The following is a 144,179-nucleotide window of genomic DNA, read 5'->3' on the forward strand; positions in this document are numbered from 1 at the left end:
ATGTGACATTTATACAATATAATGCAGGGAATATTGCGTATATTTTGTATGCCCCAATGGAATTTTTGCAATTTTGATTCCGAAGTACGGGCAGAGTTTCATAACTCAGGTTCATACAGATCAATGTGAGTCATATATCCTGATGTTTGGGCATCTGTGCCCTGTTCCCTTCTGAAGCTCTCAGTACATCAGAGGGGCCGGCTGGGGGGAGGGATGCTGTGCTGTGGAAGCTGCACCCTCACAGATAGAATAGGTACCATCCCACAAACTGCCAGCTTAACCCTTCAGACACTGACACAAATAAACCCTTCTGATGGTCCGGGCTTATATCCATCAGAACTGAAGTAATATACCGTGAAGACATTTTGAGTAAGTACACACAAAGAATATTTTGGGTATTTTCGGACTGCTCTCTCAGAGGTATACGTATTCGAACATTTCCTGAATGACTGGCGGCTGTTATAAACACAATTCAGAGCCTGGTCTCACCTCGGTCCCTCTGGACGCTGGGTCTTCAGCTCGCGCTCAAGGAGAATAAATAAAGAGCGTCTGCGTGTAATCCCAGCTCCTGTTTCTCTGAGAGCAGGCGGGACCGGGACGTGAGAGTATTGATCCTGGGGGGTGCTTTTTTGGCAACAGCTGTGCTAAAATCATCTGGCTGCCGACGCAGGCCGTCTTCCCCATCGATCCCCACCGCAGGAACAGGGTCGATAGTGTTTGTTTCAGAAATGCCCCCTCGTATTTCCACGCCCTTTCATAAACTCGCCGGGATAGCAGAAGGGTGCCGCGCACACACAGCCTCGATGACATGAACGCAGAGACACCCTCGTTTCTCTCGGGCATTGTTTGCCCTCTCTGTATCTAGCACCCGTTAAAAGCAGTCATTGTTCAGGTCCTGGTCGGCAATGAGTTGTTAAATGATTCATTGAGTACAAACCATGTGTGAAATGTATATTCCTGCATTCAATTTGCTAACACACACCATCCCTGTCCAGTGTTGATCTAAGTATTGACCTTATTGTTCTTCCCTCCGCTTCTAAAATCCATCGCCACTCATGAATATCGAACCTTGACCCTGACTAGTGCACTCCCGACGAGACACCCCCAACGCTGTGCGGTTGGAATTACTCTCCGTGTCTCGTGTCTGATGTGAGCTCCTCTGTCGTGTGGATTTTCTTGGAGCAAGATATATTATTATGTATAACTGTGTGAAGAACGCAAGCTGTCCTCAAATTAATTTGCGTCATTATGAAAATGACTTCATTTTCCTCCTAAAAGAAAAGAAAAAAGGGAAAAACACTGTTGTTTTGAGGCCCCCTTTGTATCTGCACCATTAGAAACATTATTTTTCCTCCCAAATTTGCCCCATAAATCCAATCTAGCTCACGACATGAGGTTTGCAGAGAAACTCAGTATTTCACAACTGTGTTCAACACCTTTCCTATAGATGGTTAAAGTTGCAAAGCTCAGAGAATTACTTTTTGATTCACTTTCGCCTCATATACTATTGTTTTAAAATGTAACTTTTTTCATTTTCATTAAATTGTGATTTACCAGGCCGTGTTGTTTTTTCTCATTTAATTATTTATTTTGGTGTGAGATTTTTGAGATGGGTGCAACTGGGAAAACAGAATTTGTTCATTTTATTTCTTCCTGGCAGAGCCGTCCCTCCCACTAGGCAGATTAGGCACTGCGAGTAGGGGCCCAACTTATCGCCCAGGGCCCCACTGTTTAGCCATCCTTTGACACCTCAATATAAAAAAAGAATCAGAAGTTGCCAATGTTTCAGAGGGGAATTCAAATTATGTATTGTCTTGGGCTCCTAAAAGTCTTGGGATGGCTCTGCTTCCAGAGAACCATGAAGTTCATACTTAATTCAATACAAGTTTGGAGAGATGGTATTTTTATGCTTTTATCATGTGAAGCAGGTATTAAATGTTTTAAATGTAGTATTTTAAAATCTAGAAATATGACTGGGTAATGATGTTTGCCTCAAGAAGACCATGGATTAACTCTTTGTGTTCACTAGACTTGATCAGGAGTAAATCTTATACTTAATTTGAATTAAGTTAGGACAGGTGAAGGTTTTCTATGCGTCATAGTGTGATTTGGTGTTAAACAATGGTCCAAAATAAGAAGAAAACAAAATGACTGGAGTGGTTATTTCTGCCTCAAGGGGATCCTGTTTTGCATTAAACCCTCTTATTATAAAACCTGTTATGAGAACTCCATATATTTTCAGAGTAAAGTTACTATTTTCAAATAAAATCAAAAAGTAAAATAGCACAGGAAATAAGAAAAATCTTTGTATTTGCGAATAGTGTGTGCGTTTGTTATTGATTTCGTAGGAGCCAGGCTTCTCCTCTCTCAAGATCAGTGGCACAGCATCGGTATGTGGGATGCTGCCGTAAGGAATCTGCAGCGATGAAGCCCCCCCCCCCGACCCCCCCACCCCCCCGCGCTCTTCTGCACAGCTGAAGATATTGTGTTGAAGCAGCGGTTCCTAACCCCTTTCCTGGAGATCTACCATCCTGTAGGTTTTCATTTCAACCCTAATTTGGCACACCCAATCCTACTAATTAGCAGATCAATTAGATCTCTAGCTGTTGACTGAGGTGTGCTTTGTTAGGGTTCGAGTGAAAGACTACGGTACGGTACAGTTGTTAGTAATCACCTTATGTAAAAAGTGAATACACTTTACAAGCATCAGATCTAGGCATCACATCTAGAACAGTATCACGGAAGGTGAGGGGGAGGGGGGGGGGGGATGTAGGCAAATGCGCATTGACAATGAGTTATTTCTTCTGTGCAGAACTCGCCAGGGATTGAACGATTGGAGAGGAGCAGAGCTGGGAACAGTCGATGTGGAGGTGGATCTGGCTCCGTCCCAGCGGCCTTCAGCATTTGGCGGGTGCACAGCGTTCCTCTTGCTCCTTGCGAAAGAGAGCTCTGTGGGTGGTACTGGGCCATCTCTCTCCAGGAAGACGTGTGACAGACCATTTCACTCATCAATGGTGATCAGCTACCTACCTTTAAATACCGCTGCCTACAATTACACTGCAATCCCCATGGTAGGTTTGGAAGAGCAGGAGAAAAGGAAAGAGGCTGAGACAGATTTAGACAGAAAGGAGGACATTTTCTTTCATTTTATTATATTGTACTGTTTTTTTTAAACAATATTTACAATTACAATTTGGTCATTTAGCAGATGCCTTTAGCCAAAGGGACTTACAGAAATGCATTTTATCTGGTAAGCAAGCACCACAGGAATGGTTACAATCGTGTAAGTGGCACCATCAAGACCATGAATATATATATATATATATATATATGCTCTGACAATACAAAATAAAATTGAAAATTGATTTGTGAAGGGAACGAAATAGAGTTTAATGCATGTCAAAAAAAAAAAAAAAAGTGAGTGTCAGCACAACCATAACTCTACAGGCCCTCTACATAAACTACACAGAAATACAAAAACCCCTGACAGGTGAAAGTTTTTAATTTTGACTTTTGAAGACTAACCTAATATGATACAAAAAGCATTGGTTCTGTGAGCACTAAATCCAGCCGCTGGAAGCGTGCTCTCCCTGTTCTTTCTGTCACCGTGACCATGGTCTCTGAAGAGTTCAACAGACTCCTCGCACATGCCAATCAAAATGCACAAACACTACAGCGCGAACACCATCCCCTCCAAACAAGGACAATAACCCAGGCCTGGCACACCAAGTGAGACAAGGGGAGGAAGAGGGGTGGGAAAAAAAAAAATCTTTTTGAAGTGTTGCATCGTACAAAATTAGAAACTAATTAGTTTTTCGCGGGAGAATTTTTACAGCTTCAACAATTTTACCAGCAATTATCCCAAGACAGTTAATGATAATTAAGGCTCATATTCAACATTGTGCATTGGGCTCTTTCTCTTTTGCCTCCTGCTCATCTACAATTGAACATGACGGCTAAACACTGCTTGTTCCGCTAAGGACAATACTTGGTCACATTTGAATTTGAATGGGGATCATTTTAAATCTCTAATATAGTTTGTCACTTCTCAGTACTTAGCAGAGAGGAGAGGTTTCGCAGCCAAAGCTTTGAATTTGCGCAAAGCATATCCGGGGGCAGACTTTTAGATGAAACTATGAATTTTAATTAAAAGCGAACAAGTCTAACACAAACAAACCGGGGCTTCTACAGAGGCCTTTGAAACGAAGGCTGCGTAAACAAATTAATCAAAAATTGGTGTTCCTCAAATGCATTGTTCTTCAAAGTAAATTATGAAGTAAAAATAATTAAGGCTGTCTTCATTTTGTTCTTGGAAGAAGAGAGAGAGTGAGAAAGAACAACCATATACACATATTTGTGTGTCTGTGTGTGTGTGTATGTGTGTGTGGGTGTGTGCGTGTGCGTGTGTGTCTGTGCATGTATTCATGAATAAAACGACACAATGTTGTTCACAATGACCATTCTGCAGAATTGATCTAATTTATTATCAGATTTCTTGATACACCCTGTAACTAAAAAAGCATGAATATCGTTAGATTTTTCTCACCTCCCTTCTCTGCTTGGCTCTCTTCTCCCTCTTCTTTCTTCATGCTCAGTGCTTTGAACCCAACTCTCTTTGATATGATGAAACAGCTACGTTTGTCAGTTATTTTATCTGTTAATATTTGCCTTAAAATTAATCACCCATTCATAAAAAGGGTAAACATTCCGGAGAGCACTGAAAAAATGTTTTCTTTGTGCTTGAATTCTTTCTCCTTACCAGGGCTATACTTCATTGCACTTTTAATGAAGACAAGTTTTCATCAAAGTTTGCATGTCTTTTCAGCCTTCATATGACCAATAGACTTGCAAATATAGATGCGGATGCCTAAATGTTTTATCAGATCATAACTTTAGTACTGGACACTTCACAACAAAAACCAGCCATGCAAAAAAATTGTTATAAGATGCGAAAGTTTGTGTTGGAATATCTGCTTAAGCATGAGGGAATAACATGTCAGAGAAGTGTAACCTTACTGTGCTGGCTAATGTTAAAAGCTTCAACCTTCATTACAGATTCTTTCAGTCTGTGACTTGTGGGTGAATTGCAGATAACATTCTTTGTAAAAAATAAAATCCGTCAGAGGATTGGGATACCAATGAGGGGGGAAGTCTTGTGAGGATGGGAAATTGAATGTTTTTTTTTCAGTTCCATGTAAAGTGATATCACTTTCTTTCATATTAAGGCCTTCCCACAGCTGAGCACAGCCGAGAAATCTAGTTTGCCTGATTTAATAAAAACAAACACGCTTCCTATTGCCTCATCAATGGTGTGCAAGCAGCATGCCATGATTGGGTTGTCATACCACACCATTACATTTTTTTGCTGGTGTGTGTATGTTCTAGGGAAGTGTACTCTTGATTCTGAGAAAGTGATTGGCTGTTTTTGTTGCTGCTGCTGCTGCTGCTGCTGTTGTTGTTGTTGTTGTTGTTGTTGTTGTAGAATTCATTGTGTAGGAAGTGATTTGCTTACATATTTAATGTAATCTACTGAAATGCATTACAAACATGCATACGCATTGTACAACATTGCGGTGCTATGGGGCAATTGCACAAAAAAAGAAGCAAATATGCATACTGTATGACGTAAAGCACTGCCATGGCAGAGGTGATAGATATGAGAGAGAAAAAAAAACTTTGCCACGGTCCCTTTAGACTATATAGAAATAGGACTGAAATAAGATCTAACTGTGACATGTGATTTAGTGGACTTGTGCGGCCCCAACAGCACAGCACAGCAGCAGGAGCATTAGCAGACCGTCACCTTCTCATTGATTGTCATGGTGTACCTGCTGGGAAAAAGCTAAATGCTATGGAAACTGTGATAAAAACTTGCACTCTTTATTTATTTATTTCTCTGCAGAGCAAGCAGAGGCACCTACTGACCCAAGGGCAATTTTTCATAACAGTGTCCGAAGAGGTGTTCTGAATCAGAGAGATTTGCTGGTGTGTCCATGACAGCTTGAGACAGGCCTGTATCTCAAGCTTAAATGGAAATCTTATCCTAGCCCACCCTAACTACTGAAACAATGGATTTCATACCTTTTTTAAGAGAACCTGCAGAACCTCAGTGTAACTGAACAAATTCAATTAATTTCCTTATATTTAGTCTTATTTGCTCAAATGTTTTTGTTATGTTACACATGACTGACAGGACATGTTACAGTTTAACCGCAGAAGTCAGGGAATAAGCATAGTTCACAAACCAGTATTCCACACTTCAGCCAGGTATGTCCAAGGGGCACACATATCACAAAGGCACACTTACTATCACATTTTCATCAAGTTCACAGTTAGATTCTTCTCTGCATTTCAATGACAGCATATCTATGTTCCAACAAACTGGCTAGAAATGCAAGACCAGCAGTAGGCCTTGTTCTCTGTGTGAGAAACACTGATATTGAGTAGCAACATAAATAAAAATGTGTTTACTGGTTTATATGAGCGAGCTGTGAAAGAATAGGATGGTGGGGGGTTGGGCATTTGAGGGAGGGGTGCATCTGGTTACAAGAAAGAGCTTCAACGTACACAAGACCTAAATCAAGAAAGACGCTTTTCCCCCCACTGGTCATTACAACCCCCAAAGAAGAACTGCTGCTGGACTTTAAAGTCACTTCGAGTGAAAAATTGATTTCAATTTGTAAAGTGGCGTTCTTGCGGCTTATTGATAAGCATGCGAAAGCACGGAACCCATTTTGGAAAAGGCCCTTTGAAAGATGAAGGGGGCAGGGGGAAAACAGATGGAGAACTGTGAAATGTAAAATGTAATGAATTCAGCGGGAGCTGTCGAGAGCAAATATAGAAAACGTGTTAATTATGTTCGTTTGCACTCCTGTAGCACCTTGAGTATTTTTACCTCCTGCCTGTCGAATGTTCTCAGACATTGTTCCGCTCCGGGCAGTAGCACGCAAATGTTTTCTTCCAAATGAAAAACTTCAAGGAGTTTGAAAAATAAACAGTTGTATAGATAAAGGAAACAAAGATAGACAGAAATAAATTGCTAAATGTTTAAAAAGATTTCCTGTGGTGTTTTGAAATTGTATCTGTTTATCCTTGGCATTGCCTCATCCATGTTTTTTGAATCCAGTTTGATGGTGCGGTAAACAAAAACTGAGTCACAGGTCTTTGCGACATTATTTCAGATTTCTCATGACCAACTTCTTGCATGCCTGTGTTGTGGAAATTTTCTTTGGATTTGCATGAATTTTTTGCCCACCTACATGAAAAAAAAAAATGATAGATCATATTAGAAATGTGTCCATTATTACCACTTCTATATTTATCTTCTTCATATGTAAAGGTATGTGCATAGATAAGATGAGTAAAACAACTGTTATGATGCATGTATTTACATGAAAGTGATCGTTTAGAATTTGGACAATGAGATTTGGAAATGCATTTCTTAAATTCTGGATTTCTGTTTTAACATACAATATGTTTATAATATCTTCATAACAGTGACCTTCATATAATCCACTAGACTGTTTACTCAGTACATACACTACATGGCCAACAGTGGATACCTGACATTAATAAGGAATTGGCCCACCTTCGCTGCTATAACCACCTCCACTTTTCTGGGAAGACTTTATACAAGATGCTGGAGTTTTGCTGCAGGAATTTGTTTCCATTCAGCCAGAAGAGCATTAGTGAGGTCGGGCACTGATTGGTTGATTAGGTCTGGCCTCTGTGCAGGTCAGGGCTCTGTGCAGGCCAGTCAAGTTCTTCCACAAAGTTCTCAACAAAACCATTTCTATATGGACCTCGCTGTGTGCCAGGGGACATTGACATGTCAACATGTCAACAGAAAAAGGCCTTCCCCAAATTGTTGGGGAAGCACAGAATTGTCTAGAATGCTGTAGCATTTGCCTTCATTGGAACTAATGAGCCTGGCCTAAACCATGAAAAACAGCCCTAGACCAAGGGGTGTCCAGATACTTTTGGTCATATAGTGTACCTTCATTAAAAATTATGATTGTTAGCAAATTTGCAGATATAGACTCTTGATGTCCAATAAGCGGCAGATTTAAGCAGACTGGCAACAGAAACGAAGCAGCCAGTATTTCTGAACCATGATTATGCCACACTGTGCTAATTATGTGTGCAATCACTGGTGCCAGCCTATCTAGAGTAAGCACAGGTCAGCTGTAATCGATGAAGATTCAACACCTGTCAGCAGCATACACAAATTAACACAGATGAGCAGTAGTACAATCATTTTCCTTTCATTCAGTTTCCATGTTTCACTAGTGTTTGTGCAGGTTTTATACAGAGCAAAAAGGTTTTAAATCAACCATTACAGAGGAAATATGGCTCTTATTGGACTCATTCATATGTACTCTGTTAGGGATGAATTAACACTGGACATTTTACTGTGCAAGCAGACACCTGCAAAGCAGTACGCAGGAGTGAAAATCTCTCAGAGGCACTGCTAAGCACCTTGTTGGCAGAAAAGGGCAGGAAACAGACCTCCGGCATTACTGGAATGGATACACAGCCAGTTATGCAGTGCCCCCTCAAGGCCAGTGAAAACTCCCAGCCTTCATTTTGCATTAAGAATGTGCCAAAAGTTAACTTTTCTCTGCTTTCATGTCCAAACCTGCTTCCCTCACAAACCCCATATATTATAATTCTCATTGGAAAATGGACTTGTTTTCCAGCCTTGGAAAAGGATGTCTGTTTCTCTCCCTACCTCTTCAGTTCTTGTTTTTTTCTTTTTTCTTTTCTTGTGGCTTTCCAAATTGCCAACCAACTTAACAAACAAAGACATAAAAACAATCAATCAGGGTTGGAGCATGTTGAAAAAGTTCTGCTTGTTCTGTAATTTGTTAAAGCTTTCAGCTTGAATTTAGCCCATTGGCTGGAGGATGAAGGGTTAGGCTTTCATCTTTCTTCCCTGGTGAAAGAGAAGTGAACCTGTTGTCTTCCCATGGTGTGTGTGTTTGTGTAGTAAGTATGTGAGTGAGTGAGTGAGTGAGTGAGTGAGTGAGTAAGTGAGTAAGTGAGTGAGTGAGTGAGTGAGTGAGTAAGTAGTTCAAAGATGCTTTATTTTAGTTCGGTTCATTAAACGTGCTAGTAAATTTATATTGAACCAGTTAGTTCATTGTTGTACTTTCTTCCTCTTCTTTGTCCTAGCCCACCTGGATACCATGATGAGAAGTCCCCCTTCAGGTAAGCATGCGTCCACACCTGTGCCCTTCACTGCACAGGGTCACATCTCGCTCTGTACTCTGCCACACACCTGTCAGGCTTCCCTTGAGAACACATTCCCATCCGTAGCTTTCTGAAGCTCAGGCTTCAGAGTACAGGCAGCTATGGGTTTAGACATGCTGGCAAACTTGAAAGATGAAAAAGTAAGAAGGAATGGTGTATTGGCCCAAGATACTGTGCCTTACACCCATCTCCAAATAATTATAAAATATCTAAAATTATTTTTAAAATTATAAAAAGATATAAAAGGAGTGCCCACAAAACAGCTATCGGAACTGCGATCTTCTCTGCTCTGCGGTCCACATTAGCCACTGAGGGACTTCCCTCCCAGCTGTTATTGGACAAACCTGGAATGAGACATGAGGGCCAAGGACCTCAGTAGGAGTACAATAACCAACCGAGCGCAGGTCTCACACATGCTCACCCACTATACGGATGAATTCACATTCCTTACAGTCTTGGGCAACCAACCCCTGTGCAAGCGTGTTCCGCTCCTGTTCTGGGTCCGGTCCGCACTTCTGTCCCAGGTCACTTCTGTTAACTCCCAAAACAGGTAAGCTGCCTTTACATCAAACATCTAAAACGTATGAAAATGTGCCAAGAAAACACAAAGCAAACAGAATGGAAGATAAAAAGGAAAAAAAACACCGACCTGCAGACACACTAGATTCCAGGATCGAGACTGCAGCGAGTACTCTTGACCCTTTTACCTCCCCTACCATCCCCAGTTGGCCAAATGTACAATACATTCCATGTGCCTGTTAAATTAACCCTCATGTGATTAGAAGGTTATTAACTGACCATTCTCATCCTGATGTAACAATCACTACTGGTAACTGAAAACAATGGAGATCAGAAAAAACATTCTTCAAAGGGTTATTATTATCGCATCTGCTGTAACCACTGACATTAACATTATAGGTTTTGTCCGTGAAGGAGAAACACACAAAACTTTAAAAAATGGCTGCAGTCTGTTGTCATGTTTTTTTATACCTTGCTCTAGCAATTATGAGGAATATAAAGGATACACCTGTGCTGTTTTGACTGATCGATCATATTATGATTGAAAGGATAGGCAGGTTGCTACAGATAACAAAGTTTTGTAATGATAATATAAATATATCCTACAGATATGAAGTGACACAGTATGCTCTCTCTCTTTTTTTGCTTTTACATGCAGTATAATTATTTTAGGATAATTTTCCTGCGTAATTATTTCATGCAGCTTAAATATGTGTAAACAGAATGCTTCTCTACATAAATAGTATGGAGTCTCTGGAGCGATGTCTTTTTAAAATTATTCCTGTACAGACTGAGATCTGCTGTCTTCTCTAAATGCCTACTATTGCTATTCAGGGAACATATTAGCTGACACAGCCTACTGAGGGTCATCCAGTACATCATTTATTTCATGGTGCCCATGGGATTTAAAATATTTGGCATTTAGGGTGTTACAGCAGTGAAATTTGTAGATGTAAAACAAAATAGAATTGGCTAAGCTGACATTTGTATTATTAACGATAACGATGACATTACATTAATGCGATGGTCACAAGCTATTTGCATGTAAATCTGAATGCATTTATTTATATTTGTGCCCCGGGAAACATTAATGAGGGTAATTAATTCATATCAGTTAAATAAGTAAATAAACGGATAAAAATATTTTGAGAAAAGATATCCACCTGCATGCTACAATGTCTTATTTACTGAAACCCTGCGTCTTGTCATTAAAGATCTCATCATATTCAGGGGTATAGGGAGTGTTATTCTTGTGTCCAGGTCTAATTCCATAATTGCCTCTTTCAGATCGTATGCTAATCAATCCCTCCCCCCACACCCACAGATGATAGTCTACACGATCCCTCACATTCTAAATTCTAAACAAATGAATCGATCAGATTAATACGTTTCTGCCCTTGTGAACACGGGTCTGAAGACTTCGAGTTATTCAGCCTGCACCATCACCACACACCCAGCATTCCGAGAGTGAATAAAAATGAGGTTTGTAATTCGTGTGTATTTATTTTTACCCCCAAAGTCCATTAGAGACCTGGCGAAGATTTCTCATATTCTTCTATATTTTTGACCTGCACCTCGCTATTCATCTGTGGAAGTTTTGCAGAAGCTATGGAGATGCTGAACGAACAGTCGCCTTAAATGTGTCACGGTGTGGGCAGGCAGCACTCACGGGCACTGAAGAATGCAGCAATGACTCCTCTTTTTGGATTCAGCCGCATTGTGCTGCTTTTAGTCATAAGGAAAAAGTGACATGCTCTTCACGGGCAAAGCTGCGCTCGAAATTGGCTCCAAAATATTTAGAATTTCATAAAGCAGACCAAAATGTGGCGCTTGCTCATTTGTTGAGAAATTTCTCTGGAGCTGGGAGAAACTTGGCGAGCTTTGGATCTCTGAGTTCTGAATTTTTTCCCCACTCACTCTTCCTAAATTGATCTAATATTCAGCTTCATATCAGCCCGTGACCTCCCTGTGACCTTTTGATAGACACCATTACATATATCACTTGGCCGTTGGGATGTATATAGTCTTGGTTTTGGACTGTCAGAAAAACAAACATTCATGATGGCCCTTGTGACTGTCTTAAGTCTGTGAAAGTGTGGTTTTCAAAAGCAGTTTCAGAACAGCAGATATCTGTGTGGATATGGACAGGGACCTGCGTGGAGACCAGCAATATTTTTACGTGCCAGTGTGGAATTACTATGTGCTGGGTTTTAAAGGGACGCTCATATCCTTTTCATCAGTCATTCTGATAGCATGAGAGCATTTAGACATCTGCTTTCTGGAAATGAATCATGCAGTTGATGCCCAGTTGGACACACATTAGCATTTGGAAAGATGCGCAGGTACTGTCAACAAATCACAGAGCATCGGTGATGTAGTGATGTGCTAGGACATTCAGAGAGGGTGTGCCATAAATCTCTCCTTTAAATGCAGCTGTGGGGAGGAGGGAGACTGGGGGAACAGGAATGGGAATAATTTAGTCAGAGCACCAAATGCTTTGGCCTGACTGGGGGGGGGGGGGGGGGTTAGGGGGGGTGAATACTGTCTTTCCAGAGTATTGATATCTTTACACAAAAAATTGTGCAGTGTCATCTATGGACTACACCCTGTCCATTATTCCATTGAACTTCCCAGTCTGATTAAAGCAGTGGGCACAAAAGAGCTTTATTTTTAAAACAGGAAGGTATTGCAGACTGTAATTGACCATTTTCCATGTGTAGTGCATGTGTTTATGTTTGATAAACACAGAAAACACAGAAAAAATGTACTATGTAACACATAGTAAAAGCGCACAAACTGCTCTTTTCTGTGAGGGTTTCTGCAAAATGAAATTCATAGACATGTCTGATATTGATTGTGTGGGCAAGTGTGCTGCTGTTTTGTGTCTTCTGTTGTCAGTTAGGGGCATTGATCAGATAGTTAGGTTGAGTTACTGAGCAACATACGTGCTAATTTCATTTTCACCTCGTGTTTTATGTTTACGGGCCTGACAAGGTCAATTTCATGCCCACTGCACTTAAATTTAATTGAGCCGCCATAATAATTTAGGCAATAACTGAAGCTGGAAGACACAGCCTTAGACATGTTCTTGTCCCTCTCACTCAGTGGCTGACTGAGGGAACCGCTCTCCAGAACCTCCATTTTACACAAAGTGGGCGCAGTCCTGATGTTTGGTTTCTTCTTCTTCTGAGTAGCACTGGAGTGAGAGCAAATCTAATGGATTGTTTTTGTTTATTTGATACATGTAAGTAACGCAAAGTGCACCAGACTCGTGGGCAGAACAGACACCCTTCTTATTGACTGCCTTTGAGAAGCTAATTGCAAAGGCAAAAGTGCTTCATGAAAACTATGTTAACAGTAAAATTAATGTTTCATCTTAATGGCAAGCAGCACCTAGAAAGTGAGTGGGAAGTGGTAAGTTCAGGGGGTGGGTGGGGCGACTGACAGAAAGCCACATAGCTTTCCTTTTTGTGTTTTTTTGTTTTGTTTTATTTTTGGGGGGGGTGGGGGGGTGGTGGTTAATTAGTGAATAATGAAGACTATATTAAGGCCACTGTGGTGGGCGACAGTCGGCTTAACTTGTTATGATGTTTCTGTGTGTTGTCGCTCTCCAATTATCTGACGTACCGAGTCCAATGGTGGGTGGGTGGGACGTGGGGACATATCTCGCCCCTGCCGCCTCTCACTTTCTTTTGACATCCCACCTCTCATCTGGCCAACGCTCTTGCTGGGGGGGGGGGGTTCTCGAAAGGTAAATCCAGTCTTTTCTTCCCCTCCTCACTGTCTGCCTCTGAAACACACAGGAGCCTCTCCGGACGCAGACGGTTCAGATTCAAACAGGCCTCGTCTGACCTGCACATCAGTCAGCCGCTTGCTTTTTTTAAAGTGGAGAAGGTCAGCTGGATATTGTGCTAAGTGAACGCTGAGCCAGAGGAATATAATTTCTTGAGAAGTTTTGCCTCAGATCATTTGATCTCAGACGGTGGTTCCATAACACTTTAAAAAAAAAAAAAAACCTGGCTGTCCTTAAAACCTATGATGGTCCCCCTTTGTGAATATATCCCATAATGCATCTCTTCAAACAGTTTGAATTCTCGGGCAGCCGCAGACATTATCAGCATGGCGACGCTCGCTGGTTTCCTGCAGGGTGCCGTTGTCTCCTGTTCCCATTAATGAAATATGGAGGTGGTGCGTTCCTGATCCGTCTGTAAAGCCCCAATCAACACACATTCCCGGCTCCCCCAGGGCCAGGCGGAAAAATGGCACTTCAGTTTGCGGGAGCGGTAATTATATTTTTCAGGTGTCGGGAAATGTCACCGTGCCTTGATGTCATAAATGAACGATACGACATCAAAATGACATTTGGTCCTGTGGCACAATTTGTTTTAGGGGAATATACGCACAATGAATTATGCAGCATTTTTCCAGGAAAAGAGTTATGCGCTTGCAAGCTTTGATGCAGTACATAATAGGATGGCACTCAATCGTGACTTTAATCTGTTGTCGTTATGGCGATGAAGCTAATGCGAATGTGCTAATGCTACAACTCACAGTCCATTACAGTAATGTAACACAAAGTTCGCTTGCGTCTATTCTTTTGAATACCTTTTAAATCTGTCATATTTTTTGGGGCCCCGATTAAACAAGGCTAAAGTAATTTCAAGGCAGATTCGCAGGGCAGGTCTAAAGTATGAATAGATTTTGGCCTTATTAGTTTTGAAATCTGCCAGAAAGTGCACATTTCATTCCAAGCTGGAGAATCATGCAGCAGGGAGAAAATCGTGCAGCAGCAGTGGCTGTTGTTGAAGACACCTCTGACTGTAATGAAATGTGACTTCATCTTTCTCAGACCCAGAGCAAATCCCCTCCTCGCTGTGGGACAGCATGCCACTCTCTGTCAGCCTTATTTATAACTATTTGGTTGAAATTTGTTCGATTGGGGGCTGATTCGCTGTTTTAAAACCACTGATTTTGAACGTTCGGAAGAAAAAAATGACAGCAACAGGAAGGTGTCCCGAGCCTTTGGCTGCGGCTCCTGGCATGGCAGCTGAACCGGCTGCGTTCGTGTGTGATGAGGACATGCACTTTCTCCGGAATCAATTAGCACAGCTCAAACATCGACGTCTCCAACCAACAGGAGGCTCCCCGGTGCATACCACGGTAATGAGAAATTAATTTTTTCAGCCCTCAGTGCTACCAGGGGCCATCATGAGCCTAGGCTGCAGTGAGAGGAAAAAAAACAAACAAAAAAAACACAGCCATCACTCTGTGTGTGTGGCTACTGCTGCTTGCTCTTTAAAAGTAGCATATTGATTGGAGAATGATCTTTCATTGCCTGCTTCTTGCGATAGCAGTTGCCTTTTATTGCGCTAATATTTATTTGTGACTCACCAGCATTTGCACTTAAATTACACTCGGCCAGTTTATTTTCAGCTGTTTGTCTGGTTTTCTGTAAACCAACCTGCTGCAGTAATTGAGCGCTTGTCATGAACTGATGAATGTAATGGTAAAGCACTGTGAAGTGGCGCGTAATTACTCTGACTGTTTCAGTCAGGGTGGGGGTGCGGGGCAGGATGTGATGCAGTCATCAGCTTTTATCTCGGAGATTTCAGTTTTTTTACGTGGGCCTGCTTATTCCACACAGACTACAGCTGTGTTGGCCTGTCATGATCCTGATTCGGTTTTCTGTCGCAGTATGATCGTTCTCGGGGCCTGACTGTGCCTGGAATGGACTGTGAATTAACTTTTGTGAAAGGACTGGCTGTATTCTGATTAGGTGCTGAATGCATTTTGACTGTGTTTTCATCAGACGGGATCCTGACTGTGCTCTGATCAGATCCTGACTGTATTCTGATCAGATCCTGACTGTATTCTGATTGGATCCTGACTGTGTTCTGATTGGATCCTGACTGTGTTCTGATTGGATCCTGACTGTGTTCTGATCAAATCCTGACTGTGTTCTGATCAGATCCTGACTGTATTCTGATTGGATCCTGACTGTGTTCTGATTGGATCCTGACTGTGTTCTGATCAGATCCTGACTGTATTCTGATTGGATCCTGACTGTGCTCTGATCAAATCCTGACTGTGTTCTGATCAGATCCTGACTGTATTCTGATTGGATCCTGACTGTGTTCTGATTGGATCCTGACTGTGTCCTGATGGGGTCTTGACTGTGTTCTGATTGGATCCTGACTGTGTTCTGATTGGGTCCTGACTGTGTCCTGATAGGGTCCTGACTGTGTCCTGATGGGGTCTTGACTGTGTTCTGATTGGGTCCTGACTGTGTTCTGATTGGGTCCTGACTGTGTCCTGATAGGGTCCTGACTGTGTTCTGATCAGATCCTGACTGTGCTGTGATTGGGTCTTGACTGTGTTCTGATTGGGTCCTGACTGTGTCCTGGTAGGGTCCTGACTGTGTTATGATCAGATCCTGACTGTGCTGTGATCGGGTCTTGACTGTGTTCTGATCGGGTCCTGACTGTGTTATGATCAGATCCTGACTGTGCTGTGATGCGGTCCTGACTGTGTCCTGATGGGGTCCTTTGCTCGGTGCTGTCTGGGGACGGCTCTGCCTGCGCTCTGCCTGCGCTCTGGCTGTGTGCTGAGATGTGGCTCCTCCGTGGCTGTGAGCCAGTCCTCGCGCTCCCTGCCCAGCAACAGCAGACACAATCCTGGAGTGCCAGGCAGTGAAGGCAGTCAGTCAGAGCCGCTCGCTTCTGGCAGAGCTGGTTGAGGGAGCGTAAGAGGCCTTAATGAGAACCCATTATAATAACCCGTGCTCTCCGAGTGCCTCTGACTAATTAGGCATGCTCTTCTGCAGGGCAAAATAAGGAGTAGGGGTGTGTGTGCGCGTGTGTGCGTTTGTGTGTGTGTGCATGTGTGCGTGTGTGTGTGTGTCTGAGAGTGGGTGTGTGTGTGTGCGTGTGTGTGAGAGTGGGTGGGTGTTGTGTGTGTGTGTGTGTGTGTGTATCTGCATGTGTGTGTGTGTGTGTGTGTGCGTGAGATTATGCTCTAATGTTCTTTCCTTTTGTCTTTTTTGTCAGCCTGCAGTTCCTCTGGGCTGATATCCTGTTGTTTTATTATTGTGTCTTTTTAAAAAAGGCCTGCGCTTAGAGAAATTCATACATCATACTCTCTTGGAGGTCCCCATGCCGGGAGAAAGATATCCCCCTATCTCGGGAGGGGTGGGGGGGTGGGGGGGGGGCAGGCTGAACGGCCATGGCAGAGATCGTTTGGCTCCAGAACACGGAGCGTCAATTCACACGGCGTACAGTCCAACCCCTTGATCAATAGGGCAAAGGCTAATTCCCAGCCATTACCTCACAGTTTTAAACGAAAGGACCAGGGCAAAGCGCGTGGCTGTTAGGCTACCTCAGAACGTGAGGTTTCAGAATCCGTGTGATGTCCAGCATAGTGGAAACACATGGTCTGGGCAGGTGTTCACAGACACAGCTAGCGGGAGTGGACCTGCTGTATCCATGCGAGAGTGCGCAGTTCTCAGTGGGGAGACCATCTGTGGCAACCGGGTCACAATTCATACTCAGCCCATTGGCCAATGGGGTGCAAGCGGGGTTGTGGGGGGGGGGGGGGGGGGGGGGGGGGGGGGGCGGGAGTGGCTCAACTGTTCAGTCAATCAATAAAAAAGGTATTACTATAACTGTGACACTATGAAAAGAGGAATTTCAAAAGCATTTATCTTTTTTAAAATCTGGGATGAAAAGACAGGCTTCACTGGGTGACCTACAGCTAGGAAAGAATGAGATCTTCATTAGATTAGCGTCCATAGCATGTTGTGAATTGTTTTTCAGAATGAATATGCATGCCACATGAGGCTGATCGTTTTAAATTATGCTTTCAGCCTATCTGACTCAAAGATATGTTTCTGAGAGAACATATCTGTGGTGACGAGTATCAGCGCATGAGCAATAAGTCAGAAATCTGGAGTCCGACAGCAAGAGGGAGAGAAACCTGGCAGGGCACCTTTGCAACAGAAATGCAGAGGGCAGGGGAGAGTTAGCATGCGAAGCAGAGTAAGAGTGCACTCGGAGGACAGAAGAGCAGAGAAAGCGCGTGGCTAGACGCCGAACGTGAGCAGGATCCTCCTGTTCATTCGCATCAGTTCTTCTCCTGGAATCCATGCCAGGCGTGGATGATCCGGGCCACTGCACTCACAGTGACACGGCACGTAAAGTGGGACTCTTACACGAAGGCCATCATCCTCGAGCTTAAGTACACAGCCTTCGGATGAGGCAATAAGTATTTATGGGCTGTATCCAATACTGAGTTTCAATATTTATATTCCAGCCACAGACGGCTGTGAATTTTTAATGACGCCTCCTTCAGAGGCAGGTGGCAGCGCGCGGTGTGACCCTCGACGGAGGCGCGACACCTTGCAGCATGACGAGCGCGGAAACAGGCACGGGCACACAGACCCAGAGCCCTCGGAATATTCTGCTAAAATGAAAATAAAGCCAATTTAAGATCTAAAGTGAGAGAGCGCGGGTACTTCCTGTCTCGTGTAGGAGCCGCTGCTGTGACAGGGCTGAATAACAGATGTACGGTAAACACGGAGGGCATGCTGAAAAGGGTGCAGGTTTTTCAGCGCCAGAGGAGCGGTCAAATGCGGTGGCTACATTTTGGAAAAAAGCTCTCCTAGGGGGGTTGTACTCCAGCAACAAAGAGCCTCACAGACAAAATGCTCTTAACTGCAAAAACACATCGATCAATAACTGGCCACTGAACATTTTGTCTATGGGGATAAAATTCATTTTATGATGAAAAAATATAAATATTCCAGCGACCCTGTAATGGGTATTTTAAGCGCTATTGGAAAATAACCTGAAGTCACGAAACTGATTCATTATGCGTGTGATCTAAGGCTTGTATTAAATTTGACTCCTATTTCTGTTAAATCTGTTTTTGCTAAAATAAACATTGTTACTTCCATTTTACACTTCTGCGTTCTTTATCATGTTCTGAGGTGTTGTGGCACCAGTTTAGCTGTGTCATAGAATAATTTGCCAGCAGTGCTGCAGAGTTGATAAAGTTATTTTGAAACATATAAATGGAATTCCTAAATTCATTATTGTGATAAAATTGGCAAACACTAGATTGATTGAGTGATTCTGCTGCTTCTGTAATCTGTTCATGTCTCATTTGTTTAAGGAAAAGATTCAGCATTACATTTTGGACCACAACTCACAAAGTTAAACAAAAACACAAAAATTTGGTACACTCTATGCAGTGACACTCATTACAATAACACTGTACCATGACATTCTATACGGTACAACAAAACTACAGGTATTGTCATTATATGCCGTTGTCCACTGTACAGTGGCATTCAATGCAATGACCTTTATGGAGTGACAATCTACGGAACAGAACTTCTATGCAACAGCGCTCGATGCAGTAACTCTCATTACGCGATACCCTAACACTGCAGGGCTGTGGCCGACCGCACCCAGGTGCTGTGACACAGAGGGGCTGGGGGGCGGGGCCAGAAGGCCCCTGGGGAGACATTCTGCCGTTATCTGGCAGTGCATCTTTGCAGGTGTTTGTGGGCCTGACGGGCGGATAAGAAAGCAGGGGCGGCCGTGTGTGTTTCAGCTCATTGTCACTGTGCAGCACCACTGTGCTGGTTTACCCCCTGAACATGCACCCCCTCTTACCGCGTGCAGATCTTCGACAGGCGAAACACAACGAAGCACACTGCTGCAATAGCACCGCATTGTTAAAGTACCGTACCAAACACCGTGCCGTATTTGGTATAACCATGGCGTAGCATGGTACTGTTTTGCTACTACACCATCATTTTAACACTGTAGTACCACAGCTAAATTAAGGGGTCTTTTTAATCAGCAGGATACCACTGAGTTGTGCAGTAATGTGCTTGGCTTCTCAGCGATGCATTCCCAGGAGAACTGGCCTGTGACTGAATGTGAACTGGCCTCTGATAGAAGGATTTTTTTCTAACCCCCCCCGCCCCCCCAGTCCTCACAGTGCAGATCCTTGTGCACTCTGATTGGCTGAGTAGGGTAAAATCAGGCTGCATTGTTACAGTATGTGGAAAGCCACGCCTATTGGAATATATTGACATTTGTGGAATGGCTTGTTAAGAATAGCAGCGCCAGGCAGTTATATTTGATAATGTTGTATCAGGCTCTCTGTCCATATTACATCATAGATCTTCATCTACGTTGGGACATGCCTGTAGTTTTACAAAGAGTGCAATGCCAGATACCATATATCAGGGAAACAACATGCACAGAGGAGACAAATTTGGTGGAATGGGCAAAATTCTACATGATCAGTGTCAAGATTTCAAAATTTCGCTCTTCAGGAAATACAGCATAAGGTACACCCAATCAGCACTCACATATCGGTTTTAATCACATAAATGATCACTTCAACCATCTGTTGTGGTGTTATCTATATAAGTGTAATTCTTCCTGTACTACAAGGTGACATCACGGCCCTTAATGCCCAGCTTCAGTGAGTTTCTACGCTGTGAGATGCATAAGTATTTTTCACTTATTTCATTATCCAGGGCAACCTCTATAGGTTCAATTTTTCATATCATCTGTTTTTATGGCTGGCTAGTTATTGAATTCACATCAAGCACCTAGCCCAAGGGCACAACAAACCAGGGATTCTATCCAGCAACCTTCTGGATATAAGCACACTTCCCTAACCACTATACCACGCTACCACCCACACGCACGGACACAAAAGAAACGGCACCTCACACAGACTGTCTATCTGTGTAACCGCGCATGTGAGTATGTGTATGTGAGTGTGTGTGTGCGTGTGTGTGTGGGAGTATGTGTAGGTGAGTGTGTGTGTGTGTGTGTGTGTGGGAGTATGTGTAGGTGAGTGTGTGTGTGTGTGTGCATGTGCCTGCATGCATGTGTGTGTGTGTGTGCGTGATTTAAGAGCTACAGAACATGCCAAACCTGTGCCCACGTAATGCTAATTACATAACCTGAATCCACCTGTTATTTTGAGCGAAATTGCGTGGGTGGGGTGGAGTATAGCACTGGATCAAAACCTACAGAGGAATGCAATCCTCTTGCTGACAGAAATGAAATGCCCGTTCACTGCTTACATAATGTCCACACTCATGTGCTTGAAATGCTCCAAACCGTAATTATCATACTGGAGGTAAAAGCAAATGAATGACCCGCAGTTTGTTGATATTGATTTCCATTTCAATTTTTTTTTTGCCATGGTATCTTCCTCTCAGTCTCCCTGTAGCACCATGAGCCTCAGCTCAAGGGGCCGGTCTCTGAAATCAAACGGATTTCAGGCTACGAGAATCATCTTATTTCCAGGACGAGCGCAGGATCAAATGCCCTTTACTTTATCTAGGCTTACCTCCAATATTAGATAAGTGGAATACCCGTTCATTTATCTGTGTGAATACGAATCATTCGCTCCATCTCTACCGGTAATTTTGGACGAAAAGCAACGGTCTGCCACGTGAAGATGTGAAGACGTGCACGTTATAATAAATATTTGTTACAGGCTAAATTAAACAGCCTTCTCTTTTTCGAGGAACTGCTCAATAATGCATTAATGACACGTTTGGGACTGCGATCCAGGCTGCTGGCTATTATTGCATTTTAGATGCAGCAGGAGCAGTTCGTTGCTCGGATAGAGAAAGCAGCCTCCGTGCATCCGGATAGGTGAGTGAAGCTGCTGTCGCTCCAGCGCCTTCCGTCACCTGGGGAGTTCATGCGCTGGCCGCCTCACTGAAACGCACAGAGACCGCGGGAGAGGAGCCTTCTCTCTCTCACACACACTTTCATACATGCAGGATTAAATGCGATAAAAGTCCTTACGCAAGCTTATGTTTGGCCACATTTATTTAGGAAAATCTTCGCTTTGCCTAAAGATCCATATACAACGTAAAGTTTAAATGCAGTGCACATTTTTTCCTCAATGCATGAAAGGAAAGCATAGGCACTACGCAAGACAAATCCACCCTCAGCATTAGCCTTAATAATATATGGACACCCTTCACGTTCCTTTTGACCACGTACCTGCACAATTACCTGTGTCTGTGTGATGGACATATGCATTATCATGCAGTACTTACAAGCATGGAAAAACCTAGACATCTTAAGCTGTTCCACATGCACACTCACATAATATTTAAACAGCACTTACATAATGTGCGTAATTTCAAAGGGTCAAGGTCTCAGGAATATTAAATGCGGCCGTATTAAAACTCCACTGTAGCACGTCGGCGCAGGACTGGACGCTGCTTTTTTAAATCTATTTTATGAACGCAGTAACGAGGCTGAGGGTTGATAGCGAATGCCAGCCGATGACCCCGCGGTCACCTCGCTCTCCGGCGCGTCCCTTAATAGATTGCGGGCGAGGGAAAGCCAGCGGGAGTCATTAGGGGCGAGATGTGCCCGGGCTGGAGAGAGGCTGGAGCACGGGTGGCGACCCTAGTGGCAGCGCTCCCTTCTCTTTCAAATTCATTAGCGGCGCGTGAGTGAAAGGACCGACCTAATTGCGGACGGGGTCACGAGGCCCTCATCAATCATCTCCCTTACCGCCATTGGGCTGCGTTCGCGCGGACGTCAGAGGCGCCGGGCTGCGTCTGCGTCGGCAGCGACTTCAGGCGTTAGTGACTGAGTGAGGGCGGCGGAGCTGCAGACGTGCAGGTGTGAGAGCAGACCACAAAACCAAAGGAAGCCAGCGATAATACATACGTGTCAGACGGGGAGTTATAGTTATTGAAAATTCAATGAAATGAGTATCAACAGTCGCCTAAATCTGAGAATCAGCGAATTCAGTCATCTCAGTGGGCTCTGACCTGGAACTACGTCTACTGCGAAATTTCTCAGCTGGGCAACATCATTAGCTTTGATTTACCCCCCCCCCCCCCCCCCCCCCCCACAAGTGCTAAGACGGCTAAGGCAAAATGTGTTGTCCTTAACTGAACATGGAGGTGTGTTAAAAAAAAAAGACATTTCGTGTTGTTTTTAACACATTCGTTTTGAGAGTGTAGAATTTCCCAATTCTACTGTTATTTAAAAAATGCATTTTAAACTGCTCCCTCATTTCCTGAGGATGCGTGCCGAGCACCCCTGAATAAAGCGAGCGTACAGCGCGCCTGTGGGGCAGACAGTCAGGCTGCACACGCTCAGTGCAGAGAGGCCATCTCGGATGGCTGTGATCTTTGAGCGGCCCTCCCTCCTCTTTCAGAGGTCTGTCTCCTCTGCTTCTCCTTCGCATGGAGAGTCTGAGGCTCATGGAAGTGCACAAGGGTGCGATCAATGTGGTCGGCAGGGGTGGTGGTGGTGGTGATGGTGGGGGGGGGTCAGTGTGAAGCTAAAAATATTCCTAATGATATGATATTTTTGACATCTTCATAAATGAGCATACCTGAAAAAAAACTTATGTGTTCCTGGAACTGAAGGCTGAGGGATGATAGATATGTGCGTGTGTGTGTGCGTGTGTGTGTGTGTGTGTGTGTGGGTGGGTGTGTGCGGTGTGGCATTTAGGAAGAAGCCCCCCTTCCCTCAAAATAGCTATGAGATGAATAGCCATCATGGTGAAGGGGGCTTTTAATTCAGAAGGGTGTTTTTTTCTCCCCCAGTGCAAAGGCAAGCACAAAAGAACCGCGAGCGCTACAGTACATATTCCAACAGGACGTGATTATTCTGGAAAGTGAGCACCCTAGGTGGAACTCAGTGGCTTCCTTTATTGTCGGGGTGATTAATTAATGGGTCGGCGCTGGGGGATGCGCTCTGTGGGGCCTTTCGTCAAAGCGCGCAGAACACAGAATCCCCCGGAGAAGCGGAGTTTGTTCAGGGAGAGGCAGAGTTGTGCTGATGTAACTCCTAGCACCGTGCGCAGTGCGTTTCCTTACTGCTGCTGTCACAGTTCACTTGAAGTCCGTGTGCGCTCTTAGTTCTCTGACACGGCCATTAGTGTGAAAAACATGCCTCCAGCATTTAGCACGAAAAGTAACAGTGCTCTTCATGCCAACAGTACTCACTTTTTAAAGTTCTTATTTTGTGTTATTTGTCTGAAGTGCATTTTTTGTATTATTTTCAGAAACAGCATCTTGTTTATATTTTCTGTCGCAAACTGGCAAAAAAAAAAAACACTTATTATTGATTATTTGTGTCTGCAATATACACTTTTTATACACTAGAGCCAAAGAAGCAACTAGCATCACTTTCTCCTGCATGCATAATTATTCAAACACAACCAGGATTGGTTGGTGGTCTGCCCTGTGATGACACCTTTGTTTAAGTAGGCCCTATATGAACTGAAGAGCTGGACAAATGCTTTGGAATGAAATAGAGGATTTAATTCCATTCAGATAACGTAACAATATCAGTAAGATTGTCCGAAAAGGGAAATACATGCTTCGAAACTCGTTTGTTTCCCTCAACCAATGCTCAACATTGAAAGCAGGAACATGTTTGTACAGACAGCAATACATTATACAATGGCGTGGTGATATGCAGATCTAATTCATTAATACCATGTTGATTGTCTTAACAGAATTTTCGTCATACCCGTTGTTTGGCTTTATTCATTAATGACTGTACTTAGGAAAATGCGTAGGTTATTGCCCTGTAAACGCAGCAGACGATTTCTGAATCGACGGCATTAACAACTCAGTTTTCTCAATTTCTGTCACAATTAAATGTTTCCGCCGCCAGTAAACTGTAGATCACTTTTTCACTGTTGCCATGTCGTCATGACGACCATCAGTTTGGCAAAGAAGGGTAGGTTCGCACCTACCTCGACCGCACTCTCTCCCTCTCTCTCTTCCTCTCTCTCTCTCTCTGTCTCTAACACACACACACAGTGCGTGTGTTTGTTGTGTGCGCGCGCGCGTTTGCGTATGTGCTTGTGTGATCGCGTGGGTGGAGTAAGCTTGCTCGTATTCTCTTCCCTGATAGCAGTTTGGGAGAGCGAGGAGAAATCATGTTGTCCGACCAGAGAGGTCCCTAGCAGCACTGCTCAGCTGTGACGCCGGGAAATCAGATCGGGTCCTGGGACAAGGATACTCTTTTCTGAGGTAAACGGTCCAAGCTTGTATTAATTTCTCGAAAGATATCGCATAATGTTTTTTATTTTTCCAAAAATATGTACATATCTATGTGTAGCGTACATCTTCACCATTAAGAGTTTATGTGGTCTAGCATTCATTTCTGTGTTGCTTGTGTCGTTGGTCATAATATGTGAATGTCTCGTACAACAAGTTATGTTGTTCTTGCTGTTATTATTTGTAAGGTTGGTTATTACACTTTGAGGGAAATAGAAGGAGAAGATCGGCAATATATAGTAAGCTATACGTATAACCCCAGAGAAATGACTCGTTGATGTGTTCTCAAAACGGCTCTTGGAGAATAGGATAGTATCTGTAAACTCAGTTTGAGAAATTAGCGTGACGGTTAATAGAGTTTCAGTATGTAGCCTACTGGTCGTGTTGGAATTAATTATCGTGTTGACCGTAATGATTAGTTCGTTACGGGGATATTAAATGATTTTAATGAGACAGGATCCTAGAACGTGTAAAATTGATCTCGGACATATAGCCTATTGCTGAAAAGTTTAGATAAGCGCTGTCAAATAATATAGACAAGAATTTTACATAACAAGGAGCAGGCAATTGAAATACATCAGCGTTGCCTAAAAAGTCGTTGCGGCCGAAAGTCGCAAAAATAAATAAATAAAAATAAAATTCAAAAAATGAAAGACAATTTTGTAAGAAACATTAACGAAAATATATATGTCACAAATAAAGTGGGCAGCGTTTCGTGAATACATTAGAAAGCTACTGAAATAGGATGTTGAACATAAACTTTTGTCGCATCACACACCATAAGTCAAATCGCACAAAGCGCCCTTCATATTATCGGGTAAATTATACCAACACGTGTTATGGTTCATGGTTTCTTGGAAGAATGCTGAAACGGGAAACTGGGCGTTAAGGCAACACACAAGCAGAAAATATAGCCTCGTATAGCCTACAGTTTCATCCAAAGAGCGAAAGACGGACAGCTGCGTTACAGTTTGGTTTCAGCAGGGTGACTAACTACATTTGGAGAGAGAAAAAAGAAGGCAATACTTGATTGCCTTTTTTGAAACAGCAGCTGCTATTCTGTGCCGTTATTGCAGACCGCTTTGTGTAGTTGTCAGAAGTGTGAAGTCCGCAAACAGGCGGTGTCTCCTACCAAATATAGAGCGTCAGTCGCAGCTGGAAATGCCAGGGGGGGAAATGGATCGAAGACCGCAGTCGCAGTGTCGGAGAGTGGAGAGGAGCGGGAATCTGGTACACAATTTTAGGTGTACTGAGAGCGGAACAGTGCGCTTCATTAAAGCCGAAAGGCTGGTCACGCTGTAATGCAAGAAGAACTCAATCGCAGCATCAGCGGGTGAGGGTACCCTCGCCAATAAGCGACGCGTGGCAATTGCGCAAATAATTGTCAGAATGGGCTACAGACGAATTTTAAATGGCATTTTTGCTCCCCGCATATGTTAGTATGACTTAGCGACAGGCTGTACTAATAGTAGAATATTTGCCGCCTTCATTCCAATCAAATAAAGCTTACTTGTGTGTTCTGTGTAGGGTGATGATTCGACTGCAGGCTTTGTGAATATGTTTTCCTTGGCTCGAGAGTAAATGGCTTTCTACTGGTCTGGGATGGGCGCTACGATATGACAATTCCTATTGACTTTATGTAGTGTAATGACAACTATGTTGCCTTGTATTAAATGTGCATTTATGTTTGCAATGCGGCTATTAAAAACGCAATTAGTAGTACATTTCAGTGCTTACTTGAACTACTGACCAAATGTTATTGATGGGCACAGACATTAACGGCACGGGAAGAAGGTTCTTTTGGAACCAATTCACGGTGTTTCAATGGGCGCAACAATTTGTGCCATCTCATAGGTAGATTAACTGCGAGCATTCAAAACGTCCTGTCTTTGTATGGGTTTGTGTCCCTGATCATTGGCCTCGATGTACTGTCGTTTGTACTGTAGTCGTGCAGTAAGTGTTCAGAGTCCGTTTGCTCTGCCTTGTGTCATCTGTATTGTAATGTCATGTAAGAGCCAAACTGGCACCAGCTCCATTCATAATCGTGTGATGCACTGACAAACCACTGCGATGTAAAACCTTCTCACCTTCCTTGATTCACATTCACCAAGCATCGAGAGACACCCAATATCCCTTACCTTAATCACTTAATATATACATTGTTCCCTCAAACACCACACGGAAATGACTGTTGTTGAACAGCACAATTTCAATTAAAGCACGTCTAGTAATGCCATTTTTTGCTTTTGAAAAATCAAAGCTATATATACGGTATGCAGATGTACATATAATATATATGAATTCTGTTTTTTTCCCCCTTGAAATTAGTTTTTCTAGGGCAACGAAGCATTGTGTACCCCCATCCATGCGTTCTGTATTGATGGTTGTTACATTTTTAGTGGTACAATTTTTTAGCATTATGAAGATCATGCTTATTCCGTAATTTTTCAATTACGGCGCACGTTGTCTTTTATCGTGGTATACGCCGTGTAATGATACAATGCCCATCGTAACAGATATGGCTCTGATAGATCCAAATAAAATATTACGTATAAAAATGGAGTGAATGTACATTTAATTGGAATTAATTTGTGGCTGGGTTGGGATAACAAAAGAATAATCATTTAAAAACAATTTTCAGTGATTCAGAAATTATGAAAATAGTAGCAATGGGCTAATAGTCAAAATATGTTATAGTAATTTTAAACAAATAATTTATGAAATGTGCATTCTTACAGACTGTTCTATTTATCACATATATTTAAACACCTGTCTTTTACATAGCCTTGGAAGAAATTTTAGATATGTAGAGAAAATTATATTTTTTCAATGTCCACTGTGAAATAGGCCAGGAATTACATAAATGAAAGAGGCTGTTATAAAATGGTTCTGTAGGCATAATTTGACAACATTTACAAATAAATCAAATATTTTCTACTTCACATCCATGTCATTATTTTTGAATGTGAGAATAAAAAAATGTCAAAACCCAATGAAAGCGCATTCATAAAACATTTCAACATAGCCAATATTTCATACATTTTTTGCGCCACTTAAGAACAGCAGTGCAGTCTTTTTTCAAGCTTGCCTCTTGATACATTGCTTGTGGTGAAGTCTGCAGCATTTGGGAGTCCATTGTCATATCTCTGGCTCATAAGCACCAATCCTGTGACCCTCTTCTGCTGATAAGCAAGAACTTCCCTCTTTTGCATCATTTGGCTGAAAGAAGGCAGCCGAACAGCCAGGCTCAACGCTTATTGGTCCCCAAGCCCCCCCCCCCCCCCCCACCATCTCACACACACACACACACACACACATCTTTGAATTGCCGTGACATATTCCGGAACCAAAAATTTTTATAGCAGGGTGCATTGTTCCTCCGCTGACGGCGTGTTCAAAAATAATGACCCCTGATGGATTAATGAATGGTGTGTAAGAATCACACCTGTAATTACATAAGAGCCGCATCCACACCGCAGCCAAGAAGAAGAAGAATAAGAAGAATGAACACATGAAAAAGAAGATGAAGTGGAAGAAAAAAGAAGCAGATATAGTGGAACCGGATCCAGTGTTTTTCCCAAGATTTTGCTCCTGGTGCTGAATTTTACCATCCTAACGCCCATGGTAAAATATGCATCACTGGGGAATCGTTCTCTGCCCCACGTCTGTGTCGACGGCTCCTAATGGCAGCTCCATAATGAAGTCTAGTTCTCACGGCCGGCGACATTTAAAAGCGCATTTGGGTGCTAATGAATTTCTGATATGTCTCTGTCTGTTTCCGCAGATCTGCATGTTTTTATGTTGCTGCAGTCAGTCTGTCGCTCGCATACCATCCTTTGAAATCTTTAAGCGCCTCTGTAGCATTGTGTCTCCTCCTGATCAGGATGCCGGTGCAAATATATACCGAGTGAGAAACATTAACAATCTAATGTTTTCTGTGTTGGACTGTCAGAGTCGACATCTGTGTGAAGCATTGTCTCCTTGCCTGGAACAAATCACCTGACTATCAATCTATCTATCGCCCAGTCACCCCCCCCCCCCCACCCATCCTCCCACTGCTCACACTACCCCCCTGCTCCCCCCCCCCTCCACCCCCTGTAGTTCCTACGTCCTCAGTAGAGAGGAAATGTTCCGTCAGATTTTATGACTGTCCTGTGCGATAGAATCAGCGTTGGCATCTCATGATTGCATCTCGGGAAACAGCGCGGATGTCTTCATTTGGCCTGGACTTGCCTCCTGACGTTTGCCTTTCTATGAAGGTGAGAGAGCAGCCTTTTCAGTAAGTGGCAAGAAGCAGTGCTGGGACAGCGTTGCATGTTCCAGACACTAACCTACAGTGGACAAACTGCCCCTTCCACACACACACACACACACGCACGCACGCACGCACGCACGCACGCACGCACTCACACACACACACACACACACACACACACACACACACACTCGGTGAACTTCATGTGAAATCTACTGCCATTACTGTATACATACTTCAGTGCAACACTAGTTTTTAAATAATAGCAGATAACTGTTAAGAAGCTAGGTGTCTTTACCAGACATATTCAGATACAACTAATCAGGAATACATACATAGCCTATATATTTGTTCATTAAATGAATACAGTAGGCCTATATTGTGTTTCAAAAATAGATTATTCGAGTTTGATATTTGCAATTCAGTGAATAGGCTGACATTTATTTCTGAAATTACAGACCTTACATTATCACTTACATGCATTTTCTGATTAAATATTTATAGCCCAGATGACAAATATGTTCACATGAAAGATATAGGCAATTTACTGTTCAGATATAGTTTTTTTTGTTATTTTATTGAAAGAATTGTTGTTGTTCGCAGACTCGCAGAAAGCTGTGAATATTTGTGCTAAGCACGTGTAAAAACAGTGAACTCTGGAAACCACACAGAAGCACCTGTAGCGCGCTAACGCTCTCCGCGTCTCGCAGCGTCAGTAACTACAGCACCTTTGAAACAATCGCTGTCGCCACCGGGCCCCACGAGGGCTCTCTCGCTGCACCTGGCTGGATTGTCGGCGCCGCGGTGCGTTATCAACAACGGAAATCGAGAACCGCCGTAGCTTTCACACCCCAGCCATTACGCAGTGGATGGCTGCAGCGGGTCATTCAGAGAGAGCTTTGGCGCTCAGCCGTTGGGTAGATGACTCAAGGTGAGGTTTTCATGACGTAAGTGCACCGATGACGCCTTTTCATAACGCCGTGCCACACAACTGACCGTGACGTACAAGCAAAATGTCGCATTTCTGTGGGGTGCTTGCATAACTCTTCTTCGTGTCCGAATGTCATTTCAGACTGATGACGACATTGGTTGAGAACAGAATACTATTTAGACAGCAGAGAATTTAAAAAAAAAATGACCTCAACCCTTACTGACCTTTACCACGGTATCATCTATGATAGTTTACTGTAGATGCAGCTGGAGGTCTGTACCAGGTGAACTGCGTTACGTTTCACACTTCCCATTGGCACTTTGCTGCATTTCAATTATCTACAGCCAAATTGCTGTAAGGCTTGACATACCCTACTTTTAACTAAAGATAGACATGAGTGAAATCCTGTTGAAGGCCATGACTGTAGCGGAATTTGTCTTGATATTCACAAAATTATCCGTCAATACAGTATACTGTGCAATGATATTCATATCCGTATAGTGACAGTTTTTTAACTTTGATCGCAAGCCTTTCGCTGCATGAAACTAATAGCTTTACCAGTTTCAATAAGCTCCGTACACACCAATGCGGTTAAAAAGGTTGGTCTACATAGTTGTTCTGTATGCATACTTTAAATATTTAGAGTCTTACCAGCTATCTCACAGTATCTTTCATATAGCTGTTGCATAGTGAGTAAATATATTATTCTATTTCATTCCACGGCGGTAATCATGTGACACTCGCGGCAGATCCTGGTTGCTCACCCTCCTCTCGCTTTATAATGAAACTGCTGAGAGGGTTGGATGGCCGCTCTGGTAAAATTGTTATCTTCAGCACAGGTTGAAGTCCCCGTACTCCAGTTTTGAGTGAGATTAGAATTTATGCGGTAGCTGCCATTATACAAGGAGAAAGCGGGGTTCTCCCCTCTCTCTCTCTCTCCCCTGGTCCTCGTTTTCCTTTCGATGTTCCTTGGATCAGCGCTGAGGGTGCTTTCAGGCTATGTCAGGTCTCATGGTGTCTGAGTGTTCCAGTCGGAAACCCCGCCACACATGCTACCTCACGTCTCTATATGTCATTATGTACGTTCAGGCATTGGTGGTGGACATCTATCTTAGAAGTAAATCTGTGACCCATGACCTCTGTCCCCCCCCCCCACCCTCACACCTGCACAGTTCTTGAGACTGTTTGAGGGCATTGTAGGGTGTCTTGTATTGTATATTCATTTCCTGAGGGGTGAGAAGTAAAAAATACATTACTATATTGTCATTTTATTTATTCATATAACTTCACATCATAGACAGCTATAGAGAAGCCTGAATGAAATTCAGCTGCTATTAATAATAAATATAAGCTAATACTTTGTTAAATGAATTATTAAAATGGCAGTCATTTCTATTGGCATCAACAATGAATGTTACAATTATACAATTATCCTTCACCAACAAAAGAAAGTATTTCCGTTCTCAGCGCCACACTAGCAGTGATTACTGCAGTACTCATAGACTTGCACGAAAAGGACAGTTTGGTTGCTTGCTTATTTTTTAGTCAGACTGTACATATTTGGTTGTTTTAATTAAGCAAACGTGAGCAGCTTTACTGAATATGGACCACTAAAGCAATGGGCTTTTCAGCCAAGCATGCCTGCGGCAGCCCCCTTCCTCCCCAAACCCCATCACCAGCGCGCACTGAGAGCATTCTCCATTAATATTAATATCTCTGATATTCTGTAGAGAAAAAGTAATTCTGTAGGTAACAGGGTAGAGTGCCAGTGCTGCAAGTGTGCACCTGAGTGACGTTTGCATGTGCCTTGTGACACGCAATGGCACCATTTAAATGGTAGCTGAAACTATATTTCCAGTTCACGCACTTAAATTCTGCCTAAGGTTGCTATCAGGCAGGAGGCAGTAACCCCCCCCCCCCCCCCCCCCCCCCCCCCCCCCCCCCCCCCGCCCTTCAGGTGCTGAGGGGAGGAGAGAAGTGCCTGAACAGCAAAAACTTCTTTCTTTCCCCCTCAAGCAATTTGTTTTCTGAAACCTGCTTTTGTGTTTGCAAGAGGTGTGCAGCAGTGTAGGAAGCCTCCAGTGGTTGAGCAGCATCTGTTATCGAATTGATGATGGATCTGTTTGTGATGACTCTAATTAAAACACACAAAACACACACTCATGCACGCACACAATGCATGCACACACACACACGCATACACACATGCACACACACACACACATACACACATACGCACACACAAACACACACGCATACACACATGCACACACACACACACAAACACACACGCATACGCACAACATACACACACACACACACACACATTCTGACTCAGAGTCCGGCTGCAAGTGGAAGCTTCCTGGCCGGAAACTGACCCCTGCTTTTCTCTGTTGATTCTTAAGTACCCAATACGCATCAGGAGGTCTCTGGCTAAATAACCTCACTGGATTGATCGACAGTTGAATTTCAGGAGGAAAAAAAAGTAGGCCCTGCTCTCACAGAGCAGCCTCCTGCCATAAGCAATACATAAGCGATATGAGGCTTTGTGACAGATCCCCACGCGCCGATTTAGAGAGGTTACGTAGGCCCGTTGTCTCTGCCGCAGACTCTCGCTGCTTCTCCCTCGTTCTCTTCATTTCTCTTCCCTCTTTCGCTGAATCTGTGTTGGTCAAACCCTTCTCTCGCTCTCTCTTTAGCCATCAGCCTCAAATCATATAATGTTAGCGGCAGCTGTTGTTTCTAAGTAAAGACACTTGTACTGCAGTCGAGGGTGACGCAGCACAAGGAGACAGGCTGTACTTAGCAAAGGGAGCATGTCCAGCGAGGATATATTTGTCTCCAGAAAAAACAAGCTCAATCATAGCTTCACTGGCACCTGTTTCTCAAAGCTATTTAGAACCATGAAAATAGTGAGTACTTTCTAAAACTCAGTGAAATCCTTATATTTTTCTACTACTTGTGACTTTTGTCATATGCTACTTTTAAAACAATTGTAGATCATCCACACCATTGATAAGAAATGTTTTATTGTGAGTTTTTCTTTCCTTTAATGTCTTGCAAAATACATAAAAATTCGCTTCTGGTTTTCTTAAAATTAGATGCATGCCACAATAGCGTACGGCTGATGCAATTTTTCACCTGCCTCTTTCTGGAGGAATTATTTTGTTCTGATGCTGATATCATGCAAGAGGAAAGAAGTGGTATTATTTTACACAGCGTGATCAATTTCCAATGTCAAATCCACTTAAACGAAAAGCAATGCTATTTCAGCGCGCCTGAATTAGACCGCGGTGCGCACATTACGAGCTAATGGCATGTTCAATAGAATTACGCCCGATGTGGCGAGCAGGCTTCTGTGCGGTCTGTGATAGGGTTTCCATTTAAACAGGGTGGACAAAAGCACCCTCTGGATTTACATAGTCAGAGGACAGCAGATCAGTTCCATCTGATCGCGGGCCAGTGACAACGTGCTGATAGAAATTATGCGAATTTGCCATTTGAAAAAAAAAAAACTGAACTGCTGTCGCGATTGAGCTGCGAGATAACGTCAAAATTAACATCTCGCTAATGAACGCCATCTGCGTGTGCGGTAACCCAGATAGAGAGCAGGACTCGTTTCGCTCACCTCTCTTTTGCCTCTCCTCTGTCCCACCCCCCCACCCCCGAACCCCCTCCCCCCGCCCAGCCATTAATATTCTGGGTGCGCATACGCACAGCTTCCATCCACCAATTAAGATCACATGCCCAAAGAATCCTTTATGACATCTGATGTATAGAATGGTTCATTGATTTTGTGGCAGTTGGCAATTATGTGGAGAAACGGTGAAACAGCCCATCTACTAACAATAGCAGATTTTCCCTCGGGCTGGTGGGATCTACACGCCGCACGGCCTTGACAGAGTTTCCAGTCGCATGGGAACCTCACAAAGATGTCTGTTCTCCAAGTAGTTTATATGTTTGCTATACCAACCAGGCCTAGACAGTTGGGATAGAATATTATGTTGTGACATTTTTAAAGACATCTAATGCAAGAAATTTATAATCGGTTTCCTTTCTGCAGCCTAAGATGGTGTGCCATGTTCATTACCTTCATTTGGATTAAAACAATTAAAATATAGTATTCACAGGTTCCATTGGAAATTCATAGTTTATTTAGGAACAACCCTGCATTGACATCTAATATGTATATGCGGTGGATTTGTGTCCTGTCCTGCGTGTGTTCCTGCCTCTCACCCAAAGCATGCTGGGATAGGCTATATATAGGCTGTATATATTCAGTCCTGACTTGTACAGGTATCCATTATTTCTCAGTATAGAAGTTTTCTTTTATTCTATGCAGATAGTGTACATTGTCCTTATTTTAATCATAATTTTGTTACTAACACCAAATTAAGCCTTGCAAAAAAGTAGTATTTCAGCAAATGTCGGGTATGCTGCCAAATTGATATTCAGTACTCCTTGCTGATTGATCTTTGCAAAAAAGAAACCACAGTGGATGCCTTCAACCAAGTGTACTTCACAATACCATATCAAGCTCCACAGATTGCCATTTAATCAGGCCTGGGAAAATGAGGACTTTTGTGTTATACAGGACAAACACATTATTTCTGTCCACACCGTTCTGTGGGTCCTCACACAAAGTAGCTGTGAGTATAAAATAAACAACCAAGTACTGTGGGCTATAATAGGTGTCGGTAGAGCCTAGGTTTTTGCTTGGCTACTTGTGTAAAAGCTAATAAATAATGAGAGGACAGACTGTAAGAGCAGCTTGAGTTGGCATTCTCCTGTCTTTTGCTCCTTGAATAAGATATGCAATGAGTGTCATTTTGATATATTTTTTTCTTTTTGTACGGTGGCATTGGGTGACAAATGTCAAATGTCTAACGCATCTTGCAGGCAGTTTCTCGAAGACCCCGATTCTGTGAGTTGTTAGCTTAATTTACAGGAAACCATGATGGTTCAGGCACTTCTGTAAACTCACATCATTGGGCTCAAACAGCAGACCCAATATTCAGCATTCAGCACATGGGCCTAATATGGATAAATACATTGGGAAAAGACTATTTCAGAATGAAGCAGTATTAGAGCATTAAATTAGATTTAATGTTACTTACAAACCAGGTGTGGAATTAATGGCAGCTAAGAAAACACATTGCCTGGGTTTGTTAATTGGTAGTGAATTTATTTATCTATTTATTTATTCATGTACTTACTTATTTTGGTGGGGGGTGGTTTGGACGCGTAGTGGCGGCGCGGAAGACTTTTAATAGCAACATACTGACGTTCTGCTCTTGCTTCCCAGAAGTGAAGTCGACTGGGCCATCAATGTCTCGGTAAAACATCCAGCACACAGAGTCGGCTTTGTCCTGGTTAATTTCTTTCTTCCTCCAACTGCTGCTTAATGAACAGGTTCAACACCCATTGAGCCGTAAAATAAAGCGTTTTGCCTTTTAATGATAAAATCTGGACGACTAAGTGGCTCCGGTGAACACAGACCGATCTTGAGAGCGTTTTACATCTTTCATTGTAAGTGCTCCCAGAGCATTATTTTCCCTCTCAAAATATTTTTTTAAAAGTCAAGACAGGCCGGGCAGAGCTCCACGAGCACAGCTTTTGGAAATTGTACATTACACATCCGATCATTGGTTTCATGTTCATTGCAGCATATAGCCTATTATATGCGTGTATGGTTGAGGTGATTTCCGTCACCTTATTTATTTATTTATTTATTGAAATGCATACCATATCCCGTAGGCTACTTTTAGACGAAAACCTTTAGACGTTTACTGAAGGTAAATAGGCCGTAGAAATATTTAGAATATGATAGGGTCTCGTGAAATTATGCAGAATGACATTGTAAAGTCATCTCCCACAATCCGAAGGTGAAATAATGACCTACTATCATTTCGCAACCTCAAACAACCCTTAAACAGCCAAGGAGCTGTTTTCATAACCTCTTTGATGTCGGTGCTCCGTTACGGTCATTTAAATCGGTCCCAGTGGTGACCGGAATCGACCACCGTCTGCTTGAGATTAGAAACGGTAATCCCGCTCCTCATTTGGAGATAACTCAAAGGGCTTCCTTTTTAACCGAAGGTTACTTCAAACCCGGCGTTTTCGGTGAGCGGCAATGAAAGGCGGAGGTTAAGGAGCAAAAGGCTCTGTGGAATCCGCTGCCAGTTCGTTCTACATAAACGCTATTCCACACGGAATGGACAGCTCAAATGTGCAGAGCGCAATTAAAATAAATTGAGCCGTCTAGTGCAGCTCGTCTCTTACAGCCGAGAGAGGGAGAGTAGGGGGTAAATCATTTCGCACGTGCGCCCGCTCTCGCGCACACGCACATAACCAGAAAACGCATGTTTTACGTTTTTGCTTTTATTTTAAATAAAAAATAGCACTAGTAAGGAGCTGTCTGTGCGGCATTACTGATTCCTGGGCAAACGTCGATATCTTTGATCATCTGTCTTGAAACACTGCTTGTTTGAGCTTTTCTTCCTAAAGAGAAAAAACCCGGAGCAATCTTTGGTCTAGTAGCAGTCATTGCCGGCTAATATCAGCAAAGTAGTCACTGATAATTAGCATAATCAACCATGGATAAGCCTTTTTCATTCTCTTACAGCACATTTGGTGCCATTGGCACACATCACCAGCAACACAGATTTTACATTCTTATGAAAATTAGGAAAGCACCCACCCTGCTAGATGAGTATGCCCCATTAATGCGGTGGGTGAGCATTAAAAGCCTTCAAAAACATCGAGCACCACATTAAATTAGAAAACTTGTTGAACATAACATGGGCAGAATCGCTGAACAGGGAGTCTTTTGACTGCTCAAATACTAATGCCTCCATATGAGTGGATTTCACTGGCTGTTAGAGAGGATTGACAGTGAATTATGGATAATTTACATAAAATGGAAAGCACACTTTTTTATTTGACAGAATTTTCATTTTCCTGTCAGTTTTAAGCCATGCAGTGAAATATGGACAGCAATGCAAGAGAAAATAGTGTAGTTCTCTAGAGAAAAAAACAGCTGAGTACCTTGGACCTGCATGGAAAAATGCTGGGTCCAGATTTCACGATTTATCCCTTGTGGTGTGTTGTTGCTGGCTTTTGTCAGAACGAATAAGACACTTCAGAATGTATATAGCTAAAGTGCTACCATACATGGTGTGCAATTGTATGTTTTGTGTTGCTTTAATAGTTTTGCACTGAATTAGAAATACTGCATTGAATCCTCTTCAAATTCTAATGTCAGCATTTGAATCAGTTAGTCAAATTATATTTAGTAACACAACATTTATTCATGTTTGAAATCTGTTTAATGAAAAATAAAGAAAAAAAATACAATTTTATGCAAAAATGTCGAAGACTAGGGAATATTTCCCTTACTCATTCTTATGATTTAATATGGTTTAATTAGTGTACCAGGAAATAGTTGGACTTTATGTCACAGTAACAAAAAAACAAGCACACTAAATTGTATAAGTAAAAATACAAATACACTCAGAGAAATCTTGATTTCCCCAGAGTGTTTTGGTTACCCCATGGCCAGGGCTTAAATTAATGAAGTTGTAGTGGCCTAAGGTGGGTGTTGCTTAGTGACCAAAAAGAGATTGGAAGTCCATTTAAGTGTTTTGGTGTCCTCCCTGTTGCCTTGAAGTAATGACATGATGTTGCATGATGTCCCTGAACAGTAAGCCCATATTTGGGATGTTTGCCAGTAGAAGTCCTTAGCTAGTACCGACAAAAAGCAATTCTCCTTCCTTGAGTGCAGCATGTCACTTCACTACATTAGGCGTTGCAAGCTGAATTGTCATTTTTCGTCTATCTAAATATGAATTATGCAGACAGTAAGGCCACGGTTTCTATGAATCTATACCATTTAATAAAAAAATTGCACTTTGTGTGGCTGTATAAAGTATGCATAATGTGTATAGCTGAAACATTATCACCATGCAAAGCATTCAGATACAAATGCTTTATGGCAGGCAATTTATTTTTTACATTTCTTTATATGAAGCATGTTGTATCATTATTCTAGTCATTATAAAGCACTGGATTCTCTAACTGATGCTCCAGAAAAGAAGTAAAACACATTAGTCTGGATGTTGCTAGGTTAATCTCTAAAATGTATTGTAGTTTGGTCAGGAAGACAATAGACTAGAGTCTGCTTGTATTAATATAGCTTGGTGGGTCTGTAGTGATTGTGGAACTGGACATTTATGGATGGACGCTGCTGTACCCTTGACCTTTACATATGCATATCTAGCTGTATAACCTGTGCTCTGCAAGTCAACCTGGAAACGGACATCTGGTAAGCAAATAAGCTGTAAGCCATTGACAGCGCTTTTAGTGCTGTGTTTCCGTGAACCTGTATGACTGATATTACTTTTAGAGGCGACCCAATCTGCTGACATTCTTCTGCATGGAACCCACCATGAAGCCATTCGGCCTGTGCCATCTGCATATCAAAATCCACTGTGTGGCGTCTTGCTGAAAGGGTGGCTTTTCCTCTGAAGTTGCACACCTGTTCTTATGATAGATTATGTTTTACGTGGCTGTGTTCCATGCCTGAATGGAGTTCGTACGTTTGACAGACAGGATGATGACTCGACACTCAGGCAGCAGGGGTATCTGCGAGAGATCTTGCCGCTCTCACCAGCTGAACGCTCGAGTCGAGTGCATGCCGTGCTGCTGTGTCCCCGCAATCGTCCTAGGTTATCAGGTGTTTTTCATTATCATCCGTGTGTTCATACGTTGTATTGTATAATCCTGCATTTCCAGTGCTGTATTAATTATGATAAAGTGATCCCTGAATCCAGTCAGGCCTGCCGAGCTCTCTTAGGGGAAGCCGCTGTGTTGTAACTGGAGTGAAGTGAAATGGTGCTGACTGAATCTCATTTTGCTTCAAGATGCGTTGAACAATTGAGACATGGCATATCTCATTTGGTGTTAAGCATCTGGTTGGATGCATCTCTCTGCAGATGGCTGGCAGCCCATAAGGGTTATCCTACCTGGAAAAAGTAAGATACTCTACATGCCTGTAGTTTCAGTTTCACAAGATATGAACCTCATTTTTTATCGTGCCTTAAAGTGACAGTGTGAAAGGCCGCATGCATGAATGAAAGCTCGAGCTACTAAAGAGCAGATATACTTGTAGAACCATTAATAATCCCATTAGCAGGCAGGGGCGAGGACAAAATGGAGACAGTACGAGATTCATGAATAATGTTCCTAAGCTAATGAGGAAGTTATGGAATTAAAGGCATTAAGGGGTCCCTAATGCGTTCAGTTAAACACCTGCCTGATATCCCACTTTACATGCAGATAAGGAGGCGTGTCATTTCAGTGTCATTTGCTTGAAAAGGAGGAAGTTCAAAAGTGTGTGTGTTTGGGGGGGAGGGGAGCAGGTTTACCTTTATATTTGAGACTGGAAATCACCTCATCATTCCCTTCTTACTTCTACTGAAGAAACAACTATGTCTTATTTTAGCCATAGTTGTTATAAAAATATAGCAATGTATACTGTACTTAACATATCATGTTAGCTGTGTGGTTAACACACCTACTGCAGTTGCTAAGTTCTTATACTGTAAACCCCAATGGCCATTTAAATGGGACACTGGCATTTAGTAATAATCATTTTTAACCAACTGAAGGGAAAAGAGGTTGAACTGGAATCTTCTCAGACCTAAAGCATACCACCCTGTGATGTTTTCAACAAGATTTTCAGCTCCAAAAAAATAAATATTCCTGATCTGTTATCCAGTTAATGTACTTAAATATTGGAAAGACCTTACTCATTCTGTTGCCAAACCATTATATCAGTTAAATCATGCCTGAATGCATTAGTAAAACTCGATGTATATAAAGTGAAAACTACTGTAGCTATGACTCATCTTGATTACATTTTCATTTCCACATGGATTTCTTAATTCACTAAAATCATAAATCACAGATTTTAGTTTACCAAATTACTACATCGTTGTGGGGACAGGAAAGCATAAATGTCACTTTTTGTGGTGTGAAATGCTGATGATATTTTTCATTGCTGGCTGTGCAAGAAAGGGCCACATTGGCTTATAACACCACTGGGTGTACTCAGACAGTCCCAGACAATGGCCATTGTTCAGTAAATGCTCAAAAGATAATCAATAAATTCTTGAGTATACAGGAAGATATCTTGTGATCGCTTATTTCTGGGTTAGCAAGAGAGTCTGCTACCCCACAGCTTTAAGACATATTTCTTTAGTTATTAAGAAACTAATAAAAACTGAATTATTGTGTAAATAATTTATAATATTATTACTAATTATTAATAATGAAATGTACTTAATAACATGCAAATATATTTCTAAATGCCTACATTTTTTTTTTTTTAATTCTATGTATTAAAACAAGTTCTATAAATTAAAAATATAGCCTACTATGGACAACTTCTGCTCCAGTTTCATATTGGTACATAATCATTTGTATCCAATCCAGTATCAGTAATTAATAGAGAGATGTTGTTTCCCATAAGAAAAGAGGTGCCCCTTAGCTGTTCTCTAATTAATTTGTAAGAGCATGTGAAAGTCTAATAATCTAATTCTTCATAATCACATATGTTGGCTAGGAGACATAACCTAAGGTGCATGCAAAGTAAGGCATGTTACACCCCTTGTGGACTTGAGTCAGTGAGCCCTGAACTACGCCTATTACCAATCAGGGTCAGGTGTGGGTAGGGAGCTCTTAAGTATGGGACTAATCAACCGTAGAAGAACCCATAGCCCACCAATTGCAGCTGGAGCACATTACATCTCACATACAAAAACCTGCAACTGTCCTCAGACTGTGACATTAACACCATGATGGGAAGCCCATACTTGTACTGTTTATGGGTAACTGCAAAAGCACTATCCTAATCACATGCAATGGGTGTGACATTTGACACAATTTCCTTCCCCAGCCCTTGTCCTGTGAAGGAAAATGCAAGTTTCTTGCTAATCTTATGAAACACATCTATATATATATATATTTTTTTTTTGCAAGTACAGTATTTCTTGGTGACTAAAACTAATGAAAAGATTAGCTACTTTGCCAAGTATTGCAAGGGCAAACATCTCGGTTTTAGAAGGTTCCATTACCCAACATTATTTCAAGTCAGAATGAGCAACATGTTAAAATGTGTTTAACACCAATTTACTGTAAAAAAATAAAAAGTCTTTGACCATTGAGCAGTTTCAGAATTACTCAGAATTCCAAGAAAACATTTCTTTATGCAAGGCTAGAGTAATAGAGTTAATAGAAAAACAGCAATTTACTATTAAAAGATAGCTGTAAATTGACGTTTTTACAGTAGAGTACGTGCAGCCTGGAATCCAAAATGAAGACTAGCATTTGACTCCAAGGTGGCTTCTGTACTTCTTTCAGATTAGATTAGCATCCAATCACAGCTGGATGTTTACATACCTCTGATTTCTGGGCTCGATATGTGAACACAGAATCGAAGGATAGCCGAGCAGACTATGCTTCAGTCTTCCCCCCCCTTCACTGGAAGAATAAACTGTCTCAGATATGTGTGTGTGCCTGAGGAGTTTTCACAAGGAGATGGGCAAGGCACGGCACAAAACGCGAACACAAACAGAACACAAACACGCAACCGCCTGTAGGTGACACAAGCAATCATCTGTCATTATTTTAATCTGAATCAGATCACAACCTTCACACTCACAACCAGGCAGGGTTATGCTTTATTTAAACAGGACCTTGTACTGCTGACATTCGCATAATAACGTATCCCGGGTATAAAGCTGTTTGGGTGCTTGTAAATGACATAATGGTTTTATTGCATAATGAAAATGTCTTCTTCAGCAGAACGAGTGCTTAGAACACCAGGATGTGCATGGTATTAACCTCCACCATCCATTTATGCAGTGTACTGTTTACTGAGGCTGTGCTCATACTTCATTTCGAGAGATTCAGCAGCACTGCTCAAGGTCCTTAAGGATTTTCTGAGGAAAGGAGGCGAGCCGTCGAGGAAACAGGCATCGAGAACAAACACGCAGCCTTTCTTGTCACGCACCTGAGCCAATCAAAAATGAACATGGTGGGCGCGCATACATTGTGCAGCACTGATTTCAGCTTCTTCATTTTGTGCTGCTGCTGGCGCTTTCCGTTCGGCACGCTTCAAAAGACAAACGTTCCGAGCGAGTGCTGGGCAAAGCTGGTGCCGTGCGCTTACCGTACTGGACAAGGACGGGGCGGGTCAGAACAGACAGAACTGATTTACAGGAGTTCATTAAATTAGTTGTTGTTATTATTATTCCTATCAGTGAGACCTGAGAATATGTCAAGAGGATTCACTTTAATGGCAATCCAACTTTGGCAATGCCATGGGTCTTTAAAGGCAGCGTAGAGCCATGCTGTGGGGCACTGATGTGGCTGGCCACAGAGATGAAACGCTCTCACAGAGCAAGCGGATCTGAGCGCAAAAATCACACGTGCCACAGCCGCGTTTGGTTAAAACCTTTTTAGTACAGATGTATTAGGAAATGGCATGGGCATTTTTATGGGATATTAATGTACCAGGTCTTTTATTCCATTCTGCTGTGAAGGAAAGGAGGGAGTAGATTTGCATTTCACCGCGTGTCATTCTTTTACATAAAAGCCGGGAGCGATTCAACAGTGTCTTTTCTCCCAGTGAGTCGAGGCTCAGAGGCTGAAAGGCTTCACTGAAAATCTTCATTTTCCCCTCTCAACATGTTAGTATTTATTTATTCTTCATTAATTTGGGCCAGGGATGTTTTTGTGCTTGGTGGGGCGAAGGGGCCATTGGTGCGCTCACCACAGAACAAATAGCGAGAGGCAGGACTAACATCTGGCTCAAAACTCCTCAACCTTGTCTTATTTGGGTTAAATGGTTCAGCCTATGACATCGGGCCAGGCTCAGCTTAATGTGCATGCCATGGTGTCATCTCTCCAAGCTCCCACCCTCACCCCCGACCCAATGTGGAGGACTAAAGGGAAATAAAGCTCCAAGCTCCCCCCTTCACCCCCGACCCAATGTGGAGGAAAAAAGGGAAATAAAGCTCCAAGCTCCCCCCCTTGAGGCGTGAAAATATAGCAAGGCTGCAGCTCTTTAGAAGACCATAGGAAACTTTGCTGAGGACACAAATCAGGAATCTGAACAAGTACTCCATATTCACTGTAAATAAAAGCTAAAGTATAACTGGTATATTTTATCAATTATCTCTCCATTGTACGTGTGCTGTTAGGATCTCTAATTAAGTACCTCAGTGACATGATACATACATTGCTTAAAAATAGACAGCTTTAAAATTAAGCACCTCTGTGCATGTGCTGTATATTGTCTGAAATTACACTAGACTGGTCAGTTCCGTTTAAATTCAGTCATTTTAAGTTAATTAATTACATTTCAGTTCATTTCCTGAATATATAAATGTCTAATCTGTTCTGTTGAGAATTTCAGGAAATAAATTGATTGAACTGAAATGGAATAGACCCTTCTACTGACCAACTACTTGGATCCATATCCCCCTTCCACCCAAAGCCCCAATTTAAATCGTGGCGGAACATACAATTCCAAAATAATTATGCCTCACGTGTGCGTCACATACTCGTACTCTTAATTCACGTTCAACTCTAGGGCTAATGTGACATCAACCTATGGCGTGAATACAGCACGACATTCGGCCAAAGCGAAAGCACAAACTTCACGCAGGTTTTCAATCCGCAGCGCCGAATAAGAGACACTGTCAGCCACGTGAGCCACTTTCATCTCCTGCGGCAAAAAGCCATTTCGTTCGGTCTTAATCACCGTCGTTCTGAGGAAAACCGCGGAGTCCAATTCCGCAGAACTGCTGGCGCTGTCACGGGCTTCGGAACGCAATTTACTCAAACGCGAGGACGGGACGCAGGGCGCGGGTTGCGGGCCTCAGGTTCGTGACACAGACATTCATTTCCGAGGATGAGGCTGTGAAAACGGAGATTGTTTCGAATCAATGAATCAGTCCCACGTGGTTTTATTTATGTTGGGTGTCGGATGCTGGACGTTTAGGGCGCTGCAGCACTGCTCACGAGCCTCGTGGGAAGCTTTACGCTTCCTTTCTTTCTGCGCAGTGAAAATCTTACTTCCCAATGTAATTCTTTCATTGTTTACAGAGTGATACCTCGTTTTCAAAATGTGATTGTTATTGCAGTCTGCCTGCAAAAAGGCTGTGTCTGAATAAATAATTGTTGAGTCAATTAAATTGTTAGCAGGGCCACCATAGGAAGCCAATTCAGTATAATTTTGCATAATGTGGGAGACTGTTATGGCCTAATTAAAGGATGGCGTTATTGCTTTCCTGATGCTAGAAATATCATACCATAATAGAGATCTTACCTTATGTGAACTCAGCAGCAGGCTTTATGAGGAAAGGTAACTTCCATTAGTTAAATTGGATATGCAGGGATTCAAGGATACCTTAGTGTGACAGATATGTCTTTCATATTTAGCATACGAAATAATAATTGAAAAACCTGTCCCTGTTACTGGCATTATAATGCCATAAAAGACAGCTATTAAGCATTTCAACAGCTATTTCATCTATGTGAAAAATATATATCGGATTTTCGTTACATTCTCCAACAGAATGAAAAATACCACTTAAAATCGGGCAAATAAACAAATAAATAGCAACAATTTACAATACTTTCGGATGTCCTTAAGAGGCTCAGATTTAGGAGTCTTGAAGAACAGATGCCTCTGAGTCAGGTACTTATTCCAGATGGACACAGGCGTAGCGGCAGGCGGGTGGTTGAAAATGCCTGCATATGTGCTAACTGAGGCTGACGCACGGGGCCGCGGATGTGTGGATAACACGCTGACAGATGCCTTGTATTTTACGGAGTGAAACTGCTAACCCAAGCGCTCCGCAGCCTTCGACAGGGAGAGGCTGTGTTTGGCAGCCTGCCAGCCCGTCTCCACAACTCGCTGTTTGGAGTCTGCTCCAAACGATAACACTTCAGTTCTCTCTCTCTCTCTCTCTCTCCCTCCCTCTCCCCCTCCCCCCATCCCCAAGTGGGTCACTATAGGACAAGTCTATAAATTTTAATATATTTTCTGTAATGAAAGCACTGTAAAATAATGAAAAGGGGTATGTAGGTCAATTGTCAATTTAGCCATTGCTTATACTGTTGTGATCAGAGCCTAAAATGATATTAAAGGGGGAATTAAATTTAATCACCACTGTGCTTTATCCACCTCAGGATCAAAAACGTAAGAATGTAGGCCTTCATGCTTAATAGCCCACGTTCTCTTTTCTGTTTTTGTAATGTGTTTTATTCTATTTTCCCTTCTATTTATTTTCGTTTTGACATCTTTTGTTTTCTTGCCGACTTGCTGACAGCCCCAACGCTTCTACCTTTTTAAAAAATGAAAACACTGCATTTTATAAACCTTCAGCCCTGGTGTGTGTCAGGGTAGCGAACAGTTTGATGTTGCACGGTCCAGTAGTCGTTTTAGAACTGTTCCGTTGCTGTAGGCTGAATGTTTTCTCACGTGAGCAGCCGGCGCTGCACAGAAGACACCCGTTCCGTTTGTCCTCGGCGTTTAAATGGCAGGGCTATCGAGAGCCCTTGGCTTTGTCATTGTAGCTCTCAGGCTGGGGCCTGGTGGTCTCCCCAGCCCTGGAGGAGGGAGGAGCCGAGAGACAGGTGGGGCCGGCGCACGCCGCGCCCCCTCTCTGGCACGAGCAGGCGGGCGACGCCCCGGCCCGGCGCTCCGTTCGGCCGCCGCGCGCGCGCGCGCCGCTCCAGGTTCCCGCTCTCCTGACGCCGCGGGCGTCCTGTCTCCTGTTCCCCCTGCAGGATGAGGACGGCCCGTCCGGCCGTGTGAGGAAGAACGCAGCGACGCCCGGCTTCACGAATGACTCCATGGGGACATGGGACTCGCGCTCGCGCTAGTCACTCGCGCGTGTTTTAACCGACGTCACCAGCGCCAGAGGCGCACCGAAGCCTTCCCCGCAGCGCAGCTACCGTCGGCCGTGAAGGTGAGCTTCTGGGCGTGCGCTCGTGTGCCTCACAGTGGTGTGATTACATGCTGTATTTATTTGGCACATTTAGGAATATATGCTAGGTGAAGCTTCAATGTTTATTATTTCAGTGTTTTGCTTAATTTTGCAACTTTCTATAATGATATATATTAATGTCTATTACAATTTTAGGGAGACGCAAGATTAGATTATATAAGCTTCTATACACACACACACACACACACACACACACACACATATTTTTCATGAGAGAATATTATTATATACACTTATTATTTTCTTATCTTATTTTTAAGGACCAGAAATACCCTGTTTAAGCTCCATATTTTTTATGGCATATAATTCCAAGTTATCTGTCCATGAACGCTGTAGCTGAATCCAAGGCAGTGGGGAGTTGTGGGATGGGGGAGATAGGGGCAAATTGGGTGCTGGTGGGTAGTGAATGGGGTGGATAGTGGGTGTTGGTGGATAGTAGGTTTTCATATGGGTGGGTGGGTGGGGTGGATAGTGGGTGATGATGAGTCAGCAGCGGGTTTTAATAAGCCAGCTGTCAGTTTGAGGCCCAGAGTAATGCTGACCTTGGAGGGCTTTTATTATGATGCGTTAGCTTTTGTCATTTGTGCGTATTATTGCTTTTTCAATTGAATTACTGGAACCCGGTAAAACTCATATTGGGTTGAGCTGTGTGCACCAGTCAGTGAAAAGAAAAAAAAACAGATGAGAGAGGTGCACTTAGGCCTTGGTCTGCTCATCTGCCAACACAGTTCCCCATCTAAAAAAATGAGGTCATTTCTGGGGAGATTAAAGGGGCAGGTGTGTGTGTGCGTATGTGTGTGTGAGTATGCGTGCGCGCGCGTGCGTGTGTGTGTGTGTGTGCATGTGTGTGTGTGTGTGTGTGTGTGTGTGCGTGAGCGTGTGCGCGCGTGTGTGTGTGTGTGTGTGTGTGTGTGTGCGTGTATGTGTGTGTGTGTATGCGTTTGTGTGCATGTGTGCGTGCGTATGTGTATGTACGTGTGTGTGTGTGTGTGTGTGTGTGTGTGTGTGTGTGCGTGTGTGTGTGTGTGTGCGTGTATGTGTGTGCTTTGCCACACGTGTACACAGCACATACAGGCCTCTGATGGGGGGGTATGGCTCTCTGTGCTCTCTCGGGTGTTGATCCCCTCCCTGTGGCACACCTGACCCTGTCCCCCAGACTGCTGTTTCACCCCTGGGCCTCATCAGTTTGGGCCAGGATGTCTGAGCTGGACACAGTGGGCCAGGAGCTCCCCCAGGAGCCCCCCCTGGAGGCCACGCCGGCAGGGGTGTGCGACAGCAATGCGACTGTCCTTCCCTGCCCCTCGCCCGCCGCCTCCCCCACCCCCTCGCCACGCCCGCACCTCCCCCCCGGCTCCAGCGTGGAGGAAGAGGAGGACGAGCGCCAGGCTGACCCCAGGTTTGAGCAGCAGGTGAGCTCACGCCGGGCCCCAGGTGTGGCCTCCATCTGTCTCCCGTCCTCCATGCTGTCCTGTTGGCACGTCGCCTCTCCTGGCCCGTCCCCAACCCCGTCTCCAGCCGGTGTCCTTCCGCTCTTCCAGCATCCTTCACAGTGACATCATAGTACCCCCCCCCCCCCACCCCACCCCCCTCTCCTGGCACTCTCCGCATCTGGCTCCACTCCTCTGATTTTTTTCCTCTCCTGGCTCCACCCTCCTGAAAGGAGCACTAGATTCCATACCTCACGCTGCTGCTTCTACCCCGGCTTCCTTTGGGAGTAATCATGACCTCAAACTAGTCTGCCAAAGCAGTGGGCAAACTGTGCACAGTGAGCAAACATAGCAAGTGTCCATTTTTGAGAAAAGATTGAAAAGATGATGGCTGTAAACATATCCGTACCAAATCCACACACTGTCTGTGTTCTATTCTGTGAATATTTAATGATTTTTGTTTTTTTTAAACCCTTATTTTCTGGATTTTTATAGCAGCAGAAACCGATGTTAACTCAAAAGTAAATGAGGTGTTTAAATATATTGTTTGTTTTAACAAAATCACGTAAAAAATAAACCAAAAACTACAAGTGATTAAGGGTGCATGCACATTGCTTCAATTAAATAAATCACTGGGTTGTGATGTTAATCAGCTTTTTAATCATGTTTTCATTATGACATGATGCTCTGTGGTAATATTTAAAAGTCACATGCGTTGCAAGGTGCCTGGTGCATTGAATCGGTGCTTAAGAGGATAGTGCTGAATTGCCAATGTGTGCATGCAACCCTCTTTGTTTAGATCAGCATAGAATCTTCCCCAGATTATTGCTGTAGTTGGTGTCAGACACTATAAATGCAAATGTTCGCACAAAACAGATGCACAGACATAACACAAAAATAATTTCCTTATGAATTTGCGTGTTCCGAAGCGCACAACCGAATGAGGAATCTGGGTCATAAATGCGGATGTTTCAGTTTCCCAGTCGTCCTTGAGACACGCATACAAATAAAGATCTGCATAACTTTCAAAAGGCTGGCAAGCCTGAGTATCAACAGTTTTCGCTGAAAAGTGTTTCATAGCCCGTGTCAGTGTTTTCGCTGAATGACGAGGCGCAGATGACAGGTGATGAACGTGGCGACGGCGCTGATCGTCCCTGGAGCCTCAACGCGCAGAGGAGACAGCGTTATCTTCCGTTGTCTTTCAGCAGTCGGGCTATTTGAAAGATTGTATCTGCCGTTATTGTTTGCATTTATTGCAGCGCACTTTAATGGATGTGGTTATTGTTCAGAGCTGTCAGCGTCCTCGCTAATCTGTGCCGGTAAACCCTTACCCCCCCTGCCCCCCCACCTCCGCGCCCCCCCCCCCCCCCCCTCCCCTTACGCACACACCGCATAGCAGGTCACTCATCTTCCACCCGTCCTCCCACACACAGCTTTCAAGGTCCCTGCTGGTCTTTCTCTTCCCTCCGTTCCTTTCTCTGTGTCCCATCTGCCTCTCCCTCCCACTCTTCTTCCGTCTCTCTCCTCCATTCATCTTCCCTTCCACCGAGTGACGTCCCTGTTTGCTGTTTGTTGTCTGCTGTCACACAGAGACGGGGCCTAAACCAGGGGCAGCCAAGAAAGAGATCCAAGGTATGGCTACTCTGAGTGTGTGTGTGTGTGTGTGTGTGTGTAGGGGGTGGTGTGTGTGTATGTGTGTACGTATGTGTGTGTGTGTGTGTGTGTGTGTGTGTGTGTGTGTGTGTGTGTTCATGGGTGTGTGTGTATGTGTGTGTGTGTGTGTGTGTGTGTGTGTGTGTGTGTGTTCATGGGTGTGTGTGTGTATGTGTGTGTGTGTATGTGTGTGTGTGTTCAGGTATGTATGTGCCTGTGCTAGTGCATAAACCCAGTCCTTCTAACACGCACGTGTGTTAATTTGTCACTTATTTGTGTGGTGCCTGTTCATGCATGGGCCTCCAGTGTGCCACGCTCGCTCCGCTGGGCAGAACACATGACTTCATCAGCCTGGGACTCCAGCGCAGAATAACATTATGCTGAATGGCCCCAAGGAAGGGCTGGCCTAAAAAATGACCCCCTTTGTTCTCAGACTCCTGTTCTCTTTTTGGTTCATTCAAGGACACGGCAATAACATCTTTCCTCTTCTCGCTGCCGTCGGTGTATTTTTCACTTACTGGATCTTTTGAAGAGAATTTTGCGTCAGTGACCTGTCGTATAACCCATTGAAGACCAGTGAAACATCAGAGTTATCTGTCATCTGACTGCGGAGGCTAACGAGCCATAAAAATAAATTGTCATGTGACCTGCTGGACAATGCTAAACATGGTTTCTTTAGTTTAGTATAGTTTTTTTATATTAAGCTGGAAAAACACCATTGTATAATCTACACATTAAAATGCAATGAAATATTTTTGAAAAATGAAATGGCTCTCTAATTCATATCAATTTCACGCGGGAGCATTTCTCATCTGACTTTTGTGAACTGTATCTTGGACTGGTGTGCTGATATGCTTCATTTTATAAATCTGCGGTTGTGCAGATTCACAACATCAGTGAGGCCATTTTTTTTTTTAAACATAGGAATGAGAATGAGAGTCAAGGTTACAGTACCACCTCGCAGGAAATGCATGTCACTCAGTGGAGGAATGAGTTTGGTGCTGTCGCCAAAGGATGGAGCACTTGAAGTGTTGCCTGTTTTCATAGCGTTACTTGAACAAACTAGATGTACAGCAAATATCACAATGCTGTCTTTTGTTGAGAGCATATGCAGTGCTGTATGAAGGTTTTTTAAAGGTGTCATAATGGCGGAGTTCTGTGCGGGAGTTTGGCGTATTCACCTGCACGCCTCCCTTTGGAGGTGCCGTCCAGATCTTGTTTCCTGCTCCTCAGACGCTTCTGTCTGACAGCACTTTGGGAAACGCGGTGGGGGACGTGTGGGGGCGGGTGGAGGGGGGGCGAGCCTGCCAGGTGAGCTGAAGAGAAGGCCTGAATACCAAAGCAGCGCTGGCTGAGGAGGAGAGGGGCGGCGGCGACCCGTGATTGTCAGAACGAGGCTGGCGGAAAAGGCTACGGACACGCAGGGCGAAGGACCGGAAAGGTCACAGCCGTCCAATCAGGGTCAGGGCTCCCAGCGCCCCGAGGCTCTTTTTAGGGTGCTGCAGACGTCTCAGCCCCCCTTTCATATGCACAGCAGGGGCTTCCTCATAGCGACTTTCACATTCCGGAGGGGCCTGGGGATCCCATGCGTTTGATCTGTCCTGGGACGGGGGGACTCTCCAGAGCTTCCTGTGGCTTTCAGTCCCGTCTACACTGACCTTTGTCAGAGACATATTTGAAAGGACATTCATAGTATGTGAATTGCAGACCTTTGAGAAATATTATGTATGGAAATGTATGGTAAATTATGAAATCAGAAACTATAAGGAATATGTTCGTGTGCAGTGAGTCATTAGCACTTTGTTAAATGCCATCTCCTGGAAGTACTGTTGAATGTTTGAAAGTGTACATTATTGTACAGAATATGCTTCATATTTTAAATGAGTACATTTACATATGAATACATGCATACACATACACACACACACATATATATATATATATATGTTTTTTTTAAATACAAATATACACACACACACACATACACTCACACAGATGTTGTGGTCTAATGGAAATTGCTTGTAAGCTCAATATGGTAATTTGATATGCCATCTGAATTGTTGAAGTAGGACAGTGCTCATGGTCAGGGATTTTCAGGTGTGATAGACTGGCTGTAGAGGACAGATAGTGAAAATCACTTAACACAAACGATAGGAGGTCTAATATCCTGTTTCGGCTCTTAGGGATATCAAAGTCATCAGTACGCTTTAGTAATGTGTGTGTGTGTGTGTGCGGTGTGTGTGCATTCATTGCTGTTTTCAATTTGCGCAGTTCAATGGCTGTGTGTGTGAGGTGTGATAAACGTGGTAAATCACTAGTGAAGCATTTCTCTGCGCGCTGGTGTGTTACCAGAATAGAGCTGGTGTGTCACTCTGCAGGTCCTGCGTGCGGAGCACATTCAGAGCAGAAGCGTTCCTGTTATCAGATTCCCTCTGTGGCTGCAGTTGCTCTATATTTAACCGGCTACGCTTTATCCAGGCCAGCCTCGCTCCTTTCTGCGCGTCTGCATGTGTTTGAGGCAGCTGTTCTGAATGCAAGGCAAGACAAGTGCTTTGCTGTGGAGCCAAAATACTGTTTGAAAATCTGATTCAGTGTCCCTCCCTCCCTCCCTCCCTCCCTCCCTCCCCCTGTCTCTCTTTCTCTCCTATTTCCATGTAAAGGTCATCGGTGCCCTGGTGTTATGAAACTGTGGGATGAAGAAGGCGAAAATGACACTGTGTTCTCTGTGTCTTTCAGGCCAAAGGCAGGCTGGTGCGCAGCCTGGCCGTGTGCGAAGAGTCTTCCCTGCCTGTACCCACAGATGGTGCTGAGGACGATCAGGTAGGAGGCCCCCTCCCTTCCCATCATGCAACGGCCATCGAGCAGGATACCTGCCTGCATGGCCAAGGGCAGACAAGGGCTCCACCGTTAACCTGCGAGGAAGCTGGGGGCTGGCCAGGCACAAGCCAAAAGAGCACAACACCTGGGTCCAGCCCCATTGGCCCAGTGTTTTTGTACAAATAGAGAACACATGTGGCGCCTCCATTCCGGCTCTGTCTGCCCAGTGCGTTCGCTCAAAGAGAGGACACATGTGGCGTCTCCATTCCGACCCAGTGTGTTTGAATAGGAAGAGGAACCACATGGTGCCTCCATTCTGGCTCTGTCAGCCCAGTGTTTTTGCATAGGGAGAGGACACACGTGGAGCTGCCATTCTGGCTCTGTCAGTTCAGTACATTTTGAGGTGTTACTGCAGTGTGCAAACAAATGTGTCGTTTCACAATTTTACAGCACACTCACTGCAGAGCTGCTGTCAGGAGGGCTCAGAACCTTTGAGGATGCAGTTGGGGATATGACCTTGAAAAGCCGATTGGAATGAAAATAGGAATTTCAAAAACTCATGTGAATCTATGATTTTTTGATGAGATTCATCAAAATATTGCTTGAGTTATTCAGAATGGGCAAGAAAGAGGCATGACCTCTTAAGCAGATGCTATTGAATAGAGAGTGGCTGTTTGCATGTCATTTTATTACTGGCAGGTGACCCTAACAAAGGCAGGCCAGAGTGTCTTAAAGTCTCTGTTTCTCACAAGTGGAGACGCTTGCCCAGAAACTGGCCAGACGCACACTATCGATCCAAACAGGCCAAGAGAATGAACTGCCCTCAGAGTTTTTACTTGGCTTTAGACGCCCCCTTTTTTGTGCTATCTTTTAATCATGTTTATTTTTTTACACAGTTTCTGTTGATAGCAGTACAGTTTCTGTGTCTACAATCTCTTGGAATAAATGAGTTCACATCTGAATTAATGCCATGACAATGACGATAATGATGAGGATGCTTAATAATAATGTTCATGGTTACAGACGTTTAATTGGCTGCAGATAAAATGTGCAGTGTTGTTTGCCTTTGTGAATTTGTTTATATTTACTTAGAGCACTGTGATAAAGAGGATGGCAGCATTTCATAATTAGCCCTTTAAGGTATAAGATCACAAGAAAATAGGAATGTTTTTAATGCTGATGTACCACTCACTACAGGTAATTGAAAGCAATTGAGTTCTAGAACACTGACCTTGAAAAAAAAAAAACATTCCAAAAGCCTACTCTTTAAAGGGTTAATATTGCCATTAAAGAGTGGGAAATATTTCCATTGTGTAAGTACAGCATGTGAACTTTAGCTTAGGTGGCTGTCACAAAGCCAGGGTCAGGCATTACTACATCGGGCTTTACCTCGTCTCATTCTGATAAGCATGATAAGGACCTTGGTCTTTGCAGCCAGACTGAAGTCATGTCACTGCTCCCCTTCTTTGAGATCCCTGTCATATCGCTGTAGCGTTCAATAAAGCTGCAAGGCGGCAGAGATATTAATTTTTTATCCACCTGTTGGGAAGGGGAATAAGGAAGTACCTGCCTCCAGGGTATTTTCATTTCTAGAGCTTGTCTTTTAACAAAAAAAGTGACAAAGTCATCAACCTCAACACCAGCCTCAAACTTTTAGGGAAACATTTAGAGGAATAAATTATACAATTGCACTTCTTTTACATTGTTATTTTTGCTATTGTCCTTGTTTTTGCTTCCAGCAATTTGCTTGAAATGGGCCCTGCTAGTCTGTGTGAACGATCCCCCACGCGTTTATAAAATGGCGAAATTGCACGTCAGCAGTTCTGGACTCCAGTACCTCTCTGCAAAAGGACGTTCCGTCCTCTTATCCTCAACCCCGTACCCCCCCCCCCCCCCCCGGCCCCATATTAGCACGACTTTTCAACTGAAACAAACAGTCAATCACACCTCAGCGTTATCTGTTATCTCACCGTGGCTGCAGCTCTTTGACGGATCAGGCAGAAAGAGAAATACAATGTTCCGCCAAATTTCTAACGGAGGTTCTGCATATTTCAGCATCCTCATGTCAGCCTCGGGCGAGAGCTCCATGGATTTAACTTTGCTGCAGAGTGCAGAAAATGTCTGGGGCTTTTCTTTTTTTTTTGGTGAAGAATCCACTGGGAGTCACACTGCAATACTGATCTTGCCAATATTGTAGACCTATAGGTTCTGATTCAAACCCCAGGCTAATCCACACCAAATCTATACCCAACCTGCCAATCCCTGCTATGTGAGATGTAATTAGCTCTTCAATATATTTTTGATTTCCATATCATTTTACTACACTTAAATAATTAACATCATGAAATTATAGTGAAACTTTCCTCCACCTTGATGCTGGCTTTCATTCCAGCTGAACTCTAGACTAGTCAGATTTAGACTCTAGACTGTCAACTGAATACTAATTTGGATTTTTATGTCACCTAACCAGGTTCTAGTGTTAGTACTTTGTTACTGATGTTGGATACAGATGGAGAAGGAAACAACTAAAGGCATTTCTGCAAGTTATGTGTGTTCATTCGAGCCCCTTAAATGAATAATACATTTCAACTTTATTGATTAAGAGTAATTGGTTGATAAATGGTGTCTGGCACAATTAAATGAATAATTGCACATAATGGAGAACGCTACCCTGAATGTGTTCAAAGGGCATTTACTAAAAAGTTGCAGAAATACACTTTATTGTTATATTACCATAAATTCTTCTTCAGCACAACATTTCTTTTACAAAATAATTTATATCAGATTAAATGCAGAGATGTCAAATGAACATCGACATTCAGTTGACAGCTCAATCAAGCATAATTAGCTGAGACTTTAGTTGGTGCTCAGTTCACAAATTTTGTACTAACTTCATTCAGTATATCCTATAAATGTTTGATCATTAGCAGAAACAATGCAGCACATGAAACAAACTGAAACAAACTTGTTTCCAGATTGTAGGAAATGGAATAAGTGTAATACAGGAAGATTGCAGCGTTTGTGCAAATTGAAGATCACAAATGTATCGGTTTGGCTGGTTAAAACGAAAAGCGAGTTATTGATGCAAACTTAAAAGAAATATAGTATTAATGTCTATATTCCATTGATGTGTCCTAGTGTTAATATCCACAAATAATTTACTGTTACAAAAAACATGCTACTGATATATTACTAATTGAGATGATGTATTAAAATATTATGCTATACCAATACAAGAGAAGCAACATTTGTACACTGCACAATCAAATTAAGAAATTTGCTTGAATGGTGCAGCGTAGCATTTATCTACCTGAAGTAGTGTTATTTTAATTTCTTTACACACGTGAAACATTAAATCATGCTAGACGTAACTATAAGGAACTCTGGTGTAAAATATTAACATTCAGTAACCCAGTGCTGCTCTAAAACTGTTGCAAGAGCCCATGGATAGACCATTACACCGTTAGCTTCCTTTCTGAGACCGGACAGGCTAGCCCTAGCCCTTATGGGATGTCCTTATGCCATAGTAACGCAGCATATAAAGATAACTGAGGGCTGGATAGAGCCTCAAAGCTCATTTATGTGCACACAGTTTTAATGATGTTTGTGATTTATAAATGAAAGATATATATGTATGATTTCTGAACTGTTCATTTGACATTTGTGTATAAATGAATACAATTCACAAATCACACATATATATTTATATTATGTACAACGTGATAAATACCATAATATGATGTATCACTAAATAATTGCTGTTGTGGGCCCAATTTAGATATCATAACCATCCGATTTCTAAAGCTAAACGCATATCTTAATCTCAGTCTCCTTCTGTGGTTAGGATAATTGTTTGTTCTGAACGTATGTATTTTTTGGTGCATAATTTTGCACGTTGTTGTTTTGTGTCCTTGATATTTCAGGGTTCAATTCAGCTGCAAATGACCAGCTTGCCTTGCCTCCAGGAAAAGAGCAGTTCCAGTCGAGAAGAAGCGGAGAAGGACAAAAACAAAGGGACAGAGAAACCAAATGAAAAACCAAAAATAAGAATGCTGTCAAAAGGTGGGTTTTTTTTTTTTTTTTTAACTTCATCTGCAGAAATGCTCAAAAGTGGCAGCAGGAAGTGACCAAAGTAATAGCGGCAATGTAATTGTCTCGTAACTCAGAGGTTTTTCCAATGCATAGACGAATAAGGACGTTTGCGAACCCATTTGTTTTGCGTGTGTCTAAAGTCAGAATTGGTGGTGAAGCGGTACTCTCAGCTGGTAACCTGGCACATTGGCACAGTCAATGTCCTGCACAAATATCAGCAGGTTACCTGTGCCTCAACACCCCGCCTCTATCCGATTAATGATTTAAGACTTCCCAAGCAATTACTTCCAGCAGAGGTGGGCCTCTTTTAAATGGGCGTACACCGAGTGTAATTAGAAGAGAAAAGACTTTATTGCTTCCGCTGCTTTTTATTCTCTGGACATATAAATGGTCTTGTGTATCAGAACAGCAGCGCTTAATAGACTCTGACGGGTAATATTGCCTCGGCTTCACTCTGCTTCACTCTGCTTCATTGACACCGCGGCCATTTCTTAGCGCGGTTGTGAAGTGCCGCAGTGGTCAACCTGTTCCGGCAAAGTTCCAGCGGAAAAAATAGTTTGCCCTCTAAACACCTTCATAGATACCTAGGGGTAATGCAAATTTAGTACACGCGTCCTGTTGTCCGGCTGCTTATGAATACAGAATTAAAGCAATGCAGAAACCGGGTTTCAGGGGTGCCTGTACTGCCTGTGCTTATGCCATAGAGTGGCAGAGAGAGAGAGAGACGGGGTGGGGGGGGGGGGGGAGAGACCACAACAGGCAGTACAGAGAAATAAAAGCTCACACAAAGTATTGTGCACAATATGATGTAAAATTTTGATTGCAAATTTTGTGCAGCAGGCACTTGTGGGACTTTTGTGCCTTTTGTGTGCCGATTTTAGCCATTGGTCCGAACAATGGACCCCCACACTCAGCCCTGTTCCAGACAGATTGAAAGGCCAGCCTCAGACACAAAACCTTTTTTATGTTTTCCTGAAGCTGCCGTCAACGGCATTGCTTCCCCGCCGCAGCCGCAGTGGAAGTAGGACGCATCATGTCCAGTTGGCAGCCGACTCAGGTCTCTGTAAAGGCCCTGGATCTGCCAAAACTCCTTTTTTAAAATGACCTTTCAGGAAAATCGTATGTTTTCTGTCGAGCAAACATTGGGTATTGATGCGAATGGCCTTTCCTCGGAGTCAGAGAGGTGAGACTGTCACAAGAAATGAAACAGATGGTTTTTAGTCCACGCTAGTGTTTCTGCTGCTTACTGCATTTTGGACTCTTTCTGTTTCAGATCACAGCCAGGAATACACAGACTCCACGGGCATTGACTTGCACGAGTTCTTAGTCAATACCTTACAGAATAACCCCAGGTGAGCCATTGTTTGTATGTATTGTACGATTATCATATGTGTATATATATATGTGTGTGTGTGCTCTTTGTGTGTCATGGTTACATGTGCTTTGTGTATGTGCTTGTAAGTATCTGTGCTGTTATATGATTAGGTGTGCTGTATGCATCTACTGCAACTGTCTTTGCTGTTAATTAACACGGGTGTGCATGTTCTCTGTATGCACTTGCTGTACTTGATAAACGTTGCATGCCATATTAGTAGTAGTATGTAATTGAGTGCAGTTTCATGGCAAATTATGTCTGGTTGTGAAGAATCCCTAATGGTACTGCTAAATCATTGGCTGAGTGACTCCCTCATAATGAAAGACAATACCTTCATTTTGCCACTAGATGGCAAAATAGCATTAATAAGTCATTACGGGCGATTAGGGTCACGTGAACCCCATTCAAGGGTACGGCTACAGTGAGCTGTCAATCCAAGGGCGTTACTTTAGTTTGAATATTGTGGCCGTTGAAATGCACAGAGAAATGAAACCTTCTAGGGGGTCGGGGGGGCATGCTCTCCTGGAATAAACTTTTCAAAAGAACAGCTGTGGAATGAAAATTCCTGGTGAATTGTAACGGCAAAATACTACAGATTAGTTATCAGTAATGCTGGGTGTATGTCATGGAAAATAAGTCATGGAAGCAGTCACGGCAAAGTTGTTAAAAATCACAGAAAACTGAAAAAAGGAAGACATCAAAGTGCTTTTTAATGTTAATTTATTAAGTTAATTAATATATTTCATACATAGTGGTGGGAAACGATTGGAATAACATGTCAAACTGTAGCAAAATTGACAAATGCTCCTATCCCACAGTAAATTATGCTCTTCCGTCAATCACTGACCTATTGGAACAAATCAAGAGCTTAATGTTCACAGCAGGTACAAAATGATTGGTACCAATCCGGTGAGTCACCGATTGCTTCACCTTTTTCTGGTTTTGTGAAGATTTTCCTTATCCCATCGCTATGAATAAAGGGATCCATCAAAGTCATGACATTTGAACAGTGCCTGTTGTATTTTTTATTTTTTTTAAAATCTCTTTCCCTGTTATCTGCGACTACTCAGCTACTAGATATATTCCCATTGCCTTTGTGTGTTGAATTTGAAAAAAATAATTTGAATAACAGATAACATTTATAACAGATAGTATACATTTTCAAAGAAGCACTTGCACTTAGGGAAGAAATTAGATCAAATTTAGAGCCAAAAATCATCCAGTAATTACAAATGATGTCTGTTTGTTAATAAATATTCTTCCCAACCTTGCACTCCACTGGGGTCTGCCTCTTAATTCCCTTTTAAAAGCTTTACTTGTACATTTTTAATGACTCCAGCAAACATTGCAGGATTTAATTAAGCTTGCAAGATCCCAGTAAATTCTCTCTTTCTCTCTCTCCCTCACTTTCTCTCTCTTATTCTGTCTGTTTAATCTCACTCTCATCCTCCCAGAAGAAACACAAAAAAGCACAATGTTACTCAGTGCAGAAAAGAATGCTAATATTTAAGCATCTGCCTGATATTATTTAGTATTTCTTTAAAATAACATTGCGTGTAATTTATTGTCCTCTCTTTCACATTGCCGATGCTTGTACTAATACCTGAAAACTGTCATCTCTACGAAACAGCAGTCAGTCTTTCATATGTAAATGATTATGTGGACATTGATAGAGTAAATCTAATTACTTTGGGATTGATTATTGGCAGTGAGAGGAATGTTTGGCATTTTAAAGTATGATTATATAATTGGTAGTTTAAACTCGAATGCGACAGCATTCTAGGGTTCTGCTGTGGTTATGTGCTGGTGTGGATTATATGGGGCTTGTCACGCTTACGGAAGCCATGTTGTCTCTTGCTCCATGGTCATATTGAACTATCCATTTATTTATCTATCAGCTTCCATTTAGCTCTGATGACTTGGCCTTTGTGTCTCTGCTTATCTGAGATGGCCTACCTGGATCAGCACAGCCCTGAACTGTATCAGGGCCATTACAACATCACAGCTGACATCAGCAATGAAGAGCAGCATTTGGTGGAAAAAAATAATTTCCACTATTGAGTAGATCTCTTAAAATAGTTACCTTCCTCTGTTCTGTACCATAGTGATATAAGAATCACTGTTGCTCTCTACAGACTGTGCTTTTTAAAAAAAACAGAGCCCAAATAAGCACACATCACTTAAATCAAGAGTGTGATTGGTTCCTTTTGCTGTAGAACTTAGGTCTTCTGCCCTGTGAACCAATCATACCTTTTGAATCAAATGGATGCATTTTGGACAGCTCGCTTTTGGTGTATTCGACCACGTGCACTGATGAAATTTAAAATGACTGTGTACTGTTTTGAAAGTGCAGAGCTGCTTAATGTGACACATTATTTATTGTCGTGACTTGAAAGAAAAAAGCAGACCTTTGCTCCCTAAGGAGGATGGGATGCGGTCGTGTGGATCACAGCTGGTTAATATGAATAATTCACTCTGCGCAGGAGCCGTGGCATTAACCAGCTTCATCTGGTGCTGCATTTCTCCAGACTGCTGGCTCAATGGTGCTGTTTTTATTGGCTTGTGTTGCAGGGACAGAATGATGCTGCTGAAACTGGAACAGGAGATTATCTCCTTCATCGCGGATGATAAGTATGAGAATGCTGTTCCTTCTCCTCAGATTTGGATGCTTTTATGTTTTAAAAATGCGCACACACACACACGCACACACACTCACACTCATATTGGTAGCTTTGCATTTCATGACCCTTCTGAGATAAATCCATTGTAACACTTAAACTGGGTTTTAATATAAGGCTTGTGTTTGACAGCGGAGCACTGAGTGTGTGCAGAGACCCCGTGATGTCATTCTGTCAGACCCTGTGACGTGACGCTGTTTTTCTCATTGCTCTTACGCCTGCGCCTGCTCTCTCCTCGCTTGCAGTAGCCCCTATAAGAAGTTCCCCCAGATGTCATCCTACCACAGGATGTTGGTGCACCGGGTCGCTGCATACTTCGGCATGGAGCACAACGTAGATCAGACTGGGAAGTCCGTGATCATCAACAAAACCAGCAATACCAGAATGTGAGCACTTTTGTTTTTTTTTGCTGCCATTTTTTCCTCATCTCTTATTAAATAATAAAAAAAAGAAATCTTATCGATTTTATGTCGTTAGTTCAGCAATACTGTCTGGCAGTTCCCCTCTGTTTGACTTGTACGCCTGTGGTGATGCTTTGGAGTTTCCGACCGGATACAGCATTCACTGAAGAAGGCTGCAATCCAGAATGTTTGAAGCTTTTCGTCCCATCTTTATTAAAAAAACATTAGGCGTGGATCTATTATGTATGTAGTTTTATAAAATATTGAATAAAATCAGGTTTGGGCTTTGAGCGGGGGGTAATGTTTTAGGGAATGGGCTGCAGGTTTGAATCCTGCGTCAGGTATTGCTGTGGTAACCTTCGCCACCTAATCTGAATGCGGTGGCTTGTATAAAATATCTATAAATAGATAATGTGTATAATGTAGGCTCTTTAAGTACAAATACATAAAGATGGAGGGTTATGTCTTGATTCTGACCTGCTGCCTATGAGGTGCTCCTTCTGAGCCAGAGAAACAGAACTGTGCTGGATAATGGCTGCTACTGACACAGAATATTTCAATATTCCAACAGGAGCTCGCTAATCTATTACACCATCAGTATTCAAATTCTTGTTTAATAACAAAAGAATTGAGTTAAACCCAAGAGTTTAGTCTTTTCTTGTAAATATTTATGAAGGAGGTCTCTTTGTGGCAAGTCATTATTCAAACGGGATGAGCTGGTGTTTCACGCTGGGGGCACGGGGGAAAGCCAGCCTGATTATTCAAACAATCGATCCGGGAGCCATTGAAAATATTGAAATATCAAATCAACTGTAACGCATTGCTGATTTTTACACTGTCCGTTTCAGTTTGGAGCTGTCAGACACACAGCTGCTGTGTGGTAAATGCTTAAAGAAAATGTCTGCCACATTTTTCCCTGAAGAACTGCTTCAGAAGTCATCAGATTAGACAGCCGGGGAAGGAGATATCGTCTGCAATTTTTATGCACCTGACATCAGCAGGGGAATTTATTGTGTTCTTTTGCTCCTTAGCTTGAATGGAAGCGTGATTATGTAGAAACACACACACACACGTGCACACACACACACACGCACACACACATGCACACGCACACGCACGCACGCACGCACACGCACACACACACACACACACGTGCACGCACACATCAGCGTGCTTGCGTAGAAGCAAACATGCACACACTTTTGACCAGTCTGCTATCTTCTGTTTCACCCTGTGTTATTTAATACGTCTACCCAGGTACTTGCACTCCAATGCTGAATGAGTTAAATTTTGCTCATCCTCAGTCTGCTATCTCTCATTCTCAGCACCCAGCCCTTCTCTGGTGGCTCAATGCACAGCGCTCACTGTGACGTAGTGTTTATTTGGGAGAAGTCGCGTTTGGTCTGTCTGATGTCACGCCTTGTGACTACAGCATAATACTTCAGTGGTATTAAGCATAAAGAAAAATGCGTTTTCCAACTGCTTCTTTAAAACGATAACCGTAAAAAAAAGTGTTTAATGCTATTGTTTATTATTGTAGAAATGTGAAATTGTCATACAGTACAGGCATGAACAGCAAGCCTTATTGGATGCACACGCTGCTTTGTTCTGATTTATTATCCAGGCAGATAATGGTGGAGAAGGGAAATGTGAAAGGAATTTTGTTACGGTAATGTTAACAGCTCTGGTGACATGAAAAGCACTGTAAAGGAATGAGCACTTTGTAGTTTACATGCTTCACGAAGTCCCAAAATACATCATTAGCCTGGCTAAAGAGCATTTTATCAAAGAGAATCATGGATGATGAGTGGAATTTATCATTTTCTCCTCAGCCTTTTTTAAACCTATTAATTAGATTTAAACTGGTTGTTATCGGTAGACATTAACTGAGTTATTTATCCCCGATGTGCTGCATGCGGTTACATTAGTAAAATGGCAGTAATTGATCCTTTTTAAAACGATGCATATATTCACCGATATGGGAAGGATGTTGTTGAAAGCAGTGTAGCGCGCATTAAAATGCGTACCTGTTTTCAAGAGCACCCTACCTGTCAGCTTGACTTAGCATGCTTTGCTCTGTTTTTGCAGACCGGAGCAGCGCTTTGGAGAGCACATTAAGGACGAAAATTCAGAGGAGTCCCAGAAGAGGTTCATCCTGAAGCGGGACAACTCCAGTATTGACAAGGAAGACAATCAGGTACCTGTCTGCCTGCACCCCTCCCACAGGCTGTCCCATCATCTGTCATGTGTTGTCGCTCATCAGAAGGAAGGATGAGGTGTCAGCGACTTGCGTCACCCAATGATAGGGATGACAAGGAATGCTTCGATCTTTTGAGTGTTTGACCGTCGGATCACTGATCCATTACTTAGATAAGTATTCAAACACTTGTTCATTTCCAAAAGTAATGAAGAAAAATATGGAGCTTTATTCTTCACATCAATATTCATGAAGGAACCCAAGACCCTGCATAAAATAACAGATAATTAATTGGTGTCATTACTTTTCCTGCCCAAAAGTGTGTGATAATTCATTGAGTCATTATTTGCACAGAAAGAACGTGTCATGCCATTTCAGGGGAGGAAAAAAACAGGTTTTAATTATTTGAATGTTCTTGAATACCAGAGTATTCGATGATCAAAATTTTCTAAATCCACAAATCTCCTTATCCCTCAGGATGTGATATATCTCTCTTGCCAAGGTTTAATAGAAAAACTTTTCCAACACATTCACATAAAAAATATACCCACCAATTGTGTCAAACTGCGTTTCTCATTTTGACTTCATATTTCAGATTCTGAATTTAATGCAGTTATCACTGATGGCACTCAGATTGCTGCTTGATTAGCATATTTGTATATATTCCATAATTATCTATTTTCCTTGGTTGCCGTGTGCATATAATTGCTGTGTTCATCTGTGTGCTTAATCAATCTGCAAGAATTACATTCAGTGACATGATCGCAATCGAACAAATTGTGTTAATGGCAAGGCAATGCAAACTACACAATACTTAAATTCTGATGAGCATGATTTAACCATTACAGAAACTAAGCCTGTACAAACTGTCAGCACAGCAAGTTAAATCCGCCCTTTAAACGTGACATAAATGTTAGGGAGATGTCGCCGCATGAGATATATGCAGCCTGCCGCCTGTGTAGGTCTGTGGAGGACTGCTTCCCTCCATGATGTATAATTTCCTGCCGTAGCTCACCCCCGCGGCGCGCTAGCTAGAGGGGAGCGGCGTGCCTCTCTTTGATGCAGCGTGCGCAGCGACGGCAGCGCAGGCTGACATGTCAACAGACGTACGCGTTTAGTCATCGCGCGTAGGCTGTGAGGGACGAGCTGGCAGCTGTTACCCCCCCCCCCCTCCCCCCCCCTCCTCTGGACTGGGGCGGGCGGGCGGGCGCGGCCGGGCCCTCGCTGCCTGGCGGTAATGAGGAGACGCACGTGGCGGCACAGGTAGGGATTCTTTGTGAGGCCCCCGGGAGGCTGCGGGACATGACAATGAGCTGGCGGAGCGTCCTTCGCCAGCGCGCTTGGCACCCGCAGCCCAGATCCTGGCTGAGCCGCGGCGAGGCGGAGCGAGGCCAGCGAGCCTCCGTGTCACACTCTGCAGACGGGGGGGGGGGGGGGGGGAGGCTGACAGCTTGTGTGTGGGACCAGACTCCGCCCACCTCCTGGTGGCTCTTAACAGCTCAGCCTGAATGATTTGGTTTTTTTTCTCCCTCTGTAGCCTTTCCATTTCTTTCAGAGTCCGTGTGTGTGTGCGTGCGTGTGTGTGTGTGTGTGTGTACGCATGCGTGTGTGTGTGTGCGCATGTGCGTGTGTGTGCGTGTTGCAGTTCATTTTTGTCACTGTCAGTCTTGGATTGAGAAAGTGGAACAACCAAATGTGTGTGTGTGTGTGTGTGCGTGTGTGTGTGTGTGTGTGTGTGTGTGTGTTCGTGTTCGTGTTGCAGTTCATCTTTGTCACTGTCAGTCTCGGATTGAGAAAGTGGAACAACCAAATATGCAAAAAACTATGTCAGGAACACAAAACTCTGTCTTAGAAACAACATCCTTTACTGTTATTAATTATTCAGCACTTATGCTGCTCTAAATATCTGATGTTTTATTGATTTTTCATCTGTGCAACTTAAACTGGGCCACAGGCAACATGATGAGCGTCTGTTTGCAGGGGAGTGGTGGATGTGTGTTTGGTTTTGCTGCGGAATTAACAATAATTGGGCAAAATCATTACATTGCCGGTGAATCAGAAAGGAATATTAGGGTTGTTTATTTATTTTGCCATCTATTTGTGCAAGCTAAACTAGAGATTTTCCATAATTGCTAAGACAGAAACCCATGGGGAAACTACAGAATATGAAACCATCCACTGAATGGGCCTCTGTGTGTGGTCTGGCATGCCTTTTAATGCGCAAATAGATGCGTCTGATTTATTTATTTATTTATTTATTTTTTGTTATTGCTAGACTCAAATATTGATCCGAAAATAATGAGGAGCAGCAGTAATAAATATGCTTTCTTTGTATCTTATTATAATTTATTACACGTTGATTTCACCATCAATATTACTTACTGTTGCCTTCGTGCAAATAGATGCTGTAGTTGCTTTTTTTGTTTTGTTTTACAGTGCATGGCTCTCTGAAAAACTGTCATAGCAAAATGTAAAAAATTATGTCTTGCATCTTTTTTAGTTAAAAAAATATTTCAGGTGCATTTTTCATTAACATTATGTACATTTTTATGCCTTTGTAAACACAGTATTACTCTTTAGATTACTGCTAATTTACCTTGTATATAGTAGTCATAATTATACACGTGTAACATTTCAATAAATGCATACTTTTCACAATTGCACATTCAAACAGATGCATTCTTATGATGCATCTGCAGCTGAAAATCCTGTTTCTCAAAATGACTGGATTGGATTAGGGTTTAGGGTTCCAGCTGCAGTATAGCCCAGAATTCCTAAGATCTGTCCAGCCCATGCATTTTCCTTCAGTTTTCCATTCATTAAAAAAGTGTGTAAAGTGCCTGACCAGGACACTCTCTAAAATGTGAAAGGGAAGGGGGAGTTTATGTGTCATGTAGATCTATATGTTCTGCAGTGAATTCTGCTCTTCATTTCAGCATGCTAACATGGTTTCATTTTTATTGGTTGTACATAGGACAGGATGTAGAAATATAATAATAATAATAATAATAATAATAATAATAATAATAATAATAATAATTATTATTATTATTATTATTATTAATAATAATAATAATAATAATAATCATCATTCCTTGTATTTATACAGTGCTTTTCTCACCAGTCAGCCACTCAAAGGGCTCTACAGTGACGAGGGGAAACTCTGCTCATTTAGCCCCAACGTGTAACACCCGCCAGGGTGATGCACGGCAGCTTTTTTGTGCCAGAAAACTCCCCACACATCAGCTGCATTGTGGAGAGAGAACGGTTTTTTAGTCAATTAAACTGGGGAATAATTAGGTGACAGGCTGAGAGAGCCAGGTTAGGAATTTAACCAGGACACCACAGTACTCTTTGCAAAGAGTGTCACTGAATCTTTAACGACCACGGAGACCCAGGACCGCGGTTTAACGCCTCATCCGAAAGACAGCATCTCCTACAGCACCCCCATTACAGCACAGTCACCCTGTATCGCTGCACTGGGGTTTATTTGACCTGAGGGTGGATCACCCCCTACAGGCCCACCAGCACCAACTTAGTTTTCCCAGGAGGTCTCCCTCCCAAGCACTAACCAACATCCACCTGCGTAGCTTCAACCATTTGGAAGAAGCCAGGCACATGGTGACATGACTGGTGGTATGGCTGCTATAAAAAAAACATAGCTTGGTGAAAAGTTAGATTATTCTTTCAAATGAGGACCAGACTAGCTGTACATGCTCAGCTGGGGTGTGTGGACTCCAGCGAATTTGGACGTGAACACACAAAATGAGCCATGGATACTAATTACAATCTACTTGATTCACTTAAGCATTGAATACTGTGTGTAATTAAAATGTCTAATAGCTCTTATGGCTAATGTACAAGTCAGTGCAGAATAGAAAGTTAATGTAAAACATTTTTCCTTGATAATCATAATTCTCAGCTAATGTATTATCCTGAGTGGTTTACAAGTGACAAGTATCCTACTGGTGACATGTAATGGGTTACGATAAAGAGATAAGAAAGCAATAATGAAATAAGAAAACCTAATTAAAATATATCAGATCATTACAGTGCCCAAAGGATTTACTGTGCGTTCATAGAATAAAATCTTGCATTCATCCAGAGGGGGAGGGGTAAAAAATCTATACGTTAATAAGAAACAACGCCACAGTTCAAGGTTAGGCATATACAGTGTAACAGTGCTTATAAGAAACATATCATTCTCAGCGGCCATGACTAAAAACCAAAGGCTGCGGAAAGTTGTTGATGAAGAGGAAAAGGATGGGGGAAAAAACCATGAAAGGTTGCGAAAAAGAGTGTTGCTAGGACACGAAATTTGTCAAAAAAGGAGGAATCGTTTGCAGCACAGCAAATGGCGTAGTGAGAACGACAGGCCACTCGCACCACAGGAGTCAGAGAAGAGAAAGGCTGTGCTTTACAAAATGGCAGCACACTGAGATAATGATAGAGACCATCTGACAGCATAAGATAAATGGCCTGTGCTCTGCTCCAAGTCAACTGTTAGTGGAGCCTCCATTGTTGTCCTTCTTTGCTGTTGTATTTTATTTATTTATTTATTTATTTATTTATTTTTGACTTGCCTGTTGTCACCATGGTATCCGAGTTAAGTTTTAACATTTATATTTCTGTTTTTAAAATGTCTGCCCAAATTTTTGGTTAAGACATTTTAAAAATGATGGTGGGTGTATTTAACCTTTACTTGGTCCTTTAATGAACTGTGTGTGGGGGCGTGTCCTCCATAGTGCCTGACATAGAAACAGAGCTTTCCCATGGGCTGTAGCTGCTTGCGCTCGAAATCATTCAGCACATCCATCAACCTCCATTTTTGTATTGCTTTAATAAATCTCTTTCACCGCTCTCTGTTACTGACGCATTGTTACAATTTTATTGTGACCATTATTATTGGGATTTTTTGTTTTATTTTCTCATTTTGTTTTACGAATCTGTGGCTGTTGCATAACCTGTATGCATTTCTGACCATGCAGCTACATAGGATTCACCCATTTAGAGAAGACAGGAGGAGTAAGTCCATAGAAGAGAGGGAAGAGGAGTATCAGAGAGTGAGGGACAGAATTTTTGCCCAAGATGTAAGTGAAACCATCGACTTATTTCTGAATGGCACTGATATTAATGAGAGCAGGGAAGTGTAAGAAGTGAGACAGGGAAAAAAATTGCTATGCACAATTTTCCATATCTGGGATTAATTGCCACTTAAAAAATGATTTTAAAATCATGCACAGATTTGACCAGTTATCAGTTACCGAGGATTAATGAAGTAATGATGCTTCCCTGCTTTTCTTGTCATGGAGCTTGAAGTATATCTAAATGGCTGTTCGTTTGTCTGAAGCTATACTTTTTCTGGCGGTATTTCTAGTTATGCAAATGCAGTGACTTTCTGCAAATCAGAAAGGCTCTTCCTTTGAAAACCTTTCTCGTGTGGGTTTGCAAGCATACTTGTTGAATGTGTTCTCAAACCCTCTGGTTCCAGGGTCCATTGATCCTTAGTCTTTGCCCCTGCTTAATTGGATGCCAAGTAATGTGGGTGTTGTAGGGTGCGTTGATACTCTACCCCTCTCAGGACCCTGTGGCGCAGCCTGAAAGGGTTTTGAATTGAGGAAATTGGATTTAAAAAGCCATTAATATGGTTTTAATGTTATTAACGTTATTCTTGGTACCTTGTGTTATCTGTCTCTCAATATGGAATGTGGTTCCCTGAGATTAGTACTGCCATTTTAAGTGGATGCTTTTAACCAAACAATCCTGGTACAACTGCATGACCTGATTACAACTGCATGAATTGTGATGTTGCTCAGATGTTGGCTCACTCGCTCTTGCGATCAGCTGAAAGGCCGAATTACTGTACCCATATTCTTCTATCTGTTATGTATAGATATCCCAAGCCTTTGTATGATACCAGGGAAATGTTATTGGCTTTTTATACCTTATATTCTCATTTTAAACTTGATTTATTGTGACTGGTCCTCATTTAAGGTTCAGGAGCCATCCAAAGTAGTTCTGTATGTTGGCTGTTTCTATAAACAGCTTGTGGTATATATGTGGTATGTGATGGAGATGAGTGCTCATGATGTAGTTTGTGCCACTGCTTAAATGTTTTGTTTTGTGTTTCCTACTGTACTTGTTTCTTATTGTAAATCCAGTTTTCTGGCCAATTTTCACCATTTTATTTCTAGTTATCCTTTCAAGTAAACTCACATAATTTGGTGAACAATTGTAAATTATCCAGTTTATTTTGACATTTCGGTCAGTTCAAAGTTTGAATTCCCATTATTCAGGCCACCATTTTAAGCTGACAGTGGTGAACCACAATCCACCATCTTAGAAGTGAATCTATTACAATGCAATGTTTTTGATGAACGGTCTGGACAGCGAATCCCAGAGCAGCACTCAGGCAGGGTGGTGGGATGTTCCGCCCACCAGGACCATTTGATTGAGGTGGATCCCCGAGTTACCTCCAGTGTAAAGATTTGCTCGAGGTTTCAGGACGAAATTGAAAAGGGGAGTGAGACAGAATGGAAAAGAAGTCAATTAGGCATGAGCTGCTGTGACTCTTACAGAGTGTTTTTGCGAGCCGTAGACAGGGCAGAACAGATGCAGAGGGTCAAGGCGAGGTCACAGTGTTACACCTTAAACTGTATTTCAGCCAAAAATACCCTCAGCCCAAATTATCCCTTCTAGAGAAGCATGGAGAAACAGCTGAGGCAAGCTAGTCTCACTATTTATTAACCTCCAGCTCTGATATTGCTATTTTAATTCTGTACAGACTTTGGCATTGATAAGGCACATTATGGTCTGGGAATAAGCTCAAATCATGTTTGTCATAAATATGCAGGGGAGTGATTTAAGACTTTGCCTGTGTTAAGTTTTAAATTAGTATGCAATGCTAAGACGGCGAGTCTCGTTATGCGAGATTTAAATTATGACAAAAAATGATCAGACAGCTGTATTTTCTTCCTGGTTATGTGTGCCGAGATTATATTTCCCACTGCCGAGCAGGCGAGGACATCCCATTTGGATGCGAGCGCTGACAGGAGGCAATTTGCGATGTCTGTTCATCTGGTGAATTATAGTTTTAGTTGTATCAGCTGAACTGGAAAAAAGGGGATATTGTACCATTTCAATTAAACGTTAAGGATTTAGAATTCAGGGAACAGTGGCTGAGCTGGGAGCAAAGCGCAAAGCGCATTAAAAGTGAGACGGAATATAAAAGCGTTTTTTTTTTTGTTTTTTTTTTGTCGTACTCGTTTCTGTCTTAATGAAAGCAGCCACAGTGTGAGGCGAAGCCTTGCCGGCGTTTTTTTTTTTTTTTTCAAAAGAACGAGTGAACACAAATGCAAAAGTGTCTAATTATATTGTGCTGTTGAACGTGTGAATTCCTCATTATTATTATCAGTCTTCTGTTGTTTTTTTTTTTTTTATGAGTAAGAAAAGGCTCGCGTTTTTATTTAGCTTTTGCTGTGTACAGTCATTTCTCTGTCCTCATTGTCTCCAGCGCCACATTTCACAGCTGTTTTATTCTCTTATCCTCGTCTTGATTGGTCATTTAATGATGAGTTTTGATGATCAGTGCCAGTCTTTATACATTACATTTAAATGAATGTATAAATGTATACATTTAAAAAACAAAACCTTTTATGCAATCCGCAGCATATAATTAAGCGTGCTTGCGGATTTTGAATTCATAATGACCAAAAATGTAACAGACCCTCAAAAAAGAGTCTGTATCAATAAATACCTGCTTGTTGTTCCCTAAGTATTTATACTCAGCCCCCCTTGTTTAACATAGCCATGCAACTATTTTTCATACCTTTTATAAGGGACCTGAAAAATAGCATTTCAACAGTATTTTTTTGTTTGTTTGTTTTTCAGTCATTCTGTTCCCAAGAAAACGTTTACATTGAAACAAGGTAAATCTGTGTTTTTTTAATATGAATATAATATTATGATGTATGATAATGCCTGTTGAAGAAAATTAACATTCAAAAAGAAAGCCTTTTAATCGTAGCATATTTAATAAATGTCCCATATAATGCTGAATATTTATTGTTTATTTTTGTGAATAGAAAAATGTTATTTATGATTAAATGTAAAGCTTTTTAATGCTGCTAAATGGTACAAAACCCCGGCTTTTCTAAATGTACAAAATGGTTTAAGTCGTAGTAGATAGCCTGAGCGTGTTTACACGGGTGAAAGCCCTTAACTGTAAAATATATGAACTCAATATTATCTTCAGTCAACACGGGTAAATAAATAGGCTTTTTCAATTTAGTGTAGTGATGACAAAATTGCTTCCACTCTTCTTTCCACAGGATCTTGGAAGACTGCAATTTATATAACGACACTCAGAAGAAACGGCAGCTATTTAGGTTGGTCGGCTCGGCTCGTTGTGTCACACGTCTGCTCGGCGCGCCGGCGGGGCTCTGAGCGATGGCGTTTGTGTTTAAACGCGTACGAGCCGCTAGCTCCATCGAACGCGCGCACGGGGGGGGACGGAGCGGAGCCCGGCGCTAATTAAACACGCTAGCCGCCGGCGCGAGGGGGGCTCCGCCGCGCCCTTTTGAAGCGCGACAAGGGAAGGAGGCGTCCGCGCTTCCGAAAGGACGGGGCCACCCAAGGCCGTCTTATTAAAGAGGCCCTTTAGCGGGCTGTTCTCTCCCTTATCGATTCGGCCGTGAGAAATTTCGTGCGGGCGAGAGCGAGGCTCGACGCCGCGGCTAATGTGCGCCAGTGCGGCGTCCGCGCGTCGATGCTTGAGTGCTGTTATTTTGAGCGCGATTACCCCGGCCATTTTGCTGAAAACACGGAGCAGAGGCGGCACTGTGCGCATCTACAGTATTAACTGTAAATGTGAGTGGGAGTGTTTGTGGATGGATAAAATGTACTAAACAAAATCTCGCAGAGCTAAACATTTTTAACCGTCTATTATAGCAACAGCATTCTAAGAGGAAATGTAGCTTCTTACGGTCACTGTGCACCAGCTTTGAAAGCAAAGTGCACAATGAAATGACAAAAATCATTTTAAATCAAAAGACAGTAAATCAGAGAGAATGTATAATACTATAGACACTCTCCTCTCTGTTGATCTAATCCATCCATCCATCTCATGCGACTACACTGACTTTCCATTCTATACCGCCCCCTCAAAAAAAAGGTAAAAACTTCTGCTCTTTCCATCATCGCAAGGTCACCACTGATCATCCATTATGAAAGGAAGATAGCTTTGTCAGGCACAGGCAGCCAGTGTAAAAATATCCCTCAGACTGGCCTGCTTTCAGAGTCCTCTGGTAGAATCTCCATTCCCTGCTTACCCCATTGGGAGCAATCTGTGAGTCAAACAGGAGACCCGAACAAGGGCAGGACGTCTTGAGAGGAAGCGGAGTGGGGCAGGCGTCTGGGGAGGGGAGGGGAGGGCAGGGGGCGGGACAGGAGCCCTTAACCCAGGCTGGTCCGGGTCTGGTTGTGGGTCCGCAGGGGGAACCGCGACGGTTCGGGCAGGGCCTCGGGGAGCCGGCAGAGCAGCACGGAGATGGACTCGCGCTGGAGCGACCCGCGGCCCTGGAGCAGCACCGACTCGGACAGCTCCAGCCGGAACTACAAACCCGCCGTCACCAAGACGGCCAGCATCGGCGGCATCACCGTGCTCACGCGCGGCGACAGCTCGTCCAGCGGCCGCGGCACCGGCAAGCTCTCCAAGACAGGTAGAGCAGCTCTGGCACACAGTGCCCTCGTTCCCTTTAGCCCCAGGATGTGTTGTGGGTAATGCTCGCGGTCGGCGCCTTATTTAGGTAGCCCCAGTTCCATTTTTCATGCGTTGCTGCAGTACGTAATGTTCATTAATCATGCAATGTGCTGACACGGCGTTCCTGGGCGTGTACAACATTAATCAAAGGAAAGTGCCTATTGAATTAGCCAATCCCCCACAGATATGGAGATATAGGATTTTGAGACTGGTTTGAAGTTCCTTTTGTGCACAGCTGTCCTATACTACAGGACATCCTGAATGCACATGCACACACATGGTATAATTACCGGATGGACAACAATTGAAGAAGGTTCTACCACAGACAAAGAACCGTTTGAGCAGATTCTGATTTACAGTGTGAACGATCAGCTCTTCTCCTCCTCCTTTCTCCTCACACTCCCTGTCTTCTTCACCTCCCCTTTCCCTTTCACTCGCTTGCTCCTCCTTTCCCTCTCTGTTCCTTATACTTTTCCTCATCTCTCACCTCTCTTTCTCACCTCTCCTCTTCTCCGTCCCCCAGGTTCTGAGTCTTCCAGCAGCGGGGGCTCGTCTGGCTCTCTCTCCCGGGCTCACCTGACGCTGCAGGGCTCCTCCCTCCTGCCCACAGGCCCGCCCAGCTCCGGCGGAGGCCCCGCCCCCTTCCCAGAGGGCCAGCCTCCTCCCAGCAGCCCCAGCTATATCCTGGTCTCCCTGGAGGCCAGTGGTATCCCCCCTGGTAGCATTCTCCTAAATCCACACACAGGTGAATATGGAACCTCAGGAAGCATTCTGAAGATGCCAGACGCGGGCAAATTTAGCACCTCAGGTAGAGACAGGCCACATAGGATTATTATGTGAACACCATAAATGGTGTGAAGTAACTGGGAAAATATTCCCTCTAGTTTTATGCAGTTCATGTTGTGAAGAGCTTGCTTCAGACAAGGATAAATACTGTAACTCCACAGCAAAGCAACAGCACAGTTGCTGCTGCTTAACTGTTAATTTGCCAAGAAATGCATATGACTATTATACTGTTGGTTCAAAAATGTTCGTACTGGTGTTTAAACCTGATGAGTTATGGGTGGCTTTGTTTCGAAAATTGTTGAACTGAAGAAATGTTGTTCTTGTGATCTCAGATTGCAGATTGTATTCACATTTCTCCCTGCTGGGTGAAGGTGCCAATATGCACTAATGACACAACAAGGCTATTGATCTTTTGAGCTTGTTTATGGTCAAAGCTGTGAAAAAGATTATTGTAATAAAAAAAATCAACATTTCCTGTGTTTCGCGATCTCTTTTGCTTGCAAACTGTTCAAGCAATCAGAGTGAGGCTTTAAAGTTTTTTTTTTTGGAAATTACATTTCATTGAAGTTCAGATTTTAATGCCTTGACTTTTATATTGTACAGCAGACTGCTGTATGAAAATGTATTGGCCCATAAAAATAAATGTACTTCAAACAGAGAAGGATACCCCTCCACTTAACCTTTAATCTGACCAAGTTTCTGGGTTTCTTCACAGGTCAGCCATTTGTAAACCCTGATGGCACCCCTGCCATCTATAACCCACCTACCGGGCAGCAGCCAATCAGAAGCCATCTAGTGGGGCAATCACCTCAGCAGAACACACCGCAATCCCAGCAAGCTCAGCAACAGGCCCCACCCCCGCCACCACAGCCACAGCAGCCAATGACAAGCCACATGGTCCCCCAGGTAGGACTGTGTTGTCAACCAATCAGTGATCTTTTCTGAATGGTTCCTGAACCATTAATCGGTCCTGCTTTAGCTGCAGGCTTCCACATTATGTGGTTTGAAACCCTGAACATTACAAATATGAATATTATAATAATGAAAGAGTCAATATTATGATATTATAATAATGAAAGATTGACAGTATGGCTTCATGCTTAGTAGCACCGAACAGTTGTGTGCTCAGGAGGGGCAGGATAGTGTGGGCAGAAGCGATGCAAGCTGTGATTGGTGCATGCAGCAGCTTGTACCGGCAAAAAGTTGCAGGTACAATTCTTAGCCATGTCATATCTTTTGCACTAATGAGTATTGCATTTGCTGAATTTCTCCAGATAATGGAAAACAATGGAAAATAATTTTTATAACGATAATAATAATAATAATAATAATAATAATAATAATGATAATAATAATACAAGCCGTACAATAATAAAAATTTGTAGCAATATTTTATGTGGAACAGTTGGAAGAAATAAGGCTCTGTTTATCTAATTTTTCTTGTTTTTCCTCATTCCTCATTGATTCTTTCTAATATGAATAAATACTATCATATCAAATGTGGTTTATTTTAGAGTGTGCTTTTGATATTTCCCATTAGACTGCCAAATTGTTGCATTCGTAAGAAATGCTGTATTCCAAACGAGGAGCTTGCTGAGCCTGTTTGTGAGTGAGATAATTAGGCTGTGATGTGAGCCTTTTCCAGATCTCACACAAAACCCAAAACCTATTTCTGCAAGCTTATTCAAATCCATTGGAGTATTAATTCTAGTGTCTCTAACCTATACCATACATTTTGCCATATATTTTTATCTTGAAATTTACTCAAAGCTTATTTTGAATGGCTTTTTTTTACAGCTTATACAATTAAAACAATGGCATTGCAGAAGCTGCCAGTTATTATTCTAATGTAGCTCTTTGGATGGTATTACACACTTTCAATAGTCTGAAGTGTAGACTGGACGCAGGATGGGCTATGAATCACTGCTGTGCTCACACATTAGTCTCATAGCTAACATAACATTGACATTCACAATACGCACTCAAAAAGGCTTGGAAAAACAAACGGCTATTTAAGCCCAGCTGAGAAATGCTTAAGGAACTGGTGTCAGACGGCCTTTATAAATCACACCGCGGCCCCGCTCTGTTTGTCCCTGCTGACTACCGCGCCGCGCATTCGAAGCACGTCTGTTATTTACAGGAGCCGACGTCCCTCAAAAACATCCCAATTTATGAAAAACAAATGTTTGGTCGAAATATGAAATGGGGAAAACACAATAATAAATGTGGAATTAATATTTGTAATAGGATGCATTGCACTTATATTTCAAATTTTGCTCCGCTAGGGTGAACTTCACCAGGAGCTGGAGTTTTTTTTATTTATTTTAAAGCACACATCCCTCTTGCTGATAAACTAGGTCAGGTGATTTATTGGTTAAACAGATAAAGATGAAGTGCAAACAGCAGCTGCTGCAGAGGAGCCGGTGAGATGTTCTTGCTGACCCGCGCGATGCCGCTCGGCCTACTTTCTCACTTCCCACTCAACACCCACTCAACACCCACTCAACACCGCTCTCTCTGCCCGCATTGTTACATCATCCATCTCCAGTCCTGCCCTGCTCATCGAGATGAATTGGGGAGGGAAGCAGGTCTCTTCTCTCCTGCACCGGGGGGAGAGGGGACGGGGGGCCCCGTGAGACCGAGCTCTCGGCCTATCGGAGGCTCCGCTCCCGTCTGTCCGCTCGCGCGCTGAATGCCTTTCCCCCGGCAGCGCGCTGTGAGCTGCGTAGAGGCAGAGCTTCGGTGTCTGGCGGGTGTTTGCTGCAAGGCTCTATCAGAGCGTGGTTCGGAAAATAAGATCCAAATGGACACACGCTTCTGTAAAACTTCCCATTGCCTCATAGTTTTTACAGTCCTGTGACTCGCCAGAATGCTCACTTTTTTTCCTTTGCCAACTGGGGATAAAAAATCTGAAGTAAGATAATAAGGTATTGTTTTCTGTACGGCAGAAAAGTTTGTACAGAAGGACCCTTCTTAGTTCAACTGTGACACAATCTCTGTCACTCAGCCCCATCTAATTCTTCTCCATCTATCTGTACATTGGCTCTGTCAAAGTACAATCATATTTATACAGTAACAAACATTGCAAATCGTATATTGAGTACATTATGGTGTACAAAGAGCAAATCTAGACAATGAGAAATAGAAAACTGAATAAAACAGTCAGTCTATATCAGTAGACAAAAAAAGAAATAAATAAAACAACCAAAATTATAGGTGCAATAAAACAGCGGCTAAAGCTTGCTCAGGGTCCGGTGTCTCTAGTTTTCAGAAGCAGAGATATGAATTGCTCCCGGTGAAATCTTTTTGCCAAATAGCAAAGCTGAATTGATTCGATAAATTTCCTTGCATCTCCATTATATATTTTCACATTTGGGAAAAGGAACATGGGGTCCTGGACCCCGCTGAGTGCCGGCTGGGCCTGGGCTCCGGAGCGCCGCTCGCCCACTCCCACTTCACAGGTGCTTTGGGTCTTTATTAAAGCCATTTTTCTCCCCCCGCTTCCGCTCGCTTTGTCATCGTTTACTCATGGCGTAGGTGTCAGGGACAGAGGCGGCGTGCGTGCAAGACTGACTGCGGCCGCTGAATCACAGCCGCTCTATTCACCAAAAAGCTGCAGCGGAAGATTTTATGAAGCCAGGCGGCCATGTCAGGACAGGATTTAATCAAAATCTTTGCTCAAGTTCAACCCAGGTCCTTCTTCGACGGCATAACTGAGGGTTCTGTAGCATGTGCGGCGATATGAAGCCAAACACTCCCGGATCCGTCACGCGCGAGATCGCGCCGGACACTTTTACGCAAATTAAATAGAACCTTTTGACGAAGCAAATTAGAAACTAAATATTATTGCTTCTATCATTGGCGCTGCGTAGCTTTCATCTGACACCCTCTCTCACCACATTAGCAGCTGGCTCCCAGTCTGGAGAGGTAGAGGGAAATTTATGGCCGATGGATTATTTTATGGTTTCGTTTCTGCTTCTGAGGATAGAGAGCCCGGAGCGGTGCGGAGCCCCTGCTTTTAGTGCAATTATCATTTTGCAGACACACTGGGCAGCGGAGTTTAATGAAGTACGCACGCGGTGTATTCATGCCGCAGAAATCAATATGCCTTCCCCGAGGAGGGCCGGCATTAGTGATTAGTTTGTCAGCGGCGTGAGACCAAGTGGCGGAGGCCCCTCGCGGGTGGTAATTCCTGAGTGATGGAGTTGATGGCGAGGGGCGGGATTACCGCGTAAAATTTCACTGGTTCCCCTCGGCCTCTTGTCGCCGGGCGGAATAACCGGGGCGCCCCGACGGACTTTGGATTTGAAGCCCTCTGCTTAAAATCCTCGCGCAAAGGCGGCGCACTTTAAAATATAGACTTCATATAAGGAATATGAAACATTCCAAGAGATATATGTTGTAGCATTTGGTATATTATGAATATATATTGCAAATGTTTCGATCATTGCCACTTTTCACAGTACGCAGGCATGGTATTGTAAGACTGTACATACTATATATAATTACACAATTTATTCTCAAAATGACATATAGGTTTATCATTGACATAGTGTACATGTATGTCAACATTTTTATACTGACACATGAAAAATGCAATTCCAATGCAATACCTTATATTTTATCTGTAAGCTTTAATGTAGGGCAGGTGTTACCTTGGATATCATAGGAAATGCGATGACTTTAAATAGATCACCAGGTGCCATTTTGCAGTTTCTTTTTTAATAATGCCAAATTGCCTGTTGGTTTGCTTTCCTTTCTCCCACACCCCCGTCCTCTCCCCTCGCGGCCCTCAGGTGGTGTTTGCGTCCTGTCCTCGAACGCTTTGTCTCACTACTGCCGCCGCATAGCGCCGTGGGCCCCCCGACGCGGGAAGTGACCTCGTCCTGTTATCGCTAAATTAGAATGTGCTACTGAACCCCGCGGTGGCCAGCTCGCGCGGGAACACTAGGGTGTTGAGCAGCTCCTAAATTCCCCCCCAGTTAGCACTGTAGCTGCAACAAAACGAGAGGAAGCCATTTGAGAACAGGGGGTTAGCAGACCTCCTTTCATTCCGACATTCGGCTGATGTTAGCTGAACAAAGATCTTTTTTTTTCTCGGTTTGAGTTCAGCACATCGAATTACCCTCAATTTTATGTATTCAGCTGTAGTTGTCTGGCAGACCCTTTAATCCAAAGCGACTTACAGTGCGTACGACCCATCCACTTGTTCATGAATACAAATACATATGAATAAGCTTCACTATCGGGGCTGATAATAACTGGGATATCTGTGGAATTGTGTCAGCCGTTAGATTTTTAGTAGTTTTCTGGGAGAGCCAGTGTAAGGGTTTTGTTTTTCACTGAGATGTAATAAGGTTTCCTGCAGAACACTGATTTGACAAATGAACGTTTAGACTCGAGAGGCAGGTTTTTAAAGATAGACACGCAGAAGAAATGAAGCTTCCTGCACACACTTTATGGCCCTCCTGGGCTGCCGTACCTTGTTTGACACAATAGCCACATGAAAGCTCAAAGGCAGTCATTAATCTTTTACGAACTGTACACTTCCGAAAGGTGTGTAATTAAAAAAAATATATAATTTTTTTGAGAGAGTGTGAGTGAATCCGAACTCCGGGCCCCCCCCCCAGGGCGGCTGAATTGCATGTTATTGAAAAGGCAGGAGCGGTATTTTTCAGACGGCAGGTGTCTCACTGCTTTCCCCAGAGGGTACTTTTGGTACCCGCTGGTTTTCATTTCAGCCTCTGTTCGGAGCTCTTTCAGTGATCCAATTACTCCCCGCCCTGCCTTGGGTTATGAATGCTTAATGCACACTTAACAACAGAGCGTTCAAAAATCCTCACAATCCAGCGCTACGGCACTTTGCGCTACGGTGCTCCATTGAGCTAACGAAACGCTCCGAAGGAAGCCACGCAGGACAGCGGCTGGACTGAGCAGCAGAATCCAATGCCCTACTCCCACTAGGCAGTCCCCACCCCCCCTCGACCCTCATTGCCCCCCCCACCCCTGACTTTCCTGGTCACTCTCGTGCAGGGCCTGCAGCCGACCTCTCAGGCAGGGTCATACTCCGCCCTCTCGTACCCGAGCCAGCACCTGCTGCCTGTCTCTCCCGCTCAGCACTTCTCTGCGGTACCTTCCTTTCTTTCCCTCTCTTTCTCTCTTGCTGGCTTGTGAGCTCGTGCCACGAGGGTGCACGTTTCTGCGTGTGTGCAGTGTGTCTGCATGCGCGCACGTGTGTGTGCGTGCGTGTGTGTCCGGGCGCCTGCATGTACAGGGCTGTAGACCCCGAGCAAAGGCTTCTCTATGCTTGGCTTTGCTTTGTCGTGTGCAGAACTGGTTTGATGTCACCTGACTGGCTTCACAACTCTCCCCTAAAGTGGACGATCCATTGAAATGACTTCTGTCACCAGAACAATAGCTGGTTTTGTGACTCCACTGCAGCATGGAAAAAGGTCTTGCAATGTGCAAAATTGGTCCATGACATCAAAACAGCGGTGTATTATGTTTATGTATTATGTGGTGAATATGTGAACTGTCAACTATTGTTCCAGAAAGTCCTTTGGCTGTATTTCTGAAAGCTTCTGTGGTGTGCATGAAAAATGAAAATTGAAGCGTTTGCTTGATGGGAAAATGTTGGCAATAGCATGTACACAATTGCATTTCAGAAGTGCTGGAGATGTTTGAATTGAAACTGCATGACTTTTGTCTGGTCGCTCAGCGTTGCCGCTTTCTTTGCAGTTCTTTTTCGAAAAGCCCAGGTTATGTCAGGACAGCCGGTAGACTAGCGCTGCTGTCCTCACCGCTGTGGCACGCGGCTGCACAGCCCTGGTCCTGGAGGGCCGCAGCATCCTGTGAATCACTGCCAGTCACATCACTGGAAGGAATGGTTCAGTTGGTTCAATAAAGGCAGTAATCAGTTTAATCAAGCAGGATAAGCGCCCGGTCCTCCAGGAATAGGGTTGGCCCCGCCCGCAGCTGGCAGAGGCTCGAGCTTAGCCGCGCGGCGGCGCCACGGTAACGCCTGCGTTTGCCTCCTAGCGGGATGACCTGTCCTCGCAGTTCGGCCAGATGACCCTCAGCCGCCAGTCGTCGGGCGAGGGCCCGGAGCCCCCCGCCTCCGCGTACCCCCCCGGCCTCCTCTCCCAGCCGCCCCCCCAGACGGGTTTCGTGGTGCCCTCCCCCGGCCACCAGCTGCCCCCTGGGGGCTTCCCGGCGTCCGGGCCCCACATGCCCCCCCAGCAGGTCCTGCCCTCGTCGCAGGGCTTTGTCCAGCAGGCTCCATCTCAGGTAGGCCAGACCCCCGGCCCAATGCCTTCCACCTGCTCTTATACAGGGGGCGCCTTCTCATCAACAAATGAGCTCAGGAAGAAATTCTTTACAATTCTTTATGTCTGCATCCATGATGGGAGAAATTCAGTATATCAGTAATTCAGTAATTCAGAAATCGAGTGTATCATGTTTTTTTATTAGTCACCAATATGTTACTCCCTCTCAACCACGCTCAAAGCACCAACAGGCTCCTAGTTGTCATTTGTGAGCGATAAAGTTCTGCTTTGATTCACAGTAGTTTTCCAGTGTAGTACTCTGTGGCACGGTACGTGTGATTTAAATATGTACGGGCTCACAGGAGATTTCATGCTTCTAAACGGCGCTGTACACAGCCCGGATGATGGGCCCTGTGGAGACTCCAGAGGCATAATTACGTATTCCAAACTGGAGAGGAAGCAGGAGGCGGGGCAATGCCCCAGTTGTCTTGTTGTTGTTTGAGCTGTACGGTTCCATTAACGGTTTCCTGGCTCCCCTGCCTGCTTTCCCATGATCCTCAGCGAGGCCTGCTCGCAGTAAGCTTGCCTGCTGGTCTCGGGAGGCCCCGCCGCGGAGCGGTGCATTGCAGGTGACGATTAATCACGTTTAATTGACTGGAACGTGTCGGACAAGGCGGATCAGTGATTTACTGTCTGCCAGATCACAGACCCCGTCTTCAACATCCTCGCAAACTAGCGGTGCGTCTCTGGAGGAGAGCGAGGAGGAGAGAGGGGGGAGGGAAAGGGGCTCCCGCAGCATAACTTTAAGGCTACTGCCTTTAACCAAAATGGTAGCTTCACTTGTTTGGATTCGTGTTTTCAGACACAACTGTAGAAACACCACGCTGAACCACAATTAGTATGATTCATTTGATTAATTCTGATAATTCGTTGTTAACAGTAAAAAAGAAACTTATGATATATTTAGGTAGTATATAATCAGCTGCCCTTGCAGTTCTGTGAGAGATCCTGTTCTACAGGATACTGTGGATGGAACAGAAAATGGTTCCTGTCAGTAATCAATAAGTTAACAATAACTGTTTGACTGATTAACTTCTCTGGGGAACTTGTTTGTAAGCTTGTTCTACTTATGTTCTCACACTTATCATAAAGCCTCTGTACCAAATAAAATATGAAAGTAGCTGTAAAATCAGGTATTAAGACTTATTTTCATGTAAACATCTGTCTGAAATGTCCTAATAAATACATAAGACTGCATGCTAACTGTGTCCCCCTTTTGCTAAGCTGTTTCCAACATAAACCCTGTCCTCGAACCTCAGACCCCTACCCTACTCCAGTGGCCGACCCAAGCCCCGAGCCTGTGTACCACGTGATTAAGGCAAAAAGAGAAATAGATAGCCTAATTAAATGAAGAAATGAAAGAGTGTGAGAAAAACAGAAAGTGAAAATGCGCATAAGGACAGCCAGGTGGACGCACGGACAGAGAGAGACATGAAAAGGAGATGTGACAGTACATCCTGTTAGATGGAGGGGGAGGAAGCTCTGTGACCCGTTCTGTAATAGAGTGACGATCTCATTTAAGTGCAGCCATGGTAATGTTGATTAATTGAGGGTATTGCAATCTACATCTTGTGGTCTATATTCATGTAGGTCAAGAGAGGGTCCCATGTGTTATTAAATTCTGAGGATTGTCAGCTATGTGGATTTTTCCATATGAATGTACTCAATCACAAGGGGACCCCAGTGGGTAATAGAGAGCCTGGTTTTATAATACACATTTTTGCCAGTGTGAGAGAAATGATGAATAAAAAATAAATAAATTATCAATTCTAATTCAGATTTTTTTTAATCTTGTAAATCACACTGGGATGTTCATTTGAAAACAGTTATAAATAAATGCAAACTCCAGTATAATATTGTCTTATTTTACATGTGGAGAGTGTAATAACAGACAGCTGAATGTATTTATTGACTGGTTTTGTTTGTTAATGCAGTTCATGGGGTGCACGTAAAGTGGTTTTCATGTCATGGCCAGCCAGTTCGGTCATTGCTGTCTGTGGTTTTTCACACTGCTGCCAGCAGGACATCTGCAGGGTGAGAGCAGCTGCAACAGAGATGGTGCGCTGGGGTGAAAATGTCCCCCCCGTCACTTTGCTCTGTCCACAGTGGTTCCGCATCCTCATTGTCCTCCCATTCTTCTACTCTGCTGCCCTGAGAGGGTGTCATGAAAAATAAGTTCCCCCTCAGAAATAAGTTCCCCCCTGTCATTATGACATCACAATTTAAAGGCAGTATCTGTTTCAGCGAGAGCAGGAGTGGCAGCTGCTGTCTCTTCGAGTAACATGTCGGAGCAGAAGCCCCTGCTTGGCACGCTTCTAGCAGTTCATTTAGTTCACTTGTGTGATGTCCAAAAAAGCGTCACTCCCTCCCTCTGTCTGCTTTCCTCCTGCCCCAGGTGCCGGTGTTCTACTACTCCTCCGCCCAGTACCCTACCTCAAGCAGTCAGCAGTACAGGCCCGTCGGCCCGGTCCAGTACGGCACGCACAGGAACCAGCAGCTTGCACAGAGCCCCCAGCAGACAGGTGCGTGCTGGTGTCGCCCCGCTGGGGGAGTGCTGGGAGTGCTGGGCGGGCGGGCGAGTGGGCGTGTCCCCTTCTCACACAAGTCTCTCAGAGCTCGGATGTCAGCTGCAGATGAACATATAATATTTCAGCCCATAAAATCGGGTGTGGTGTTTAGTCTGTGCGTGTGTTTCGGTTTGTAGATTACGTTTATTGGAGGTTGTGGGGGTGGCGTGGTGAAATATTTAAAATATTTGTTTTTAGGCATGGCTGATTCAATTATGATATTGATATGATATTATGATATTATCCTGTCATGTGCACCCTGTGTGTGTGTGTGTGTGTGTGTGTATGTGTGGATGTGTGTGTGGGTGTGAGTGCCTATGTATGTGAGAGTGTGGGTGCGTGTGTATGTATGTGTGGGTGCGTGTGTATGTGAGGGTGTGTGTGCGTGTGTATGTGTGGGTTTGTGTGTATGTGTGGGTGCGTGTGTATGTGAGGGTGTGTGTGTGTGTGTGGGTGCGTGTGTATGTATGTGTGGGTGGGTGCGTGTGTATGTATGTGTGAGTGCGTGTGTACGCGGGCGCATAAGTGACTGCTGAGAGTCGTGCAGCCGGAGTTGTGCAGCTTGACTGGGGGCCGTTGCACTGTAAGAGATTGAGTAGCAGGATCTCACAGTGAACCGGTCTCTTTTCTGGCTGCTCACTGCTCTTCAGCCCCTCCCAGCGCACAGCACCTTCTGCATGCGTATGTGTGTGCTCGAGCGTGTCTGTGTGCATGTTCAATTCGCAGTGTGCAAACCTGTTACTTCAGGCAGTACTAACGCTCAGAAATGCTGACAGACACCACCACCACCAGCTCTCCTTTTACTCCCATATTTAAACTGTGAAAGTAGCATTTCACGCGTAGAAAAATGCTGTTTATTGAAGTGAGAATTATAATACCGTTTTAAAATGAGTTCATTCTTGTTGTTGTTGTTGTTTTATTTAGCATGTTTTGTGACCTGTACTTTATTATTTTCTTTGGCCAGAGGTCATACGCATAAAGCCCTTTTGCTAGCACTGTAAAATCACTAGAGCTCTCTATAGCAAGAATAAACATTGCAAGTGAACATAAGACAAATTATTCACTATTCAGATCTTTTCACTTTCTGTTTTATCCATTTTCCTGACTATATGTATCATGGGCTTTAAAACTGCATATTTCAATTTCTGCAGTACATGCATAAAATGTATTAGTGTCAATTATATATATATATATATTATACACATACAGTGTGTATATATATATATATATATATATATATATATATATATATATATAATATTATATTATATTATATAATTTAAATATGCAATCTGAAATATTCTTGAATACAGAATACCTTCATTACTTACCTGTGAAGGTACATTCACCCAGAACTTGTCTGCTTTTTTTCCTTAGGAAATATCGTGGAAGTTCTTGGGAGAGTATAAGTGAAGCACATTTCTGTGAAGCTCGATTTGCAATTGAAATGAGCGTCATTTACATTCGGTTATTTTGCGCACGCTTCAGGGGTAGCGCGCGTCTCGCTGAGCTCTCCCTGTAATTACCATTTCTCCGTCTCCGTTAGCGCTCTCATTAGCATACTCGCCCGTACGCAACAAAAGGCGGCCTGAAAGGGAGGGGGTAAATCTGACAGAGACGGAGTGATCGGAATAACCCCGTAGCCCTTCCGGGCTGCCTCTCTCCAGCGAAGAGCCACCCCAGCATCCACCCAGCCGCCCAGCTCCGTGGTCGATTACATCTGCCTGGAAGATACAGGAGATGTATTGAACTGGATCTGAGCGCAGTGAGCTTTGTTCTTAACCGCAAGCAACACGTGTTGTGAAGGGACGCCTTCTTAACTGGGGGGGGGGAGGTCAAAGGTCGCCTCCTCAGCCCAGTGATCTGCACGTGCATTTCTGCTTCCATTCCATCGGTTTTCATCATGATCGTCGCATCAGTTCCCCTAAAGCAGGTGACTTTACCAGGGAGAGTCCAAACCCTGCGCCCGGCCGACAGAGGCAGACCGGGAGACGTACCCGAACGTGTAATTAGCACGGGTGCGCCTGGCGGAGGTGACGGGTCGTTAGCGTTCCTTTCGATCGGGGGAACGGTCCCTCTCAAAACCGCTGCGGTGCCGAAGGGAGCGCCGGCCCTGCCGGATCTGGGGGTGCGGCGGTTTGGCGGTTTGGTGGTTTGGCGGTTGCCGGCTGCAGCGGAGCGGTGCGGGTCGGTCCGCGGCCCGTCCGCAGGGAGGCGAGCGCTTTATGAAGTCTAATCGCCGGGGGCACTGGAGATCGGAGCACGGGCGAGATTAGATTAGGGTCCAGCAGAGATAAATCTTCTCGGGGCCAGAGAACAGCATTTTGGCAACCCTGCTTCCCGTTGTTTTCGTTTGAAAAGAAACAGCCGCCTTCCTGCCCTTCCCATTATCATTTTTTCACATAAATCTTTTTTCCCCTCGACATTAAATTATGCAACGGTCAATTTTCGATCAGCGGCCAGGAGTGACTGGGCAGATCCGAGCGCTCTTTAGACAGGAAGTCCAGGCTGGGATTTGTGTCCGGAATTGAATCAGATTCATTTATTTGTTTCTGTTTCGGTTTCCTCTTCAGTTCCGCGCGCACCCTGCTGCGTTTGCTGAATCACTTGTACGTGTGTCAAACAGCAGAGAGAAGCCAGAGGACTGATTGGAATACCACAGTCCATCACATACAGACATTTACTTTGATCCGGTTATGTGTGGTGGTTCATCAAACAACAATCATTTCATTTTTGTATCCATTCAGTAAGTTCTTTCTTTAAACAGCCAATTAGCAGACTTGAAAGAACTTATGTAAAATACTGTCTGCCACATATGCTGATGGTTCAAAAGAATAATATCAGATAGACATCTTCGGGCACTAAAACCCCAAAGGATGGATCAGTGGCAGCAAAATATTCAGTATTAAATGAATAAGCTGTTACTTCTTGCATTCCGAAGCTTGCAGTTGTAGATAATTTAAAAGCAAAATGCTCAATTTTGACAAATATAGGACTATAGTTCCCAGAAGGCAGTGTGAGAGACTGCTATTGGAAGAGCGTCAGCACACCGGGTGATGCTACCAGACGTGACTTACAGACGTCCTTAGGAAGGTCCTGAGCTCATCCTGTTAAAAATAACACACACTCCACAGGGTACAGTTTAACACATCCCACTCGTCTCACACGCTCACACTCTGTGCCCCTCTCTTTGTTAGCACAGACTACGTGAGTATTTTCTCATTAAAATAATTGGCATGTACATAGCAGTACCCGGCTGTCATGCATCCAGAGAAAGCGCCAAAGTCATTAAGCATGGCTTTATGACAGGGAAAATTAATTACAGATCAGTTCAGATGTAGATGTACCACAGGACTAAAACACACGCGCATGAACACACACGCACACGCACCACACACACACAAGCGTGCTGCATGTACGTTCATCTGAGCTGGGTGACTGCGGCTGCAAATTGTGATTTATGTCTCTGATCTTTGTGTCAGTGGAAGTTATGAAACCCCTCGCTCACTGGCCCTGCTCTTGTCGGGCGCACCGAATTCCTCCGCACCTCTCCAGGAGGCCCGGGGGAGCCCAAATAGAACTCTTTTCTCAGCTGAGAGCTTCTCCGGTCCCCGCCCGCGAACGGCAGTCTATCACCGGGGTCACCACGACGCGCGCGGAGACGCACGCAAAAGAAAGCAGAGCCGTGTCCAATCAGACGTCGCGGATTCCCCTGCTGTCCCGGGAGCGTCAGGCCATTCGGTCACGCAGCTTGATCTCGAATCTCGTGCCGCGGCCGTGCGATTGGCTCAGCTGCTGGAGCCGATCGCGGTCAAACGGCCGCGCGGTGGCCATTTTTTGCGCTGGGCGCGCTCAGACTGCGGAGGTCTAAAGATGGCGGCTGCTCGGGGAGTGTTTACGGGAGCGTGCTGGAGAGGCGCTCAGACTGCGGAGGTCTAAAGATGGCGGCTGCTCGGGGAGCGTTCGCGGGGAGCGTGCTGGAGAGGCGCTCAGACTGCGGAGGTCTAAAGATGGCGGCTGCTCGGGGAGTGTTTGCGGGGAGCGTGCTGGAGAGGCGCTCAGACTGCGGAGGTCTAAAGATGGCGGCTGCTCGGGGAGCGTTCGCGGGGAGCGTGCTGGAGAGGAGCGCTCAGACTGCGGAGGTCTAAAGATGGCGGCTGCTCGGGGAGTGTTTGCGGGGAGCGTGCTGGAGAGGAGCGCTCAGACTGCGGAGGTCTAAAGATGGCGGCTGCTCGGGGAGTGTTTGCGGGGAGCGTGCTGGAGAGGAGCGCTCAGACTGCGGAGGTCTAAAGATGGCGGCTGCTCGGGGAGTGTTCGCGGGGAGCGTGCTGGAGAGGAGCGCTCAGACTGCGGAGGTCTAAAGATGGCGGCTGCTCGGGGAGTGTTTGCGGGAGCGTGCTGCAGAGGCGCGCTGGGCCAACCCGCCGGCCGTTATTAGGTCTGGGCCGAAGCGGCGGGGCCGGCGTGTGAAATATGAAAACCCCGCCTCTCATAAGCCAGACCGGGGGACGGGGCGCCGGCCCCTTCCAGCACCGCGCCTCCATAAAAGTGTCAGAGGATGTGAAGTAACAGATGCGCTCGGGCCGCGCCCCTCCCCTGCGGCATCTTCTCAATATTCATGAGGATGACCCTCGCGTCCTCATTAAATTCCTTCCTCTGGAAAAGGATTGTTGAGGTGCGTCTTCCCCCTCTTGCTGGAGAGGAGAAGAATGCGCACGCTGTGAATTCTCTGCATAAGCGCCCACCGTCCAGGAATAATGTTCCCTCTCTGTGTCTCGGCAACAAGACACCCACTTTGAATGAGTAGATATTCTGCACTCAACCTGGCGTTTCTGGGAGCAGAGGCCAGGGCTTGAAGACGTTTCGCTACCTGAAATTGCGACGGCGCTGTTGCAGCTGCCCTTTGATTTCTGAGTTCTTGATGCGCTGCATATACAGTCCATCCTCTCGGACTGAAGGCTAAGAAGAGTGTAACTGTGGGCTGTTAAAGTTCCCCCGCACAAGGACATGCGCTAAGGACATGAGTAATAAAAACTCAGACGCGTTTTCCTGTAAAGTGCTACAAGGCTCGGCTGCGCTTTTACTGCGGACTGTAAAAAAAAAAAAAAGAAAAGAATGGACGGCTCCTCGGAAAAGGACGGCGGCGGGCTAATGAGGACTTACGCCCGGCAATTACGCCTCTCGGCGCTCGCCGGGGGCCGGCCGCGGGTCGCCATGGCGACGGAGTGGCACCCGGGGGGCGTCCGGTGTGGCGCTCGGCATCCGATCGGGGCCCCTGATTGCGCCGGTCTGATCCCGTTATCTGCGTGGGTGATTGATGCGGCGCGCGGCGGCGCTAATGCGGTTTGGCGAGCGGGGCCGGGAGACAGTGAGGGATGAGCGCGGCGCGCGGCGCGCGGGGTTATTAGATGAAGGCCTGGCTGGAGTCCTGGCGCTGGAGCGCCCTGCCCCGGCGCAGCTCCCAGACAAACACGCCGCTTATTGCCGCCTCATTCATATTGATCTGCCCATTTCAGAACTGCTGTCTGGCATTTGTCTTCAGGAAATCATATCATCACCTGCGAGGCTTTTATTTACTGCAGATGCTAGGTTTCCCGTGGTTGGTTGCATGGCGTGTGTGTGTGTGTGTTTGTGAGAGAGAAAGAGAGAGAGAGAGAGAGAGAGAGAGAGAGAGAGAGAGAAAGATATGGAGTTGTGAAGGTATATTTCTTCTATTCATTGCTGTAATGCATTTTTCAACATGTGCGTGAGAGAGCGAGAGAGAGTGAGGGAGAAAGACAGAGAGAGAGCAGGAGAGGTAGGGAGGAAGATTGAGATGGATTTTCCATGTTGTCAGAAAGGTGACTTGGATTGACCGTGCTGGAGGGGAGGGGGTGGAGCAGGGTTGAAGGAGCTCCATCACCACGCTGTTGTTCATTATAATGTACTCCCGTCACAATGAATGTTCACCTGCCTAATACCACGGCCATGATCACTGGGGATCAACCTGTCAAGCTGCCAGAGAAAACAGAGCGCAAGCCACAACACTGTCCCAACAGGCAGAATAAATCCCACAGTCTGCCCCCACTCCCCACCCCCAGCACACAGAGTGCAGTGTGTGCACCTCACAGGGCTTTACCACCCAACAGCAGTGCGGGTGAAGCCTTTGAAAACACAGGGGTGACACAGGCAAAAACATCCTCCCCTTCAAAAACTGAGTCTCTTTCTGTGTGTGCCAAGGCAGTGATGTTTAAAATCAACTTTACAGTTGCAAGTAAAAATGCTAAAATGAGTTTAAAATGGCGCCTTGGGATGGTCCCAAGCATAGCAACATAAAAGCCAGCCTAGGGAAAGTGTTTGTTTGGCTAAACCAAGGATTTATTGATTAGCACTGCAAGGCCTGTTATTGAGTGTGTGCTTAGCCTGTCTAATCGCGTGCTGTTCCTGAGCTTCATTTTGAAATGCTTATCGATTCACCGTATTTCATTGATACATTTATCACAAATGAAAAAAATACATATTTTTATCTTGCCATATATACAAGATAAACGATATACAAAATAAATAACCCAGATGCTTGGTTGTTGAGGATTACCCATAGCTTGCACTAGTAACTGTTAAGCAGTTGCTGTTCTCTATACCTGTGAAGTGCAAATATTCCACACAAGATTTAGCTCATCACCAGTCACAATGTTTTCCATTCACTTGTGCTGATCAAAGCAGAAAATGTCTTTATGTCTTCTGAATGTGTCACAGTTGCAGCTTGGAAAGGCGACACTGTGCGCAGATAGGAAGCCTCATCTTTTAATATTCTCCAGAATATCTTTAAATGCCACTATTGTAGCGAGTGGATACAAGCACAAATTAATATAACCGCAGGATAACCGTCACCTGACACCCTTTCTTTGTCTCTTAGGATGATATTTGGCGGCTCACAGATCAGCTCTCAGTGCAGCAGCCTCCCCGCGGAGGTCCCTGTTCATCACAAATGAGTCTATTTATCTTTCATTACAATTCGCAGAGATCGACAGGGCAAGGAGTAGACACTTCCTGATGCTGGGGATATAAGGGGCTGAGGAACAGAGAAGAAAGATGGAGTTCCACGGGTGTTTATTTATTTATGACTCATTTCTCATTTGCACTGATGACCTGGGGAAACAAGGCGGGCAGGCGAGGCAATTTATTGTGCGGGCTATGGGCTGTGGAGACGGGCTTGGTGATTAGATGCCCAGATTGAGAGATTCAGTTTGGGAATTTGAGTAAGACAGTGAGGTTAACAGCCCATACACTTTTGATAAGTGCCACGGGATCTTTAATGGGCATGGAGAGTTAGGGCCCCGGTTTAGTGCCTCGCGCGAAAGCCAGCGTCTCGTACTGCGTGTAGGAGCGTGTAGGTAGCTTTATGTTCTGAATGGGAGGGCTGCGTTTGTCAGAATGCTTTTAGGGCTCTCTGGTCTTATGAATGGCAGTTGTAAACTCGGTTTGATGCCCAAGGTACCGAAAATAAACTTGTTTCTCAGTGCATTTATTGTGTCTCTGCTGGTATGCCGCTGTCATTCGGTTTAGCTAAAACTAATAAAGGCAAACCTTGCTCAGTAGGTGACCCTTTTTTTGTAACAGTGCAACTTGGCTGAGGATGACAGCTGTAGTGTGGGCTGGAAACAGCTGCCCGTCAGCAGTGCTTCAGCTGTACCTGAAATTGTTTGCCTCCTGAAGTTAGAAACAGTGTGAAAAGTTCCAGAGACGGTGTTTGATTGTAGAATTGAAAAAGTCTGTTGTCCGAAGTCTAGTCTACATCAACAAGTTTCACGTAAGCAGTACCTGAGTGAAGCTGAGAAATTTTTGATGACAAAAAAAAATAAACCACAACTGGAGGCTGTCTGTTCTTTATTTTGACAGGCGCACAAGTGTCGGGTGTAATCACGCTCATCCACTCGGTGGGAACGGAGTTAGCCCTAGACAGCAAGTGAGTGACAGCGTTGTCTTTTTGAGGTGGAGGAGTTGGAGGCAGACAGCTTATTTCAGACAATTAAGTCTTTGAGGAGATGGAAGCAGTGCATAATCAATCTATCAGCCCGGAGAAAGAGTGCTTTGCTAAGGGTATGATTACCACTGGGCACTGTGGTAAACACACGAGCTCTGAGACAAAGACCTGCTATTTTTACATTACTGCCATTTGTCTCAGAGCGCTGCAGAGCCGCTGAATCTCAGGCAACTCCTGGCTTTGCCTTTGCGTTGCCATGGGAAGCAGGAGCGGGAGCTCTCACTGCTGGAGTATTTCCATATATGGTTAAGTTAATACTTCCGTCCGTGTGTTTGTTATCGGTATTATTAACTTTTGTGGAAGGTTATTAAAGTTACACAGATTAAAAAAGGAAGTACTCTCACCATTGATGTAAGCATTTTTACTGCAGTATCTCTGCTTACTTGTATGTTTGTTAAAATAATCACTTTCCAAACATGCTATTGCTTTTTGTTATGCAATGTATAGTAGAAATACATGTGGATGCCACAGCCTTTTAATGACTCTCTAAAAGTAATTGCTAATTGCGCCACCTTTGTATTGGTTCGTTATATTGGTTTGTCAAACATTTTGTGATAATTCCAACCACAATTAGGTTTCTGTATGCTGCATTGTATAGCATTTGTTTCACATATATACCTGCTAGGAGTGATATAATTACTGTCTAAGCAGTACAGGGCAGATCTCAAGTCAAACGAACTCTTCGAGGTGTGGTGCTTATTTCTTAGGCTAGTCCAGTTTTTATCTTCAAGCCATTTGGCCTCTTTTTGAAATCCATCTACCTGGAAACAAGAAACAATTTTTAGTGAAGTGTCCTCATTATAAGCCAACTGGTGCTTTTGAAATTTTGTCGCACTGCCTCCTTCTGTGACACAAATTGGAAGTTTTTCTCTGGGTACTTTTCTCTACCCCCTACAAAGGTACACTTTAATGAAAGGTGTTTTTTGCAATCTGTATTTTACAGTTTAATTAACACAATGACATCTTTCAGTTCTGTTAGATTCATTTTTAAAACCTTCTGACACTGGTCACTGTGTATAATTGGTCTTTGGCTATTGCTATGAGAGAACCGAAAATAATTGCATAGAATGTTTTATTTTGGATATAATATAAATGCTATGACTTAAAACAGTATTACAAAGACTGCATTTGTGCTATATTGCAAATGTAGTCTTAGATATAAATCATGACATATTCAATTTATGAATGGAATAATATTTCCAGAACTAATATAGTATGAGACATTACTAATTATTTGTTGACTAGAGGCAGAATCTCATTTTGAAGGATATTTCCCAGAATGCCATTTGTCAATTATTTATTGAGAAAACATTTGTGAGCTCCAATTAGATAAACACTTTAATGATAATTGTACAATCATGTCATTTTTTTTCTGTATACAGCATGTGGTGTCCCTTGAATAGCCATTTTATATTACAGAACGTAAGTAGTATATAGTAAATAAATAAGCCATGTACAATCCTAAATGTATAATAGTTGTTCAAAAAAAAAGAGGGTGGGGTGGGGGTGACACTTTACGAGCCTCATTAGCGCCCAGGCTAATGAAATGGAGAGTCAAATGAGTGCGTATCGGCCAGCGAATTCCTCCACAGACCAGCCTCCCATCCTCACATAATGACTTCCATGAAAGATATGCAAATCAGCCTGATTATTCAGGATTAGAGATTTAAGGAGGGAGGATAGGAAAGGGTTTATTTGTCCAGCAGTAACATGGAGAGGACTGAACTGGAATATTAAATTAACTGCCTTCCAATTAGCTCCTGAAACTCTTTTGGCACACTGTTAAGACTGCGACACCTCTTCAGGCATCACCACACTGGCTCTGTTCCAAGATCAGAGACAAGTCTATCCGTCATATTAAGGGTTAAAGGTTAATGCGCTGCTTCAGCTGGCTCATTGGCTTGTCTATGTACGCTGCTCATTCATAGAACCAAATGCATGGTGAGGTATCAAGACCCTGCATGACATCATTGGTCTTACCCTATTGGCTTGGAGCTGACTTGTGTAACGTTAAATCCAGAGATGCTTCAAACTCCAGTGCAATGGCCCTCTCAGAATGGTGACGCAAAACCAATCAGGACCTAGCAAGTTTTTTAAGGTCATCGGAGATGAGAAGCTGACAACTAGCAGCTTTTCTACCTGTGTATCATTTTGTCATATTTTACCTTTGTGAGACAAGTCTCCTTTGCCTGCAAGCACCTTAAATTGGAAGAAAACATGTGGCAGTAACCAAGACAAGCGAACATACATTAACAGCTGCTGTATACCACCCTCAATGTGGTCATATATTCCAAACCTTGGGATGATGTATTATATTCTGCAAGGGTCTAAACTGAAAATGGTCGCTTGCCAAAGTGGGCCCTATTTCATTTTGCAAGCCTTGTGGGTCCCTGTAGCTGGCCTGCATTTGTGTGTGTTTTGCTTAATTATTAGTATTTTTCAACATCGTCCTTCATGAACAAATTCTTTTGATTCTTTGTCTGAACGTCTTTCCACTTCGTTCACGTTTTAGACAACCAAGCACGCATCGAGTGGACGTTGTTGTGGGAGTCTTAAAATGAAGATGTTGCTCGCTCGCTGAAGGGCATTAGCATCAGACCCAATTGTTATTAAGCCATTAGAGTGGATTTGCTAAGAGGATCATAAGATGCGAGCCTCGTAGTATGGGGGAATGCAATATCCTCAGTGTGCCCTGACATCAGCGCCGTAACTCCGCGGTGGCCGTAATACTGTTATCAATACAGTCGTAAGCCTGCTCATTCCCTCTAAATATTCATGTTGGCTCACCTCGTACATGATTGCGCTTCCCTGCGGAAGGGCTTCTTTTATCTCTGCTTCACGTGTCACGCCCTCCACGTCGTAAAGGGCCCGGTCACGGAACGGGGCCACAGTCATTTATCCACCGCAAGCGCTGTAAGGGGAAACACATAATTGGTCGCCATCAGAGCCACAGATAAGCGGTACAGAGAACCGGCGTTCATTTGGTATTCACCATGAACTTGTTTTTGATTGTTTTGCATGATTAATAAGCGTGCCCTGATTTAAATAAGGATTCCAATTAGCAGCCTTTTTTAAAAAAAAACTTGATTGGGTCTACGAGAGCACTTCAGTCCACCGAATATAAGCACAAGCCACTCAAATCAGGGGGAGGGTCAAATGTCAGCTAATCCCCAAAACGCTGATCACTCGGATCCTTTTTTAAAAAACATTGTAAATTTCTGAAGCCGTTGCGGCCTCTGATTCCTGCGTCGGAGAGGCAGGAGGTCCAGCAGGCAGCGGGGCGCCCTGGCGCGGCAGCCGGCGAAGTCGGGCGCGCCCCGACGAAGCGGGAGCCGAGCCGAATTCTGCGGCCCACTAGCCCGTGTCCTGAGAGCCGGCCTGTAAAGCGATCTCGTCCCGCCATTAAGGCGAGCCGCGGGTGCCGGTGGAATACCAATGGCGGCTCCGCCTCATTATAAGGAGCCTGATAGCATCGCGCGGCCACGGCTCATTAAACAGGAGCAAAACACGGGCCGGCTCGCCGAGAGGAGATGGCGCTTTGATGGGCGCTTTATGCGCTTCCTTCCCTTTGCCCACAATGCCACAACCCCCCCAACCCCAACCCGCCAACCCGCCATCCCGCCATCCCACCAACAATAAAAGAAAGAAAGGTCCTGGCAGGTAGTAATGCAGGTAGTAAGAGAGCCTGCTGGCTAGTCTCGCCGTCGGAGGTCAGACACACAGCGGCTTTTGTTTCCCGGTTCACCTCCAGATGCCTGATAAAGGGAGCACATACCGCCCCCCCCCAAACAGCCCAGTGTGGAACGATCCATTACCGAGAGGTGTTTGGTCCTGGGGAGGCGCCGGCAATCCTTTATACGCACAAAAGCCCCGCGGCCGCCTTTCCAGACGCAGTGTTTCACGCTTTAATTAGAAGATAAATCAAAAAACCTGGAATGAGGTGTGTGTGTGTGTGTGTGTGTGTGTGTGTGTGCGTGTGCGTGGGGGGGGGGGGGGGTGAAGCAATGCCATCCTGCGCATTGTTCAAATATTGTTTTCCTGGTAGGAGCGATTGTTGGGGAGAGCTCTGAGGAGCTGCAGCGGGGCTGGGGGCTGGGGGGGGGGGCCTCTGCTCAGCTGCGGCTCTGCGGAGCTCGGCCCCGCTAATTGATGGGTTATTGTTGTGTGGCTTTCAGCACAGAGCCTATGCCAGGCTGCACAATGACACTTTGTCTGCGAGATTAATTGGGATGCTTTTCTTCCGAATGCACTGCGAACTCTGGAGAGCGCTAATTAGCTTGCTCGCTCTCCCCAGAGCACACCCCCCCACACCCCCAGCCCCAGCATGCGATCTGCGGTGGAGGACGAATGGCCCGTGGCACCAGCAGGGCTTTGGGCGAGCGAAGGGGGCGGGCCCGGCCTATTGTTCTGTCTGCGATCCTCTCTCTCATTACATCCTGTAAACACGAGGTGCCGTCTATCCGCGATTGGTCGACGTGTTCTCCGTCGGATGCAGAAAGGAGCTAAGCCAAATGATTCCGCTTATGTAATGTGTTGAAATTGGAGCCAGATAAATATCAGTTCCTTGTATTGTTTTTATTAGTCTCATTTTTTCTGAGAGAGAAAGAGGGAGAGAGGGAGAGAGAGAGTGAGAGAGAGGTACCTTTCCAACCTTTGTTTTCTATCCTGTATTAGATGTTGAGTGAAACCCTTTGCTCTTTCTTGTATCAGTGAGATTCATCTTAACCTTCCTCCAAAAATAGACAGACCTCTGGCTAGATTTGTTCTGTTAAAGGAAATTGGGTTGTACAAAGGATAAATTGAACTGACCTTAGTTCATACTTTCATCTGAACCTCGCAATACTTCAAGCTGGATCTGAAACCTGGAGGCTACCAGTTACAAATATGCTTTGAGAGGATGGGCGTCTGCTAAAGAATCCATAATTTAGAATTTGGGGGGGGGGGGCAGTATATAATAAGAGGAGTCGGAGGGGGCCCCTGAAATTTATGCAGCTAAATGAAAACCTGTATACACAGCGGCCCCCGGGGCCAGTTTAAAAACACTGTTATACCAACAACTTCTATGACAGCTTCCAACTTATCTTTTGTGTGCTTTGGGCTCATCTGCAGAGCAGCATAGTAGTTACCCTTTCAGATTTAATTAGAGCTTAGGCTTGCAACCGCGCGCCGCGCCGCGCAGCGCAGACATCCTGACACGCAGGGACGGGCTGCGGAAGCAGAGCCGAGCGCCGTCTCATCACACCCGTGATTGGTGGGGTCACCACACAAGTGCGTTGTCAATCATGGACTCGCGTCAGCCAATCGAGATTCTGCCCTCTCTAGCAGAACAACATGGTTATTATGAAACTGTGCTTCGTGCGGCTTCACCCTCCCACCGATTCGGCTCTGGATGCGGTTGAGATGGTTGCCAGGGCGAGCTCCGATTCCACACTCATGCTGGAAACGTGAGATGCTTGTGGAATAGTTTCACGCGGGGGGCGGAGGGACTGTTGCATCCTCTGCGACTGTACTTTGTTTTTGGTCCATGAATAAATAATTCTTCCAGCTTCCTACACCTGGATACTGTCATTTTTCACCCATCTGAAGACAAGGGATGATCATTTATTCAGTGAATCCCGTACGGAGGGGTTGTTTGTCAAATTAAGTGCTGTACCGAACCGCTGCAGTGAAATTCTAGAGGCGTCACATCAGGTACCAAAAATGCAAACTGGGACCAGAGCGAATGACGACAGCAAGTGCATGGAAGACAGCAATCAGGGAGTAAAATTAAATGACCCCAGTGCCAAAAGACTGTAGAAGGTTGCACAGGTGCCCATGCCTGACTCATTCATGAACTCATCTCTCATACTGTGTTTAATGTCAGCAGCTGTGTGGGGCAGTGGCTAAGGAATTATAACCAGTTATAGTTATAGTCAGTTATATAACTATTCATAACCATAAGGTGGCAGGTCTGTTTGCCATTTCAGGTAATGGCTATGGTACCCTTAAGCTTGGTACTTGAAAGGTAAATTAGTAGCTATTCAGCTGTACATAATGCTAAACTGCATATTGTGCAAGTTACCTACGATAAAAGGCCTTCTAAGCAAAGAAACTGGGATAATAATATGACTGGGGAATTTCTTTCTTTCTCACCAGGTTACCCACCTGTTTTATCCAATCAGCAGCCAGGATTCCAAAATCTGATGGGTGTACCGCAGCAACCCCAAAACCAGAACCAGAGCTTGATGTCCAGCCAACAGGGGAGTCAGGTTCAAGGTGTGATGGTTCCGTACCCCCCTATGTCTTCATATCAGGTAGGCTTCTCGTCCGCTTGCCATCGGTAAGGGGTTATCCATAAGTTTTAGTGCCGGAGTAAAAGAGAAAAAATGACTATATGAGCAAACCAAAATGTGAACACAAACAACATAAATCAAAGTTGGAAAAACTGATGGCATTATGTAGCTGAATTATATTATCAAATTATTGGTCTTAGAAGGCAAAACAGGAATATTTTAAAGATGTTAGCAAGCAATCAATGGAATTATATAACAGCATAAATCATCTGGTGATATTTACTCAATTAAAAAGTAAACTTTGAAAAAGCTTCTCACCAGGAAAATAAACCATGGTCCTGTGTGTGGCATGGTTCCCACTGACTAAATGCCGCAATTACGTGTGAAAGAAACTCAGTGACTGAGACTTGCGGGCGGAGCGTTTGTGGACCCAGTGGCCCTTATGCATATAACTCCATCTCTCTTACCCAGGTGCAAATGACACAGGCTTCTCCAGGGATACCCCAGCAGTCTTACCAACAGACCATCATGTTGCCTGGTCAGTCGGGTCAAGGGGCGGTGCCCAGCCAGGGCGTCCCTGTCTACTGCAACGTGATGCCACCCTCCCCGCCTGGCAACCTGCGACTGGTGGGCGGCCCCTGCCCTTCCAGCACTGTGCCCGTCGTTCAAGCCAGCTGCCGAACCAACTGCGCCAACCTCAGCAGCCCAGGCTGGCAAGTCAAGTACTGACACGAGAGGGGGCTGCAGGCAGTCATAGCTAGTAATGGCAGAGTGAGGCGTCCTCAACCTCAAAATGGGTTGGGCTATTGTAGACTGTCAGTCACTTCACCGGTTTGAACCAATCATAGTGTCTTGCTATGGAGGACAGTTCATTGAGGAATCAGGAATTGACAGCACATGGTAGCTCCGTTATAAGAGGATCTGTGAAGCCCCAATCTCACATGACTAGTTCATGACACACACCCCCGCGTCAACACCCAACACCAACACCAACCAGTGCACTGGACATTTCTAACCATGGCCTTTAATTGCAGGGGAAGACAGCTAAACGGCAGATATTCTGTAAAAAACAGAGAAAAACTCAGTAATAACTGATATGTTTGCTGGTTAATGGTGCATACTTTAGTCCTGTTTCTTCACAGGAGGCCTTTGTAGCTTAGCGAGGTGACATGCATTCACTGGGTGAAGATCTCTTCCTTTTCACTGATCACCACTGTGTAGATTGTAATAAACCTAAAACTGGATTAGTTTTGTACTTTGTGTTGAGTTTGTGAAGCTGAAAGTATTTAAGACTATATTATATATACACACATATATAGATATACATATATATATATGTATATATATATATACATATATATATATATGTATATATATATATATATATACACACAATATATATTAAAACTGAAGCTATATATTAAAACTAAAATTATACTGTACCAAAGCTGTAATGGACTGCTGTACTGAAAGCATAATTTATATACACAATAGAATTTTTTATGGCTATATACTGTATTGTAGTGTTTAAACACAATAAAAGATTATTTGACCTTGAGAAAACAGGTCACATTTCTAACTCTTGCGTGGCGTTTGCTTTCAGCTTTTTCCTTTTACTTCATCTCTTTGTTTCTAAAAGGGTTTTCCAACACGGCAGCACAAAGCAGCGGCCTCAAATGAGTCCGCTGTGGCATCGCTTCCCCGTCTGAATCGTTCTTTGAGTGCGCGCTCGAGTGCACGCCTAAACTTTTCAGGAGCCATAACTCATTTCTCTCCGCGAGCAATTATCAGCATTTCACTTTTTCAAAACCTGCAAATCAATATGATGCGCATTAGGAGGCTGAATTCAGAGCAGAGTGTGTGGCTGAATGTCACAAGGTTGATTTGAAAATCAGCCGAACTCTTCTGACCGTATTTTAATCAATCTGAGATCCCCAGCTATCCTCGCCTTCGTGTTGAGCCACCCGCATTAAGTGAGAGCCTTTGTTCTTTCGGAGAGGAAGGCAGCTTCCCCCACACAGCGTGCAGCGCTCCCTGGCATCCTTCCACTGTGTTTGGTTAAATTGAGAATCTGCGAGATCTCTTGAACAGTTTTGACCTTTGCAAGCTGCTTCCTCAGATGGATTTTTGAATGACGGCGCAAGGTCAGCACTAAAGCCATAGCCAAAGTGATGTGAATTATCGTAATCGTTAGCTTTCAGCTCCAGCAGTAGTCGGGGGGGTGGGGGGGGGGGGTCTGTTGTGTGATTCATTTCATAAGATGCTTCTGTGCTGAATTATAACTCCCTTGAAGGAATTCAAAAAGGAAATGACCCTGAATGCGTCTCAGAGGACAGGTGTTCCGAGCCCATATCCCCCACTCAAATCACTCAGACTTCAGCTCTCTCTCACAATAAAACAGTAAAACTCTGTGTCCTGATGCGGTCCTCACCGTGTCCTCACTGACCTCTTTACGTAGCGCCCTACCACGCCCCTTTGTTGCTTAATTGGACTTCGTCTGATGGTTCTCAGCCAATAAACGGCTGCGGCTCTTAAATCTGGAGGCAAAAGAACTCATGAACAGGGATGGCAGTTTTCCCTCAGAAGTCACCTTGTACCAGACACAAGCAGCGCATCAGAGGATTCACTTTGGACACGCCTACCTTTAGCATTCACCATGAGATCAAAATGCAGCATTCACTTAGATATTGTACAACCAAATTTTGTGTAGACCAATGTTAAAACATACAGGTAAACACATTTACATAACTATATGGCCAATAACAGCACTGTTTATCATACACCCACGATATAGCTACCCTCTGTCAACATACACCTTACACCTTCCAAATTTGTTTCTTAATGTCTTCTTTTTTATTTTTTTGCCTTTTTTTCTTAATTCCTTCTAAAGATGATCAGCCTGGTTTGTGTTCAGTGGTCATTTTTTAAATGTGCATGAAAACCACTGGAAGTGTGCGGTTAAGGAGGTGGCTGTGGCAGAGACAGACAGAGGCTGCGCACTGTGAGCCAGGGGACGCTGTGGGGACAGAATGTCGCGGGCGTGAGCCGAGCAGCTCGCGGAGACCCAGGGCATCGACGGGCAAGCGCGACGCGGCACAGACAACAGTGACTGCGCCAATCAGGCCGAGTCAAGGGGCCCAGAACGCCGAAATCACCGAAATGAGTTCACTGGCACACAAGTAGATAATGGCTGGGACTCTCGAAGGTGCACGGCAATGATGGCGGGTTAGAGGGGGATGGAGTGCGCCTTTTCAATGGCACACTTCCATTTCCGAAAGCAGAGGAGGGAATGCTATCTATTAACACATCTAATGACATAAGAGTCTCAGTAGATAATGCTGGCTCAGACAGCGCTCTCTTAAAATTCCTTTCCCTGTGATTCACAGCCTGTCTGCTCCCTCCTCAGGGATGCTAGCAGAGGAACAGAACTAGCCTTACCCACCTGATAACACTTTAGGGACAAATTTGTGCTCTCGCGTGATGAGTAAAGAAAGACGGCGCACAGCACACTTCTCAGGCCCTCTGCTACCGAGTTGCTTCCAACTGGCCTTTGTGTGTGCAGCGTAATCAGACTGAACAGCTGTGGGGGTTTCTCAACTGGACTTAGTCACCGGAGTGCTGGAAAACAGGAAATGCGCAATCGATCTGATTACTTGGCTGCGCGGGAAAACAATTTAGGTCCCGGCCAGTCTTCTTTAGCCCTGCCCACGTCAGCCTCGTAGCGTGGCGTATGCATGATCAATCGGAATGTTACGTGTTACTGTGTCCTGTTATTGTTTCGCATATCACATTACCCCAAGGTCTGCATTCAGCGAGGGTTCATAGAAAGATAGCATGGCATCCTTAACAGGCGAGTCACAGTGGAGCCCTCCTGGTTGCTCAGAAACGGTGGTCAAAGAGAATTACCAAGATGAAAGTACAACATTAACTCTGAGGTTATCTTTTAGAGGTGCTTTCTAAAGGCACAGAATGAATTTATGCTGTGAGGATTGATCTTAATGGTTATCAAGTGAAATGATGCATGCATAGCTCTGAATGAAAACAGCAGAGCAGTCCCACAGCAGAGGCTAACTCTCCCCCGTTGGGGTTATTAAGCGCTGTGCTTTCACAGAGAGCCGTGGAGAGGGGTTTGGGCGTACCGACCGTCTTCAGCAGGCGTCCGTGAGGCCGGGCCGGGCGGGGCAGGCTTCCTGGCGAACGCGCCGCGTCCTTTCACAGCTCAAGGTCCACGCACCTCTCCCGTCTCCTGGTAACCGGATGCACTTACCTGGCTTAAGGAGCCTCGTCTCGGAACGCGTCGCCGTGGTTTCGCGGGGCCCTCGTAAAAGGGAAAGGCAAGGCCAGGAGACAAACAAACAACGGGGACGAGAACATCAGCCGATTGTCTTAGCCGCAGGATCCATCTGCATGGCGTCGGCCCAGCTTCAGCACGGCGTCTTCTTCCCCCCAAGGCAAAAGCAAGCGGCGAATCTGACATTAAGCCGCGTGCTTCAGAAGGCCTCTGAAAGGCTGCGCGTCTCGCTGAAAGAGACCGGCCTCTGTGTTCCTTCTCCTCACAGAGACGCAGGATTTCTTTTCTGCCTGTGAATGGGGAAGGGTGTTTCCATTAAATGTCCTTTCATTCACAGCGCAGAATGCTTGGGGGAAGAATCAAGAGGTCATTCAATTCTGATGGAAGCCAAGCTTGATTCCAAAGGCCCTGACAGTTATTCAGTGTGGTGCTACAGCGCTGTAGTTATTCACTGGAAATGTCATTCAATAAAAAATGAATGACACATTGAATCCCTGTCCCAAGTCTTTTCAATTTCATATTTAAAAAATCTAATTAAAATGCATTGAAAAGGTAATAAATTATTTACCAATAGAGGAATGGAAATCTGTTTTCTCCTTTCTGAATTGCACGAATGCAAGCAATCTGTAACCTCGACTAACACGAGCAATGTTAAGTTGCCCGTCACTTGATCTATGCCTTATTAAGACAAAGACGTGCACCCTCAACGTTTAAAGATTTGGTGGTGGGAATATGCCGAGCTTGCTTCTTGTACTCCAGTAAAGCTGCTAACAGACATTTTAACACACAAACGTATTATTAAGAGTTGGATGAAATAACGGCTAACAGAGAGATTACCCTCCAGAATTCATTCAAATCATGCAATTCAACAGAAATGAATATCAGTCCGCAGGATGCATGCTCAACAGATCCTGCACAGACGCAGCTTCTTTTATTTGCAAATATTCTTTCAGCAAATATTCAGTCAAAGTGCACATTGCAATGGCATTTGGAAATGTGACCTTATGATTTGCCGTATTTGTGTGCGATCGCAATAAACACGACATTTCCTCCTTCTTCCATCTCAGATCCCACGGAGTCTCCTCCGTGTGCCAAAGCTTCCTTTGCCTATTTCATTTCCACGAAAGGATTACCCCCTTAAGCCCGTAAGCTGGGTCATTAAATCGGTGAGTGAACTTAATAGGCACTATAGACATTTGCATAATTTGAGAGTTATTTATATTCCATCAATCAGTCATGATTTTCATTTTTATTTGTCATTTTTATTTGTCTTATTCATGATCTGCTCTAGCTTGGGCTTTGCCTCCAAATTGATTGAACTAATTTTGCCTGGGATGTGAACCCACATGGAGAAGACCCTCTTGCCCCTTGGTTGGGTTTTCTGTGTGTGTGTGTGTGTGTGCGTGTGTGAGAAAGAGAGCGAGAGAGAGAGAGAAAGAGAGCGCTGTCACTATGACCAAAAATAAAATTGTAATTGCAAAGTCTCCATAGTGGGAAGCATGTGTGTGCGAGCCTGGTTATTTAATGAGCTTGGGGTCGGGTTCTTCATCTTCCCGCTCGGCGCAGAGACAGACACTCTTCCCGTAAGACGATAGCGTGCGGTTTTTGCGCGGTTGGAGTTTTGACATGCGTTTCACACCGCAGTGATTGGTGCTGTGACTCGGATCAATGGACACTGATGTGAGGTCCTGTGGGGCGCTGTAAAACCCTACAGGCATGCTGCAAAAAAAAAATCAAGAAGAAAGAAAGAAACGGTGGTAAATGGCAGCCTTTGAGCAGTCTATGAATTACAGTAAGTGAAAGACCATTGATTTTTAGGAGGAGCAAAAGCTATGAAGTGGTCAAAAAAATCTAAAAAAGCACATGACACAGTGGGTCCCCTTACACCTGCACTCTGGTGTACACAACATATTTTAGTCTTCTTTAGACAGCACTGAGGGAGTGTATCCTCTGATCCACTGTATGACTGAGAGAGGCAATTCTTCAGCACGCATCAAGCCATATGAATGGATTTATGGTAAATGTAGATTAGGTTATGTACTCTGGATAATGGCACATGCCAAACAACATTTTTGTGTGTTTGTGTGTGTGAAGGGTGTTAACAATGAGCGAGGCCACTCACAAAAAGACTCTTTTTGTGAATGCAATAGAACACGCAGATGGTAATATTGCCCCCTAGAGGGTAACAAAAGCCATTGCAGTCTCAGCAGACAGACCTGGGTCTTCCAGCAATGGTAGGAACGGAATTTAAGAAAGTTGTGAGTCAATGTCAGAATCATGGAGGGATCAATACATGAGCTAAACCTTTATGGGTTTTCGGTGGGCTGCTTGTTTTTCTCAAACTTTTTTGCTCTGGCACATTTTTGCTAATCTAGCTGCAGTGAGATATTTTAACAAGGGTATGAGGTGCCATGATGGGACCCGACTGGGCTGTGAAGAGAGGTGGGGAAGGTGGAGGGAGGAGGTGATGTAATGGGCTTACCGTCGTCAGCAGCTTGGCCCCTGTGGTCAGGGCTCTGTAAAGTCTCGGTTGCCTGCACAGACACAATGCGGGAACCAGCCTCTTCCTGAGCCGAGCCCGCACTGAGAGACCTGCGCGCTCTCTCCACCGGTCCTCAGCTGAATGGGGGATCACCATGAGGTGGCTGCTTCCCCCAGATGTCGGAGCGTAGTGCTTTTAAACCCGTCACCCCCTGAGTGCAGTCTGCCTGCGTGGAATTTGCCACACGCCCACCTGACCTCCCGCGCTCGCTCTGTGGGGCTGCTTTCGCTGGTTTTTCTGCAGTAGTCGCTTGGCCTCCCCCGCGTGGCGTGCTAGTATGGGGGTTGCTAGGCTAGCTTCAGAAGCAGAAACGCTGAGCAGGAACACCATCGGCGCCAAGGGGAGTTCATTTTCAGAAGACGCTTAATTTGACGGGACAGTTTCATTAAGGCTGCCACCACGGTGTCAGGCGCAATATTCCAGATGTCACGCGTGGACAGGAGCCGTCTGGATGCAGTCACGAGGCTGATCGCCGCTGTCACTTGTTTAATCCAATAAAATCTGTCATCTCCGTGGGCCTCTGCCTCCCAATTGACAAACTCTTCATTAAGCAGTATTAAACAACTTTCATACATTTCAGATTCTTATTTAAAATCCCTTTTCCATCATTAATGTCAGTAAGTTTCGTTTTTTTTTTTTTTGATAGTGATGCATTAATGTGTTAACGTGTTAACATACAGTGTGTTAACGTTAACACATTGTCTCGGTTATGCTGCGGAACAGTTTTCCAAAAAAGGAGTTTTGCTGAAGATTCAGCCAATTGGTTCCATGCAGGCAGACTTTAAGTGGAAGCCTCGTCGCAGTTGGTTCGCCGCCAGACCCGGTCTGCCGCGTACAAATGAACTCTGGCCAGTGTGCAGCGGAGCCGCGAAGCAAGCCGCCCTGACAGGTGTAAAACGCGGTCTCACACCTGTCAAAACATTCTGAACTCTTATCAAAAAACATTCCCCCCGAACAGGTCAGGTGTGAAAGCACCCTTAGTACTGATCAGACCTTCACTGCACGGCTTCAGTGATTTGACATGCAGGTTCCCACCAGCTAAGTGGCAGTGGCAGTGTGTTCCTATGCACACCGAGCAGCACATCAGGCCAAAGGCAAAGCACGAGGGAAATGATACTGTAAGTTATCCAGCGCCAACCTGGTCTGCTTTCCCAAAATGAAAGATGAACATTGAGCTCATTTAAAAATCAGCCATTCAGTTTCAGAGTGTTAAGGTAATTTCAGACTCCATGGATGGATTTTGTGGGTAGATGGAATATGTCCCTGTGCTGTTCTCCACAGCAGGGAGAGTGGAGTCAAAACTGTCTTTTTTTCTCCAATGTATATTTTTCCCAAAACACCAAAACACTGGAATGTATGGCTAGTTATTGAGGAAAACATATGCAAGCATTCAATGATCTTAAAAAAAAAGGGGGGGGGGGGTTCGTAAGTGTGTAATAGTCAAAATAGGGTTTTCATAGCAGGGCAAACGGCGAGCTGATGTGGGTGACATTTTAGAGAACGGCACTGCAATCCCAGTGCCTGCTGAAAGTGAGGAGAAGACTAAATCATTCTGGCACATTACTCAGCACATCTTTCAGTCTGACGGGCCACTGCTGGGGGGGGGAGGGGGGTTGGGGAGATCCACAAAGGCTGAACTGACAGGTTATCTGATTGTCAGAAATTAGTCAAGGCCAGAGAGTGAGAAATTGTCTCTTTCTTCTCAGCTGTCTGGGGCAGTGAAGTTCTCGTCTCCTGTCCACCCAGCTGAAAACCTCACAGTTAAAAAAACATTTTTTTTTTTTTTTTAAAGTTAAACTTGACAACAACCAGGCAGACAAACAAAACAAATTCACAAAAGTCTTCAAAACCAGCACAAGTATAGCAAAAGTGTGGTGGTGTAGCACCCTCCTGTGGGGGCTTATAGCACTGCCCGATATCCCTGCACACAAAACACCCACAGCACAAGCACAGGCACAAAAAATAATAATACAATTTAAAACATTTATTTTAATTAAGGCCTGAAATAAAGCCAAATCTCCGAATGCTCGTATGCAAAATTGCTGAACATCCAACTTATAATAGAGTTGCATTGATTAGAAACAACTAGGCACACTTTTGATGATAGAGTCAACAGAAAATGTTTTATATGTATTATTAATGCCTTTGCGACTGCTAAATCATACTTTTTAAGGTACTAAAGATAACTACAGCAAAACATTTAACGATTAATTGGCATGTGCACGTTGTATTAGGTATTTGTGATACACTTGCTCCCTCTATTGGTGCAACTTGAAAATACCACTGACGTCTGAGTACACAGTCTCAGTGTGTTGTTTTGAAGTACTTTGCTAATTATACATCCACTGCTCCCAAGTCATTTTAGCAGCAATGGACACAAAACCTCTGGCTTTTTGCAAATGTACAAAACATGTTTTTAAAAAAAAAACATAATTATACCGTTTTCAAAGGATCAGGAGCATCCTACTGAAGCAAAACGTTGTCTGGGCCTTCTAAGGACGCTGTGTAAGAAAAGCACACCACTCTCTTCAGGTTGCATGAGGCCACACTTAAAGCCAATTACAGCCATTAGCGGAGTTCACCTGCAGCTGAAGTAAAAAGCTGACTTCTCAACCGTGGCGCAGGGCACTCACAGTGTGTGCCAGTTTACCACTTTTAATCAATGGGGCTCGGATCTGGTCACTGAATACTGGCCTGGCAGTTGTGCAGCCTTCTTTAATGTAAATGCGATTGTAACAATATTCTAGGCATAAAATGAGCCCCTGTTTCAGCCCAAGGATTGGGTGTCAAACAAGATTCCGCCATGTGACACTGCGAAACGTTGGGGATGCAATCCCACATTGCCTTGGTGACGCATTTCCACCACAGAGTATTAAAATGGCTTACATTACAATCACTTAACGTACTTATCCAGGGCCAGATAACGGAGGAAAGTGGAGAACATCAGCGCGAGTAATCTCAAATGCACTCAAGCTCATTCAGTGTGTCAGAGAAAATCTTGTGACATCACTGAGGAAACCACACATTTCCAACAAATGCAACTTCAGGCTCAAATGAACAAAAGAGCATTCACAGGGGCATAAAAGCAGTCAACTCTACTTGGAACTGCTGTCATGTGAGCCCAGAAACTTCACCATCATGTTAAAGGGACCTTTCACTTCCTAAGGTCAAAGTTCATATGCACAGGAATTCTCTGGATGTCGAAACAGCCTGGGCTGCAGTTGTTCTCTGAAATCATTCACCAGCTCAGTTCACAGGAAACCCCACCAATCTAGTTTCCGCTGCAAACCAAAGGAGACCGCGTGTACAAAGGTGGGAAGTTCCTTAGAGACAGTATTGCATTATCTCTACAATTTAAATGTCTGTACATGAAATGGCTTACACAACCCATTTCTTCCGTTTTCCTCTTACTCGATTTCAAACTTGGATTTCAACATGGCACCGATTTATTACTGTACTGCAGTGGTGTCAAACTCGTTGCCATGGAGGGCCGTGTGTATGCAGGTTTTCATTCCAACCAATTAATGCTGCCTTAATTGATTTTTTTATTTAGACAATGCGGGTCACCATAGACGTCGGGTCACCATTGTGCACAAACCTGCATCCCTAATTCAGCAAATAATTTAACCAATTATAAAATCAAGATCTGAGGCTGGAATGAAAACCTGCATACACACGGCCCTCCATGGCAACGAGTTTGACACCACTGCTGTACTGCATTTAAAGAACATATACCAGGAAACTCAAGCTGTGCTACTGAAAAGAGTGAGGGTTAGGTACCCCTAATGGAATGTTCCCCTAGGTGAGACACAATTAAATTACAATGCTCAAATCCGTTGAACACAGAGGGACTTATACAGACAATTAAACCAAGGTATGATAAAGATCCTACTCCTTAGGATAAGTACTCCATGTCCTTTAATGACCACAGTGAGTGATGACCCCATTACCACTTAACAACTTATTTCCAACCATTTAAGTCTACTATTTATATTGAAGGTGTGATTGATCTTGCCTTCCATGGTCAGGGTTAGAACTTGGTGGTGAAATGTGTTGCTGATAGCATGCTAATTTTTTTACTTATTAACTTGCCCAGTTCTGTAATACTGCCTCTGACTTAAAAATGTATAACTACCAACTACTAACTACCAGTATCAATTGCAAATAGAAATTGGACCATACTGAGAGAGAAATTCAATCTAACCAAAGTGTTTTTTTCTTAACTTTAAGGAATGACTAAATACATATATTTTTTAAATAGCCAATTTTTTGATAAATTAACATTTCTGTGTTCACCACAATCACAATACTGTGTCCAAAAAAAGTTACACCAGCTTCAGTCCATCACCAGTTTAACCCTAAATATTTTATATTAAATATATATAAATATATTATATTTAAATATTAAATATTTTCCCCAAAAAAACTGGAGAAATGCTGCTATTTAATATTCCAGCAACTTGCCACCCAGCTGGGAAAGTCATAACTGACTGCTGCTTCACGCTGCGAGTACTTCACTGAGCTGAAGGACACCACGGTCTGCCAAAGAGAACAGAAACTACGTCAGAACATTGCAGAATCCTCAAAAGGTGGCGACAATATCCCACAACATCCGCTTAAGGGTTTACAGGAGAGCTTTAATCGAAAGGCACATTTACAGCAACAGTGGGATGTGAGATTGGTGGCAAAGAAACAGTAAAGCTTCATCCACACAAAATACAGACTTAAACAATGGACTAGAAGTACTTTAAATGGGAATATACTCTCTAAACATCATCTAGTTATAACATTCTCTTATTTAGAATTACTCTAGTAACTCTAAAAAGCTAATACGTCAAAACAGCCCGAACTGCATACCCGCGTTTCCTCCACTAGTTGAATAAAAAAAAAAAAGGTTGTCACTTCTACAGTGTTCTGTATTCTCAAATTTTCATAGTTCCACCAAACACTGAAGAAAGATGTCAGAAAAGCAGGTGAACTAGGCATGACAAGCATGTCAAAACTTCATGGGAGAATTCACAGGCGTGGCAATACAGACGTTTTAACGCAAAGTCTCTGTTAGAGTGACAATTTTAAGAGTGAATGTGAAGAGCCTTGGGCTGGAGATGCGTCTGGACATTTCTCAGTTGGGCGCAGCAGGACCTGCAAGTAATAAACGGACAGCCATTTTGTTTTTCTTCTTTTTGGTCCTGGTGTGTTGAATGTGCCCGACATGCAGGCACAGCATACTTCATCTGTCCAGAGCGCTGCAGGTGTAACAGCTAACGAGCCAGTTAGAGAGCAGCTGGGTTATTCCTACAGCACTAATGTACAACTTGGTCACTGGCTTCCTAACTTCTGCGTCATTTGTCCCCAAGCCCAATAACCCCTAGTCTTTATTCCACAGGGCTTCCACTGTCAAACTCTGCCATCAAACCCCAGAGCGGAAATATGAAGTAACATCTTGGTTTAGTCAGAAGTGGTAGCAGACAGGAAAAGCTTTAGATTAGTCAGGCCAGCTCTCTTGGGCATCAAGTCCTTGAAAGAAATGATTGTTTTACATAAACACCATTTACATCACCTCAAGTCAAGTAGGGTCATAGTGTCCACCACAAAGCCCCCCCCCCCCCCCCCCCCCCCCCAAAAAAAAACAAAAAAAAAGTAAAAATAAAAAAAGATGAAAAACAAGGACCTGAATTCACAGTATGCATCATCATAATTTAATACACAAGTTCATATTCTGTTCTTCAGGGGAAAAACCAACTCATTTGTAATATGGTGGCAATGGCCAGAATCCTACACAAAGATAAATCAAATCTAAAATGGCAAATTCACAGATACTCAAATACTAATGTTAAAAAAGGAAATAAAATATATAAGTTAGCTTCAAGGGTTATGCAAATATTGGTGCTTATATATATTCATATATTTCTTCTTCTTTTTTTTAAGGGAAACTAAAAAATGTTCATGCAAAGCTCAAACTCTAATAAGGCGGAGGTATGAGGCCAAACACAGCAGTTTTCTCCCTGCAAGGTGAGACTCCAGGACTGCAGTGAAATGGGTGCCCCTGGCTTCTTTTCAAAAAGGGGCAGTAATAATTCATTAACAATTTTTTGTGTTGGTTTTGCGTTTTTTTGGTGTTTTGGGGGCTGACGTACACTGTATATATGCCAAATGACCATGTGAACATACAGCGTGGCAGTTATTCACATGCGGTGTACGAGTGCGTCTAATGCAGACGACAAGGGAGCAGTACCCCCCCCACAAGCCATGGCCCAACAGAGCACTCTCACAAGCAAAAAGGGACCCCCCTTCAGTTCCAGAACAGCAGAACACTCAGCCAGTGAAATGCTGTACCAAAGATTCTGGCCAATGCCATGCATCAGAGAAACATTCCACAGCTCCCAACCCCTCCCTGCTCTCGCAAAGCCTAGAACACACGGCAAGATGACAGGCGGACCGTCAGCATACCAGCGTGCACACTGACACCGGCTGCAGCTTAATGGCACTGATCTCGCAGAGCCAGAGGCTCACATGCTACCATAATTGCTTTTGTGCGCCTACGAGCTTAGGATCAATTTCAAGAAAGTCCATTTTTTTCCAGAGTGCCCGTTTACAAAAAATAAAAAATAAATAAAAAGTCCAGACGCCGTTTCTGGGAAGCAGTCTCCTTCATGAGCGTAGGGCTTGTTTATTTGGGTCAATGTTTCCTGTTCACGCATCTGCAAATCATCTGGGGTTGATGATCCTCTTTGCTGATCGCCATTGTACCAGACAGCCTAGATGCTAATGAGATCAGTCTATCTAATTAGCGCAGAGAAGAAGAAGCCCGTGGAAGAAAGCCACAGGAAATGATGCAATGGCAACAAGACTTGAGCAACCAGGCAAGAAGCAGGCAGACGAGCAGCTGAAGCACAGCGGCTTGAGCTGTGGAGAAAGCACCGCCGCTTATTTTGGTGGCGCTGGAAACCGCAGCGAACCATGGGGGGGGGGGGGGGGGGAGCATGTGACTCCCCGATGCTGACGGCTCTGCAGCCCGTTCTCCAGCAGCGCGAGGGGGGGGGGGGGGGGGGGGGGGTCATGTGACTCCCCGATGCTGACGGCTCTGCAGCCCATTCTCCAGCAGCGCGATGCACGTGCCGCGTTCTAGGCTTCGGTCGCAAGCTGAGCGGCGAGACCAGGGACCAGGGGCGGGGTCGCAGCTCGGCATGCGTAACGCAGGCCAGGGGAAGGAGCCGGAGGGCACGTCGGCTGAGTTGCGGTAAAGCAGCAACGCCAGACAGGCCAGTCACGCGGGCTTCAGACCCCTCTCAGCGCAGGTACCCTAACACACTGCGCCCAAGAACCCCAGCACCCACTCACACACTCGCAATTTCATTAAGAGAGCTGGACGCCCCCCCCCCCCCCCCCCCCCAACCCCCCACACTTAAAAAAGCATCCCCATCTCACTCCTTATCAGACCTTACAGACCCACAGCTCTGTGTGACAAAGCACCCTCATGAACCATAAACCTGTCTCCTCAGACAGCTTCCATTCCCATCTGATATAGAGGCATAACTCAGCATAGCATGACTGCCTTCTGTCAACCATCCAGAAAGGGGGGAGGGGGAACTGTTTCCTTTTCTTTTAACAAACCCACCCAGAACTATCGTTCTAGATGAAAAAAAACATAGATTTGGTAGACACAGATTAGCTCCTTATGATGTGGGAATTGATTCTTTGATAAGGAATATCAAAAAGGCATTCAGATCCACTAAAAGACATTCTAAAATTGCATGAATAGCTGTCATGCAACAGCCGCTGTGATATAGTTTATTATGTACGATTCAGCGTTGAATGAGACTGCCATCTTGCAGAAGTACGCTACCATAAAACCATCTACGCTCAGAAATATACAGACTGAGAATGCCACTGTAGACCATCACAGGTCTATGGAACAGCTGTAAACACAAATGTAACCAGAGCACACAGCCATTTACTGCACTGATAAGTCACAAAATCGGTGGGAGACCCTGTGTACATGGTAAAATATCCAGTGTTAAAGCAACTCTGACAGAGCTTAAATGAGCCCATCAGGGACCACATGTACATGGTAAGAGTTCATTTAACACTGAACATTTTCACTGTGCACAGAGTAGACAATTTGGGACACTGAAACCTCACTGCATCCCCCCCACCCCCCACCCACCATGAAGACCCGCCCACCCGCACGCCAACCCCCCCCCGCCTACGCCGTCGCCATGGCGGCCTGCTCGCTTCTTTAAAGAGGTAACTTCGGTTCAGTGGTGCTTTCCGAGGCTGTTGGCCCGCTTAATCTCTACTTCTCTCACGTGAACATGAGACGGCTAAAGCAGCCTTTTCTGTTCCCCCGCTCCCCCCCATCCTCCTCCCCCCTCCCCCCCCCCCCCCACCTCCCTCTGTCCCTCTCTCCATCCCCCTCTCCCTCCCACCCCTCTCTCCGCCCCCCCCTCGCTCATCATTTCTGGATCTGGAATATAAAGAGGCGGAGGTTGATGTTCTTGGCCGCCAGCAGTTTGTTGCACTCGACCGAGTCGATGATGGGCAGCGGCACGTAGTCCGTCTCGTTGGTGTCGTTGCTGAAGACGTGGTGGTTGATGACGGGCTTGATCTTCACGTCGTCGTAGGGCCCCTTGAGCAGCAGGAAGGAGCACTCGAGCGCCGAGTTGACCTTGCTCTTCAGGATCAGCTGGAAGGAGAGCGTGCGCTTGCAGGACAGGTTGGGGTTGCGCTCCGAGTCGTTGACCCGCGCCTTCAGCACCCAGGTCTGGTTGAGCACGGTGAAGCGCGGCGTCTCGTAGTACAGCCGGGTGATGAAGTCGTCGGTGCGGTACGGCCGGAACTGCACCTCTGCAGAAAGGAGAGGTGTTCAGCCTGGAGGTGAGGCACGTCACAACGACCCGCGGAACAACCAACTTCCCAGCATTCCCTGCCCATAAATTCAGCTCTAACTATCAGAAAGAATGCCACAACTCTGGGCGCTGCACACTCTATCAGCGTCACTGACAGGGACCTATTCTGGCGTGGGTCTGTTAACCTCACATGAATCAAAAGCACGCAGTCATTTCTTCACTTCATCTCCTGTGATGCTGCATGCTCAGCAACACGAGAAAGCAGACAGGTTTGTGCCTGCCAGCACCAGAGTTTAAACTGCGTTTGGAAACAGTATCATACCCATGACTGCAGGGTGTCTTGGCTCCAGTGTGCTGTGTTTTCAGTGTGTCATAGATCCAGTGTGCTGTGTTTTCAGTGTGTCATAGATCCAGTGTGCTGTGTTTTCAGTGTGTCATAGATCCAGTCTGCTGTGTTTTCAGTGTGTCATGGCTCCAGTGTGCTGTGTTTACAGTGTGTCATGGCTCCAGTGTGCTGTGTTTTCAGTGTGTCATGGCTCCAGTGTGCTGTGTGTTCAGTGTGTCATGGCTCCAGTGTGCTGTGTTTTCAGTGTGTCATGGCTCCAGTGTGCTGTGTTTTCAGTGTGTCTTGGCTCCAGTGCGTTGTAGGTACGTGTGTTATGTGTTTAGGGTGTGATGGCTCCAGTGTGCTCAGTGTGACCTGACTTCAGTGCTCTGTGGGTTCAGTGTGTAACGTGTTCAGTGTGTCATGGCTCCAGCGTGCTGTGAGTTTGGTGTGTTATGGCTCCAGTGTGCTGTGTGTTCACTGTGTCATGGCTCCAGTGCTCTGTGGGTTCAGTGTGTAACGTGTTCAGTGTGTCATGGCTCCACTGTGTAGTGTGTTCATTGTGTCATGGCTCCAGTGTGCTGTGTGTTCAGTGTGTCATGGCTCCAGAGCGCTGTGTGTTCAGTGTGTCATGGCTCCACTGTGTAGTGTGTTCAGTGTGTCATGGCTCCATTGCACTGTGGGTTGGTGTGTTATGGCTCCAGTGTTCTGTGTGTAACGTGTTCAGTGTGTCAAGGCTCCACTGTGCAATGTGTTCAGTGTGTCATGGCTCCAGTGCGTTGTGTGTTCAGTGTGTCATGGCTCCACTGTGCAGTGTGTTCAGTGTGTCATGGCTCCAGTGCGCTGTGTGTTCAGTGTGTCATGGCTCCAGTGCGCTGTGTGTTCAGTGTGTCATGGCTCCAGAGTGCTGTGTGTTCAGTGTGTCATGGCTCCAGAGTGCTGTGTGTTCAGTGTGTCATGGCTCCAGTGCGCTGTGTGTTCAGTGTGTCATGGCTCCAGAGTGCTGTGTGTTCAGTGTGTCATGGCTCCAGAGTGCTGTGTGTTCAGTGTGTCATGGCTCCAGAGTGCAGTGTGTTCAGTGTGTCATGGCTCCAGAGTGCTGTGTGTTCAGTGTGTCATGGCTCCAGTGTTCTGTGTGTTGTGTGTTCAGTGTGTCATGGCTCCAGTGCGCAGTGTGTTCAGTGTGTCATAGCTCCAGAGTGCTGTGTGTTCAGTGTGTCATGGCTCCAGTGTGTTGTGCCTGGTGGAAGGTTCTAGCGGGTGGTCAGGGACCTGTAAAGCCGATCTTCTCGAAGCAGAGCAGGCTGAAGATGCTGTTGTACAGCTGCATCTCCTTGCGGTGGGACTGGTCCATCTCGTCCAGGATGCCCATCAGCTCGTTGCCCGTCTTGGTTGGGTGGCAGCACTCAGCCTCGTGGGCAGTCAGCTCATGGAAAGGACCCTGCCACGGGCAGCCAATCCGCTTGTACTTACACTGGGTAACTCTGAGGGGGAAAGAGGGGGTTTAGGGACAGACGGCTTCCTAGCACCACTGGCAGGTACAGTGCAGTGAACCAGCAGCATCTCGTACCAGCAGTCAAACTTGGCGGTGGTAGTGAGATGGTGTGGGGATGCTTTGCAACTATTGGCGGGGTCCCGGAAATGAATGGGAGTGAACTGGGAGACTAACAACCTGAAGGAACGCCGATGCCGTTAACAGTTAGCAAGGACGGCTGATGTTGCTAGTATTCACGTTATGCAAATACAATAGAGTAGGCTCCAAAAATTACTTGAGTTATACTTAAGTGAAATATCCCTTTAGGCATGCTATAAATACATCTGAAAGGCCTGTACAATACAATTATAACAGGAGCCTTGTTTCTGCATGCTGAAACAGGAAACGTGCATGTCTTGAAATCTGGTCGGTGCAAACTGCACAAAGATCAACCCACAGCATTGGCTGTGACCTTTCCCAATCACAGTGCAGTTGGTTCCCTTTCTAAACAGCTTGTGGCATTCCAGTTTTTGGATTCCCTTTCTGTAGCCGTCCTTAAAAACCTGTACGCGCACAGACTCAAGGGACTGTCGTTCAAAATAAACCTTTAATCAGCCCAAAACATCCCAAATGCAAATATCTGGGCAGCAAGTCTGTTCAGCCTTAAATAAACTATCAAGCAGCCTCCTCTAAACATATTGTACAGCAACATGTCCTTAACCCAATGTAAAAATGTACATGGCCCACTGTGTTCATTTAAAAAGTGTTCTTTTCAGATAAGTCAGATGTGTACTAACTACATTCATGTATTAGATTAAAAACAAAAGGGAAAATACTTCTATCATGGGTAGTTTATGTGATCATCCATTTCTTGCCTGTCACATATCTCCATGTTGATTTTTGTCTTTGAATTCAAACAAAACTCAGTTACCAACTGACAAATGGCAAACCACGTGCTCTCTTCTAAAATAAGGGTTACGGAAAATGTTTGTGCTTTTAAGACGATGGAATTTGCTTGAGGAAGAAAGAACCGTGTCTACAGTGAAGGAGTCCAGAGCTTTCCACATTTCGGAGAAAAAAGGCCCTTTGTTGAGGATTTCAGATGGCATGTTTTGCATGGAATCGGTTTGCTCAAGCCTGTTAAACCGGTCGGGTGTCTGAAGCTATGGAAGCAGAACTTCAAAGGAGCTGTAAACCTTTCAGCCAGGGGGCTGTAGGAGAGGAAAGTCCCTCCAGGCCTTTGGGTAATGAGAGGCCTGCGCAGGTTTCCTCCAGATAGAGGGGCGCTGTCAGCCCCAACGTGCTTTCACACATCTGTGTCACACCATTCAACACGCAGCACAGGCTCCCCCGCAGCCACAGCCACGCAGCACAGGCCTAGGAAGGCAGGACGCTTCTAATGGGGCTTGGATTTAAGTGTTCTTTCAGGCGCAGGAATCCTTCTGATATTGTCTATGGCACTACTGCTGGCTTCACGCAAATATATACAGCGAGAGGTAGATGGAAACCTCAAAATACTTCTCCCCATCCCCTGGTGTGCATTTAAAAACTAAGAGTGACAGAAGACTTGAATATCGCAGACTATTAAAGAAACTGAAATTATCAGAAAATGAAAATAGTAAAAATATTAGCCACCTGCGCTTTAGAGCACGAACATGAAAATCTGACTCATTGTGTCTTGTGTGTGCGGGCAGAGGCGGGAATGGGGGTTAACAGTAAACAGTACAAGCGCTACTCTCATTAATGAAGGGACATGTTGACACAACACGGCAGCCCCTAGCAGCGAGATGTACAGTACCAATAACAGATGGAGAAAGAGGGCCCGCTCGGCACCCGGCCCCGCAGGCCCTGCTGGCCCCGCGGCCCCCGCGGGGCCCCACGGGGCAGGGTACGGTACCTGTCCTGGCACTCCTCCTTCTGGTGGCGCTCCAGGCCGCTGCGCGGGAACTGCTTGAGGCAGAAGCTGCAGTCGCAGGGCAGCTCGCTCACCGCCTTCTCCACCGCCAGGTTCCGGCAGCACAGGCTCTTGCTGATCTCGCAGCGGCAGTTGGGGCAGGTGGCCTGCTCCTCCTTCAGACGCGAGTCGGCCAGCAGGTGGATGAAGCAGCCTGCGCACATCAGGTGCCCGTTCGTACACTGCGAGGGGGGGGGGGGGGGTGGAATAGTAGGGGCGGGGTACACATGCCAAGAGTTAACCGGGCGCCAGGTGGCTTAGAGAGCTCTCGGGTCTGCCGTATAGAAACAGAACATACAACATATAGCTATTATTCATGTTTTTGGGTTCGTTTATTTATTCATTTGGTAGACACTCGTCCAGAGTGTCTTACAGTGCAGTTATATCATGGTACATGATATACATATCACAGAAGCAATAACCACAAAAAAATGTAAGGAGCAGGCAGAGGAAATACACAGGCATTATGCTACAGAGCTGGAAAACACAGGCTGCAGTTAGTTTGCTGGTAGCTGGGTCCACAACACAAAATACATATTCCAGGTCCAGTCACCAGACCAATAATATGCATTTGAGGTCTGGTAAATGGCATGTAACTTGTGGTATGTAAATCACCAAATTCCACAACCAAACAAAAAATTCAATTTCTTTTCTCCACCACCATAGCCAGCTAGTAATATTTTTGACCAACTCCATTGACCGGCTAAACTTTGCTAGGCTAGCAAATAGACAGGAATAACAAAGCAAACACATAAAGTGACATAGTGTCTTTTTTATGTTACTTTTTTCTTCTTTTTTGCAAACTGGGTAGAATTGCAGGTGTGCTGGTTAGGAAACCAGGCACATTTTGACTGGACAGTAACCACAGGGGCCAAATTTATATTTTGAAATAGCAGACCCAGCCACCTACAGTAAAAACATAATGCCTTACAATTGACCTTTTGACAGACAACTGGGTAACAAAATAGTTGACAAACTTACTGAAACATGTATTATTCATTGGTATTACATTTGTTTTGAACTAAGCAAGAAAATACATTAAAATCTCTATGCATTAAACATTGGTCTAATCTGTCATGTCATCGCACAGCACAGTCAACTCTTATAAAAGGATATAATTAGATTTATAGAGACTTCACTTCATGGCAAGATGGGCCCACAGTCCTTGACACTGGTTTTGAAGTATCCCATGAGATTGAGTCTCAATCTTCCCACTCCCTGTATAGGCTACATGCTACATGTGCACTTAGTTACCCATATGGCTTTGGATTGACATTGTAAATGCAGAAGCATACAACAGAAAACTGACAGGCGGGAGTGCATACATGGACACCCCAACAATAAGGTTTTTATGCAAAACAATGACAACCTGACACATAAACACCCCTGCAAAAAAGAACAGTTGGCAAAAAAAGCAAAAGAAAATTCCCAAATAGCTCAAAACGATGAGCTATTGAGTCCATTTTGACCAGTTCAGTATTGAATTGTCAGAAGAATGTTCCTTCACATGAACACATTTTCACAGTGGCACTCATTGAAAGACTGCATTAACCAAAATTACAATGCTTACGTTTAACAATCCTAAAGAACACAGAAATGGTTCTTCTTCTGCTTCTCATGAACAAATTTTACTATTCCGACTTTTCCCTTTACTTTGTAGAGGACTCTTCATGCCAGTACATAAGGGGATGTCAGAACAAATCCACATAGTTTAATAAATATTAAAAATGTTTTTCATTTACTCAGTTCATGAAAACATGAACCTGGGACAAAAATATATAATATTTGAATACACAACTTAATTGCTCTCATTTTTCTATTATTCTATAATAAGAGGTATATCTGAAAATGTTGTCACTCATCACTCACAAATCACTGATTACCATCACATGCATAATTAAAACTGTATTATTTATAGACAAAATATATTACCAATTCATTAAAAGCTCTGTAGAATAAAACTGTAAATGTATGTCAGTCACTACCACACCTTGTTTATCAAGTTGCAGCTGTGCATAATTACTAATCATTAAAGGTGCATTCACAGGGATCAGGCCATGAACAGCCTGTTCAGAATCTGTTCAATATTTGTGAACTATGGCAAAAATGACAAGTAAGGAATCAAAGATGTGTATATGAAGGACAGAGCCCGATATTAAGGTAGCTTCAACAACTACAGGTGTCTATTCACTGTGACACTAGTAGATTTTGTACACATTTACCTGTAAGCAGGCAGCTTCATGGGAACTTCTGTTGAAGATGATGTATGTCACATCCACCCACAGCATCTCTTGATAACATGTTTACGTGATTTGAAGGTGGTCGTTGTTAGCCAATTCAGTAAAACTGTTTTTGACAATACCGGAATATCAAGCTAGCTAATTCTCACACTATAGCAGGGTATGGCTGGACTGACTAGGAAGCTAGCGATCATCAAAGCAATCCAACCAAATATAGACAGCTAGTTAATCATAACAGTTGAATTGCCTAGTCTAGAGTCTACAAGAAAGGTCACAAATGTAATCCAAATTAAAAAATTAAATTTAATCTCTGTCATAAATCAATAGTTAACTTGACTAAAAAAATGTGTCAGCTTGCTATGTAAATAAACTGGTATGATCTAATTTGTCTTTGTACCTCATTGACAAGATTAACAGATCAAAAAATGTTTACCATTGAAACTATTCTCAGTAAATGCAAATATCTCCAACACCTTACCCCCAGCACTGAGGCAAGCATCAACTCAATTCAGTCAACAGTTAATTCCCATATAAGGGCACTGGCATCACCTATGTCAAATTTAATTTATGCTACCAGCTTGAGTGGTAGCATCATGAACGTACAATAGAGACAATATGTCTTATGTATCATTTCAGCACTGTGTGTGTGGGTTGCAGAAATATAGTCTGTTTGCTGTTCATGACCATTATTTATCCATTTTAAACACTAAGCAGCAATTCAGTGAAATATTTGATTGCATAATTTTTTCTCCAAAGAAACTTGATACACCATCTCAGCTTTTTACCCTCCAGTGCTGCTGACTGCACAAGCTACCAAACTTTTCTTTACTAAGGAGGTAACACGATCACAGAGTGAGCCCAGATTGCAGTTGAAATCAAGATGGTATGAACACACGCCATGTGACTAATTGAGAGGATTCTGATAACTGAGCTGGTGGTTATTAATGATTGCTCAACAGGTGCATAATCCCAAGGTCAATGCCAAACTGGCAACTTGCCACTGAAGGACTTGATTACAAATTGCTGAAACCAGTCCTGAAACCATACTGCAATTATAGGATACCAATTCTACAATCTAGAATCAAAATTACAGAATCAATATCATAATCCTTAGATGAATGAGGATTGTCTTATCTTGTGAAAACATGATACAATTGTATGTTTGAACTAGATGCCAGGGGGGACAGGCTTATCAGTTATCTTCATAATTTATCTTCTAATCTGGCATCGGCGAGATGCTAGTCTTAGACAATTAACCCTGGTGTGGATTTTGTCAGCTTTTCGGCCTTAAAAATAAAACTAAATTAGGACAAGTGAACAAATGAATGGTACAGGACAAAAATATTTAAGGGTGGGTCCACACAGAGCGTGTGTGTATGTACGTGTGTGCATGTGTGCTGGCTGTGTGATGTGATATGATATGAGATGAGGTGGGGTGGGGTGGGGGATGTTTGTCACTGTTTCTCAGTTGGTCATTGATTATTTGTACGTTGCTAGAGCATGAATGAAGTGAAGAATTAGGAGGTCCAATTGGGATTGGTCTTTTGAAAAAGCGGACAACAATGATTGGCTTAGTAAACGTGGCGTTCAGTAGCGATAACCTAAAAAAATCGATTTTCTAAAATATCTCCGGCATATCTATCACAGAAAACACGCGAATATTATAAGAAAAGGCTAGTAGCATTTTATTAGTCACGCATTTCATATACATTCTTATACATGAAAAAAGCTCGACGTCTCCATTTCTGTTTCTCCAGACTTATTAGAAGTGTGTGTGTGCCAAAGACATGTCTTAGATACGCGCTTGATAATTTGAGTATTTCACACTGGTAAAAAGTAAGGACTTGACAGTTTCTACTAAGTACTGCAAGCAAAGACCTATGCGACTGCGTACAAAGGTTATTTGAGGATACAAATACATTGTGGATTTCAGCTATAACTAACGTTAGCTAATGCTACTGTTTTGCTCGTCGGTTTCGGGGGTGGACAGCACACCAATTACCACTTTTGTCCATCTATGGCGTCGTATGCGTACTTTTTCTCGGAACAGTCCAGTTTTGACAGAAAAATCCGGACATTCCGGGAATAACGTTAAGTATGCATTTTACTTATCCAGCATACTGCAGGTAACATTTGCTAGCATCACATTTATAGTAGCCAGCTAATTAGCTTATGCTTACGGAGAATCTCACTAGTCCTAGCCAACATGTTACAGCTTAACACAATTGTGATAAGCGTCTAAATAAGCTGTCATACGTCTAGCTAGTTAGCCAACGTTATATAAAAATATTAAGGCACCAAACATATGAAAGCCAAATTCACAGTTTACCTGATAGACGGAGGCTTTGGGTAGGTCTAGGCACACGGTGCAGCAGAGTACGGAATACAATCTCTCCTCCAATTTCCCTGCCTCGCCTTCCTGGAGTCTCATTCGCTTCTTGGGCGGCGCGTCGGGGTCAGATTCAGGCCCGGACACCTCTCTCCGCACCCCGGCCTCCTCCTGTATTCCAGCCAGCACGGCACCCACAGCAACCGCTTCCAGGGCGCCACCCACTGCCCCGACACCTAGTCCGGCAGAGGAAGAGCCCGAAGCTGCCGCAACCCCTACTTCCACCCGTTCCTCCATAGAGGACATCTATTTAATTCTCGTTTTTTCTCTTTTGTATTTTGTGATCTACGTTCGACTGTCGACCTCACAGCGTGAAGCTCTAGCTAGCGTGCTAGCTAGTAAGCTAGCGAGATATGCTGGCTTGCTAGCTAGCTAGCTAACTCTGGCAGCGATTATTTCGTAAATAAACGGACTTAGATTTAAATAAGCTAACAGTCTATTGAACGACGCTTTCGTATGATTCGGAATGTTTAGCGCTAACGTTATATATGCAGCTTACGTTTACTGAATTGCTGTCGCAACATATGTGACGTTGCTAGCTAGCTGACGTTAGCTATAATCCCTATAAAAGTTTATCTAGCTATGCATCTAGCTAGTGCTAGCCATCAGCCTTTCAAAACAATTGAGTTTTCTCCTGCTTTGGAACAAAACAGACCCCGTCGTGCTATTGACGTCGTTATTCGCAGTGACAGCGCACACACCGCAGTCCATCAGGACACGGCCCTGCACAAAGATTCCCGGACTTCTTTCACAAACCAGCCGAAACCGATCGAGAGGTATTCGACTAGATATACCCCCGATGAGCTTATCAACCAGTATTGCGACTCTGCTGGAAATCGCCTTCTGGACTACACAGCCATCTTTGTTTTTCTTCTGTCCGTCTCCTCCTCTCCCTGTGACTCCACTGAGCACAGCGACTCCCAATCAATACCGCGATTACTCAGTAGAGGTCATGAATACGGCAAATCAAAAACTCTGTTGGTTGACAAATTGTCAATATTTTGCCAGCAGCTGTAATGGCTTCTTTGCCAGCCGTACTCTGTCGTCACGGATTGGCTACCCCTAATGTGTTTTGTTGGATCAGGTGACATCAGGGTATTTAAAGAGCTATGCACGGCGCATGCGCAATGGTCCTTTGCGGGTCAGTTTTGGGCATGCCAATGTCCAAAGAAACACGATATGCGACAAAAGAGAGCAGTCAGTGCGTCACCTGTGCAACAAAATAACTGAGCAAAAACGGGGGGTTGGTTTGTTTGTCGTTTCATGTAAAGCTTTGCCAAACCTTACAAAAGTTCATACCACTCGATGAAGATCAGATCAACTTCCGTCAAAGTGGAAATGTACGACTGTAAATTGAAAAGCAGTTCATATTTACCAACATGGAACCGTTTGGAAACAGTTTTCTTGCATACACCAAAACATTATTTAACTAGAAGCACTAGACATAGCTGCTCTTCAGCTTCAGTGGGTACCTAAATGGTAGTTTTTAGAAGTCTGTTTAGTTGCAGGCATTTTAATATGTTTATGTAACATGGAAACAATATAAGTTGATTTGAATGCCCCATGTGTTGTGTGTTGATTGCTTTGAGGTGTTTTGTGTGTGTGCCCTTGCTGTATCCAAACATCACAATTGTTGTTAAAATGTGTTTACCTACTTTGTGTGTACCTACTTTATTGTGACTGACATGTGTTTTATGAACATGTGAAGATGTTTTACCTTAAAAAAATATATTTTTATTGTAATTATAATGGTGAGGAGCACAAAGGCAGAGGTAAACATGAGATGCTACCTGCTACTAATGAATGGCCCTTTATAACTTGGCACACTTGCAATTCAAGACTAAGATTCACATAAAAATACATCTTTCAATTTTTTATATATAATTCATTTTAGCCATCAGATTTAACACCAGAGTGCCTTGAATAAAAGCTTTTTGTATAATGTTTTGGGGTGTGTTCAACTTGTATATTTCTGTGGAAAACGCCAAAAGAACAAAACACATCCAATTCTTTACTGGATTTGAGTTTAATACTTCAAAGCTGCCACAGGGACTTGATGTTTGTTATTCACGCAAAATGTTCATAACAGTGTCACAGTAATTATTAAATTCATTAATTTTTTAGTTCAGTTTCTGCCACTGCTTTAAGTATCCTTTAATTTCATATCACTCATCTGTAACATCTCTCTATACATTATTACCTTTTAAAAGGTATATTTCCGTGTGTCATAACTAATTGTTGGTGGTTTCTCTCACTATTTTGTCACCTGAAATGGCAGCTGGTACAGCTGAGGGTAGCTGCCATGATCCAGAAGTGATGTGCAATGCACTATCGTATAATTGTAGATTGCTTTTTAGGAGGGAGCACAAAGTCTTCTGTTTTACAGTATAATTGCATGTCACACAGAATAATAGCAAAGCAATAACAAATAGCTGCAGAGTATTTATTTCTTTCACCAAAGAGTACAAACACAAAATTAGAAATGTGTATATACAATACATATCGACCCAACTATTTTCTTCCCCAAAATATTAATCATAATTAGCTCATTAAAATGATAAATATATACTGTATTGGATATGTCATATATGTTTGTGTGTTCAACAGTTCATGATAATTAGTGAATGATAACTGTAATGTGTGTATGTGCCATAGATGATCTGATATCATAGTACATTTGAACTCAAATGACTGAAAAAAAAAAAAAGTTTTTTATTTATTTTATAATTTTTTTCAGAACAACCAACTTGGTATGACCACCAAAGATCAACACTGATGGTTTTTAAGTAATCATATCTTTTTAAAAATAATACTGAAATCATAGTTTTTGACATCATGAAAAGTGTGGTTTCCCCTAAGTCAGATATTTCAACAATACAGGAACATATACCAATATATAAATTGGTGCTCATGTAATTTCTTCAGAATCAAGCTTTGTGATAAAACAATTTCTGTGTGACATCCTGAAATTTCAGGGCCAACCGCATGGTGTCTTTGGCACTTTGTTAAAAAATTGATCTCTGTACTGATGGAATGGAACTGAACATTCTCTTATGTGTGTATGAATATGGCCTATTTTTCCTTTTTGAACAGGAGCTTCCTGCAGATTCCATTAGCTGCCGTTTGCCATGGTAACTGTGGGACAACGGAGGTTTCCTGAGTCCATAGTGCCTGGGGGGTCATATGTTATCAGTGACTCACTAATCTGAACCAATCAAGTGGTGAGGTGAATAAAGTGATATACTTTGTTCATACCATTTGTCCACTGAGACTACATGGCAGCTCCATCCATTATGGGTTTCATGAAGCCAGCTTCTCTTGTCAGTGGCTGTGGAATAGAAACCCATTCTTTCAGTGACATTCCTCTGCTTTTGTGATGGTGTTACTCTGAAAAATCAGAGGCCAGAGTCCATGTAAATGTACACAGTCCTGGCAAATCTCTTTTTTTCCTGCAACGTTCCTCCTTACCAAACAGTCAGCCAACCGATGTCACTGCATGTCCCCAAAATGGATTACTGTTCAGTGGATTGCTGGCTCGAAACAGAGATGTTAGCATTGACCGTGTTCCCGTCCTCCTGGAGGCTGCCCTCTCGAGCTTCACTCTGCACCCATGGATGACGTAGCACCTGCTCAGCTGTTAGCCTCGTCCCAGGATCCACCAGAAGCAGCCCTCTGATCAACCCCTTGGCACCTGGGATCATAATTTGAAAGTTTGTAATAAGAGATAAAAAAATTGGGCCAGTCCATGTACTGTATCTGTGTTCCCATCCAGCCTTCCACCCATGCTTAGATCACACTGGCAGTGTGACAGTTCTGGAGAGACAACAGTATTAACTGCAACTGTGACATGTACTGTGTGGTCACCTGGTTTGAAAGGAAAACTGAAAGACACTACACTACAGTTCTGAGACCTTTGCCAAAACTGACTTTAACTTGACCTTGATCATACTAAAAATGCTTATCAGCTGAACAACTCTGGTGACATTCAAATTTATGGTATATTCATCACGCCAACCGATGGTAACGGCTTTCATTTTTACATTGACAGAAAATACCAGTGTTTGACTGGGCTTCTGTTTTAGGAATCTTTTTATTTACATTTTTTTTTGCAAAATCCTCACCATCAGAAATACTGTCCCAGTAGGGGGGCAGGAAGGCATACTCCCCCTGCTGTATGAGCTCAAACAGCTCGTCCTGATCCTTTTCCTGACTGCGGAAGGGAGGAAAGCCACATAGCAGGATGTAGAGGATCACGCCAGTCGCCCACATGTCTACAGGTAGGCCATAACCTTTGGGAGTGGGGGGGAGGGGAGTGGGGGACAGACAAAACTACATTACCTACAATGCGCCTGTCTGATGCCGAAGGCATACACCTTTGTATGATAATGAAGCACAGGGAAGTATTCGGCTGGATGACTAACCATTCGGAAATTTGCCATGTTGAAAGCTATTTATTTAAAATATTATTGGACCAATTATTGAATCTCAAAGACCGATGTATGGCTGAAGATAATCAGTGCATGTGTCTTTGCCTTCAACTATTTTTAAAAATAAAAACCAAAAATCTTTACGATTAATATAGCCTTCTGCCAGTATAAACTGTGCAATGTAATGATCCCTGGACAGAGAAAGAATTCAGAAACTTTTGTAATCTGATTGTGATCAATTAAAAATGTCATAATTGATAATGCTTGACTAAACAATGATTTACAATTAATTAGGCAAATTACCTTCACCATTATAAAACAACTATGATTGAAAAGAAAATTGCATTCTGAGGAATAAAACAGCTGAGTGCAGATAGGCCTTAACTATACTGGATTATTTTTTTAAGCTGGTGCAACAAGGATTTATATTTGTTTCAATAAAGGAAATGCCCAAACATCCGGTTTATAACTGAAACATAGCTCAAATTTGAACAAGCTGTAGCATATGGTATATCTGTTACCAGGGATGTCTCCTAAATGTTTTGCAGAGACACCTGCTTGTTCAGAAACTGCTTATGGCTCAATTTAGCCACATGAAAAACAAAGCAGCATGTGATGCTGTGGTTAGACCACTGCAGAAAGATGAAAAAACTCATTGACGTCAATTGCTTCTGCATAAATTACCAATATTTGCACAATGCATGATAAGTTACAAGTTGCAAACAGACATGGCAACAAATTCAAAGGTTTATGTGTCCAGACCTCAAAAAAGAGGCACGATCCTCTCTTCCTATATGAGTGATAGGGTTGCATTCATATTAATGGATACGCTTTCCAGGAGCACCTCCCCCTTCACACACACACACACACAATCCCCTCTGGTGCCCCTCCCTCACCTTTTTCTGAGAGTATTTCAGGGGCCACATAGGTTGGGGTTCCACAAACAGTAAAGATGGGCTCGGTGACCACCATGGCCAGCCCAAAATCAGCGAGTTTCAGAGTGCTGCTTCCATCTGGGTTATGCTGGACCTCATTTGGGAAAGAAGGGAGATGGGTGATCATCTATAAACAACGATGCACGCACCCTCTACTGGCACACATGCATAAGCGTACTCATTCACATGCACATGCACATACAGATACACATACACATATACATATACATATGCATTACACACATGCAATTACCCACACACAAATGCTCCTCAGTTTGGCACAATGTCAGTGGAACAATTTAGTCATCAGAAAAATTCTGGAAGATAACTTCTGAGAATTAAAACCTTGAAAGTAATGGTGAGTATTTCATAATACAGCTTCTGTTCCTGGAATAGTGTTGGCTGTTCCTGGACCCACCTGCTGGTTTCCAGCTAACCAACCTGGCACCAGTTCATGAGGGGGCACATGGGCTGGCTCCAAAGGGATACTCTTACAGGAGCTGGTGTGGTAATTTGCATACAGAATCCTCGGAAATGAATTCTGACATATAATACTCCAGGGATATTTGCATGTGCTGTAAAGAACGGGAACAGGACAGGGAAGACCTTGATTTTTTGAGACTTATGACTCACCAGCAGATTCTCTGGCTTCAGGTCCCTGTGCACGATGCTCTTGCTGTGTATATAGGCTAACGCTTTGCTTATGTCCCTGATCATGAGGGATGTGTGGTGCTCATTGAACTTCACGTTCTCTGTGATGGCGTCAAAGAGGTCCCCGCCATGAACAAACTCCATGAGCAGGTAGATCTGGTCCTCTGTCTCGTAGTCCCTCAGGAGCCGCACCACGTGCGGATGCGAGAGGCTTCGGACGATGGAGATCTCGCTCTGGATCATTTGCTCTTTCCCCTTCAGCTTTTCCTTATCGATGATCTTCATGGCATAGCGGGTGTCGGAGTTCTGCATCCTGCACTCCCTCACCACAGCAAAGTTCCCATCCCCGATGACGCGGCCAATGTCATAAAGCTGCTCGATGCCGCCCTGCGTGCTCACTGGCCCCAGCGGGAGCATGGCATCAAGGTCGTTTTCAGATTGAGTCCCTGTCTCAAGGTTCTTCCTAGGCTCTTTTCCCTCAGAAGCACCCTCTTTTGTCTCTTCCAAGTTTTCTTGCAAACTCTTATCCCCATGCTGTTCTGGCGAATGTTCAGAAGCGGGAAGTGAGACGAAGCTGTTCTCTTTCACTGTGCTAGTCTGTCCATCACTGAGAGGATTATGAGCTGCTTTTCCAGGCTCAGCTTCAGGAGGCTCCTTAATCCCAGCTGGTGTCTCTTCATCGGCATCCTGCTGTCTATCATTATACATCTTCCTACTCTGTACCTCCTTTCTTTTGGGGCCAAAAGAGCCATCGCCACGACCTTGGCTCTCCATGATGTTGCGCTCCCGGCCCTTCAGCCTCTCCCAAGGTCGCTCATGAACACTGCGTGAATATCTTTGCGGTGCCCTTCTCATCTCCAGGGATTGGTCCTCCTCCCCCACCTGGCTGTCTCTGGTGGGAGATGAGACCCGTCCTCTCATCGGGCCATGCTGTCGCCCACCTCTGCCTCGCTTACAGTTCTTGCAGTAGCTTGTGCAGGGGGCATATATTGCATTGAGTTTTTCAGTCTTTTCAATCTTAACTTTGGGAAGGAAGGCCTCCTTTGCCCTTCTCGTCTGGGTCTTTTCACCCTGCCGGCCCTCTCCTCTGTCCTTCTCTTGCTGCCTTGCTCTCTGCCTCTCCTCTTGGCAGGCTTTGACCCCGGCTCTCTGGAAGCCCTCGGCTGCTGCCGGCACGACATTTCTAGCGGGCTCCAGCTCCTCGTGGAAACCGCTGTCAGCCTTGGACGCGTTGACCGCTTGTCCAAGGACCCTCTCCCAGTTCTGCAACACGTGGCCATGGTAACCTGGGCTGTCTGGGTACAGCTCCTCCAGGACCTCCTCGATGTCCTGCAAGGACAGCTTGTCTCTTCCACTGGCCACAAAGACCTCATCACTGCGAAAGAGGTCTGAGACGCCCCGGATCTCCCTGCCCTTCAGGTTGAAGAGCTTCTTGACGCGGTCGTTCTTCCAGCGAGGGTACCCAAGAGCCTCAGATATGTCCGCGACCAGCTGCTCAAAGGTCTGCACCGAGCGCCTGTTGAGGAGGATAGTGATCTTCCTCAGGTGCGTCCTCCTGCCTGGCCTCACCACCGTCAGTATGCGGGGCCTCACTGGGCTGTTCTCGGCATGGGTTGTGTGGAAGCTGTTGTTTCCACAGTGATTATGGGGGTCATCAAAATGGCATGGCCCCAGCAAGGGCTTCCCGAAAGTCCTGCAACCTGCTGGGGGGTAGGTTGCTTGAAATCTTCTTTCACTGTGCCACTGATTTGAGTTGTGACTAGATTTAGGAACTGAAGTTTCTTGTCCTGAAATACATAATACTTTAATTAAATGTAAAATTTTAAGAGGTGTAGCTACATGCTATAATTTTCCAGGTTCAAAATAGGCTCGTTAGAGACATTGAAAGGATGTGCTGGTCCTTATTATGGTTTTTTAAAACTCTAAATGGATGTGTTCAGTATGTTTGGCATTCCATGGGTTATCTGGGTAAATTATAAGCACAGACATTCTATTTTGCTACCTGTTTAAATAATCTCCAAATTGAATTGACAGGTAATGAATAAGAAATTAAATTCAGAATGAATGATATTAAGAATGAAGTAAATCAAAATGAAGAAAAAAAAGATCTGTGGTATGTTTTAATCACTTTAATTCATTTCCTACCTTTGCTTCCTCAAAGACACATATCTCTACAGGACCTCAGCCTCCAAACTTTACTGCCCCAACCCTACCCCCAGTGAAAGGACACATGTACACACTGCTTAGTGGGTGAAACGCATACATGGAGTAAACATACTGCCATGCGAGAGCAATGGCATCACAGAACTGGCCCTTGCCAGGAAAGAAAATCTGCTCACTCCGGTTCTCAAGGAAGTATCCTGTCTTGCCTTTTAGGGCATCAATAATTTAGCACAGGTGAGTTGCTGAGTTGGAGGGGCCTTGTTAGCATAGACTCTCAAATGGCCCTCCAAGTCACGGGGGATGGAAAAGAAGAAAAAAAATCTGATCGGCCGTATTTGTTTACAGAGGACATTCTTGTAAGTAGAGCCCTTTCTTTTCCAAGCATGACACTGCCAACTTCCACATGAGAACTTGCAAGAAGGCATAGCGGCAACATGATGAATCAAGGCACCAAGCTTCTGTCAAAGATGGTGCTCGATGTTTCACTTTCAGCCTAGGACTATGACTGTTTTAGTGGTTTGCCAGTCTGTTAGCAGATTACAGTTAGGCTATAGGGCTTGAGTACAAACATTGCAAAAACCCATGTTTTCTTTCTCTCTCTCTCTCTCTCTCACTCACACACACACACACACACACACAACCACAATGAGGGACATAACATACTGTAGATTTCAATCATGTTCCAAAGGATATTAAATATGCAATTCATTTTTAGTTTCATAGATCTGAACATCTTTACAAATATGTTATATGGTGGCTCAAGTCTACTGATTCAGACTCAATAAAGTATCAAACATTAACATTCATTCTCTAGTTGAAGATGCATGAAATTTGTGTGCTGTTTTCAGTTCATCATACAATAAATTATGTCTTGCCTCAGGACGCAGGTATGTCTCAGGTGTGTATTTCTGTGTGTGTGTGTGTGTGTGTGTGTGTGTGTACAATAATACATATTGCCATGTTTCTGCATCTAGATCCAAGCTTCTATTTTACAGCTGAATATGAAATTTAAAAAATGAAAAAGTGTTTATTGTCCCATGCATTGTTGTTAGTTTATTGCTCACACTGTAAATAATGCCTCCTTCAAAGCCTGAGACATACCTGGCTGTCTGAACCTGGGACCTGCCATCTCACCAGGGCTGTGCTGTTTCTGGGCTGAAGTCATACCCTTCCCGGCTCAGGCTGACGGCTTACGAACCGCGATGCTTCCAGCGTTAAATACCGTAACCATATCTTTCCCAACGCTAGCGTCGCTAGAGAACAGTGCAGTGCTGCGCACGCCGAACAGCACAGGCAGAGGAGCATTGCACTGCATGTAGGAGGAGTCCTGGGCAAACTCCTCCAGCAACTGAGAGCCATGTATCGGATGCCAAATTGGACGTACACCTAAGCAATTTACATTCTGGAGCTCTGACGTCGTGGCAGGGTTCAGGTCCTCGGATACAAGACACATCCTTGAAATGTACAATGTTGATTACATAGCTTCCTCAAGTGCATTATATGCAGAGGAGAACTAAGCACTGTAAATTGAATTTGGGAGATATAAGAGCCAAAACCAAAATATGCTGCAGTCTGAAAATGATTAGCGTTTTGCGCATTTTGTTACAAAATATTCTCTTGAGCAAACAGTCCTGATTAAACAAAAATGATAATATTTGTTTAAATTTGTTACATTGATTTTGCATGATAAATATGTAACCCTCGGAGTACAGAAGTGCCTGGATTCAATACAACTCAACAATTTAATTGGACTGAAATAAAATCAAACCCTGAGGAACCAACTAAATTCTCAGAATGCTTTTTAATTATCAATAATTCAATTCTAGTTGGCTTTTTTGTTTGTTTGTTTGTTTGTTTTTTACAAACATTAATTAATTCAGTTTGTAGATTTTTAAATTTGCCCTTAATTTGGCAAAATTGAGAGATCCACACATTGCGGATCTGACTGAGAACCAGATTGTTGCCCTGTGATGAATTAGACCTCTGTGCTTCTCTGTGCTGGTACTGCACACTGCTGAATGAATCCAGCCTTATTTCCCCAGAGATGGAAGGGTAAGGTTCAGTTACCCTTAAACTGCTGGAGCTGTCACATGTTATCAACGGATTTGACCACATTCACTGCGCATGGACATATCCACACACTTTGTATGTGTTCACACCAATCCCTGTCATGATGTATGAATATATTAATACATATTACATTTCATATTTTAATAATATGATAATAATAAGAATCCAGCAATGATTTATATTTTGTAATATATTGCCATTTTGATGCATATTGGCCTCCCTGACCTGTACAGAACTAATATAACGCAGGCAGTACACAAAACACAGAAAGAGTAAGCATCTAAACTGGAGCTTTGTATTGATGCATAGTGTTTCATACCGGAATGACATCACAGAAAACATAATGCTTTCAGACTTCCCCAACCTTCAGACATACACACACGCATACAAAGTGCAAATTTAATTTTAATTATTCAGGACTTACCTCTTTGAGCGCAAGGATGTGGGTTATCCTGAGTCATTGTGTGTAGGCCATTGGTCATTAACAAACCAGCCCTAATGATCATCTTTTTAAAGGAAATGACATTGGACACCAGACAGTGACTGTGCAAAACCCCCCTTGCTCATTACAAGCCCCTGGAACCCACAATAAAGTCCTGGTGCTAAGCAGACTCCCAGCAGATTCTTGGTGTGTGGCTGGGTGGCCAGAGGGGCTTAGATATTCTGTCTGTCCTACCAGAGGGTGCTCTGGGATTGTATACTGCAACCAGGCAACCAGCCTGCTTCATCTGCAGTGCGTATTGGACACCACAGGCCTTGTTCCCCAAGCTGCCCTGACCTTGGGGGTAAACACTTTCAGGAAGTACGTGTGTGTGGAGAGGGTCATTTATGAAAGCACAATAGTTAGAGTCTATGGGGGATGTTGATGATGTTTTTGATCATGCATTAAAAATAGCATTTCATATAATTTGCTTACATAATAATACCTAACTGCGTATTTACCAAAACAACATTTGATCATAGGCCTGATTAAAATGACATTCAAAACAAAATGTGTTATAAAATGATACCATTTTTAGTTTGGATATGATCATCTATTGTTCCGGGATATCATTCAAACAAAGGTTTATGTTTTTTACTTTTTTGTCCAAATAATTAACACTGCCAAGTGCAGAAAATTGTAGAAAAGTGTCAAAGCATACGCGCAGTATGATCACAGATGTGAAAGATACAAAAATACAATGAAGTACATAAAAATGTGTGTAATATCATAGTAGGTACGACCAAATAGTATGCTTACTTATTCTTTGCAGATAAATGTATTCATAGATGGTAAAAAATCTTGTTTAAATGTTGCATTTTTCATTTGGACTCTCATTCTTTATATGCGCATGTATTTGAGTCTTCTCACGTAGCCAATATCACACCATGCGCCCACAGTAACCGGCCAGCTCAGGTTGCTGACATCAGGCTGTCAGTATAATTGCAGTCACTAAACATTCCCCTGCTTTTACCTGCGCTCAGAATAGAAATGCACAACCAGTCCCATTCCAGGACGGAAGTTCAGTGATGAAACATAATGGGGATCAGCGCAGTCTGTAGATTATAAAACCTGAGGCCAAATCTCCCTTTTCAGCTCTCCATCCTGAAGAATTCAGTTCAGACAGGAAGAGTGATGCGAAATGAGATTCTGAATGAAACTGTCTCTGGCGTCAGATGTTCTTTAAAATAACATCCCGCAACTCAGATCTCTTTTTTTGCCTCTTTTTATTCAACCTGCTTTTTGTGGGACTTCCTCTGCAGGGGCCTGTTTCCATGGTTACCATCCACTCAAAGGGTCAGAATGTGTTTGTCATTCAGGATGTGCTGATCAGCTCATCCTGGTATGGGGCTTTGAGCTGAAGTGCGTGTTTGTTCTTCCACCCCCAAACACAAAACCACAAAATCTGAAGGGGTCCTGGTCTAATTTACCGGACAAGTTTTTAAAAAGTCATATTTTAAACCTCAACCCCAAAGCATTTATTGAACGTTGACGATAACTATTTAGCTAATATGTAGAAAACATTTTACATTGCATTCACACTCATTTTCATTGGTTTTATGGATGTTTTGCATTTTTGCTGTATGCACATTGCAGACACATCTCACCTGTTTCATCATTAAACTATATTATCTTTTCATTTACTCACCACTTCATGTTGATTCATGGCATTTTTACATAGGTTTATTTTAAGAGAAGCCTAAAAAGGACGGTAACTATGTAGATTCATTTTCTAACTGAAAATGTACTCAATACATTTGTTCTTCTTGGTCAGTTCTAATGTTCAGTGACATTTGAATTTAACACAATGACTTATTTTGACCAGGACTCTATTCCAGACATGTTCAGCCACCAATCAAAATGGCATAATTCCAAACAGTTTACAGTCTGGCCATTCTTGATTGCCCTAGTACTGAACCATTTACAGTAAGTAGATCTTTTCAGATCTCTGCTCTACATAACCATAGATGCCAATAGTTATGTGATAATTGAATGTTTGAGTATGTTTTACCGTGGAGGTCTTGTAGTACCTATGGCTGGGCAGTGCATGTGTCCAGACTTTGCTGAGGATAGTCTGACTCTGTTTACTCTGACATAACTAGCATCAGAGTGAGCCAAACCAATACCCAACTTAAGCACTGACATTAACCTTGCTCTGACCCATCAGCACTCATTTGCAGCTTTTGCTGAGGGTTAGGAGCTCCATCTGAAATTTTGGACATGAAATGATCTCTATGAACAATTTTTTGCCAGATCCTTGATCAGTGGTGGTAAAGGGGTGTTGAAGTGGGATGAAAAAGCTGGTTTTCTGATATGAAAAAGATATGAGGTAAATATAAATTTTTCTGATAATAAAAAATGTATTTTTCTGTTGTGAATAAAACGTACAGGGTTTGAACTTTGAGCCAACAAATATGAGCTTTGGAAGCTTTACTAAAATATGTGAGCACATCCTTCTGATTACCTGATGTTATTTCATTCTGGGGACACAAGAGGTCCTTGAGCCTGATGTAAGAATCAGCGGTGGGGAGATACTACTTTTGCAGTACCATATTGTGTCCACTAGAGTGCATCTGCCTGTTGCCTCCATTACTCCCCATTCAAAGCATTTGCAGTCCTGCAATAAATATAAATTCAGCTGGATATCGTTAAAAAGGAATCTCAATTACTATTCATTCCAAGGATGGTGTTGAATTGCCTCACGAGTAGTTATAGATAATAAGGTGTACATATAAACCTGGCAGATGTCCAAATTGTAATTTAATAGTACCCGATTAATGTGCAATTTATTTAAATATACGTCATATATCTTACCGTGGATATCAAGTCAAACACAACCGGAACATAACTGATCTTGACAATCCATTCACTGACATTGAGTATGTAAACCGCTTGATTGACTTGTACAATTACAATAGATTATTTGACATGTGTCTTGTTTTTGCCACTCATACCCATTATATAATGGAGTTTATTCTGTAGCTTTAGCTTATTCGTTGCTATTAATTTATGGTTCTGAACTTTGCATACTAAATCCATGCTCTTTTCCCACATTCCTTCTTTTTCATGAGCCAGCTCTGGGTCATCTGTGCTAAAATTAAATGCTCAAATGCAACTGAAATAGTTAAAGCTGTCATAGTACAGTACACATACAGTAAGAGCAAATGTAATCAGTGTGAACATGCAGTATGTGTACACCAACAGAAAACCTTACTGCATGTCCTCAAATGTAGTATGCATTTAGAACAGACATGCAAAGCTTTTTAACTGTTCTAGTTCAAGAGGGTCTCTAGCCTTTTAACTTGATTTCATATGGAATGGTGATTTGCATTGGAACTCTATTGGGGTGCCCCTCTCCAGACCTTACCATGGCAATGTGAAGTCTGAATAACGGCTGCAAGTTTGAATGTGTGATGTCTCACAGGAATGAAAATAAAAGTTTCCTATATGACATTTGAGCTTATTATTGAATTGAATATATAAACATGTATCAAACTTAATGTTTTTCAGGAGAGGTCACAGAGATCACAAAGACTTGCACTGAAGGTGAATTATCGCACTGCTGCATGCTTCATCTGAATGTAAATGGGTGGATCTGACTTCAGGCAATACAAATATGGTTGATTACAATATGCGTCAATGCAAATGTTTGTCTTTCCAAGTATGTGTGTGGAAACATTTGGAGAATTTCAATGCAATTGCAATTCCCTTTTCATACATGAATTGCGTAACAGCACTGATTATGCCTTTCATATGCTTCTATCATTCTATGCAATGTTTGTTGTATTCAAATATGCATAAATAATATACCAGGGTGAAATGCTCTAACCCCTTTCTCCCCTCCTCTTGATATTGGATCTTCAAATTGGCAGGCTGGTGATTACAGGAAAACAGCAAGGGGAAGTGACCTCATAAAGAAGAAGTCACATTGGGCGTAGCCTCCAAACTCTGCCCCTGCCTCCAGGGTTCTAACTGTCTCCTCAGGGTGATGTCAAAAAGCTCATTTAGAAATCGACTCAGACAATGCAGTGGCAATGTAATTTGAGTGTGGTGCACTCACCTGCCTCTTACATTTAACTGTAGTCATGTGACAAGAAGCCATCTGTCTTTCATACTCAACCTTTTTATTAATATTAAAGACAGATGGGCTGTATTGTGTTCAAGCTGTGTTTATGTAGTGTGGTGCGGCATGGTTCTGTTGCAGTTCTTTTGTTGATTTTGTTGTTGTTGTAGTTTTTTACTTTTAGCAATGAACCAAACATTTCCAATGTGAATGAAACACTATTGGACAAGAAACTTGATTAAATTGATGTGCGCCTAGCTTTGACATGCACACTAAACTGCATATCAACCAACTGCATAGGCTATATAAGGCCACAGAAATAGGCAAATACAAAAAAAGATTCCACAAAAAAGTGTCAAGGACAACCTGCAGCAGATCTGAAGAGATAACATAGCCACTGTCTTATGATTGGCTATGGTGTGACTCATGAGACACTTGACATGATTGCGTCAGGCTTCAGACCTGTAAAACAGCTCATATGACCTATAATAAGAGCCTGCTTGTTGAATGCAAGTGTATCATGATCATTTAAATTTAAGTAAAACTATAATAAGCGGAACCGGTTTTTTTAACTGAAAAATGCAAAACATCTGACGCAAGTTACAATAGCACACACAAAAACCATGACTGAAGTTAATCACAAAACATTTGACCCGTCATGCAGTTTGACAAGTATGAAAACTTTAAATGGCCCTCCAACGCTCTCAATCACTTTGTGGAATGTGTCCATGCTGTTGCATTGTCATTTGGGAGCTAATTAATGCATCGACCCGTTTCTGATCCTCCCTCTCCCCACCTGCTGGTTAAATCTCAAGGGCTAAAGAGGAATCTGCCTACTGAAAATGCATTGCAGCTGCTGGCATAGTTCTAGATGCCAAAGCCAGCCGTGTGCAATAAACCACCGACCCTGAGCTGGAGACGGTGTCTGCCACTTCCTGTCCACAGGGCTACGGATGGTGCACAGCTGCCTGTGCAGCCCGTCTTTAGACTGCAATGGCCTGCCTTCAAAAAAATGGCCAACCATAATCAATTTGAAGATGAGAGTCTGTGATGGTGGGGTTTATTGCAAGAGATTTCTCTTATTTTCATTTTGTATTTTGCTGAGAATACAATGGTGTAATTGTGAGAAATGCACACTTTCCTTAGCATGCAGTAGCATGGACATCAATTCAGTGTCAAAGGGAGTAAATATCTACACAGTATGCAAGTATGTTTATACATACAGTATGTATGTATGTATGTACAGTACGTATGCATGTAAAAACCTATACATACATATTTCAAGCTCAATTTTTTTCTAAAGATCTCTCAGCTGCACACAGTGTTGGGGAGTAGTGAACTATATGTAATTAAACTAGTAGTTTAACTACATTTTGCAGTAGCTTGCTGGTAGTTTAACTACATTCATATTTGCATCGTGATTCAAGTAGGTAAATAACCTTTTTTGCCATTTTTTGTGTAAGTAGCTTTAGTTAACCAAACTAGATTTCTCCCCAGGGTAGCTTTGCTGTAGTTCATCTTCTTCCAGTGTGAAGTAATTGGTAGCTTGCAAAGCTATGCTTTCAAAGTATCTTCCACAACACTGGCTGCACATCTGTTAAACTCCTGCTAACTGTAAATTGGCTTTTCTTATTTTATTTAATTTTTTGAAATAACTACAAAAATGCTGCACTTTCAATTCAAAGGAGGTGTGTGCCGTAGAAAAACATTTCGCAACATCTCGAGAAACACAACAGTTTCCTGTGAGCTCACCCTGCCCAAACAGGTCACCAGTTTACTTGGAAGTACAAGAAAAGCAAAAACACACCAATACCTTTGCTTATTGTTTATAAAATGACATTAATATAGAATTGGTGACATTGAAGTAAAAGTCTGCTCATTGTATAATGGATTTAAATATGACGACATTAAATATGATGGCAAATGTGTGAGAGTTTCTATTGATAATTTTAATGGAAAGCTTACCTGTTAAAAAGTACATATGAACAATTTTCTTGACCTGAAATGAAAATCACCATCAATTAAAACCTAATGTCTGCAGTTAAAACAAAAACATAAGATCAATCCTTATCAAGAAAAATCTCTTATTCATCCATTATATATTTTTACTATTAGTTGTAACACTATAATAAATAGCAATAGATAACCAGACATTTAGATGCATGTTTCCTTTGTTTCATTCTAAAATTAGCTATATTGTTCCTAAAATATAAATCAGCTTCACCCAATAAGTATCATGTTATTTATTATGTTGCTATTTATGTTTTTAAAGATTTGACTTATCACTCTCTCCCTCTCTCTTTAATTATTTTTTCTTTTTCACAATTTCTCTTCTTCTCTCTTCATTTCTCTCCCTTCTTTTCCCGTCTCTCTGACCACCTGTGTACATCCAACACACATGTACAGCACATATCTATTTAGTCACACACGTAGTGCTCCTGTGTGTATATGTGAGTGTGTGTGAGTGAGAGAGAGCATGTTTGAGAGAAAGTGAATACACAAGTGTGTGCTTGCATATGAGGGAGTGCCTATTGCATAACATATATTACTCCAGCACTGCACATGTCCTCAGGAGCTGAAACGAAGTTAGTATGCCTTTGCCTGGAAAAAAAACCTTCAAATAACTGATCATCAGTCATCATCAGTGTCACCCTGCAAAGCCCCCTCACCCCCTAAATGTTAGGTGCTGTGTGAGACCCTAAATGTTAGGTGCTGCTGTGAGACCCTAAATGTTAGGTGCTGCTGTGAGACCCTAAATGTTAGGTGCTGCTGTGAGACCCTAAATGTTAGGTGCTGTGTGAGACCCTAAATGTTTGGTGCTGCTGTGAGACCCTAAATGTTTGGTGCTGTGTGAGACCCTAAATGTTTGGTGCTGCTGTGAGGGTTTTGGACAGAGGACGTGTGACAGTGGTATAGTCGGACCTTCTACCCGTACAAATCCTCCTCAGCCTCATTCAGTCATTTTCTCTCATGCTGCTTTTCGTTTAACTATTTTCTTCCTTTGCTTAACTATCGCTATTTTGATAATTGTTACTAATTGGACGCATTTCTCCTTCAGATTTTCCCATTATGAAGGTAAAAGGGTCATGCCAAAATCATTTGGACTGTTTACTTTACCAGCTAGTTTAATACCACAACTGCATCCTACTCAACCCATTAGATTATTTTGCCTTGTTACCTTTCTGTTACCATCCATTCTACCTCTACGCCAGGTCAGCTCCTCTGTTCCTCCTAAGATTTCTTCCCATGAGGGAGGTTTTCTCCCCACCATTTTAGTTGTCCTTGCCGCTGGGGACTTTTTTATTTTATTTTATTTTTTTTTTACCTCACTTGCTTACTATTTGGGGGTTCAGGCCTGGTTTTCGCCCAAATTAGGGTTTCTCTGTAAAGCAATTTTGTGGCAGTTCACTGTAAAAAGCGTTATATAAATAAAATTGATTTGAAAGTGGATGAATGGAAGCTGGCCACTGCATATGTGCATTGAGGTTAAGCGTGAACAGGCAACAGCTGCTGGAAAGTCACAGTAAATACCCCCATGCTCCGCCCTCCACTACACCATGGGGAGGGGCACACAGCCAAACAAGAGGACACCCATGACGTCCCTATTGACCTCTTTGCTCTAATCAATTCACCACAGAGACATGCTTGTGCATCTGCACTAGTTTTTCTCTCTCTCCCACTCTCTCTCTCTCTCTCTCTTCCTCCCTCCCCCATACTTTTCTTGAGTTTCCTTACCTCAGTTCTTTCTTTTCAGTCTCTAAGCCCGCATGTCCCTCACCACCCCCTCCCTTAAGTGTCCTTTCTCCCTCATCTCTCTTCAAGCTGTCTCCTCCACTCCATTTTGTTTCTGCCTCAGCCTCTCTCACCTCCCCTCTCAGTTTCTGATCTCCTATTTTTTTAACTTCATTCCCATGATGCACATTTGCTTTAACAAACACATAGATGTATAGGAGAATATGAACAGTTACAACAAAAGGAACAAAAGGAGATCAAAATTAAAGAGTGCTTCCTTCTCTTTCTTTTTTACTTCTCTTATTGTCTCCCTTCCCCTTTATCTCTGCGTTTCTTTCTTTGTTCCTTCTCACTCATTCTACTCATTGATCTATTTCTCTCTTGCACTTAGTGTTTTCTCTCTCTCCTCTATTTCTCTCCCTCACTTGCTCCCTTCCTCCCTCCCTCCTCCCCCCTCTCTTAGACACCACTCTCTTGGTCTCTGGCAGATGACATCACAAACAGCCGGTATAAATCGTCCAGTAGAATCAAAGGATCAGTGTGCTGCTGACTTAGTTCGTTGGTCTCTCTCCCTCTCAGCCTCCCTCTCTCTCTTTCGCTCTCAGGCTTTCATTCCATCACACAGCTCCAACGCCCTGTGCTAATCATGGATCATTTCCTTGGAACATGGCTACTGAAGACGAGCGAGAACTTTGATGAATACATGAAGGAGCTCGGTAAGTGAGAGAGGATGTGCGTGTACATGCGTGTGTGTGCATGTGTTTGTGTGCGAGTGTGTGTGCATTAGCATTTGTGTGTGTGCATGTGTGCAGGAACATTCACAGGGGAGTAAGAGGTGCGTGTAAAAGGGTGTGTGTGAAACAGAGAGGGAGAGGTGCTTTTGTGTATGTGTGTATGTGTATGAGTAAGACGTGGCATGTGTGAACATGCTTGCGTTTAAGATACGTTAGAAAGGGAGCATGTGCGTGTACGTGTGTGTGCTTGTGTGAGAGAGGGAAAGAGAGAGAAAGAGAGAGGGAGAGAGAGAAAGAGAGAGAGGGAGAGAGAAATAGAGAAAGAGAGACAGAGAGAGAGAGAGAGGGAGAATACAAGGTGCATGGACATCCACGTGTGCTGCACTCAGACAGGCTGTGCCGTGGGGAGGAGCTGGATGGGCGGGGGGTGAGGGGGGGTGGGGGTAGGGGGAGGGTGCTGGAGGAGGGAGCTGGCTGCTCTTAAAGACTGTCAGCAGAATTGGTTGGAGAGACCTTTCCATCAATCATTTGATTGGGTCCTGTTCTGCAAGTTTAAACTGAATTTTTCTGAAAAGCTAACCAGCACTGTGATTAATGTGATTGGCTAGCCGTGGCATGATCTCAGAAGTGATTGCATCAAGACATCTATACCATCAGTCACCTGCTTCCCCTTATACACTCACTAACTAGACTCACTAACACACCAGTATCCACACACATATGTGCATACACGCACATTCACACACAGATGCATGCAAACATACCTGTGCACTCATTCCCACATTAAAACACACTCACACACAGTCACACTTCCATGTTGATATCCACACACCAAAACACTCGTGTACACTCATATGTGCACACTAACACACACTCATATACGCACGTGCACACTCACTCACCTCATATTTCAGTGTGTATTTGTTTAATTGATTCATTATCTATACTGTGGGTTAACCTTGAAAGATAAGCAGTTGGTCAGTTTCATCATGGTCAGAGAAAGAAAAGGTTACTTCCTCACTCACCTCGGTTTGGGTAGAGGCTGTGGGCTGATTTTACAAGCGGGGGGGGGGGCTACAGGAAAGGCACTTCACAGGAATCTGTATTTGAGTGGAAAGAGAGGGAGGGGCAGGAGAGCACTGGAGGGGCTGTAAGGCAGGTATGTTGTCCTCTCTGACCCAAAGTGCGCCCCCTCCCCCTTTTGTCCGTCTGTGCTTTGGGTTCAGACCCTTAAACATGAGGCCATGTTATGTACACAGTGCAGGTCATTAAGTTCAGCACACTGCACAGTTGGCGGGCCACTATTGCATCATTTCGGCACTGTCTGTGGTCAGCTGACCCACTTTTAAGAGCTGGGAAGCACACAGACCTGAGCGGGTCTGGAGGACATCGGCCTGTGCCACACCCCTCCCGCACCTCCCCCTAACACCGCTCGCTCAACGAGGAGCCGGTGAAAGCTTGAGGAGGCACTGACGAGGCGAGCACAGGCTTATTACCTGGCGAGGCCACAGATCAGACAGACCGGCATGGCAGGGATCGATGTGAACAGCGGCTGACGAGGCCGAGCTGCTCCCTGACTGTTTACTCTGTGGATCGTGTGCTGTGTGCGAGGCGCTCAAAGCTGGCAGGGTCACAGCGACCTTCCTGCTCCCTCTCACCCACTGAGCTGTTTGTGCGTGTGCGTGTGTGTGTGTGCGCCGTGCGAGCATGTGAGTGTGTTTGTGTGTGTGTACGCTGTGTGAGCATGTGTGTGTGTGTGTGTGTGCACCGTGCGAGCATGTGACTGTGTTTGTGTGTGTGTGCGCCGTGCGAGCATGTGAGTGTGTTTGTGTGTGTACGCTGTGTGAGCGTGTGTGTGTGTGTGTGCGCGCCGTGCGAGCATGTGAGTGTGTTTGTGTGTGTACGCTGTGTGAGCATGTGTGTGTGTGTGTGTGTGTGTGTGTGTGTTTGGCTACTGCAGTAATAATTTCCAGCTCATTTACCTGACTTCTTGAGTGTCACTTAAACATGTGACAAATGTCACCTGATAAAATTTAACCACAAGCAGGGGCTGAATACTCAGTGAATATCTGATGGCTCAGGTGACACTGCCTGACTGTTTCTTTTCCAGGATCCAGGGTGGGAGGCAAGGGGACATTTGCTTTAGGCCTTCTCTCCATTGGCTAAAGCAATCACAGTGCCTGTACATGTGTGCAGTTCCCTGTCACACTGAGCTGATTCATTTCTGCCCAGACCAGCTTTACCCAAGTGACTGTCATCTAAAGCTAAAAAAATTGATTCTGGGCTCAGGTTATAGAAAGACAGAGAGAGGTCAAGGAGTGGCCAAGGTCTTGTGGACCCCTGTGTATGCTGGTTTTCCAACCACAATTGCAATTCCAGAATTCAAACAAGCTGTTAAATTTTATAAATCGCAAATATTGCACAATAAGCACAATATTTTTCATGGCATGCAAAGTTCTGGCATAATGTGGGTTAAGGGGTAAATTAGTCCTCCAAACATGAAAAGCACCTAATTTATAAAAATTAACAGCTCCTTAAAATTCTGGGATTGGAATTGTGGTTGGAACAAAAGCGAGAGTTTGGGAACTACTGCTCTAAGGATAAGCACACATTCAGTCCCATTCCCCAAATACTATCAGACTGTGATACATTTTTTCCGAAAAGCTGTATATCAGCATGGAATGTATGGTATGATGGGCATCTGAACACTGCCAGTTTGATTTAATACACAATTCAAATGTGTATCTGGCTGAGAATAGCCTAACCCACAACGAGCCTGACATGAGCGACTATATTGGTTTTACTAGTGACAACTTGAGAAATGATTTGCGCGTGTCCTTTGTTTGTGGGAATGGTTACGTTGCAACGCAGCAAAGGCACGCGATGCGATAATGAAGGGTCACATGTGTGCTGTGCATCTCCAGGGGTGGGCTTCGCCACGCGGAAGATAGGGAACACAACTAAGCCCACCCTCATCATCGCTGCGGACGGTGACAAGATCCAGGTCAAGACCCAGAGCTTGTTAAAGAGCACCGAGATCAACTTCAAACTGGGCGAGGAGTTTGATGAGACCACAGCCGATGACCGCAAGGTCAAGGTGAGTGCCTGAGGGCTACTGCCCCTACAGTCACACTGCATCTACGTTACATCTCAATGGGCTTACAAACGAGGACACGCTCGTAGATCAGCTACACAGACACCGCCAGGGTAATGACATGCATCTAGACACTGACCCCATAACTGAAACCTCGCCATGGAGACCAAACCCCGCCCTGACCTTTGACCTCTGCGCATCCTCATGTCTGCAGTCTGTGGTGACGTTGGATGACGGAAAGCTTGTGCACGTGCAAAAGTGGGATTCT

General features: G+C 43.9%; 4 protein-coding genes across 9 annotated transcripts in view; 2 read left to right on the plus strand and 2 right to left on the minus strand.

Annotated features, from left to right (window-relative positions):
* Window positions 1–24,626: 24,626 nt before the first annotated feature.
* Window positions 24,627–99,076, plus strand: arpp21 (cAMP-regulated phosphoprotein, 21). Of its 5 annotated transcripts, none has more exons than XM_035429133.1 (21): window positions 24,630–24,829; window positions 45,904–46,085; window positions 47,281–47,533; window positions 49,142–49,183; window positions 51,941–52,024; window positions 55,945–56,083; window positions 57,387–57,465; window positions 60,060–60,119; window positions 60,412–60,552; window positions 62,656–62,764; window positions 67,753–67,854; window positions 70,655–70,692; window positions 71,095–71,151; window positions 72,257–72,483; window positions 73,048–73,269; window positions 74,026–74,216; window positions 79,344–79,439; window positions 80,349–80,597; window positions 83,031–83,157; window positions 97,361–97,518; window positions 97,969–99,076. In XM_035429133.1, exons 3-21 carry the CDS (start codon window positions 47,321–47,323, stop codon window positions 98,224–98,226), a joined length of 2,592 nt encoding a protein of 863 aa, XP_035285024.1. In that variant the 5' UTR covers window positions 24,630–24,829; window positions 45,904–46,085; window positions 47,281–47,320; the 3' UTR covers window positions 98,227–99,076. The 5 variants fall into 5 exon arrangements, with proteins under 5 accessions (XP_035285027.1, XP_035285028.1, XP_035285026.1 ...); XM_035429134.1 differs by lacking the exon at window positions 24,630–24,829 and adding an exon at window positions 42,696–42,794 and having other exon boundaries at window positions 97,969–98,226; XM_035429136.1 differs by lacking the exon at window positions 79,344–79,439 and having other exon boundaries at window positions 24,627–24,829; window positions 97,969–98,226.
* A 13,665-nt stretch (window positions 99,077–112,741) lies between these two features.
* On the minus strand, window positions 112,742–122,640 carry cyhr1 (cysteine/histidine-rich 1). The gene is made up of 5 exons (XM_035430004.1): window positions 121,935–122,640; window positions 121,502–121,889; window positions 116,876–117,114; window positions 114,777–114,988; window positions 112,742–113,177 (listed from the first exon to the last, which is right to left on the minus strand). Exons 2-5 carry the CDS (start codon window positions 121,805–121,807, stop codon window positions 112,786–112,788), a joined length of 1,149 nt encoding a protein of 382 aa, XP_035285895.1. The 5' UTR covers window positions 121,808–121,889; window positions 121,935–122,640; the 3' UTR covers window positions 112,742–112,785.
* Window positions 122,641–124,088: 1,448 nt separating this feature from the next.
* On the minus strand, window positions 124,089–132,478 carry dclk3 (doublecortin-like kinase 3). Of its 2 annotated transcripts, none has more exons than XM_035430897.1 (6): window positions 132,232–132,478; window positions 127,557–129,361; window positions 126,885–127,017; window positions 125,683–125,850; window positions 125,030–125,252; window positions 124,089–124,889 (listed from the first exon to the last, which is right to left on the minus strand). In XM_035430897.1, exons 1-5 carry the CDS (start codon window positions 132,311–132,313, stop codon window positions 125,074–125,076), a joined length of 2,367 nt encoding a protein of 788 aa, XP_035286788.1. In that variant the 5' UTR covers window positions 132,314–132,478; the 3' UTR covers window positions 124,089–124,889; window positions 125,030–125,073. The 2 variants fall into 2 exon arrangements, with proteins under 2 accessions (XP_035286788.1, XP_035286789.1); XM_035430898.1 differs by lacking the exon at window positions 132,232–132,478 and adding an exon at window positions 130,872–130,965.
* Window positions 132,479–140,527: 8,049 nt separating this feature from the next.
* The window catches only part of fabp3 (fatty acid binding protein 3, muscle and heart), a 4,162-nt gene continuing 510 nt past the window's right edge, over window positions 140,528–144,179 (plus strand). The window contains exons 1-3 of the mRNA XM_035431540.1: window positions 140,528–140,799; window positions 143,742–143,914; window positions 144,126–144,179. The exon at window positions 144,126–144,179 is cut by the window's right edge and continues 48 nt beyond it. Coding sequence (XP_035287431.1) covers window positions 140,730–140,799; window positions 143,742–143,914; window positions 144,126–144,179 — 297 coding nt within the window. The 5' untranslated portion in view covers window positions 140,528–140,729. The remainder of the gene's footprint in view (window positions 140,800–143,741; window positions 143,915–144,125) is intronic.

This window comes from Anguilla anguilla, chromosome 8 (assembly GCF_013347855.1).
Source record: "Anguilla anguilla isolate fAngAng1 chromosome 8, fAngAng1.pri, whole genome shotgun sequence".
NCBI lineage: Eukaryota > Metazoa > Chordata > Actinopteri > Anguilliformes > Anguillidae > Anguilla > Anguilla anguilla.

Excerpts from the sequence above, each read along its gene's own strand:
- dclk3 (XM_035430897.1), bottom strand. The coding sequence starts at position 132,313 with ATGATCATTAGGGCTGGTTTGTTAATGACCAATGGCCTACACACAATG. Across the intron at positions 127,018-127,556 it reads TGAAGCCAGAGAATCTGCTG|GTCCAGCATAACCCAGATGG; the intron begins GTGAGTCATAAG and ends TTCCCAAATGAG. Across the intron at positions 125,851-126,884 it reads TGAAATACTCTCAGAAAAAG|GTTATGGCCTACCTGTAGAC; the intron begins GTGAGGGAGGGG and ends CCACTCCCAAAG.
- arpp21 (XM_035429133.1), top strand. The coding sequence starts at position 47,321 with ATGTCTGAGCTGGACACAGTGGGCCAGGAGCTCCCCCAGGAGCCCCCC. Across the intron at positions 47,534-49,141 it reads ACCCCAGGTTTGAGCAGCAG|AGACGGGGCCTAAACCAGGG; the intron begins GTGAGCTCACGC and ends GCTGTCACACAG. Across the intron at positions 74,217-79,343 it reads CAAGCCACATGGTCCCCCAG|GGCCTGCAGCCGACCTCTCA; the intron begins GTAGGACTGTGT and ends ACTCTCGTGCAG.
- cyhr1 (XM_035430004.1), bottom strand. The coding sequence starts at position 121,807 with ATGTCCTCTATGGAGGAACGGGTGGAAGTAGGGGTTGCGGCAGCTTCG. Across the intron at positions 117,115-121,501 it reads CCAAAGCCTCCGTCTATCAG|TGTACGAACGGGCACCTGAT; the intron begins GTAAACTGTGAA and ends CCCCCCTCGCAG. Across the intron at positions 113,178-114,776 it reads CGAGAAGATCGGCTTTACAG|AGGTGCAGTTCCGGCCGTAC; the intron begins GTCCCTGACCAC and ends TCCTTTCTGCAG.